Genomic DNA, 143,808 nt, shown 5'->3' with positions numbered 1-143,808 from the left:
CACAGCAAGCCAGTCCCCCAAGGTTCAAGAAAACTGCCAGGGTGGATGGAGTCTCCACTGCGTGCTCCCCATTTGCACCACAGCTAAGGGACCCTGAAAGGTAATCCACCCTGGATTATATACCTCAGGGGCAACAGGATATGCTGGGCAAAGCTTTGAAGGACATCTTTTTAGGGAAGGCAATCCAGGGCCCTATCTCAGCTTCTGTCCCCTTGGTCTCCAATGCCAGCTGTGAGGATGCAGAAGGGACCCCATGGGTAAGGAGAGATTGAGGGAGGCAATTTCCCCTCTCCCCACCCTCTTTCTCATCCCTTGTACATTAAACTCCTCCTTGCCCCCATACTGGGGGGCACTTGGAAGCTTTCTCCAGGAAAGGGTTTTTAGCTTGAACTTTAAAGACTTGGGTGGATCAGGAAGAAGGACCCTATACTTCTGTCCTTAATCAGATGAGGGCCAGGCAGGTGAGAACCTTATATTCAGGCATGGCCTGGAGGACCAAACCCACAGAATGATAATGGCGCAAAGTACCATGAAAAAGCAGAGGAAAAGTCTCTCTGACTGCACCCTAGAGTTTCATTTCTGCAAACAGATGACTGGGGTCCTGTTCATCCCCAACCTCACTGGGAGATTAGGCCTAAGAGGAGGGGATAACACTACTTCCACATGTCCTTGTTGAACAGCTCTCACATACTGGAGGAGCTGCGAGTCGATGGGTGTCTGATTTCTGAATATGATTTATCCAAATTCACTCACATTTCAGATGTGGATTTATTTTCCAAGAAAATGTTGAGATTGCCACCATTAAAGGAAACTCAGTTACTTGCCTAAAGTGACAAAGACCTTCTTGTCCCAACTCTAGTCAGCCTCCTTTATAAGTACTGAAAGCCCAGACCTTGGGTTTTTTCTTTGGTTCACTTATTCTAGTTTTAGTAAGAATCCTGCTAAGTTTAGTGAAAATTCTCCACCCTTGGTCAGATCACCCTGGATATTTTATCAAATTCCTTATGTCTCACCTTGATATCTTATTACCCTGGCCTCCTGGCCTGTCTTTTGTATGTATGTGTGTGTGTTGTTGTTTGTTCGTTTGTTTGTTTGTTTTTGAGATGGAGTCTTGCTCTTGTTGCCCAGGCTGGAGTGCAATGGTGCAATCTCGGCTCACTGCAACCTCTGCCTCCCAGGTTCAAGCGACTCTCCTGCCTCAGCCTCTCAAGGAGCTGGGATTACAGGCATGCGCCACCACGCCTGGCTAACTCTGTATTTTTAGTAGAAACGCGGTTTCTCCATGTTGGTCAGGCTGGTTTCGAACTCACGACCTCAGGTGATCCACCCACCTCAGCCTCCCAAAGTGCTGGGATTACAGGCGTGAGCCACCATGCCCGGCCTTCCTGGCCTGTCTTTAGCAAAAGAAAAAAAAAAAAAAAAAATATATATATATATATATATATATATATATATACTGTTAGATCAGTTTAGCAAAGAATTACCCTACTTCTTAGTAATTTTTCAGCCACTAACCCCTGTACTGATCCTTTGCTATGAATCTCCACTTGTTCTTTTGTATTTGGAATTGAGCCCGATCTCCCCTACTGCAAAACTCCATTATAGTAGTCCCCTTGAAAAAAATCTGCCTTACCATGTTTAGCTAGTGTCATGAATAATTTCTTCTTTAACTAAAAAACACAACAGAACAGCACAAATCAATACTAATAAATCAAAAAACACTAAAGAAAAAAGATATAATCTAATTGGCTTACAGTAATGGATAGTTGAAATAATATGAATTGATGGTATATAACCAATTAGTAATAAAAAGTAAATTAATTTTATTTCAGATATCCTCTAAATTCCAAAAAAGCATAGGAGAAGGAAGAGACTTCTTATCTGGATACAAATATTTTAATGTAACCAAATAACTAAATTTTATTAAACAAGTATGAAATTTAACCTAATTTATGAGTAAAAACATATGCCAAAAAGAGTAAACTGGGATGCGTCAATCTCCTGAGAATTTGAGACACAAATAGTTTTAAACACATATGAAAATGGGTACTTCTAAAATAACAAATAGGTAATAAAGGTATGTGACTTTTAGAAATAAGTCCATTTAAACACCATCTGTGAACAATAAATCTTCAAACTCTTTCAGAGCTGCCAGTGGCTGGAGCACTGTCCTCCGAATGGATGAGAGGCACCTACCCGCCAAGGGTTCAGGTGACATCACAAGAAATGGCGCGGATCCTTACTGCCCTGTGCCTTGGCTTCCACATCAGCGAACTCCGCCTTCGGTCTTCCAGGCGGCCTGTACTACTTAGTCGGCAGCAGTGGCCCCAGCAGCCCAGCCCCACAGTCACTGGGTCTCCAGTCTTTCGCACCTACCAACCCTACCCGCGCTGTGGCGCTCGGGCCCAACTCCTCACCCGGATGCAGTGGGTTAGGGGTTGGGGGAACAGGCTGACTTCAGCTCGGAGTCCTGAGCCCAGATCTTCCAGGCCAGGGGCAGTCCAAGGCAGTCCAAGGCACTCCAAGTTTGGAGACCCAGTCCCTTCTCCGTTTCCAGATCTGCGAAATTCAGTAAAGCTATATCCAGGTGACCAGTAGGGGCCACGCGGCACTGAGAATGCAGAGAATCATGAGAGCCACTCTCCTTCCTCGCGCCCAGATCCCAACAGTCACCAGAACACTGCGGATCCCACTCTCTGCTCCCCAACGACAGTTACCTTGGCAAGTCAAGACCCCAGCCATTGTCGTCACCAGGGGAGAGAGGCAGAGGGAGATTTGGCTACAAAGAAAAAGAAGACAATGTGATCTTGAATCAGGATGCTACGCTGGTGACTTTGAAAATGGGAGGAGGAGGCCGGGGGCGGTGCCTCACGCCTGTAATCCCAGCACTTTGGGAGGCCGAGGCGGGCGGATCACGAGGTCAGGAGATCGAGACCATCCTGGCTAACACGGTGAAACCCTGTCTCTACTAAAAATACAAAAAATTAGCTGGGCGTGGTGGCGGGTGCCTGTAATCCCAGCTACGGGAGGCTGAGGCAGGAGAACGGCGTGAACCCGGGAGGCAGAGCTTGCAGTGAGCCGAGATTGCGCCACCGCACTCCAGCCTGGGCGACAGAGCGAGACTCCATCTCAAAAAAAAAAAAAAAAAAGAAAAGAAAAGAAAAGAAAGAAAGTGGGAGGGGGAGCTATGAGCCAAGGAATGTCCCTGTAGAACCTGGAAAGGCCAAGGAAAGCTGCTTCTCCTCTGGTGCTTCTGGAGGGTGTCAGACACCCTGTTTGACATTTTCATTTTGGTCCACTGAAATTGATTGCAGATTTCTGACCCCTAGACCTGTAAGGGAATAAAGACATATTGTTTTAAGCACCACACTTGGGTTTAAGAGACCTTGAGTTGAGTTTAGTGAAACAAATTACCCAAGCTGAAGTAGAGAGTGAGAGAGGGAGAGAGAGAGACCCATAAGGAGATATTTCTGCCCAGTTTCCATTTCGCGTGGGTGGCACACGTGACAACCACTGCGTTACAAAAACCACCATTCACCCAGGAGCTATCTTTAAAATTTAAAATGGACATTTCCTGAATGGCTCACGTTCGGTATTGTGAAATTATTTTTTCTTTTAGAGCATTTTCATATTTGTGGCCCTTTTTTTCTTTCCTTATATATTCCATTCACCAAAACCAACAATACCCAAAATCCATGATTCAAAACCAAGGAAGGCTTTTGCTCAGTGACCCATATCCTCACAAACACCATGTCATCATGTCAGGAAACTTCAGGCAGAATAAGGAGGAATTTTATTTCAAGACCATTGTCCATACTGTGCTATGCCTTTTTCTGTATCCTTCCAACACACCCAAACATTAACCTCTTGATTACAGAAAAAAAGACTTTAGAAACCAGGACCCCAAGGTAGGGGCTTTGGAGACCTTTAGCATTTTCTGTCAAGGAAACGCTTTGCCATAAGAGACTGTGGAGTGAGGTGGGGTAAGGGGGCCACCTGTGACCAGTTATCTTCCTGGCCAACAAGAGGGTAGGCAACTGAGTGTAATCACGTGTCTTCCAAGAGGTGGCAAGTGTGCCAATCAGATAATTTAACTTAGCTTCTTCCTCTCCTCACACAATTTGCCACCATTCCCTCTGGCATCAGTCATTCAGCTACTGCCTCACCCACTGTATTTTGTGTAACTCTGTAATTTTAATTTTGGTATTGTACTATACATCCTGATATACATTTTGTTTCTTAGATTTTACTTCGCACTGAAAAATCCACCTGTTTTTGGTATATATACCTCTGCTTCATTAGTTGTGACTCCTGCAGAGCATGAAACTTCACACAAACTTGTATTCACTGCAGTACTTACTCATTCTGGTGATGGACATGCAGGTTGCCCCAACTCTCTGCTGCCTGAAATTGCTGCAACGACTAGATTCTATGAAGCCCCTACAGAGCTAAGCTGGAATTTCACTGAGAGACATTCGTAGAAGTGGGATTGCTGGGTACTCATCAAAAAGGCTATACAGAAATAAACACTTGTTTAATGCCCATACAGTGAAATCTAAGACCTAGATTGTTAAGATTAAGCTCTTACCTTTATTTCATATAGAAATTCATACTTGTAAGATTTTTAGTATGACAAATCAAAACACAGGAAGTACACCTAACTCACACTGGTCTCAGAAAAATTCCCAGGGGAAAGTGCCTTGAGGTAAATCTAAAATAATGAGTAAACTTATGGTAAAGAACGAAGGATTTGGGAGAATCATCCAATTGAATGAAAATTAGACATGCATAAAATGTCCTCCCATAGTAATTGAATCTGTCAGCAGTGACCTAAACCTGTGAATCCAGAGAGCTTACATGGCTCTGTCACTCCCACAACCCTCATGGCCCGATTTCAGCCCTTTGGGAAGAGTTTTCATTGGCTCTAGGGCTTCCTAAGGGATGCAGGATAAATTCTCTGACTTTAACACCTTCTGTGTGGATTTTTCTGGGCCAAATCCACAGAAGTGAAACACTAGAAACTTCCTTCTTCAGTTCTTTGAATTCAGTTTTAAGATCAGTGATATTTTTCTGTGAGGAAGCTGCCTCTCTTTTTAGTTAGACAGAGGTACAAGGCAGGAAAAGTCTTTTTCTTTTCCCTTTTTTTTCTGTTTCCTTAAAACACACAAGATTGAGCTCAGGCATTCTCTTTATCAAACTCTTCCTGAAGCTGAAAGAGGGTCTGGCTGATTTTCACTTGTAGAAAAAAGCCAAAAGAACAAGAATGAGGCCGGACGTGGTGGCTCATGCCTGTAATCCCAGGACTTTGGGAGGCCGAGGCAGACGGATCACGAGGTCAGGAGTTCGAGACCAGCTTGGCCTATATGGTGAAACCCTGTCTCTACTAAAAATACAAAAATTAGCTGGGTGTGCTGGTGTGCGCCTGTACTCCCGGCTACTCAGGAGGCTGAGGCAGAAGAATTTCTTGAACCCAGGAGGCGGGGCTGCAGTGAGCTGAGATTGTGCCACTGCACTCCAGCCTGGGAGACAGAGTGAGACTCCATTTCAAAAAAAAAGAAAAAAAAAAAAAAAAAAGAATGAGGTGTGATTAAAAATAGAGTGAGTTTTATTATCCATGCTAGCAATGGGGAGAGTGGCTGGCCAAAAGTTGCCACTCTCCAATTCTGGAGAGAGGCCAAGCATTTCAAGAAGAGGAGCTTGTAATGCAGAGGGGCAAGAGGCAGGAGGTGCCCAGTGGGTGTCTCATTCTGATGGCTTATCTTAAATTATTTTTTCACCTGGTGAAGGGGCCAGTGACATTGTAGGCCCAATCAAGTTACAAATTAATGATGGTCAATCTTGCAGATAATGTCTAGCCAAGAGTGAATATTGTCCTTGAATTAATCTCCTACTGGAGAGAGAATTCTGGAGATGCCTGGTCTGCATCAGGATTCAGCCTCTGAAGCTTCTAAGGAAATATATGACCAGATAAGTGGGCATGGTATGAGCTTAACAAGCATCCAGGTACATAAATGAGCATAAGGCATGGGGGCATAAGATGCAAAAGGAAAGGCAGTTTTAATGCCCATTCCAAGGCAGTAATTCAAGACAAAAGAAAACACATCTGCAGTTTGTCTCAAAGCTATGTCTAGAAACTGGGGAGAAAGAAGAAACAAAGTTTTTAAAACGTGGTTTGAAGCTAAGCTGCTTGTTACATTCCAACCTTCTGCAAGATTTTGCTGTTTTTTGTTATTGTTAAAACAAGTAATAGGCCAGGCGCAGTGGCTCACACCTGTAATCTTAGCACTTTGGGAGGCCAAGGCGGGCGGATCACCTGAGGTCAGGAGTTTGAAACCAGCCCGGCCTGAAACCCCGTCTCTACTAAAAATACAAAAAAATTAGCCAGGCATGGTAGTGGGTGCCTGTAATCCCAGTTACTTGGGAGGCTGGGGCAGAAGAATTGCTTGAACGCGGGAGGCAGAGGTTGCAGTGAGCTGAGATCACACAGCTGCATTCCAGCCTGGGCAACAGAGCGAGACATCATCTCAAAAAAAAAAAAAAAAAAAAAAAAAAAAGTAATCAGAGCCTGGGCAATATAGTGAGACCTCATCTCTACTACAAAAAAACAGAGACCAGGCCGGGTGTGGTGGCTCACACCTATAATTCCAGCACTTTGGGAGGCGGAGGCGGGCGGATCACGAGGTCAGGAGATCGAGACCATCCTGGCTAACACGGTGAAACCCTGTCTCTACTAAAAATACAAAAAAATTAGCCAGGTGTGGTGGCAGGCGCCTGTAGTTCCAGCTACTCAGGAGGCTGAGGCAGGAGAATGGCGGGAACCCGGGAGGTGGAGGTTGCAGTGAGCCGAGATCGCACCACCGCACTCCAGCCTGGGCGACAGAGCGAGACTCTGTCTTAAAAAAAAAAAAAAAAACAGAGACCAGTGTGGTGGTACTCATGGTTGTGTATGCCTGAAGCCCCAGCTACTTGGGAAGCTGAGGCAAGAAGACTGAGTCCAGGAGTTCGAGGCAACAGTGAGCTAAGATCGTGCCACTGCACTCCAACCTGGGTGACCAAGCGAGGCTCTTTCTCATTCATTCATTAATTCTTTCATAAGTACATACAGAAACGACAACAATTTGGATGGGGAGTTTATTGAAACAATTGCGTGAGGAGTTACATGTTGATTATAGAGGGAAAAAGAAAGTTACAGAATTGTATTCTTTACTACAATGAAACTTTAAATGACAACTTTTAAATGACACAATCTTAAATTGTAAAAGGGAAGAGAAATTGATTTGTTTCTAAGTGTCCACGCACCTATTTTGTGAAAATCCTCTCTGTGCTTAGGGGTAAAGAGCAGACAATAGATTATCCAATTCTCTGCTTTGCTGAAAGTGGAACCCTCTTCCTTCTTAGAAATCCCTGAGAAAATTATCTTGGACGAAAACTCGCAAGTCCAACTCTTGGTGTTTTAAGGAAGCCAGTCTCATTGGCGAGGCAGGGTCCTGCACGCCCCAGGTGCCTACTCAGATAGACACCATGGGAAAGTGGGGTGGGGCTCAGAGCAGGCAGGCAATTGCAGAGCATGGCCGGAGAGGAGGGTGCTGGTGATGAGAGCTTCAGCTTGCTCAGGACAAAGGAAGGAGAACAGAGGTTCTTGAGATGGCTCTGGATGAAGGAGGGAGAATATAAGTTGTTTTATGTGTTTGATATCTAGGAGTGAGGAAAAAGTGCAATGTTTCCACCCAGTTCTGAACTAAGGGCCTTTTGTGTGTTAGGCAAGTGTGATAACTACTATACCATGGAAACATGTGGGTAGAATTCCCTCCAAGTGGAGGATATTATGTGTATGTCCGGACAATCCATGTTTGGAAACATTTCCTGTTCACATTTTTTTTTTTTTTTTTTTTTTTGCCTGTAATCCTTTCATATCTCTCAGACTTTTCACTTCTTAAAATCAACAATATCACATCCTGATTGATATTTGCCTACCACAAATAAGTAGCTGTGTTCACCAAATATATTTACTAGATTGCCCAGCAACCTATTCATAATACCCAAAAGAACTAGAGACATCCCAAGTGCTAGCCATCACATGAATAAGTTTGCATAGAATAATCAGTTCCAATAAGAAAGAACAATCTACAACTATATGTATGAACCTCACAAACTTGACCAAAATAAAACAGACACAAAAGGGGACGCACTCTGTGGTTCCATTGATTTAAATTACAAAGCTAGCAAGACTCCCTTCAGCTGTTAGAAGTCAGAACAGTGGTTCCCTCTGGGAAGAGTGGGTAGTGACTAGAAAAGAACTGGAGATGCTGTTGAGCCATGTGCTGGTTAGGTGGGTATGTTCAGTTTAAGTAGAATCATCAAGATAGATATTTATATGAGGGAGAGATTGATTTTCTGAACAAGGAATTGGCTGATGCAACTGTGGGCTGCCTAGTAAGTGCTAAATCCATAGGACAGGCTGTTAGAAAAGGCAGGCCATCAGGAAGGACAGACCGGAAACAATGAAGAAAACAAATGAAACCAAAAGTTGGCTCTTTGAAAAGTTCACTGAAATTGACAAACATTTAGCAAGATTGACTAAGAGGAAAAGAAGACTCAGATTACTAAACTCAGAAATTAAAGTGGAGACATTACTACCAATTTTGCAGAAATAAAAAAGGATTATTAAAGAATACTATGGACAACTATATGCCAGCAAATTGGAAAACCTAGATGAAGTGGACAACCTCCTAAAAGCACACAATCTACCAAAATTTAATCATAAATAAGCAGAAATCTGAATAGACCTATAACTAGTAAAAATATTGAAGAAGTAATCAGTAATATCCCAACAAAGAGAAGTCCAGAACCAGATGGCTTCACTATTGAATTCTACCAAATTTAAAGAATTAACACCCATCTTTCTCACATTCTTCCACAAAATCAAAGAGGAGGGAATATTTCCGACTCATTTTATGAGGCTAGCATTATCCTGATACCAAAGCTAGAGACATTACAGAAAATGAAAACTACTGACCAATATCCCTCAATTCACACAAAATTCCTCAACAAAATACTAGCAAACTGAATTTAGCAAAATATTGAAAGGTTTATACACCATAACCAAGTAGGATTTGTTCCTGGAATGTGAGGATGATTCAGCACACAAAAGTCAATGCAATATATACCACATTAACTGAATGAAGGGAAAAAAAAAAACTATAATCATCTTAACTGATACAGAAAAAGTACTTGACAAAATTCAGCACCTTTTTGCCAGATGCGGTGGCTCACACCTGTAATCCCAGCACTGTGGGAGGCTGAGTCAGGCAGATCACTGGAACTCAGGAGTTCGGAGGGGGAAAAAAATCAAGCCTGCGCGCTCTGAGCCCCACCCCCCATTCCCCATGGTGTCTGAGTAGGCGCCCAGGGCGAGCAGAATCCCTCCTCACAGGCGAGACTGGCTTCCTTGGAAAACCAATAGTCGGACTTGCGAGTTTTCCTCCAAGATAATTTTCTCAGGGACTTCTAAATGTGGTGTTGTACGCCTATGGTCCTCGCTACTTGGCAGGATGAAGTCGGAGGATTGCTTGAGCCCTGGAGGTCCAAGTTGTAGTGAGCCGAGATCGTGGCCACTGCACTCCAGCTTGGGAGACAGAGCAAGACCCTGTCAAAACAAACAAACAAACAAACAAAACACACACACACACACACACACACACATACAATTTAAACCAGGAATAGAAGGAAACTTCCTCAACTTGATAATGCCCAATTATGAAAAACATACAACTAATATCATTCTCAACTGCGAAAGACTGAAAAATTTTCTCCTACAATCAGGAATAATGGGTGCCCACTTTCACCATGTTATTCAGCACAGTATTGGCAAGGAAAAAGTAAAATTATCTATGTTCACAGATAACATGACTTTTTTTTGAGAGAGAGATGGGATCTCTCTTTGTCACCCAGGCTGGGGTGCAGCGGAGCAATTATGCCTCACTGCAGCCTCGACTTCCCTGGTTCAAGCGATTACCCTGCCTCATCTTCCGGAGTAGCTGGGACCACAGGCTCCTGCCACCACGCCCGGCTAATAAAAAAAATTTTAGAGACTAGGGTCTCGCTATGTTGCCCGGGCTGGTCTCGAACTCCTGGGCTCAGGCGATCCTCCTACCTTGGCCTCCCAAAGTGCTGGGATTACAGGTGTGAGCCACCAAGCCCGGCCGTGACATGATTTTTATATATAGAAAACCCTGAAAATTACAAACACACAGTCAAACACACACACACACAAACTGTTACAGCAAATAAAGAAATTCAGCAAAACAAGGATAAACAACCACATGAGTTCCGGCAGAGAGCGCGGTGGGAAGCGGAGCGCGGCCGGCTGCTCTGGGGCCCTGCAGACCCTCTGGTCTTGGACCTGAGGAGGAGGCGGGGGCCCCGCCCCGCGGCGGCCTCTGCTCTGCGGGCTCCCAGAGTCCTTGCTGTGTCTCCCACCGGCCAGGCCCAGGCCTGAGGCAGCGTCGAACCTCTCTTCCCTTCCCACCTCGGTGACCTGGTGGCCGTCTGGTCTTCCAGAAAACGCTGCCGGGCCTAGACTCAGCCCCCGCTGGCCGCCAAGAAGCAGCGCCTTTGTGTGGCGGCGGGTGTCGGGGGCGGGAAGAATCGCGCGGAGGCTGCCGGGGTGTGCAGGGACCAGGAAGGCGGAGCTAGGGATGCAGGTTCGGTCGCCTCTTTAGGCCACTGCGCCACGCAGATTGGGTCCAGAAGGTGCCGTTAAGTTTCTTGCCAGAAACTGTCAAGGTGGTGGTATGATTCTTGCCCTTGCACTTTTAGTGTGCTAAAATCAACGGCCAAACTCTACTATTTATAGCAATCAAAGTATTCACCCATGCGCCCGATTTCTTTGCAAATGCCAAGCAAGAAAACCTCAGGTAGATGGAGGGAACAGATAATTTGACTTTTTTTTCTTTAATTTCACTATAGTGTCCTCCTCCACACATACAAGGGTGAAGTTTTGTTTTTTAAGATGAAACTAATTTGTCGTTAATGAAAGCAATGTCAAAATCTTATTTCTCAAAGGTCCTCCGCTTCTGAATCACCTGGAAGCTTCTAAAAATTAAGACTTGTGGGCCATACCAGAGACCCTCTGCACTAGAAGGGGGTATGGCAGGGAATCTTAGGAATAGTCCACCTGGAGAATCACTAGCATAAGTTCTGGGCCTCACATTCCCTCAGAAGAGTCCCATGAACCTGTGGTCAGCAGCTTAGGGCTGGTCTTCTTTACTGATCTGAGGGACAATGGGAAGCTTAGGACTCCCTGCATGGCATTTCTCCCACCCAGTGGAGAACAGCTCAACAAATTTCCTCAGTAACTACAAAGTTAAATGGAAGCATATGCTATGAAAATGCCACAAAAAGCTGTTGCTAGATGAAAATGTCTAAATTTGCTTTAAATTAACATGGGGGCTTGGCAGAGGGAGGAGAGACTAATTGTTGAAGTAGGATCATGGAAATAAGGAGGTCCATAATATTCTCTATAATCTTTTTTTGTCATAAACAGGGGTTTATAAAACTACCTAGTATAGCATGGTGGTCAAGAACACCAGTTCTGGAGACAAACACACCTGGTGGTGTCCCTCCCTAGCTAGCATAACCTCAGCACATTGTTCAAGCCTTAACTTGCTCAAATGTAAACCCGAAATGACAGGGATAGATCTTGACTCAGGAGGCTTGACAAGGCTAAAAGTAATACTAAAAAAAAAAGCAGTAACTACTTCTGTAAGTTGAGCACTGTCTGAAACATTTCAGGGAGTTTTTGTTAATTGAGTTTATGATAATTCTATGAGGTAGACACTGTATCCATATCCATTTTACCAGCACAGACAGAGTCATGAAGAAGCCAAATAGCTTGCCTGAAACCCTACATATGATGAGAAAGTGACAGAGGAAGGAATTGTACTAAGATATTTTGGCTCCAAAGATCCCTGCCAGATCTGCCCTGCCAGTTCATAAGGACTAAGGAGATGCCTCCTCTCTATACTACCATCCAAATGCTTTGCAATCTGTACATCTGTTGCTCCACTTTTTGCTTATGGCATATTGGCTGCTCGTGTTCCTCTTTCTTCTCCTTGAGACTTAGGATTGTGTAATCTTGTCCTGCATGCCTCTGATACTCCTAGTGACAACATAGGGTCACAATTGTCTGGCACATTGTTTGTAGCTCAATAATTTATTTTTCTTTTTTAAAAAAATTGAAATGGGGATCTCGCGATGTTGCCCAGGCTGTCTCGAACTCGTGGCTCAAGTGATCATCCCGCCTAAGCCTCCCAAAGTGCTAGGATTACAGGCGTGAGCCACTGCGCCCAGCCAATAATTTATTTTAATTAATATGAAATAAATGTGTTTACAATATATTTTTTTTAATTAGAAATGGAGTCTCCCTATATTGCCCAGGCTGGAGGGCAGTGGCTTTTCACAGACACAATCATTGCACATGCAGCCTCAAACTCCTGGGCTCAAGTGATCTTCCTGATTTACTTAGTCTCCAGAGTAACTAGAACTACAGGTACACCACTATGTCCAGTTTAACAATATTTTTTATCTTTTTTCTTTCTTTTTTTCTTTAACGATATTTTTAATGATCATTGTTGTTGCTAATCTGGTCTTGATTTGTTAATTGGGAAATACAGTCTAATTTGTTAATTGGGAATTACAGTCTTTCTTTCAGTTGTTACCCACAGCATTCCAATTATTCATGATCCAGCTACTACCAGCTCACATGATCTCAAGGTGAGAAGGGGCTCTCTGTTCCTGGCACCCATGGAAGAAAGAATACTAAGTAGAGGAAAAAGTAAGCACAGACTTTCTCCAGACTGGTCTGGCAGCCCAACCACCATCTCTAAGCACAGAGAGTGTGTGGTGTTTATATGCAAAGTGAAGTTATAAGGAGGAATCTGGAAGAAGACAGCTTGCTTCTAGGTGTGCAGTGAAAGTAGATAGAGGAAGACAGTGAAAAGGGAGAGAAGAACAAAGAAAAGAAAAAAATACACGAGCGTTTTATCCTCTTTTTCTAAATCAAATAGCATTGAACTGTCACATTCCAGAGAAATAATTATTTGTGACATAGAGTCCAATCTTGTAACCTTGTACCTGTTCCCCAGTATATCTCATCCTGAAGCTTCCCTGCTCTGTAACAAATGCTAATAGTCCCAAGAGCTCAGTCTTACAGGTCCTGGTTCCTAAAAGGGTCATTTTCTGGCACTAGAAAGGTGAAGATCAGAACAAGTTGCATGGATAAGATAAGGACACTATGGTAGAATTTTTTAAAAAGATCAAATCATCTGCTCCCTACTCCTCTATCTACTTGAGGTTTTCTTGCCTGGCATTTGCAAAGAAATTGGGGCTCATGGGTGAATACTTGAATTGCTAAAATGATAAAGTTTGGCTATTGGTTTTAGTACACTAAAAGTACAAGGGCAAGAAACGTACCATCACTGTGAGAGTTTCTGGGAAGAAAGGGCAGCTTTAAGATTATAGAACCTGGGGCATCTGGAAAAACTCCATTTTTTTTTTTTTTTTTTTTTTTTTTTTTTTTTTCTGTAGAAGAGACATGGGACCAAAGGCAAGTTTTACTGGTATTGTGGTTATCACATTTGCCCAATACAGTAAAGACCCTTGCTTTGAAACTCAGAAAGATTTATTATTATTATTATTTGAACAGAACTCTTTCGTTTTCTCTACTGTCCTGGACTTGAAATCGGCTTATCCAAACCCTAGAGACGCTGACACCCGCGTGCTTTCCCCTGCCACCGTTCAGGGCGTTGCCAGCTCCTCCCTCCTGCATGATCGGCTGGGTTCCACCAGCCCCGCTAGTGTTAACAGGAGGAAGTGTCTCCCTGGTCTGCATCTCCCTGGTAATCTGGTTCTCATCCGAATGCAGACAGCGGAAAGGGAGGGTTTTCCGCAAGGAGGTCGGCAAGTATTTCTAGAAGGAAAACAGCTTCTCTTCTAATTAGAGCACCAAAGACTACACTATAGTCACGTTGTCATTAGCCAGTCATTTATTATTTTTGTTATGGGAAGCATAATGCTCTACTTTTTATAGAATTCCTTCGAATTGAGTTATCATTGAAGCTACTAGTTGGTTACAACTAAGCATGAAAACAGATATAAATTTGGAAACTAATCAGTATTTTTTAAAGCATAAAACAATGGGAAGAACATCTAAATACCAGAAATAGGTTTAAAAATTAGTTCACAAATTGATAGATGCATAAATCTTAACAAATTACCTTTCCAAAATTAATTCTATGCCTCTTCTTTGTATAAGTAACTACTAGGAAATATAGTTTATTATACAAAAAAGTACAAACCAATTATTTATCAAATGTTCCTCAACTTAAATTAGGACATCGAGTTTTTATATTATAAATAGCAAATGTGAAAGTGTGCAATTCACCATAATCAAAAACAATTATCTGGGTTGGGGGGTGGAGTGAAAGGGGGAGAAGTCAGGACTAGTCTTTTAAGTGAAAAAGAAGACGCTTTGTAACTGTTGGTTTCCGTAGTGTAGTGGTTATCACGTTCGCCTAACACGCGAAAGGTCCCCGGTTCGAAACCGGGCGGAAACAAGAGCCGTTGGGTTTTCTTCCACCGTTAATTTTGCTTTTGAGTATTTTCATTTGAACCAATAGAATCTTTGCTTTTTGCCGAGCACGTGAACCCTCAGCTTCTGTACTCCTTCCATCACCCAGCGACGTGGCGCTGAATCCCGCGTCACACCTTTCTCTACCCCACGCCGAACCCTCACCCTCATCCTCCTTTTCTGATCTCCGTCTGAGTGGCCCCGGTGGTGTCAATCCCAATAGGCACCGGAGTCCCAGAACTCCACCCACCTGCACCTCGCAGGTGAGACTGGCTTTCTTGGAATCCAGAGAGCAGCACTTGCGGGTTTTTCGTGGAGAGAGTTTCCTCGGGGATTTCTAAGGAACAGCGCTTCGCTTTGGGCCCTTCGGGGAATTGGACTTGCTCTTTTTTTGCTGAAGCACAGAGAGGAAACACTTTTTTTTTTTTTTTTTTTTTTTTGACACAGAGTTTCGCTCTTGTTGCCCAGGCTGGAGGGCAGTGGCACGATCTCGGCTCACTGCAACCCCCGCCTCCCGGGTTCAAGCGATTCTCCTGCCTCAGCCTCCCGAGTAGCTGGGATTACTACCACGCTCGGCTGATTTTTGTATTTCTAGTAGAGATGGGGTTTCGCCATGTTGGCCAGGCTTGTCTCGAACTCCTGACCTCAGGTGATCCACCCGCTTCGGCCTTCCAAAGTACTGGGATTACAGGCGTGAGCCTCCGCGCCCGGCCAAAACAAAATTTTTGACAGCTCTTAAACTTTCACCATGGATTGTGCACTCGAACAAGGATATAAAAGTGTGTTTGAATTCGAACCAGTCAAAAGAAATTCAGCATTTTCTCTTCTGTCCGGTTATCTATTTATTACCTCTCAGCAGCAAAATCACTTTTCCTTGCTCCATAACAATGGAACGGAGCTGGGCCCTTTAAATATTTTCTTTCGCAGTTTAGCTCAATGTTAAGTTTTGTCAATAGAGGGCGATGGAGAGACATTGCTGGAGGAAATAATGTCTTGCGTTACTGTGCACAGTGGCCTGGCTCGCACAGCCTGAGCAGTTTCCCTAGTAGGAATCTCCTGCAGTGCATGGTGGCCAGCAGTACTTTGGGGGAACCTCCTTTAGACCATCTCTGGTAACAGACTTCCCCATGAACAGTTTTCTTTGGTACTCTAGATGGCACATGACCTGCACCTTCCGCTGGAGCACTTTTTTTCTACCCTCCCAACCTGGATGCAGGTCTGGATCTCAGCCCGGGTGGGGAAGAGAATACTTCTTTGTGTGCTCGATCTCAGACCTCAGCCCTAGGGGTGGTAGCTGCTTCTTATATGGGCCAGGCTGGTCTGGAACCCCTGACCTGAGCTGATCTGCCCACCTCGGCCTCCCAAAGTGCTGGGATTACATGCATGAGCCACCGCGCAAAGGTGACACATTTCTTTCACTAATATTTATTGAGTGCCTATTGTAAACTAGGCTATGTGTTAGACAGTAGGGCTTCATTGGTGAACAAGAACAGACATTGTACCTGTCTTAATAGAACTTACATTCCATTGAGGGAGAAACACATTAATCAAGTTGCCTTACAAACTAATGTAAAACTTGCTACGAGGAGAGATACATTTTGCTATGAGTAATGCAGGTGTCACACACTTAAATGTTTAGGAAAGTCCCTAGAAAATTATTTATTGTTTTGGAGTCTAGAGAATGCATTGGAGAAAGAAGAGTTTTCCAAGAATAGGAAATGGCATGTAAAAAGGCCCTGTGGTGGGAGATAACCTTATAAACAAGAGGAATTAATACACTAGGGCCAGCATAGAAAGCATAAAGCAAAAAAAGGTATGATTTTAAATAAGACTAGAGAAGTAGTTAAAGGTCTAGCATGCATGACATTTCAGGCCGTTTTAATAATGGCCTCCTCTACCCTTTATCATCTCAGAATATACAGAATCTGCAATATGGTCTGATTTTATCTAAGGGACAGCCTATTACATTTACTTCCAAGAATCTGAGAGAATTCATAAAATCAGAAGAATCATGTAAGTCCTCTTGGTCCACTAGGAACAAAAACTACAGTCCTACTGGAATTTCAAGTCTCTGTTGCCCCTTTGGTGTTTTGAGTTTTGTCCTTTTTAAGTAAAGTTACAAATGTTAACTGAAATAAACACTAGAGGTCACGATAATTAAAAGTAGAAAAAATTCCCTGAATTACCTGTCTAGGGAGGTCATAGTCTCCATATACTAGCCATGTGTTAAAAATCAGAAGAAAATCAAATGGCCCTAACAGACCTATTCGGAACATTCCGCCCAACAGCAGCGGAACATACATTCTTCTCAAGTGTACACAGAAAATTTTCCAGGATAGATCACATTGGGTTATAAAGCATGTCTTTAAAAAATTAAGAAGATGAAAATTATACCAAGTTTCTTTTTTTTTTTTGGATACAAGGTCTCGCTCTGTCACCCAGGCTGGAGTGCAGTGGCACAATCTCAGCTCACTGCAACCTCCCAGGTTCAAACAATTCTCATGCTTCACCTTCTCCAGTAGTTGGGATTACAGGTGTGCACCACCACACCCGGCTAATTTTTTTTTTTTTTTTTTTTTCTCTGAGACAGAGTTTGACTCTTGTTGCCCAGGCTGGAGTGCAATGGCACAATCTCAGCTCACCACAACCTCTGCCTCCCAGGTTCAAGCAATTCTCTTGCCTCAGCCTCCCAAGTTGCTGGGATTACAGGCTCCCACCACCACGCCCAGCTAATACTGTATTTTTAGTAGAGACAGGGTTTCTCTATGTTGGTCAGGCTAGTCTTGAACTCCCAACCTCAGGTGATCTGCCCGCCTCGGCCTCCCAAAGTGCTGGGATTATAGGCATGAGCCACCGCGCCCGGCTGAACAATCTAATTTTTATACCTCAAAGAAGTAGAGGAACAAATTAAGTCCAAAGTTAGCAGAAGGGAGGAAATAATAAATTTTTTTTTTTTTTGAGACAGAGTCATGCTCTGTCACCAGGCTGGAGTGCAGTGGCACGATCTTGGCTCACTGCAACCTCTGCCTCCAGGATTCAAGCAATTCTCCTGTCTCGGCCTCCTGAGTAACTGGGACTACAGGTGCCCGCCAGCACACCTGGCTAATTTTTGTATTTTTAGTAGAGACCGGGTTTCACTATATTGGTCAGGCTGGTCTCCGACTCCTGACCTCAGGTGATCCACCCGCCTGGGCCTCCCAAATTGCTGGGATTACAGGTGTGAGCCACCGCGCCCAGCCTCAAACTCATTTTATGAGGCTAGAAATATCCTGATATCAAAGAGATACATTAGCAAGAAAACTACAAGCCAGTATCCTTGGTGAACATAGATGCAAAAATCTTCAACAGAATATTAACAAACTGTATTACTGTATTCAACAGCATATTAAAAGAATCATACACCATGAACAAGTGGAATTTATCCTTTGGATGCAAAGATGCTTCACATACAAAAATCAATTAATTGATTGCATGGCCTTATATAGAGAACACCCTAAAGACTCCATTTTTAAAACTGTCAGTTAAGTTGCAGGATATGAAATCAGCATTAAAAAGCAATTGTGTTTCTATGCACTAGCAACAAACTAGCTGAAGAGAATATTAGGAAGATAATCTCCTAATACAGTGGCACCAAAAATAATAAAATACTTAGTTAAACTTAACTAAGAAATTGAAACACTTGTGCACTGAAAACTATAAAACATCCATCAAAAAGACACAAACAAATGGAAAGACATCCCACGTGCATAGACTGGAAGACTTAAAGTTTCCATACTACCCAAAGTGATTTACAGATTTAATGCAATCTCTATCAAAATCCCACTAGCATTTGTACAGATATAGAGAAAACAATTCTAAAATTATATGAAACTACACAGGACCCTGAATCACTAAATAATCTTGAGAAAAAAAAAATAAAGCAGGAGGCATTACAATTCTCCAGCCCTCTCTTTTGTTCCCTTGGTCTCTATGTTTGTCTTTGTACCAGTATCATACTGGTTTTTTTGTTGTTGTTGTTTGATTTGGTTTGTTGTTTTTGTTGTTGTAGTTGTTGCTGCTGCTGCTGCTGCTGTTGTTTAAGACAAGGTCTCAGGCAGGGCTCAGTGGCTCACACCTGTAATTCCAGCACTTTGGGATGCTGACGGGGGTGGATTGCTTGAGCCCAGGAGTTCGAGACCAGATGGGCAACATGGTAAAATCCCATCTCTACAAAAATTACAGAAAATTAGCCAGGCCTGGTGGCCTGCCCCTGTAGTCTCAGCTACTTGGGAGTCTGAGGTGGGAGGATCGCTTGAGCCCAGGAGGTGGAGGTTGCAGTGAGCAGAGATTGCGCAGCTGCATTCCAGGTTGGGCAACAGGGCAAACATAGGAGAAAAGCTTCATAACATTGGTCTTGGCAATTACTTCATGGATAAGACACCAAAAGCACAGGCAAAAATAGAAAAATTGGACTACTCCAAATGAAGGAGCCTCTACAGCAAAGGAAATAATAGAGTGAAAAGGCAACATATAGAATGGGAGAAAGTATTTGCAAACCATATACCTGTTAAGGAGTTAATTTCCAAAATACAGAACTGCTACAACTCATTAGCAAAACAAACAAACAAACCTCTAACAATCTGATTTAAGAAGGGCTAATAGACATTTATCCAAAGAAGACATGCAAATGAGCAACAATGTTCAATGTCACTAATCATCAGAAAAATGCAAATCAACCTGACAATGAGATTCACATCACACCTGTTAGGATACTATTATCAAAAACAAACAACAAACAAATAACAAAAACAAAAGGCAACATGTGGAAAATTGGAACCCTTGTTTCTACACTGTAGATGGGAATGCAAAATGATACAGTCACTGTAGAAAACAGTATGGTGTTTCCTCCAAAAAATTTAAAATGTAACTACCTTATGATCATGCTGGCTATTTATCCAAAAGAACTGAAATAAGAATCTGGAAGACACATACCACTTCTGTATTCATTGCAACCAATGAATTCACAACTGTCAAGATGTGGAGGCTGGGTGCGCAGTTGCGCATGCCTGTAATCCCAGCAATTTGGGAGGCTGAGTCGGGTGGATCTCTTGAGGCCAGCAGTTTGAGACCAGCCTGGCCAACATGACGAAACCCCATCTCTACTAAAAATATAAAAATTAGCTGGGCATAGTGGCGCATGCTTGTAATCCCAGATACTCGGGAGGCTGGGGCACAAATCGCTTGAACCCAGGAGGTGGAGGTTGCAATGAGCCAAGATAGTGCAAGACAGAGCAAGACTGTCTCAAAAAAAAAAAAAAAAAAGAAAAAAAAAGTGGAAACAGACCTGGCACAGTGGCTCACACCTATAATCCCATCATTTTCAAAGGCTGAGGCAGGAGATCAGGAGTTTGAGGAACAAGAGAAAGAAAAAATTTTAAGTTTTAGTTATTTGATATGGGTTTTATTATACATTTTGCTAGGAAGAGTAAAGGTCAATTTTTCTTGTGATTTAAAATACGTATTTTATTACAGTAAGAACACTTGACATGAGATTTATGTAACAAATTTAAATGTATAATATACAGTTGTCCCTTGCTTTGTGGCAGAGATTGATTCCAGGACCTCAGGCAGATACCAAAATCCCCGCATAATCAAGTCCTGCAGTTGGCCCTCTGAAACCTGCCCCGCCTGCATGAAAAGTCAGCTCTCTCTTTGTGCAGGTTTCACATCTTGCCAATAGTGCATTTTTGATCTGCTAGCTTGGTTGAAAAAAAATCTACGTATAAGTGGACCAATGCAGTTCAAACCTGTATTGTTCAAGAGTCAACTGTAGTATCGTTAACTATAGGCATAATGTTGTACAGAGATTTCTAGAACTTTTCCATCATGTATGATATGGTTTGATTGTGTCCCCACCCAAATCTCACCTTGAATTGTAATAATCCCCACGTGTAAAGCGTGGGGCCAGGTGGATATATTGAATCAAGGAGGTGGTTTCCCCCATACTGTTCCTGTGGTAGTGAATAAGTCTTATGAGATCTGATGGTTTTATAAACGGGAGTTCCCCTGCACAAGCTCTCTTGCCTGTGGCAATGTAAGACATGTCTTTGCTTCTTCTTTGCCTTCTGCAGTGATTGTGAGGCCTCCCCAGACAGGTGATACTGTGAGTCCATAAAACCTCTTTCCTTTATAAATTACCCACTCTTAGGTATCTCTTCATTAGCAGTATGAGAACAGACTAATACAATGTATAACTGCAACTTTGTTGATTAGCAACTTCCTGTTTCCCCTTCTCCCAAGCCCTTGGCAACCACCATTCTCTCTGATTCTGAGTTTGATCATTTTAGATATCTCAAGTAGAATTAAGTAGTTAACAAATTAAGATTAATAAAGGTTAATCTAAAATAGAATTAATTTGTTCTTTTAATGGCTTATTTCACTTCGCATATTATCCTCCAGGTTCATTTTCTTTTTTATTATTATTTTATTTTATTTTGAGATGGAGTTTCACTCTTGTCACCCAGGCTGGAGTGCAATGCTGCAGTCTCAGCTCACTGCAACCTCTGCCTCCCTGGTTCAAGGGATTCTCCTGCCTCAGCCTCCTGAGTACTTGGGACTACAGACCCGCACCACCACACCCAGCTAATTTTGTATTTTTAGTAGAGATGGGGTTTCACCATGTTGGCCAGGGTGGTCTCAAACTCCTGGTCTCAGGTGATCTGCCTGCCTTGGCCTCCCAAAGTGCTGGAATTACAGGTGTGAGCCACCACTCCCAGTCAAGGTTCATTTTCTTCATCCACTCACCTGATGGTGGACATTCAGTTTGTTTCACATTTTTAAAAAATTTTTATTTTTGTAGAGACAGGGTCTCGCTATATTACCCAGGCTTGGCACTTGGTCCACTTATACGTGGATTTTTTTCATCCAAACTTGCAGATCAAAAATGCGGTATTGGCAAGATGCAAAACCTGCACAAAGGGAGAGCTGACTCTTCATGTAGGTGGGGCAGATTTCAGAGGGCCAGTCGCAGGACTTGACTATGCAGGGATTTTGGAATATGCCTGAGGTCCTGGAATCAATCTCCCCCACAAAGCAAGGGACAACTGTATAGCATACATTTAAATTTGTTAAGAACGTAAATCTCATGTCAAGTGCTCTTACTACAATAAAATACATTTCTTAAATCAAAAGAAAAATTGACCTTTACTCTTTCTAGCAAAATGTATAATAAAACCCACATCAAATAACTAAAACTTAAAATCTTTTATTTCTCTTATTCCTCAATTCTGATAAATCCTGCCACTGTCCCAGCAAATGTAGGGCGCCACAAATCTAGTACATACCTGCACCACTGCAACTCCAGGAAAGGCTGAGCTCTCTCCCCCAGCTCCTGACTGTCTTGAATTTCTGAACTCCACCTCATGTTGGCCTGAATTTACAGAACTGTGTGACTGCCCATTTAACCCACTGAAGAATAGTCTCCCCATAATCATTGGACACCGATGGCAAATGCTGAGTGCCCAACCTAGGAGACCTTATGGCTAGAGTGACCGATCCCACTCTACTACCCCACCCAACATCCCAGATAGATGCAGGCTGGCGTTGACACAGAGCAGAAATGTCTGGAGCAAAGAGATGTAGATCAAGCCCAGCTATGAACTAAGTCTCTGGAGGTCTTTTTAGGTGATGGGGATTAGAGGGATGGAGGGAACTGAAAAAGAAAGGGGGATCAGCCAAATCAAGTTCAGCAGTCTGATTAAAGGACAGATATTCCTGAAGATCCCTAAGGCAGAAACCTTGTCTTATCTCCTTCATCTGCAACTCATCCCAAACCACACCTTCACCTCTCCCCCAGACAAACACAACCTTCACGGAAGAGTTTTGAAAAGATTTCTGGGAAGAAAATAAAGTTTCCAGAGACAGTTGAGGTATTTTGTCTGGTCGCCACTGGTTAAAATAAATAAGCAAACTTTTTATTGATATCACAACATCTGCTTATGTGCTTACCGGCCATTGACATATTCTATTTTGGAAGTGCCTGTTCAGGTCTTTTGATCATATTCCTAAAAATAAAAGGTAAGTGATGTGGCCAGGCACAGTGGCTCATGCCTGTAATCCCAGCACTTTGGGATGCAGAGGCAGGGGTATCACCTGAGGTCGGGAGTTCGAGACCAGCCTGACCAACATGGAGTAACCCGGTCTCTACTAAAAATACAAAATTAGTGGGGTGTGGTGGCGGGAGCCTGTAATCCCAGCTACTCGGGAGGCTGAGGTAGGAGAATTGCTTGAACCTGGGAGATGGAGGTTGCGGTGAGCCAAGATGGCTCAAAAAAATAAATAAAATAAAAATAAACAAATAAAAGGTAAATGATTACTTAAGTGGGTGGGGGAGGGGCGTGGAGCATAGGCTATTTCCATGACCTTGGGGAAACGAAGATTCATAGGGAGATACAAAAATAAGTAAACAAAATTGAAATAAATTTGACTTCGTGAAAATTAACAATTTTATCACAAGACACCATTAAGCTGTTTCTCAAACACAGGTAGGAAGAAGATATTCACACTACAAGTATCCAGCAAAAAACTCTTACGTGATATATACAAAATCAATAATACAAATCCCAATAAAATATGCTGTTGTGATTCAAAAGGGAACTCTGTTCCGTTTTATAAACCGTGAGAGGCTGGGCACAGTGGCTCACACCTGTAATCCTGGCACTGTGAGAAGCCGAGACGGGAGGATCCTTTGAGCTCAGGAGTTCGAGAGCAGCCTGGGCAACATGGCGAAACCCCCGTCTCTACTAAAAATACAAAAATTGGCGGACGCATGGAGTCCCAGCTACTGGGAAAGCGGAGATGGGAGAATCGCTTGAGCCCGAGAGGCAGAGGCTGCAGTGATCCAAGATCGTGGCATTGCACTCCAGCCTGGGGACAGAGAGAGACCCTGTCTAACTGCCGCACCTCCCCCCACCGAAAACAAACAAACAAAAACAAACAAACAACAACAAAAACCTTGAGAGCCTCACTCTTTCCTAATTGAGAAGGGTGACCAGGCTCACCAGCAGGTGGGACCTGTAATGTGGCAGTGCCTTAGGCTACTAACCTGGGTCACATCAGCATAGAGACTGAGGTTAGTTAGGGCCCCACAGCGATCCTTCTCTTGGGACAGCATTGGCTCCTTCAGCTGGGGTGGAATTCAATGAAACAAGTTACCCAAGCTGAAATGGAGAGGGGAGTGGGAAGAATCCGGGAGGTATTTCCGCCCAGTTTCAGAAGGAGGGTCCTTCCAGGGTGAAGTGAACGTGAGAACTACTATTCTAGAGAAACTACTATAACAACCATTGTCATATTTGCGGCGCTTTTTCCCTTTCCTTATACATTCCACGTATCAAAATCGAAAATACCAAAACTCTAGACTCAAGAGCCAGGAAGGCTTTCCGCAGGGACACAAAATCTCACAAACCCCAGGCCAATAATAAACCTCGGGCAGAACACACAGAAATTTGATTTAAATTTTAAAACTGTTATACAGTCTTATGACTGTTTCTCTGTCTTTTCAATGCACACAGACATTCACTTCTTGATTACAGAGAACGACTTTTAAAACCCGCTTTGTAAGGAAGGAGCCCAGGAGACCTCCAGCACTTTTCTGCAGAGAAATACTCACAGGGAGAGACTGTCGAGTGAGATGGGGCCAGGCAGCTGCCTGTGACTGGTTATCTTCCAGGCCAGCAAGAGGGCAGGGGACAGTGCTACACAGCTGTCTTACAAAAGGTAAAATTAGGACCACTTGACTTAGCTTCTTCCGATTCTCACACAATTCCCTGCCATTCCCATTGAGCTATCGTCTCACTTAATCTGCTTTTTGCGTATTGCTATGATTTTAACCTTGGTATTGTGCTTTTTGCTTTTATTTGTTTGTTTTGATCTTTTGTTTTTTGTTTCTTAGATTTTACTTCACCTTGAAAAATCTACCCATCTTGGTACATACGCAGCTGCTTCATTAGTTGTGACTCTTCACAGCATGAAGTTTATACCCACCTACTCTGATGACAGACATGCAGGTTGCTTCAACTCTGTTACCGCATATCACTACAATGATTAGTCTCATTTAATCCACTAGAATGATAAACTGAAATGTCACTGAGGGATATTCCTAGATGTGGGATTGCTTGGTATTAGACAAAAAGCTATGCAAAAATAAAAACTCACTTAATGCCTGTACAGCGAAATCTAAGATCTATATTTTTAAGAATAAAATCCTACTTTTATTCCACGTAGAAATTCATACATATAATATTTTTGTTGTGACAAATGAAAACAGAGGAAGGACATCTAACTCACGTTGGTCTGAGGAAACCTCCCAAGGGAAGGTGATTCTTGAGGTATATCTAAAATTTGAGTGAACTTGTGGTGAAGAAGAAGGGAAGGTATTTTGAGCAGAGGGAAAATTTAAGTTTAACAAGTTATTTACTGTTAATTAACATTTCTTTTATTTTAATGATCTAGGAAAATTTTCTGCAATATGATAATATTTTGTGGGGCTATCTTCTTCAGAGTTTCAAAGTAAAGTAGAAAAACTCATTTTATAGAACCTGATGGCAGATTATTCTGCATGTGGGGAAGATCAGTGAATTTCCCAGTAATTCTGTCCCCAGAGAAACCCCAGAACCCCAACTATGCCTGTCCTGCCAATTGACACTCTTAGCTTGTCATCATGTCTTTCTTCCTAGCATTAGTACAGTTTCAAGTATCCTTTGTTTTGTGTGAAGCAGGGTTCAGTCTCTGCAGTAGAAGTGTAATTTTTGCCTTGACCTACGAACTCATCTAGGTCAATCCAAGGTGAGAGTTTTTTATTCGTATAGCATGATCTTTCAAGCACTCTTCATGGGTAGAATACCTTACTTTTTCTTTTTTTATTTTTTAATTTTATTTATTTTTTGAGATGGAGTTTCGCTCTTGATGGCCAGGCTGGAGTTCATTGGTGTGGTGTTGGCTCACTGCACCTCCGCCTCAAGGGTTCAAGCGATTCTCCTGCCTCAGCCTCCCAAATAGCTGGGATTACAGGTGCCTGCCACCACGCCCAGCTAATTTTTGTATTTTTAGTAGAGGCAGGGTTTCACCATTTTGGCCAGACTGGTCTCGAACTCCTGACTCAGGTGATCCACCGGCCTCAGCCTCCCAAAGTGCTGGGATTACAAGCGTGAGCCACCGCACCCAGCCACTTTTTATTCTTCTACAGTCTTCATGGATTGCCTGATTTTGCTTCACAGTAGTAACAAATAATCTAATATTGTGCAAGTGTGATATTGAGTATGGCCAGGATCCTGTTTTATTGTGCTCACCACAAAGAAATAAATCACGCTCAGCCTCCTGCAGAGGGCAATTTGGCAGAATTCATCAACATTTCAAATGCATATATCAAATGTCCCTTGATGTGCATTTCACAAGTGTACAAAGGATGCTTGCAGGCATAACGATTATGTTCTAATTATTCACTTGATATTACTTGTAATATAAAGATTAAGAAAAAGCTATTTATCTTAAGTATATAATCAGTTAAATAAATTATGCCATATATACGAAATATAACAGTTTTCATTTATTTATTTATGAGTGGCACAATCTCGGCTCACAGTAACCTCTGCCTCCCTGTTTCAAGAGATTCTCCTGCCTCAGCCTCCTGAGTAGCTGGGACTACAGGCCACTAAGCCAGACTAATTTTTGTATTATTAGTAGAGACCCGGTTTTACCGTGTTGGCCAGGCTGGTCTCAAACTCCTGACCTCAAGTGATCCGCCCGCCTCGACGTCTCAAAGTGCTGGAATTACAGGCGTGAGCCACTGGGCCTGGCCCCTCCTTATGCTTTTTTTATTTTTATTTTTTTGAGACGGAGTCTCGCTCTGTCGCCCAGGCTGGAGTGCAGTGGCGCAATCTCGGCTCACTGCAAGCTCCGCCTCCCGGGTTCACGCCATTCTTCTGCCTTAGCCTCCTGAGTAGCTGGGACTACAGGCGCCCGCCACTACGCCTGGCTAATTTTTTGTATGTTTTAGTAGAGACGGGGTTTCACCGTGTTAGCCAGGATGGTCTCAATCTCCTGACCTCGTGATCCGCCCGCCTCGGCCTCCCAAAGTGCTGGGATTGCAGGCGTGAGCCACCGCGCCCGGCCTCCTTATGCTCTTTTAAATACACAGACTGGGCCAGGGTGGAAGAGAATATGTATTTGTATTAGACTGTATTTGCACTTTTAAAAATCTCTGGAAAGATAGAAGGAAATTCTTGACAATGGTAGCCTGTTTAAAATGCTAGGAACTGTACTTTGACATGATAGCACGTAAGAAAAATAAATTAAATTAAAAAGCTGGGAACTGGGTGGGTGAGAAAGAGGAAGGTGATATTAGCTGCATTTTTTTTCTGTACTCAAGATGTTTGAACCAAGTGAATGTGTTACTTATCATAAAAATTAAGCCAGGCAGGGTGGCATGTACCTATAATTCTAGCAACTTGGGAGTCTGAGATAGGAGTGTAGCTTGAGCCTAGGAGTTCGAGACCAGCCTGGGTAACCTAGCGAGACCTTGTCTCAAAAAACTTTTTTTAATTAATAAAATGAAATAATTTAACAAATACTGTAAGCGTATAGTAACATGGCAATAATAGTATCTGGAATGGTGAATGAAGCCAAGTTATTCATTCAAAAAATAATCTAAGAAAAAATTGTAGACATCTAATAAGCAAGGCAGGAAACCACAGGTGTCCTCCCTAAGGGTGTCTGCAGTAGTGACAAGGAGTCACTATTCTCCAACTAGGAAGGAGACTCCACGTGAAAAGCTAGAGAACAATGATTCACAGAATTACTTTGATGTGAAAGAACGGTAAGGCAAAAGGGGTAGGAGTCTCCCTAATGGCGTCCAAGACTGGCTTTGGACAGCCTATTAAGTGAGACCTGGGAATTTTATTTTATTTTATTTTATTTTGAAACAAAGTCTGGCTCTTGTCCCCTAGAATGGAGTGCAATGGCGCAATCTTGGCTCACTGCAAACTCCACCTCCCGGGTTCAAGCGATTCTCCTGCCTCAGCCTCCCAAGTAGCTGGGACTACAGGCACCCGCCACCATGCCCAGCTGGTTTTTGTATTTTTAGTAGAGACGGGGTTTCATCTTGTTGGCCAGGCTAGTCTCGAACTCCTGACCTCATGATCCACCCGCCTTGGCCTCCCAAAGTGCTGGGATTACAGGCGTGAGCCACCGCACCGGGCCTGAGACCTGGGAATTTTAGGAGAATCATTGGGTTGAACAAAAATTAGACCCAGGCTGGGTGCGGTGGCTCACGCTGTAATCCCAGCACTTTGGGAGGCTGAGGCAGGCAGACCACTTGAGTCCAGGAGTTCAAGACCAGCTTGGGCAACATGGTGAAACCCTGTATCTACCAAAAATACCAAAATATTAGCCGGGAGTGGTGGACGGTGAGTATAGTCCCAGATACTTGGGAGGCAGAGGGGAGGATTGCCTGAGCCCTGGAAGTTGGGAGGTCAAGGCTGCATTGGGCCATGATTGTGCCACTGTACTCTTGCCTGGCCAAGCCTGTAATCTCAGCACTTTGGGAGGCCGAGGCGGGTGGATCACGCAGTCAGGAGTTCAAGACCAGCCTGGCCAAGATGGTGAAACCCCATCTCTGCTACAAATACAAAAATTAGCCTGGTGTGGTGGCAGGAGCCTGTAATCCTAGCTACTTGGGAGGCTGAGGCAGAGAATTGCTTGAATCCGGGAGGTGGAGGTTGTAGTGAGCCGATATCGCGCCACTGCACAGCCTGGGTGACAGAGAAAGACTCTGTCTAAAAAAAAAAAAAAAAAAAAAAAAAAAAAGAGGCCGGGCGCCGTGGCTCACACCTGTAATCCCAACACTTTGGGAGGCCGAGGCGGGCAGATCACCTGAGGTCAGGAGTTCAAGACCAGCCTCAACATGGAGAAACCCGTCTCTACTAAAAAAAAAAATACAAATTTAGCTCAGCGTGGTGGTGCATGACTGTAATCCCAGCTACTAGAGAGGCTGAGGCAGGAGAATTGCTGGAACCTGGGAGGCGGTGGTTGCGGTGAGCCGAGATCGCGCCATTGCACTCCAGCCTGGACAACAAGAGCTAAACTCTGTCTCAAAAAAAAAAAAAGACTCACATGGAATGTCTTTCCATGTTAATTGGATCTATCAGTAGTGACCCGAACCTGTGAATCCAGGGTGCATACATGACTCAGGGAGTCAGATCCACAAGACACTCATGCTCTGATTCCAGCCCTTGGAATCAAAGGTAGCAGCCTTGATTAGCTCCAGGACTTCATAAGGGATGCAGAGGAAATTCTCTCACCCTAGCTAGCACCTTCTATATGAATTTTCTGGGCCAAATTCACACAAGTGAAACAACAGAAACTTGCTCCTTCAAGTCTGTGAGTTTTGGATTTAGAGATTGGATTTTCCGTAAGGGAGCAGCAAACAAAATAGGTTTTTGTTGTTTTGTATTTCCTTATTAAACAAGTAACTTACAATCATTTGGATAGACTTTATTGAAACAGGTGAGGTGCGACCTGGGGATTATGGAAGGTGGATATAGAAAGAGAGAATTGTTTCCTTTATTATAGTGAAACTTTACATGACAATGATGGTTTAATGCAGTCTTAAAAGAAAATGGAGCTGGGTTTGGTGGCTCACGCCTGTAATCTCAGCAGTCTAGAAGGCCGAAGCAGGCGGATCACCTGAGGTCAGGAGTTTGAGATCAGCCTGGCCAACATGGTGAAACCCCGGCTCTACTAAAAATACAAATATTAGCCCGGCATGGTAGCAGGCACCTGTAATCCCAGCTATTCAGGAGGCTTAGGCAGGAGAAGAGCTTGAACCTGGGAGGCGGAGGTTGCAGTGAGCCGAGATCATGCCATTGCACTCCAGCCTGGGGGACAAGAGCGAGACTTTGTCTCAAAAAAAAAAAAAAAAAAAAAAAAAAAAGAAAGAAAAAAGAAAACGAAAACTTTCTTAGTTACTGATCAGCTTACTTGATTAGAGCATCATGCTAATAATGCCAATATTAGGGGCCCCATAGAGGCCAGGCCAAGATATAATTTTTTTTTCTTTTTTCTTTTTTTTTCTGAGGCAGTCTCCCTCTGTCACCCAGGCTAGAGTGCAATGACACGATCTCGGCTCACTGCAAACTCCGCCTCCCAGGTTCAAGCGATTCTCCTGCCTCAGCCTCCCGAGTAGCTGGGACTACAGGAGACTGCCACCACGCCCAGCCAATTGTTTTTGTATTTTTAGTAGAGACGCCGTTTCACCATATTGGCCAGGCTGGTCTTGAACTCCTGACCTTGTGATCCGCCTGCCTTGGCCTCCCAAAGTGCTGGGATTATAGGCGTGAGCCACCGCGGCCGGCCGGGGTATAATTTCTTTAAACCCTTGACAGTTTCTAAGTATCGATTCACATGTCCACATGAGGTTGCCGCTTATCTATTTCTTGAAATCTCCTCTCTGTCCTTCAGGGTAAAGAATGTCCAGTTCCCCATTTTGCTCAAAACGGAGCCCTGTTCCTTTTTAGAGATCCCCAAGGAAACTCTGTTTGCAGAAAACTGTTGACAAAGTTCTGCTCTCGAGACTCCAAGGAAGCCAGATTCACCTGCATTGCACAGATGGGATCCTGCACATTGGCACCTACTCGGGTAAGGCACCATATGGGCCTCTCAAAACCTGCAGCCAAACGCAGAGTTAAAAGAAAGGGAGCGGCCGCGTGCGGTGGCTCACGCCTGTAATCCCAGCACTTTGGGAGGCTGAGGCGGGCGAATCATCTGAGGTCAGGAGTTCGAGACGAGCCTGGCCAACATGGCGAAAGCTGGTCTCTACTAATTATCCGGGCGTGGTGGCACGCGCCTGTAATCCCAGGAGGCTGAGGCAGGAAAATCGCTTGAACCTGGGAGGTGAAGGGTGCAGTGGGCCGAGATCGCTCCACTGCACTCCAGCCTTGGAGACACAGTGAGACCTGTCTCAAAAAAAAAAAAAAAAAAAAGGAGAGAGGGTAATGGATTCGGGATTCAATAACAGCTCAGGACAAAGAAGGGACAAAGGTTCCTGAGATGGCTCAAGATCAAAGACAGAGTACAAAAAGTCTTTCCGTGTTTATGCTTAACAACATGCAAAGATTCTATCGGTTCAAACAGAGAGACTCACAAAGGCAACATGAAGAAAAGAAAAGACATCATATTTTTGATCCAAAAACCTTTTGCTTGTGAGGCAAAATAGTAACCGCTACACGACAGAAAAAAATACCCTGGAAGATCTCAGAATAGAAGGAGCTGGCCGGGCGCTTTGGCTCACGCCTGTAATCCCAGCACTTTGGGAGGCCGAGGCAGGTGGATCACCTGAGGTCAGGAGTTCAAGAACAGCCTGGTCAACATGGTAAAACTCCGTCTCTACTAAAAATACAAAAATTAGCCGGGCTTGGTGGCGGGCGCCTGTAATCCCAGCTACTCGGGAGGCTGAGACAGGAGAATTGCTTGAGCCCGGGAGGCGGAGGCTGCAGTGAGCTGTGATCGCGCCACTGCACTCCAACCTGGGCAACAAAGAGGGAAACTCTGTCTCAAAAAAAAAAAAAAAAAAAAAAAAAGGAGCTATGTCTATACAATCCAGCTTCAGTGATCTGGTGCGCAGTGGCTCACGCCTGCAATCCCAGCACTTTAGTTGGTAGAGGCGGATGGATCACTTGAGCCAGGAGTTAGAAGCCAGCCCTGGCAACATATTAAGACACTGTCTCTACAAAAAATTTTTAAAAATTAGCCAGCCTTTAGTCGCTTATGCTGAGGCAGGAGCATCACTTTAGCCCAGGAGTTCAAGTGAGCTGATTACGCCCTGCCCTCCAGCCTGGACTACAAAGCAAGACCCTGCCTTCGCCCCAGTGGGTGGGGGGCGAGTCACAATAGTGGTTCCCTCTGCATAGTGATTGGAAAGGAACTTAGAGTGCTCTTGAGCTGCATGCTGGTAGGCGGGGTTTATTCGGTTTGTGGAGAATCATCCAGATGAATATTTATATGTGAGAGGTTGATTTTTTTTAAGGAATTGGCTTATGCAACTGTGGACCTGGCTAGTAATTGCTAAATCCATAGGGCAGGCTGTCAGAAAAGGCAAGGAAAGGCTGGAAACAATATAGAAAATCAACGAAACCAGAAGTTGGTTCTTTGAAAAGTTCACCAAAATTGACAAACATTTAGCTAAATGAACCAAGAAAAAAGAAGAGAGGGCCGGGTGCGGTGGCTCATGCCTGTAACCGTAGTACTTTCGGAGGCCGAGGCGGGCAGATCACCTGAGGTCAGGAATTCGAGACCAGCCTGGCCAAAATGGCGAGATCCCCGTCTCTACTAAAAATACAAAAGTTAGCCTAGCGTTGTGGCGGCGCCTGTAATCCCAGCTACTCAGGAGATTTAGGCAGGAGAATCGTCTGAACCCAGGAGGCGGAGGTTGCAGTGAGCCGAAATGGCCCCACTGAAGTCTGGGCAATAGAGTGAGACTCTGTCTCAAAAAACAAACAAACAAATAAACAAGAGAGGAGACTCAGAAGACTAAAATCAGAAATGAAAGTGGAGGCGTCCGCTCCACCTACGCTGAGCCAGAGGCGGGAAGCTCTGGACACAGCCGTTGACTGGCTGGCTGGGGCGCAGCTTGATGGCTTCAGGCTGACCAGCCACAGTCCCTACAGCTGCACCTGGGCGAAGGCCGCCTATGTGAGAGGCCGATGGCCCCAGCGTGCCGTGGCCTTGGAAGTGGGAAATGGAGGCAGGAGCCCTCCCTACACTTCACCATAGGCTTCCTGATTGATTCCAGCATCATGATTACCTCCAAGATACTATTTTTTTTTTTTTTAATTTGGGTGGCTTTTCTTCATGTGCCAATTGTTTAAGAACTATGAGGTGCGTCAGTATGTTGTACAGGTGATCTTCTCTGTGACGTTTGCATTTTCTTGCACTATGTTTGAGCTCATCATCTTTGAAATCTTAGGAGTATTGAGTAGCAGCTCTCCTTATTTTCACTGGAAAATGAACCTAGGTGTAATTCTGCTGATCCTGGTTTTCATGGTGCGTTTTTACACTGGCTATTTTACTGTGAGCAACATCTGACTACTTTTGTCTCCTCTGTCTTAGTGCATAAACAACGACTGCTTTTTTTCCTGTCTCTTGTGGTTGACCTTTATCTGTTTTTTCTGGAAACTAGGAGATTCCTTTCCCATTCTCAGCCCAAAACATGGGATCTTATCCATAGAACAGCTCATCAGCTGGGTTGGTGTGATTGGAGTTACTCTCATGGCTCTCCTTTCTGGATTTGGTGCTGTCTACTGCCCATACACTTTGATGTCTTACTTCCTCAGGAATGTGACTGACACAGATATTCTAGCCCTGAAACAGCGACTGCTCCAAACCATGGATATGATCGTAACCAAAAAGAAAAGGATGGCAATGGCACAGAGAACGATGTTCCAGAAGGGGGAGGTGCATAACAAACCATCAGGATTCTGGTGAATGATAAAAAGTATTACCACTTATTCAACAGGAAGTGGATGCTTTGGAAGAACGGAGCAGGCAGCTTTTTCTGAAAACAGCTGATCTGTATGATACCAAGGAGAGAACAGAATACTCCAAAACCTTCAAAGGAAAATATTTCAATTTTCTGGGTTACTTTTTCTCTATTTACTGTGTTTGAAAAATTTTCATGGCACCATCAATATTGCTTTTGGTCGAGTTGGGAAAATGAATCCTGTCACAAGAGGTGTTGAGATCACTGTGAATTCTCTGGGAATCCAATGTGATGTGAAATTTTGGTCCCAACACATTTCCTCCATTCTTGTTGGAATAATCTTTGCCACATCCATCAGAGGATTGCTGATCACTCATACCAAGTTCTTTTATGCCATCTCTAGCAGTAAGTCCTCCAGTGTCAATGTCCTGCTATTAGCACAGATAATGGGCATGTACTTTGTCTCCTCTGCGCTGCTGATCTGAATGAGTATGCCTCTAGAATACTGCACCATCATTACCGAAGTCCTTGGAGAACTGCAGTTCAATTTCTGTTACCATTGGTTTGATGTGATCTTCCTGGTCAGCACTCTCTCTAGCATAGTGTTTCTCTATTTGGCTCACAAACAGGCACCAGAGAAGCATATGACACCTTGAACTTAGGCCTACTACAGACTGAGGCCTGTGGTCTCAAAATTTAGATATGAAAGGGGAAAAAATGGAGGGGACCAGGGTCTAACATTTTATAAACAAACAAAATGCTGTGGTAGCATTTTTTACCTCTAGCATCCTCTTTCCTACTCAGGTGATACTGTGATCATGAGTAGCATCAGCTAGAACATGAGAGGAAGCGGTAACTCAAGGCAATACTCAGGAGAGAGCATCCTATGTGGACCTGAGGCTGGTGCAATGGCAAAGAGGAACCAAAAAACTAAAAGGGAAAAATACACTGGAACTCTGGGGCAAGAGCTGTCTATGGTAGCTGGGCCAAACACATAGGATATCCATTTTAAGGTTCACATGGAGGTGGTCATAGCTTTCCCTTGAGATTGATTGTCATTAAAATCAGAGATTGTAATGAAAAGAATAAACAGGAAGAAAAGGAAAGAAAGGAAGGAAGGAAGGAATGAAGGAAGGAAGGAAAAGAAACATTACGAATTTACAGAAATCAAAAGGATGATAAAAGAATACTGTGAACAATTGTATGCCAGCAAACTGGATAACCTAGATGAAGTAGATAAGCTCCTAGAAACAATCTATTAAAATGTAATTAAAAAGAAATAAAAAATCTGAATAGACCTATAACTAGTAAGGATACTGAAGCAGTATGATACAAAATTTATCCACAAATTACTAGCAAACTAAAGGTAGCAATATGTTTTTGGGTTTGTTTTTGCTTTTGTTTTTTGAGATGGAGTCTTGCTCTACCACCCAGGCTGGAGTATAGAGGCGCGCTCTCGGCTTACTGCAACCTCCACCTCCCAGATTCAAGCAATTCTCCTGCTTCGGCCTCCCGAGTAGCTGGGACTAAAGGCACACACTGCTACAACTGGCTAATTTTCTGTATTTTAGTAGAGACGGGGTTTCACTGTGTTGCCCAGGCTGGTTGCGAACTCCTGAGCTCAGGCAATCCTCTGCCTTGGCCTCCCAAAGTGCTAGGATTACAGGCATGAGCCACCATGCCCGGCTAGCAATATGTTAAGAAGATTATACACTACGAAAAAGTAGGATTTATTCCTGGAATGTGAGGATAATTTAACATACAGATATCAGTCAATGTAATATATACCACATTAACAGAATGGAAAAAAATTACATAATCACCTCCATTGATACAGAAAAAGTATTTGACAAAATTCCACACCCTTTCATGAAAAACAAACAAACAAAAAAACCCACTCAATGAACTAGAAATAGAAGAAAACTTCCTTAACATCATAAAGGCTACTTATGATTAACCTTCAACTAACATCATATTCAATAGTGAAAGGCTGGCCAGGCGCGGTGGCTCATGCCTGTAATCCCAGCATTTTGGGAGACAGAAGCAGGCGGATCACCTGAGGTCAGGAGTTGAAACCAGCCTGGACAACATGGCAAAACCCCATCTCTACTGAAAATACAAAAAAATTAGCTGGGCATGGCATGCGCCTGTAGTCCCAGCTACTCAGGAGGCTGAGGCACGAGAATCACTTGAACCTGGGAGGCAGAGGTTGCAGTGAGCTGAGATCTCACCACTGTACTCCAGCCTGGGCGACAGAGTGAGACATCATCTCAATTAAAAAAAAAAAAAAATAGTGAAAGACTGAAAGCTTTTTTTCCAAGATCAGTAAAAGACAAAAATGCCCACATTCACCACTCTATTTGGCATAGTGTTGGCAGTTATAGTCACAGAAAGTAGGCAAGAAAGTGAAATAAAAAGCATCCCAGCTGGCTCTGCGGCTCATGCCTATAATCCCAACACTTTGGGAGGCTGAGGCAGGAGGATCACTTGAGCCAAGTAGTTCGAGACCAGCGCAGGCAATATGGCCAAACCCCATCTCTACCAAGAATACAAAAATTAGCTGGGTGTGGGTGGGAGGATCGCTGGAGCCCGGGAAGTCGAGGCTGCGAGGAGCCATGATTGCGCCACTGCACTCCAGCATGGGTAATCTCCTGTCTCAAAAAATAAACAAATAAAATGTATTTAAAATTTTTGAATTTAAAAAAGAAACTCATATGCCAATGTTTCACAGCAACATTATTGATTTGGGTTGATTCCACCTGTTGACTATTCAGAAAGCCTAAAAGGAGTAAAAATTTTGATACATGCTGTAATATGAATAAAGAGTGAGAACATTATTCAAAGTGAAATAAGCCAAACATAAAGGACAAATATATGATTTCCACAATAGTAAAATTCATAGAGACAGAAAGAGTAGTTACCAAGAGCTGGGGAAGTGGAGAGAAATGGGGAGTTATTATTTAAAGGTTACAGAGTTTCAATTTTGGATGATAAAAAGTTCTGGAGATGGATAATGGGGATGGTTGCAAGATGATGTGAATGTACTTAATTCTACTGAAATGTACACTTAAAACTAATTCTAATAACAAATTTTATATTATGTATATCTTACCACAATTTTTAAAAGGCCGTAAACCACAATTTTTAAAAGGCCGTAACAATATGTAAGGATGTAAATTAAGTGGTTTAGAAAAGTAAAGGGATAGGCCTAGCGCAATGGCTCATGCCTGTAGTCCCAGCACTTTGAGAGGCCAAGGCAGGCGGATCATGAGGTCAAGAGTTAGAGACCAGCCTGGCCAATACGGCGAAACCGCATCTCTACTAAAAATACAAAAATTAGCCACGCATGGTGGCGCAGACTTGTAGTCCCAGCTGCTTGGGAGTCTGAGGCAGAAGAATCACTTGAACCCAGGAGACAAAGGTTGCAGTGAGCTGAGATCACGCCACTGCACTCCAGCTTGGGTGACAGAATGAGACTCTGTCTTAAAAAAAAAAGAAAAGTAAAGGGATAAAGATATATAACACAAAGGTTAGGCTGAGTGTGGTAGCTCATACCTGTAATTCCAGAACATTGCAAGGCTGAGGCAGGTAGATCACCTGAGGCCAGGAGTTCAAGACTGGCTTGACCAAAATGGTGAAACCCTGTCTCTTACTAAAAATACAAAAATTAGCCAGGTGTGCTGGCCCACCCCTATAGTCCCAGCTACTCAGGAGGCTGAGGCATGACAATCGTTTGAACCCAAGAGGCAGAGGTTGTAGTGAGCCAAAATCATGCCACTGCACTCCAGCCTGGGTGACAGAGTGAGTCTCAAAAAATAAATAAAATAAATTAAATAAAATAAAGTTAAAAAAAACAACAACAACCAAAAAAAAAAAAAAAAAAAAAAACCCCACAAAGGCTAACCATAAAAAAATTAACATAAAACGTATGTATTAACATAAAATGTAGATTTTAAGACAAGGAGTATTACCATAGAGACGTGACATAATAAAAAAGAAAAGGAGGCATTTCATAGTGATGAAACAGAGACATTTTATAAAACAGAAACATGTGAATGCTACATGTGTAGCATTCAATATATATTGTATATATTCAATAATATATAACAATAATAAAAAATGACATGAAAACTTATGTCTACACAAAAATCTATCACAATTATTTGTAATCCTTTATTTATAATAGCAAAACCCTAGAAAACTACTAAAATGTACCTCAATAGGTAGATGGTTAAAGAAACTGTGGTACATCCATAACATAAACAACTACTCAACAATTAAAAGGCTGGAACTGTTGATACAACAAATTGGATGGATCTCAAGGGCATTAGGCTGTGAAAAAGGCCATCCTTTTTTTTGTTTTAAGACAGAGTCTTGCTCTGTCACCCAGGCTGGAGTGCAGTGGTGCCATCTCCACTCACTGCAACCTCCGCCTCCTGGGTTCAAGCAGTTCTCATGCCTTACCCTCCTGAGAAGCTGGGACTATAGGCGTGAGCCACCATGTCCAGCTAATTTTTGTATTTTTAGTAGAGATGTGGTTTCACCATGTTGGCCAGGCTGGTCTTGAACTCCTGGCCTCATGTGATCCACCTGCCTCGGCCTTCCAGAGTGCAGGGATTACAGGCGTGAGCCACCGCACCTGGCCTATTTCTATAACATTCTAAAAACAAAATAAAAAACAGAGATTAAGAACACATTAGGCCTGGCCCGGTGGTTCATGCCTATAATCTCAGCACTTTGGGAGGCTGAGGTGGGCAGATCACCTGAAGTCAGGAGTTCAAGAACAGCCTGGCCAACATGGTGAAACCCTTTGCCTACTAAAAATACAAAAAGTAGTCAGGTGTGGTGGCACGTGCCTGTAATCCCAGCTACCTGGGAGGCTGAGGCATGAGAATGGCTTGAACCTGGGAGGCAGAGGTTGCAGTGAGCCGAGGTTGCACCACTGCACTCCAGCCTGGTAACAGAGTGAGACTGTCTCAAAAAAAAAGAACATATTAGTAGTTGTGGCGGGGGGGCGGTGGCATGGGAAGTGAGTGTAACTAATTAAGTGGTAGCACCCACAGGGAAATCTTTGTGGTGATGAAACATTTTTTTCTGGTTTCCAGTGATCGTTACACAAATCTACACATGATAAAATGACCTAGAACTATATACAAACATTGTACCAATGTCAGATTCTTGGGTTTGATATTGTACTATAGTTATATAAGATGCAGCCATTGGGGGGAAATAAATTAAGGGTACAGGGGACTTCTCTGTGCTTTCTTTGTAATTGCCTGTAAATCTATAATTATTTCAAAATTAAAAATTCAAAAACCTGATGGTAGTGGGGCATGGTGGCCCACACCAGTAATCCCAGCTACTCAGGAGGCTGAGGCAGGAGAATCACTTGAACCTGGGAGGCAGAGGCTACAGTGAGTTGAGATCGCACCACTGTACTTTAGCCTGGGCAACAGAGCGAGACTCCCTCTCAAAAAAAAAAAAAAAAAAAGTAATAAGAATGTTCTCTAATCAATATAGAATTAAACTAGAAATCAGTAACAGAAACAAAGGAAAATATCCCCAAATGCTTGGGGAAATAACATCACACTCCCAAACAACCTATGGGTTAAAGATAAGTTACAAGAGAAATTAGAAAATAGTTTGAACTAAAAATAATAAAGTACAACATATCCAAACTTATTGATAGCTGCTAACACTGTTCTTGGAGAGAAAGCTATAGATTTATATACATATATTACCCAGTCGGGCACGTAAGAAGCTACAAGTCATCACTAAGTCCTAAAAACAAGTAAAACATGAACAAACTGAAAACCCAAGTCTTCTTAAGTCTGTCAGAAAAAATGAGGTCACAGGGCAAGCCACTGCTCCCAAAATTGAAAAAGACAAATACAGAGAATCACAACTTACCAGAGCAGAAACCCACAGAACAGACACCATGTGAACTAGTGCTGGAGCAGGGAAACCTGAACTCTAATTAGCAAATTGTTAGTGGCTCAACATTGGCGAGTCTAGGAGATAAAAACTCCAGAACTCAGTCATCTGCACGCCACAATTTTGTTAATTTTACCTCAGGAGCTTGACTAGATTGTCATAGTGAATATGGGAGAAAAATCCCCTCTACCTCTGGTAGCAGGTGGAGCAAGAACCAGTTTGCAATAGGCTAGAGCATTTTGTTCTCTTAATAAGGTCTGCCCTCAGGAGAAACCATTTAACCTCAGCCTAACCTTCTGGGGTTTTATCAGAGCCCAACTGATCTGCAGGAAGGGAAATAACCAATTCCAGCCCACTCTAGCCATCCAGTCCCACCTAAAGTGGGGGAAAACCTAGTAAGCATGTTTAAAGTTGACAGTCCAGAGACACAGGCTCACTAACAGACTGAGACCTACTTGTGGGACTACAGAATGCTTTATTCCCCCCACATCTTTCCACCACATTACTAAAGGCCTGCTTATAGCACCTCACTTTACCCAGTGGAGCATGTCCTGCTATCAAGGAAAAATGACAAGGCACAATGGAAAGCAAAATACACAGAAGAGACAGAGCAAGCATCAGAATCAGACTCAGATATGACAGGGATGTTGGAATTCTCAGACCAGGAATTTGAAACAACTGATTAAGATGCTAGGGGCTTTGGCCAGGCGAGGTGGCTCACACCTATAATCCCAGCATTTTGGGAAGCTCAAGTGGGCGGATCACGTAAGGCTAGGACTTCCAGACCAGCCTGACCAACATGATGAAACCCCATCTCTACTAAAAATACAAAAAAAATTAGCCGGGCCTGGTGGTACATGTCTGTAAATCCCAGCTACTCAGGAGGCTAAGGCACGAGAATTGATTGAATCCATGAAGCAGAGATTGCATGAGCCACTGCACTGCAGCCTGGGTGACAAAGCGAGGCTCTGTCTCAAAAAAAAAGAAAAAAAAAAAAAAACGTGGAAGGCTCTAATGTATAAAAAAGATGGCATGCAAGAACAGATGGGCAATGTGAGCAGAGAGATGGAAATTCTGAGAAAGAGCCAAAAAGACGTGTTAGTGATCAAAAACAGTATAACATCAAGATAATGAAAAGACAAGCAACACAGTGGGAGAAAATATTTGCTAAAGATATACCAGATAAAGTACTCTTATTCAAAATCTACAAAGAGCTCTTAAAATTCAACAGTAAGAACACAACCTCATGAAAAAAAAATGGCCAAAGACCTTAACAATCATGTCACCAAAGAAGATTATACAGATGAAAAATAAGCATATGAAAAGTGTTCCGCATCATATGTCATCAGGGAAATGCACATTAAAACAACAATAGGATATCACTACACACCTATCAGAACAGCTAAAGCCCAGAACACTGACAACAGCAAATTTTGGTGAAGCTTTGGACTAACAGGAACTCTGATTCATTCCTGGTGGAATCACAAATGATACAGCTACTTTAAAAGACAGTTCGATGGTTTCTTGCAAAAGTAAACTTATTCTTCTCACACAATCCAGTTGTATTCCTTGGTATCTAACCCAAAAGAGTTGAAAAATTATGTCCACACGAAAATCTGTACACAGATGTTTATAGCACCTTTATTCATAATTGCCAAAATTTGGAAGCAACCAAAATATTATTCAGTAAGTGAATGGATTAACTGTGATATATGTAGACAATGAAATATTATTCAGCATTAAAAAGAAATGAGATATCAACCCATGAAAAGACATGGAGGAAACTGAAATGCACATTACTAATAAGCCAATCTGAAAAAGCAAATATTGTATGATTGTAATTATATGACATTCTGGAAAGGCAAAACTATGAACACAGTAAAAAGATCAGTCATTGTCAGGGTTTGTGAGTATGGAGGGATGAACAGCCCAAGCACAGAGAATTTTTAAGGCAGTGAAACTACTCTGCATGATACTATATTGGTGGGTATATATCATACTTTCGTGCAAATGGATAGAATGTACAACACCAAAAGTGAAGCCTAATGTAGACTCCGGTCTGTGGGTGACGATGGTATGTCAAGATAGGTCAACAATTGTAATGAATGTACTATTCTAGTGGGGCATGTTGATAGTGAGGGAGTTATGCATGTGCGGGAGCAGGGGGTATATGGGAAATCTCTGTACCTTCTGCTCAAAGTTTTGCTGTGAATCTAGAACCTCTCTTTTTTAAAAAAAAAAAAAGTCTATAAAATGCATATGTAAGAAAGAAGAAAGGTTTATGTTTGTGAAACTTTATGAAGGGAAATGAAGCTTGGGACTTTAAGCTCGGTGGAGAATTGATTCAGAGTCAGCCCTATAATTGGTACGGACAGTCGTGAAGAACAGATATGAAGGGCCTGAACGAGGGACCTATCAACAACAGAGGAGAAGGACATTGTATAGAGTCTGAATGTAAGCTCAGTAGAATTTTGCAACGATTTTGACGCTAGGTGAGAGAGTGAGAAGGAATTCTGAGGTAAGCAGAAGGACAAATTCCAGTCATCACGTCAAGTAAGTAAACGTCAAATCTGGTCAGCGTCAAGATGTTTGAGATTTGTCTTATGGAGGTTATAGTTTTAGTATAAGGCTCATAGAACTCAAAAATTTAGCAATTTATGGGTTTTGGATATTTCCTAATCTCGATGTGGTGCTTGTTTTGTAGCAGTTTTAAAATGCGATTGTAGACACTGACTTGCATAGAAAGAAAACAAATTTCTAGGAAACAGGGATGATTAACAGGGAATTCCTGATTAGGTCCAGCAGGATAGTTCCTTCTCTTAGTAGGGGTTTCTGAGGTGTAAGCGGGGGTTTCTGTAGTGTAGTGGTTATCACGTTCGCCTCACACGCGAAAGGTCCCCGGCTTGAAACCGGGCGGGAACACTATCCTGTCCTCAATTTTGTCTTTCTAAAACTTACAGCGACCGCTTGTCTTCCTAAAATTTACAGCGACTGTTTTTAGAACTCCCGCTCTTAGGACCCCGTCCATTCGAATAAATTACTATACAAATGTAAGTTGTTTACACTGTGTAACTCAGCACTACGAATACGACTTGCTCTCTTCCTACACCAGATTTAGAGAAGAGGGAGCCCCGTGAGAGCCCAAAGACAACAAGAGGCTAAAGGAAGAAGGAGCATGTATCTATGTTGAAAGATCCCAGCCTGGTCCATTTGATGGGATTTGGAAGGAGGTCGAGTTGCCTGAGAAAAGAGTAACTTGAATTGTATAAGAAATGTTACTTTGTTAGAGAAGACTAACAAAAGCAGGACTTTAAGAATTCTTTTTATACTGGAACATTTCCCTGGTTAGTACTTTTTTTTTTTTTTTGAGACAGTCTTTCTCTGTTGCCCAGGCTGGAGTGCAGTGGCTGTAACCTCCACCTCTTGGGTTCAAGCGATTCTCCTGCCTCAGCCTCCCAAGTAGCTGAGACTACAGGTGTGCGCCACCACGCCTGGCTACTTTTTGTATTTTTAGTAGAGACGGGGTTTCACTATATTGGCCAGGCTGGTCTCACACTCCTGACCTTGTGATCCGCCCACCTCAGACGGGGTTTCACTATATTGGCCAGGCTGGTCTCACACTCCTGACCTTGTGATCCGCCCACCTCAGCCTCCGGAAGTGCTGGGATTACAGGCGTGAGCCACCACGCCTCGCCTCTGTTTAGTACTTTTAAGTGCCCAAGCCTTCTAGCTATACTTGATATCATTGACTATCACTTTAGATTTCACTCCATTTCAAGGTGTCTCTAAAATCCAGTCTTTTGACAAATAACCACATTCCCAATCAGGACCGTCTTCCCAGTCAGGACTGTCTTCATGGGCATGCGACCTACGCATTTGCACAAGGCCAGCCACTTGATTTAATGCTCTGCTATTGCTGGTTTGAAATTCCTAATTTTCTTAAAGAAGGAATATTTCCATTTTGCACCGCACTCGTAAATTATGTAACTGGTTTTTCTCCTAAATGCTCACAAAGGAGTAATCATCCAATGTAATCATTCCTTACAGGGAGAAGCAAAAAGCTGAGCTCAATACTGCAACAAGGAATGCTATGAGGGAAGGCATTTGTAGAATGTGATACTTTGAAGATATAACTGATAATTTTTTTCTCTAAAGAGCAGCTAAAACATAACACTGTATCCAGGGTTTGATTAATTTTTTCCATCATTTTATTTTTATCTGTCTAATAAATGATCCACAACTTCAGGTCCCATTTGCTTCCAGCCTCTTGTTAAGTTTTTTGTTTTTGTTTGTGTTTTCTTTTGGTGTTTCACTAATCATTCTTCTTATCCTCTCAAGACGTTGTCATGTTACTCCACTTTTCAATATATTCCGTGAAATTCTAGAGTTCAGAATCATGCAAGGAGGAAGTTATCACAACCCTCAATTTATACAATATGTATGTCTTATCTCCTTCCTTGCCTTCTTTTGAATTGTATTAAAATCAAAAATCTTACATGAAGCTGTAAGTTCCTTAGAAATATGAAAAGTAGCTACAAATATTTAAACGTAGAAGATTGCAGCTCAATTCTAGATGGTTCTGGATGGTTGGTCTCTGGCATAGATTTAGCTAATTCATCGTAAATGTTTCAAACTCATCACCATGTTCCTCTACAAAGTGCCTCAGACATCGAGATTCAAGGTTTGCTGCTTTATTAGATATAAATCCAAGTCAGGTTTAACTAGTGACAAGAATTTACCTAAATTTAGGGGAAGAAATAAAAAGGCCTCGCTGGGATTCGAACCCAGGATCTCCTGTTTACTAGACAGGCGCTTTAACCAGCTAAGCCACGAAGCCTCACATGTATTGTGGGGGAGTAATTTATTATTTTATAAAAATTTACACCTCAGCCTGTCAATGTTTCTACCTCAGTGATTTTCTTTGTAGGAACACAATACCACATTTCTGGATCTCAGTCAAAACCAGAGAATAATGTTCTTGCTGTAGAATAAGAATAGATCCTGAATTAAGAAGACTATTTTCCTTTAGGAAACTGCTCTAAATGTCAAGAACACCTCCAGACGATAAGCTCTGGTGGCCAGGTAAAAAACTTGCTTAGTTTTGAGAACAATTACATCTCTTATGCCTGGCAGTGAATTTGCCTTCTGATGAACTCTCATTTCATTTGTTCATTCAGTGGGTAAGTGGTATCAGGAAAAACACTCTCTACATTTTTCTCTAACTTGGCCCCCAATGATTCTGCCTGTCCAGCATGCAAAATATGGTCACCCTGGCCACGTCTGACTTCTTGCAACATGAACTCGACCTCTAGGATGGCGTTATCAAAATCAGGTAATGGTGCAGATTAAATTCCTTGGGTAAATATTTTCGGCCGGGCGTGATGGCTCACGCCTGTAATCCCAGCACTTTGGGAGGCCGAGGCGGGCGGATCACGAGGTCAGAAGATCGAGACCATCCTGGCTAACGTGGTGAAACCCCGTCTCTACTAAAAATACAAAAAATTAGCCGGGGGTGGTGGCGGGCGCCTGTTAGTCCCAGCTACTCTGGAGGCTGAGGCAAGAGAATCGCTTGAACCCGGGAGGTGGAGCTTGCAGTGAGCCAAGATCGCGCCATTGCACTCCAGCCTGGGTGACAGAGCGAGACTCCGTCTCAAAAAAAAAAAAAAAAAAAAAATTTTTTTTTCAAATAAGGTTCTACTTAGTTTGAACATCTATGTACTTAAGATACAAGTTATCTGTCTCCCAACTACAGGCAGAGGAGACATAGGATAATCTCGATACACAATCCTATTCAAAAAGAACAAAAACAAGAGGAAAAAGAAAAAGAAAAAACAAAAAACAAGAGGCACACTGGTCTGTAGCAATTGTAGAATTCAGTGGGCACATAACGCTAGTGCGTTGATTGGAACTCAATAATGCCCTCTGAGAATGACTCCCTAGTCTCTTGGGTCCATCTCCTGGGTTCTTATTCCACGCTCAGATTCATCCATTCTTTTAATAAGAAATATCATTTACTTGCAGCTGAATGGTTTTCTTAGCCTACTTCTTTCCCATAGTAGTCTGGGAGGAAGAGGGGTGAGGTCCAGTCTTTTCATTTTATGCTGTCCTTTATTCCTTTCAGTCCAGACTGTCAATGTTCAAATACTATAATTTTCTTCAAAAAATGTGACTTTATGAAAGTTACTGAAGTTTATTCTTTTAGACCAGGGGTTCACGAACTATAGCCCACAGGCCAAATCTGGCCTTATATCTATTTTTATACAGGTTTATTGGAACATAACCACATTCATTCATTTAGCATTATCTGTAGCTGCTTTCCTGCAACAGCTGATTTGTGTAATTGCCACATCAACTGAATGGCCCACAAAGCCTAAAATATTTACTATCTGGGTCTTCAAAGAAAAAGTTTTCCAGGCCAAAAGCAGTGGTTCATCCCCATAATCCCAGCACTTTGGGAGGCCAAGGCAGGAGGATCACTTGAGCCAAGGAGTTTGAGACCAGCCTGGCCAACCTGGTGAAACCCCCTCTCTACTAAAAATACAAAAAAAATTAGCCGGGTATGGTGGTAGTCCCAGCTACTTGGGAGGCTGAGGCAGGAGAATCACTTGAACCTGGGAGGTAGAGGGTGCAGTGAGCCAAGATCGGACCACTCACTGCCCTCCAGCCTGGGCAGCAGAGTAGGACTCTGTCTCAATAAAAAAAATTGTTTTTTAAGTTCGCCAATCTCTTTTAAAACAAAAGCCACATTCATGAAAATAATGCCTTGTCTCCCTTTGGCTTCCCATAAAACTGCAGTAGGGCCACATTCTTAAGAGTTGTAGAATTATTGTTTGAACTATAGGATCCTTAAGGTATGTCCTTAAGAACCTTAAGGGTTTGTTTAGATACCACCTTAAGTCTCTTTGTGGTATTAATAAAGGACTTACAATAACACCCTTGGCTTCATCTTTAGACCACATTTTCTGATCGTACTCTAAACAATAAACTAAAACATTTGTAAGACTCACCTCATTTATTTCTCTTCTCTCAGGTATCACAGTCCCAAACTGACAGCAGGCGATGCCTGAAAACAGTTATTTCACATACTTATGTCCAGTATATTTTTCTTGTTGTTTGCAATTTTCTTAACAGTGACTTCTCCACAGGTAGAAGCAGAAACCCATATCTCTTTTGTTGGTGTTCTTTTTCAATAGTATTATAATTTCAAGTTCCATTCACATTATTGCATGTATATCTACTCTGTTACTTTTTATATTGCTTAATAGCCTATGGTGTGCATTTGTAACAGTTTACCTGTCCACTTTCCAATAATAAATATTAAATTTTCTTTCAATTTCAAAAGACTAAAATAAGGCTGTGATTAACTTTATCACATGTGTACTCTCAGTAGTTTTGTAAGATTTGAGGCAGTGGATAGGGTGGGGGAAGATTTATGCTTAGGAGAAGAGCAGTTACATCATAGAATGTGAATATACTTAATTTGAATAAGAAGTACTCCAGAATGGCTTCATTAATTTAAACTTCGACTAGCAGGACAGGAGGGTTCTTTTATCACTAGTCCTGCAAAAACTGATTTTATTCACCTTCTAGTTTTGCCAATGTAATGACAGTAAATGCAATATATCTTTTTACTTTTTATTTCTGTGATTACTAAAGATTTTGTACAATCTTTGTTAGTCTTGACATATTTCTGTCCTCTAATTGCCTGTTCTATCTTTTGTTCATTTCCTTTTGATCTTGCTGTCCTTCTCTTGCAGATTTTCATGGCTTCTTGATATATATTAAACCCTTGCCACTTTTGGAGACAATTCAAACATACTCTCTCATTAGCGCATCTGTCTACATATTTATATTTCTACTGTGTCGTTTATCTTACATATTCTTGATTTTTTAATTTAAGATTATTTTAGCTGGGCGTGGTGGCTCACGCCTGTAATCACAGCACATTGGGAGGCTGAGGCGGGGGGGATCACCTGAGGTCAGGAGTTTGAGACCAGCCTGACCAACATGGAGAAACCCCCGTCTCTACTAAAAATACAAAATTTGCCGGGCGTGGTGGTACACGCCTGTAATCCCAGCTACTCGGGAGGCCGAGGCAGGAGAATCGCTTGAACCTGGGAGGCAGAGGTTGCGGTGAGCTGAGATCCTGCCATTGCACTCCAGCCTGGGTAACAGGAGCGAAACTCCGTCTCAAAAAAAAAAAAAAAGATTTTTTTAAAGTTGGGGGTTTTGCTATGTTGGCCAGACTGGCATTGAACTCCTAGGCTCAAGCAACCCTCCTTCCCCAGTCTCCCCAGTAGCTGGACTACAGTAGCTATATTCTTGATTTTAATGTAAGCAAATATGTCTTCTTTGTTTTTTGCCTTATTGTTTGTGTTTTTGAAGTTTTCAAAAGTTTTCTGCTCCTGGGTATAAGGAGGTTCTCCTTCATATACTTTTTTTTATTTTTTATTTTTCAGACGGAGTCTCGCTCTGTCCCCTAGGCTGGAGTGCAGTGGCAGAATCTGGGCTTACTGCAACCTCCACCTCCCCAGCTCAGGCGACTCTCCTGCCTCACCCTTCCGAGTAGCTGGAATTACAGGCATGTGCCACCATGCCCAGCTAATTTTGTATTTTTACTAGAGACAGGGTTTCACCATGTTGGCCAGGCTGGTCTCCAACTTCTGACCTCAGGTGATCTGCCCACCTGGGCCTGCCAAAGTGCTGGGATTACAGCTGGAGCCACCGTGGCCGACCGTCCTTCATATACTTCGAATAGTTTTCTTTTTTACTGTCACATGTAGATATTTAAACCCTCTAGATAAGTGTACTTTTAAAAAACTTCACAGCTGATTGATTCTGCTCTGTAGTTCGTGTTAAGAGCTAACAGCAATAGAATATTCTGAACATTTTTATGTCTATCTATATACGATGGTTTCTTTCTCTGATACGCTTTCCATGGAACCTTCCAGTCACCTCCATCCCCATCCTCAAGTGAGTTCTTGCCCCAGCAGCGAGAGACCTGAATTTCCTTCAGTGTTTGGTAGAAGCGGGAATCTCTCAGGCCATATCTCCTCTTATAGGAATGGAACCTTGATCTGGCCGAAGACGGAACCCAGAGCCCAACAGCCAAAGGACTTCAGGGGTCCATTCCTTTTCCATGGCTTCATCAGGCAGAGAAAGATCCTGATGTGGACCCAGGCAGTCCTGAGCACCACAAATAAGGCCTGGACTCCTGTTTCCTCAGCTAATGAGATTCTAAGGAGATGTCCTCTGACTTTCTTTGCTTGTCTGCTGCAGACCACACAACCTTTGCATATCGTGGTGCTTTCCTCTGATTACCTGAAAAACAAAGGGGCACGCCACACACTAGGTGTTCAGTATTGTTACATAAATTAATTATATTCCAATCCTACTTCAGGATTTCATTTCAGCTCTGTGTCCTCCAGACCCTAAACTTCCTTTCTACGAGCTTATTTCATGAGTTCTTAAATTCCCCATGACAGCTTTAGCACCCTTTACTGAGTGCCGTTTAGCAGACTATTGAAGTTAGAATTACTGGAGGGTGCTTGGTAAGATTAAGATTCTTGGGACCCATAGTAAATCGCTTTAGTCAGGATCATTGCACGAGGGGTTCTAGAATCCACATTTGTAATAAGTCTCCCAGGAGATACTTTAGCCACAAGGACTGGATTCTCTGTTGTAACAATTGCGAGCTTTTCCAGGAGCACTTTGAGTTCTGGGGTATTTCTGTGCAGCCCACACACAGCTCAATATGTTCCTTTTGTAGATAGGTTGCATTGTCAGTTTAAAGCATTTTGTCATTAAAATCAAAGAATTTGAACTGCCTTTGTGTCCACTAAAGATCTTAAAATTTACCCCAGGATGAACTATTTTTAATATAATAAACCTTGGGCCACCAATCCTGATGCCTCCAATGACATCAGTGTGTCTGGAGTGGAGGTTTGAATTCAGCAGGCAAAACGGTGATCTCTGAAGAAAAAATCGGGACAGTGCCTTTAGTGAAGTAGAAGTAGTAGGTGGTGTTAATGCTGTGGTTTCCACTAGGGCACTCCCTCCCCTCATCTCTCCACCCTTCCCCGCCCCTCGCCCCCCTTGTTTTTCTTTTCAAATCAAGTAAAAACAAAAATTTCTGTGGAAATTTTTGACCAAGTGAGGAGACTCAGGAGAAGTGATTGATGAACACATGCTGTGTTTTCCTATTATATCCTCCTCATATTTTAATACAATTCAGTAAAAACAGGAATAATTCAGTACTTGCTTAACGCTCAGTGCAAATGCCTTTGTTGTTATAAAAAAATGATTGCCTAAAGGCTATCGCCAGTGACCGGGATGGCCGAGTGGTTAAGGCGTTGGACTTAAGATCCAATGGGCTAGTGCCCGCGTGGGTTCGAACCCCACTCTCGGTAGGTTAAGTTTTCATCTCCAGACTCCTTTCAATACCAGCATTTTAAAAGTACGCGAAGGTAACTTCATTGTTTTTCTACCCCTTTGCGTTAACACTAATGTTTTTTGTCTTCAAATCTAAAGAAATCGCCTCAATAGGCAGTAGTGTGTGAATGATTCTCTACCACAACCTATCAGATTGCCAACAGAAGGAAAAACCCCTCATATCCACCGCTCACATCCATGGTCTGCTCCAGGACTTTCAATTCCACCAGGAATTGAACCTCTGAGGCTATTTGACCGTAAGGCCACAGGTAAGAAACTCTAGTTCTGGGTACCTCCCAGGAAATAAGAGCCACTCCCCAGGATTCTCATAGTTTCCAAATGATTGTACAAGAAAAGCCCAACTCTTAGCTAGGACTGTCTCTCACACACTCTGGAGAGCATGGTTGAGCCCTTCTCAACAGAGTTTATCTTGTTTTTTTCCAGTTTGAAATGTGAAAATGATCCCTCAGGGAGTTTTATTTTGCATTTAACTGGTTATATTGTCCTTGAGCACCTTTTTATATGTTTAAAAGCCATCTGTATTTCCTTTTCTGTTACATGCATAGTATTCTGTGCTAATTTTTCTACTTAGTTGTTAGGTCTTTCTCTTATGATTTGTAGGGTCTCCTTAAATATGGCTTGATTAAACTTTGTTTTGACATGAATCACAAGTAGTCTAGTTTGTTGTCTTTGAACTTTGGGGTGGCTTGGGACATGTGAAAATGGGTATCTATGCAACCACCAAAGTTATCAGTCTTTTCTTCAAGTTTTATGTTTAACTTAGATATGCCTTTCCCCATTACGAGGTCATTTCACAAAATAACTTTATATCTTCTAGAATATTCTTTTTTATATTTAATTATTTGATCTCATTTTTCCTCTGGTGTAATATGTGAGGTACAGATCCAATTCTGCATTAGTTCCAGAAGACTACCACTAATCCCAACACCATTACTGAACACTCATATTTCCCAGAGCGATTGAAATGACAGCATACTAAATTCTGTTCCCTTTAGAATTCATAGGACCTTGTGTCTCTAAGAGGATTTGAAAGAGTGGACTTTGGAATTCAGCAATCAGATGTCCTAATTCCGGCTTTCCCATTGAACCTCTGAATCTTGATTTCCTCATCTTTTAAATAAAGATAATAATCCCTACTTCATGGAAGGGAGTTGTAAGGATTAAAAGAAATATATATATATATATAGTATCTAAGAAAATGCCTGGCAAATTTAAAAGTGCCCTTTCCCACTATACAGATTAGTACTCTTTTCTCTTAGAAGAAACTCACACTTTCCTTTAGAGCCATCCTTCAGAGAAACTCAGAAATTAGATATTGTTCTGGTAGTTAACTTGTTTCTATGTTGGATGATTATTGTCCTGATAGTTATGCTTCCATGTTGAGATCAAACACCAAGATCCCACACTTGAAATTTCTCTGATCCACGTGGCAGCACAAATTGGGTCATTTTCATGAGCTGCCTCAGTGCTTTGAGTTTGTCCCTGGCCCTGAGAGGGTTGGGGATGTTGGGGCGCAGGGAAGGAAGCACCTTCTGAGGATGTTTATTTGCAACCTCACAGCCAGAATACTCAGGTTTGAGAAAGACTAAGTTCCCATAGAGGAGAATAATTCATCCCTGGCAAAGGTTGGTTTTCTTACTTTTATTTCTGTCACGTGGATGGGGTAGGAAAAAGAGGATGAGTGGTTTTGTTATGTTTCAAAATGAAACTCCAGATGATATGGTTTGGCTGTGTCCCCACCTAAACCTCATCTTGAATTGTAGCTCCCGTAATTCCCATGTGTTGTGGGAGATAATTGAATCACGGGGGCAGTTTCCTCCAGTCTGTTCTTGTGGTAGTGAATAAGTCTCACAGGATCTGATGATTTCATGAGTTTCCCCTTTCACTTGGCTCTCATGCTCTCTTGTCTGCCACCACCTAAGACGTGCCTTTCGCTTTCCACCATGATTGTGAGGCCTCCCCAGCCACGTGGAACTGTGAGTCCATTAAACCTCTTTTTCTTTATGAATTACCCAGTCTTGGGAATGTCTTCATCAGCAGCATGAAAATGGACTAATACACCAGATGACATAGATTTTACCTGAATCAGATCTTTCTGAAAACACAGCAGTCTGTTTTCTGTGTGGTCAGTTAGCTCAGTTGTTTAGAGTGTAGTGCTGACGACATTAATATTAGGGAATGATCCCTACAGAAGTTAACTTATGTAACTTTTCCTAATGGGAGGGCCAACTGCAACCTAAAGTCACCACCCAGTGCACACCTCTGCCACAAGAGATTTGAATCTATTGTATCTGTCATTTGGTTTTATAATATTTGTCTGATCATTAGTGATGCTGAAAATTTCTACTCAACTCTAATTTCTGTTGTTTGTTTGTTGTTGTTGTTGTTGTTTTTAGACAGTCTTGCTCAGTCGCCCAGGCTGGCAGTGGGTGATGCGATCTCAGCTCACTGCAACCTCCACCTCCTGGGTTCAAGCCATTCTTGTGCCTCAGTCTCCTGAGTAGTTGGGACTACAGGCATCTGTTACCACGCCCGGCTAATTTCTGTATTTGTAGTAGATATAAGGTTTCCCCATGTTGGCCAGGCTGGTCTGGAACTCCTGGCCTCAAGTGATTCACCCACCATGGCCTCTCAAAGTGCTGGGATTATGAAGCATGAGCCACCCTGCCTGGCCAGTTGTTGTTTCTTGAGATAGGCAGAATTCTAAGATAGCCCCCAAGAATTCCCCCTCCACCTGGATATTACAAACCTGCATAATACGCTGAACTGTGAATATGATTAGGGTATGTTATATAGCACAGTTGACTTTAAGCAAGGGAAATCATCAGGGATGAGCCCGGCTTAATCAGGTAAGTCCTTAAAAGAAACTGGGCATCCTGTAGTCCCAGCTCGTCGAGGTGGGAGGATTGCTTGAGCCCGGAGGCTTGAGATCATAGTGAGCTATGACTATACCACTGTACTCCGGCCTAGGTGAGAGTGAGACTCCATCTCTTAAAAAAAAAAAAAAAAAAAAAAAAAAAAAGAACGGGCTCTTCCCAGAGTCAGAGATTAGAAATGTGAGAGAAATTGAAGAGTCTGAAGTTGGGCTGGCTTTGAAGATGAAAGGGCCACCTGCGTGAAGATGGCCTTTAGCTGCTGAGGGCACCCAGCTGACAGCAAGGAAATCGGGATTCTCGTATAACCGTGAGAGCTGCGAAAAGGATCTCAAGATCCAAATAAGAACCCGGCTGGCTGGGTGCGGTGGCTCACGCCTGTAATCCCAGCACTTTGGGAGGCCAAGGCGGGCAGATCACCTGAGGTTAGGAGTTCGAGACCAGCCTGATCAACACGGAGAAACCCCGTCTCTACTAAAAATACAAAATTAGCCAGGCGTGGTGGTGCATGCCTGTAATCCCAGCTACTCGGGAGACTGAGGCAGCAGAATCGCTGGAACCGGGAATTGGAGGTTGCGGTGAGCCAGGGTCACACCATTGCACTCCAGCCTGGGCAACAAGAGCGAAACTCCGTCACAAAGAAAAAAAAAAATCCGGCTAGCCAATGAAGTTAGTCTTGCTAGATTCTGAGCAGAGAACCCAGATACCCAGCGCCCAGACTTCATACCTACAGAACTGTGAGTGGATAAATGAGCGTTGTTAAAAGCTGCTAAGTGTGATAATGTGTTACACAGCAACATAAAACTAATAGATTTCTTTCTTTCTTTTTTTTGAGACGGAGTCTTGCTTTGTGGCCCAGGCTGGAGTGCAGTGGCGGGATCTCAGCTCACTGCAAGCTCTGCCTCCCGGGTTCATGCCATTCTCCTGCCTCAGCCTGCCCAGTAGCTGGGACTACAGGCGCCTGCCACCACTCCCGGCTAACTTTTTTTTTTGTATTTTCAGTATTTTCAGTAGAGACGGGGTTTCACCGTGTTAGCCAGGATGGTCTCAATCTCCTGACCTCGTGATCCGCCGCCTCGGCCTCCCAAAGTGCTGGGATTACAGGCGTGAGCAACCGCACCCCGCCTAAAACTAATAAATTTCTATTTGGTTGTTTGTTAAAGCAAATAACAGAATGCTAAGATGGAAATGTTACAGCAGAAAATTGGGTTGTATAGGATAGGGTGTCAAGTGCCTCTAAGAGCCACTCTCCATCTAAGCACCTTGCTCTCTCTGTCCCTTTGTTGGGGTCCTGAAACTGACTCTCTGAGGGACCCTCAAACATTTCCTCAATGGATACTTAGAAGCTAATAATTGGGCTGGGCGTAGTGGCTCACGCCTGTATTCCCAGCACTTTGGGAGGCCAAGGAGGGCGGATCACCTGAGGTCAGGAGTTCGAGACCAGTCTGACCAACATGGAGAAACTCTGTCTCTACTAAAAATACAAAATTAGCTGGGCATGGTGGTGCATGCCTGTAATCCCAGCTACTCGGGAGGCTGAGGCAGGAGAATCGCTTGAACCTAGGAGGCAGAGGTTGTGGTAAGCCGAAATCGTGCCACTGCATTCCAGCCTGGGCAACAAGAGTGAAACTCTGTCTCAAAAAAAAAAGAAACTAATAATTACATTTTAGATTAATAGAAGCATATATTCCCTAAGTATGTAAATACAATTTTTTAATTTTTTTGTTTCTTTATATAAGTATAATTTATAAATACAGATATGTATTCGTAGATATTAATTTCACATTTAACATATAACAATAGCTACCAATTCATTCCTTAAACTTTTTTTTTTTTGCAGCACACATCTAGTTACTAGGAATGCAGCAATGGGGGAAAAATAAGTCCCCACTCTCCCAAGCTTTCTAGTGCAGAGGACCAGAAGAGGACCTCGAAGGTGTCTTTTCTTTTCTTTGAGATGGAGATTTGCTCTTGTTGCTCAGGCTGGAGTGCAATGGCACCATCTTGGTGGCTCACTGTAAGCTCCACCTCCCGGGTTCAGGCCAGTCTCCTGTCTCAGCCTCTCCAGTTGCTGGGATTACAGGTGTGTGCCACCATACTCGGCTAATTTTGTATTTTTAGTAGAGGCAGGGTTTCGCCATGTTGGTCAGTCTGGTCTCGAACTCCTGACCTCAGGTGATGTGCCTGCCTCAGCCTCCCAAAGTGCTGGGACTACAGGTGTGAGCCACTGTGCCTGGCCAGGTGTCTTTTCTTTTTAAAGAGAAACAGAATCATTATTTTACATATACATATATAATATGAGACCAACAAATTCCAAGATCTGCAGTCAGGAAACTGGATACCCAGGAGAGCCAGTGGTATAGATCCAGTTTGAAGGCCAGCAGGCTCAAAATCCAGGAACAGCCAATGTTTCAGGTTGAGTTCAAAGGCAGAAATAAAACCAATGTCCCAGCTAAAAGGCAGTTGGGCAGGAGGAATTCCCTATTCTTCCTGGGAGGCCAGTCTTCTGTTCTAGTCAGGCTTGCAACTGATGGGATGAGGCCCACCCACATTGGGGAGGGTAATCTGCTTTATTGGTTTTTTTTAATTAAAATTTTATATTTTTAGAGACAAGGTCTCACTATGTTGTCCATGCTGGTCTCAAACTCCTGTGTTCAAGCAATTCTTCCACCTCCATGTCCTGAATTGCTGGGATTACAGGTGCAAGCCATCATGCCTGGCACAATTTATTTATGTAAGAGTTAAACTCGGCTAGGTGCCATGGGTCACACCTGTAATCTCAGCACCTTGGGAGGCCAAGGTGGGCGGATCACTTGAGCTCACAAGTTTGAGACCAGCCTGAGTACCATGGTGAAACCCCGTCTCTACCAAAAATACAAAAAATTAGCCTGGTGTGGTGGTGCAGACCTGTGGTTCCAGCTACTCGGAAGGCAGAGGCAGGAGAATCAAGCTTAGGAGGTGGAGATTGCAGTGAGCCATGATCGTGCCATTGCACTCCAGTCTGGGCAACACAATGAGACCCCCTCAAAATATAAATAAAAATTTAAGGCCGGGCATGGTGGCTCATGTCTGTAATTCCAACACTTTGGGAGGCCAAGGCAGTTGGATCACCTGAGGTCAGGAGTTCGAGACCAGCCTAGCCAACATGGTGAAACCCAATCTCCACTAAAAATACAAAAATTAACTGTGCATGGTGGCAGGTGCCTGTAATCCCAGCTACTTGGGAGGCTGAGGCAGGAGAATCGCTTGAACCCAGGAGGCAGAGGTTGTGGTGAGCCAAGATTGTGCCATTGTACTCCAGCCAGGGCGACAAGAGTGAAACTCCGTCTCAAAAAAATTTAAATTTAAATTTAAATTTAAATTTAAAAATGTTAAACTCAGCCAGGCATGGTGGCTTACACCTGTAATTCCAGGACTTTGGGAAGTAGAGGTAGAGGGATTGCTTGAGACCAGGAGTTCAAGACCTGCTTGGGCAATATGGTGAAACCCTGTCTCTACAAAACACAGAAAAATTGGCCAGGTGTGGTAGCACATGCCTGTAGTCCCAGCTACTCAGGAGGCTGAGGTAAGAGGATCACTTGAGCCCAGGAGGTCGAGGCTGCAGTGAGCCAAGATTGTACCACTGCACTCCAGCCTGGGTGACAGAGAGAGACCCTGTCTAAAAAATAACATTAATAATAATATTAATAAGTCAAACTCATCCAATAATACACTCACAGAACACCCAGAATATTGATTGACCAAATATCTGGGCATATCATGGCCCAGTTGAATTGACACATAAAATTAACCATCACAACAGTTTAGTGTAAGAGAAAACAAAATTTAAAAATAAAGAACAATTTTCACCAAACTTAGCATAGTTACAACGAAAGAAACAGATGCAATATTTTTTGCTTAAATTTTTTTTGCACAAGTCATATATATTCAGATGGTTCAAAAATGAGAAAGTATTAAAAGGCATAGGAAAAGTCTTTGGCTTCTCTTTTTCCCCATTCCCTTAATTCCCCCTACCACCTCTACCATAGTTTTTCTTTTCTTTTTTGTTTTGTTTTGCTTATTTTGAGACAAGGTCTCACTGTGTCACCCAAGCTAGAATGCAGTGGTGCAATCATGACTCACTGCAGGCTCAGCCTCCTAGGCTCAAGTGATCCTCCCATCTCAGCCTCCTGAGTAGCTGGAACTATATAGGTATATGCTAATTTTTTAATTTTTTTGTAGAGATGAGGTCTATGTTGCACAGGCTGGCCTTAAACTCCTGGGCTCAAGTGATCCTCCCACCTCAGTCTCCAAAAGTGCTAGGATTACTGGCATGAGCCATCCCTCTTGGCTTACTTTAGTTTTTAAATGCATTCTTCCTGATTTTATGAAACTTGCAAATATGAACACAGTCTTATTTTACCTAACTTTTTACATAAAAGGTAAAATACTCATTATTCTGCAGCTCCTTTTCTCAATATATTTTGGAAATCTCTATTTTATCAGTGATTAGTTACAAATAGCACGTTTAAATTTGCATCTGCACAAAATAGGAGCTTATTTTCAAATGAGTTTATCCAACCAGGCAGGAGTACAATCTGCAAACTTCTTTTCCATTGCACCTCTAAACAAGGGAACAAGAACAAATGTAGATTTATTGGAACTCAAAGGAAGAAGAGAAAATGACATCCTTAATTGTTTTTGATCCAATGAGAAATAAAACACTTTTTGCCTAAAGCAATGTAGTATTCAACAATACGTGAAGTAGGGAATTAGAAGCAGCTGGTGATCAAAGGAAATGTTACATTAATTCAAAAAATATTTATTGACCTTTTCTTCATAATGCAATATTTAGCTATCTATTTTCTTTAAGTAAAGATGTTCAAGAAATAGCATTAAGTTTAAAAAAAAGATACAAAAAAGTTTTAATAGGATAACAATTCCCCCCCGCCCCAACTTTTTTTTTTGAGATGGGGTCTCACTCTGTCACCCAGGCTGGAATATAGTAGAGCAATCTCAGCTTACTGCAACCTCTGCCTCCCGGCTTCAAGTGATTCTCCTGCCTCAGCCTCCCAAGTAGCTGAGATTACAGGCGGCGCCACCACGTCCAGATAAATTTTTTTTTTTTAATTTTTGTATTTTTAGTAGAGATGGGGTTTCGCCATGTTGGCCAGGCTGCTCTTGAAACCCTGAGCTCAAGGAATCCTCCTGTCTCAGCCTCCCAGAGTGCTGGGATTACAGGCACGAGCCACTGTGCCCAGCCAAAGACAATCCCTTTTTAAAAACATACACAACATATACACACAACACATGTATATAAATGTCTAGAAGTGTATGTGTATACATGTATATATATACACACACATACACACACACATATGCCACCCATATATATATAGTAAAATGTGCTTAACATGCTTAACAGTGTTTATCTTTGGAATGTGGGGGGGAATATATACATATACTCAGTCATATTTTTAAGCAAAAATATAGGATTTTTAAGCAAAAATCCTATATAATGCCTTGGTAGCTCAAGGCTGCTGCTCGGAGTTCCTTACCTGGAACAGCAGTTATCCAACCTACAGTCCATATTCAGTATTAATGATGAAGGTAAAAACAGTTGAAAATCAGAACAGTTAACATTCCAGTTGATTTACCAGGATTCTATTAGTTTGGTTATATAGACAGGAGAATTCTTCTGAAGGTGGCTACTCCCTGGTAAAAAGATGAACTTCCTCTTAGAAGGCAGTGGGATAAAGAATTTAGGACAAGGACTCTGGAGATAGACTGTTAGTTTGGGCCTATCCAAATGGGTCTACTCTTTACCTAAGACCTTTAAAAGGGAAAAGTGCATGGACCTTGGAGCCCAACAGTCTTGTCTTCCAGTTCTGGTTTTGCCACTTCCTCTCTCTAAGCTACAACATCTTCATTGTACTAACCCCTACCCTATAAAATAATTGTGAGGAAAGACATACACACACACACCCACATACACTGTATGTCACATAGTGCCTGATAAATAGTAAGTGCTTAATAAATATTAGTTCCTTTATCCCTAAAGAGAAAACCATCCTCATCCTTTATAAGCTGCCTTTCATGAAAATGTTCCTGCTTTATTTCCATAGCCTTTAAAATATTGTAGACACTCATTTCTTTCTCTCTCTCTCTCTTTTTTTTTTTTTTTTTTGGAGACAGAGTCTTGCTCTGTCACCCAGGCTCACCTGCAGTGGCATGATCTTGGCTCACTGCAACCTCCACCTCCCAGGTTCCACAGGTTCAAGTGACTTTCATGCCTCAGCCTCCCAATGGGTGTGGGCCACCAAACCTGGCTAATTTTTGTATTTTTAATAGAGACAGGGTTTCGCCATGTTGTCCAGCTTGTCTCGAACTCCTGACCTCAAGTGATCTGCCCAACTATGTCTCCCAAAGTGCTGGGATTATAGGCATGAGCCATGGCACCTAGCCCTAGACATTTATTTCTTTTTTGTTTGTTTTTTATTGTTCATTTGTTTTTTGATACAGAGTATCACTCTCACCCAGGCTGGAGTGCAGTGGCATGATCTCGGCTACTGCAACCTCTGCCTCCCAGTTTCAAGCGAGTCTCCTGCCTCAGTCTCCTGAGTAGCTGGGACTACAGGTGCATGCCACCACGCCCGGCTAATTTTTTTGTATTTTTAGTAGACACTTCTGGAGGGAAAAGGATTTTTATCGAAACCTAAACTTTACAGACAGAGGAGGAGTTCTGTTATAGACAACAAAATACCCCTGCAGAATAGGAAGCGCAGTAAGGGTAGATTTATGGAGATGATAGAAAATAGGCACCTGCATAATCTAGGAGCCAAAGCATAAGATTGCCTATCTGCTTCTCTCTCAACACACACAATTCCACCTGTCTTCACTTTTCTCTGCCATAAAACACATTTATGGTCCTGGGCTCTAGAAAAATGAGCAGGACCAGGGGAAGAAGTCAATTCTTTCCATAATCAGTGACACTAATCTTGGAGTAAGTGTGAGTGGCTGAGGCATCCCCAGTTATGGGTAGAGAGTCCTCTTCGGTGAGTTCACTCTCTGCTTGGATCAATTTTGTCTTTTCTGAGGAAATAGTATCCATGTGGCTTGGTTGAGATGTTAAAACACTGACAGCTCCACAGCACCGGGAATTGCAAAGGCGAAGGGCTCCTAGAAAACAGTAATTATACTGATGATTCAATGATGACAATTGCTAATTTTCAAATAGCTTAAGAGTCCAGGCACTAAAGTGTGAGTTACTCATGTAAATTTTTATCATCACTCTAAAGATGTTGTCCAGACTAGCTTCATGGGCATGTTAACTTCTACAGTTGCAAATGGCCCTGCACCCAGAAGAGCCCCACACTTGGTTCAATGCTCTGCTATCACCATCTGGAGAATGTTAATAATTTTTGAACAACAGACTCTGTATTTTCATTTGCACTGGGCCTCACACATCATGCAGTTGGTCTGACAGAATGTCTTCAGACTTTTTCTGTTGTCAAGAAAGGGAAACAATTCTTTCCCATACTCTGGATTCTATCCCTTTTTCAAGGTATGTTTGGTGCACAGGGATTGCTTCCCAATCCCTCTTCTGGTGTTTAGGTGGTAAAAGTGAAGTGCAGGGAAAAAAATCAAGAAAGGATTTTTTTTTTGGTCTTTTTTTTTTTTTTGGAGAAGGATATATTTTTAAAAATAGGTCACTGAACAATAAGAAGTCATGTATGGCTGGACATGGTGGCTCACGCCTACAATCCCAACACTCTGGGAGGCCGAGGTGGGCAGATCACCTGAGGTCAGGAGTTCAAGACCAGCCTGGCTAACACGCCAAAAATTCGTCTCTACTAAAAATACAAAAAAAAGTAGCCGGGCTTGTTGGCGCTGCCTGTAATCCCAGCTACTCAGGAGGCTGAGGCAGGAGAATCGCTTGAATCCAGGAGGCAAAGGTTGCAGTCAGCTGAGACAGAGCCACTGCACCACAGCTTGGGCAATGAAGAGACACTCTGTCTCAAAACAAAACAAAACAAAGTGATGAATGAGCAATGGTGATCAGAAATCAAAGACAAAAAGCAGTAGATTACCTGACTGGGTGTTGCTATAGCTTCCACGTATTTGAGACCTTTACAGAAAAAGAAAAGGAAGACCAAAGAAATTAGATTTTTTTTTTTTTTTTTTTTTTGATACAGAGTCTTGCTCGGTCACCTAGGCTGGAGTGCAGTGGCGCAATCTCGACTCACTGCAAGCTCCGCCTCCCAGGTTCACGCCATTCTCCTGCCTCAGCCTCCTGAGTAGCTGGGACTACAGGCGCCCGCCACCACGCCCGGCTAATTTTTATATTTTTAGTAGAGACGGTGTTTCGCCGTGTTAGCCAGGATGGTCTGGATCTCCTGACCTCGTGATCCGCCCGCCTTGGCTTCCCAAAGTGCTGGGATTACAGGCGTGAGCCACGGCGCCCGGCCCAGAAATTAGCTTTATCCACTTCCTGGGAGGTTAACTCTCCCTCTTCGGCCTCACAGAATCCAATGATCACTCACCAGATAGCAGAAATAGAGCATAGCTGAATGAATTTATGAAGTAAGGAAACTTATAAGTGACTTTTGTTGGGTCAGGTCCCTGACTCACTTCCAAAATGTGTGTATAGTGCATAAGTAAGGAGAAGAACACAAAAGTACCTGTCAACCCTAAGAAAGGAGGGAGACATCAATCTGCTAATTAGCTTATCAATACTTAAAAGATTTAACTGTAGTATTATGATCAGGGAACCAAATTATTTCACCACCTCCCTTCATTCTTCTTCTCCCTCCTTTCAGACCATTTTTTCTCCAGCTTCTCCTTTTCTCTTGTACCCTCCTGAAAATTTTTTAAGAGGCTAATTAAGCCTCTTCCACTCTCACCCCAAGGCCAAGACATTCGGAATTTATTCCTGCCTCTCTTTACCTGTGACAATGCAGATGGATGCACAGAAAATATACTGTTTCTGGGTCTCAGGGAATAACTGAGGGAAGGTCAGCAACAAACAGTTCAAGCAGAATGAGAGGAATCATAAAAATTCCACCCAGTATGAAGTACGCTAAAGAGAGAAAGAGAGGGGTATAAATTCTTTTCAGGGCTCTCTCTGGTTTCAGAGTCCCCCAGTTCTAAAGGTCACATAGTAAAGTTTGGTGGATGTCAGCAGGAAGAAGTAGTTGTTGAGGGAAATGAGGGGAGGGAGTACTGAGGCTCAGGTTAGTAATGACATTTAGCCTTGCCTTTTTTAATCCAGGACTTACTTGGCTTGTGTTTGGGCATCCAACACATCGTCTTACCACTGCAGTCCATGAAAAGTGCACTGACAAGAACATTGGGATCTCCAGGTAGTTCTATTTCTACCCAGGAAGAGACGAGGGAAGACCACCAAAGCAGAGTGGTAGCCGGGAAATTACAGATAACGATCATGGCCTTGTTCAGTTTCTTCATCCACAACCCATGAAGAAGCATCACCTAAGAAAGTGGAGAAAAAGGAAGGAGTTTCTTTAAATTCTCCATATTTACTTCTCGCCCTTCAAAAACAATTCCTAATGATCCCTCATTTCTAAAGCTCTCTTAAGTCTTCCATTCAAGCCCCAATATCGTCTCTATAGTTTAACTCCTTATTCATTTAACAAATACTTACTGCATGCCCATAATGTGTCATGCCTTAAGTTCTGTTATATTGTCTTTTAACTGACCCTAGTTATTATCCCCACCATTCTAGACTCCAGATTAACAGCACCTCCCCCAAGTAAGTTTATCAGGCCCTTCCCCAGCTTGAAACTCCCCTAACTCCTTTTGATTACCTCTAAATATAATCATTGGGGTAACATCCAAGCCCTTCCTTATTCTAGCCTCAGTCTATCTTTCCAGTTTTATTTGTCTGAGCATGGTGGTACAAGCCTGTAATCCCAGCTACTCACGTGGCGGAGGCAGGAGAATCACTTGAACCCGGGAGGCAGAGGTTGCAGTGAGCTGAGATCGCGCCACTGCACTCTAGCCTGGGTGACAGAGCGAGACTCCATCTCAAAAAAATAAATTAATTAAAATAAAATAAATAAATAATTTAAAAGTTTGTAAATTAAAAGTTATAGTAAGCTAAGGTTAATTTACTATTGAAGAAAAATATTTTTTACAAATTTAGTGTAGCCTAAATGTAGTGTTTATAAAATCTACAGTAGTGTACAGTATTGTCCTAGGCCTTCACATTCATTCACCACTCACTGACTCACCCAGAGCAACGTCCAGTCCTGCAAGCTCCATTCATGGTAAGTGTCCCATACAAGTATACTTTATTTTTGGTTTGGAGATGGAGTCTCGCTCTATTGCCCAGGCTGGAGTGCAGTGGCATGATCTTGGCTCACTGCAACCTCTGCCTCCTAGGTTCAAGTGATTCTCCTGCCTCAATCTCCGAAGTATCTGGGATTACAGGTGCCCGCCACCACACTGGCTAATTTTTTTGTATTTTAGTAAAGATGGAGTTTCACCATATTGGCCAGGCTGGTTTCAAACTCCTGACCTCAAGTGATCCACCTGCCTTGGCCTCCCAAAGTGTTAGTATTACAGGTGTGAGCCACTGCACCTGGCCAGGTGTACCATTTTAAAAAATCTTTTATATTGTATTTTTACTGTGCCTTTTCTATGTTTCGATATGTTTAGGTACACAAATACTTATCATTGTGTTACAATTGCCTACAATACTCAGTACAGTAACATGCTGCACAGGTTTATAGCCTAGGAGCAATAGGTTATAGCAAACAGCCTAGGTGTGTAGTAGGCTGTACCATCTAGGTTTGAATAAGTGCACTCTGTGAGTCTGCACAAGGATGAAATCACCTAACAACACATTTCTCAGAATGTATCCCTGTCATTAAACAATGAATGACTATTTAAATATGATTAAATGCATATTTAATACTAACTTTTTACTTTTACTTATAAGTAGCAAGGGAAAGTAGTGAATTATAAAATCTTCAGTTATAAATTCATATACATTCAGGAGTCAAGATGTAAAATGTATTTATTACTGTGAGCTGAAGAAAAAGAAGTTGGAAAACATTACTGTAAATATTGGCCACATGAGGGGGTTGCAAAGAAAGCGTGGAAAAGAAGATTACCAGATGAGAGAAGACTAGAGAATCTTACGATAGATTCTTATGTGATTTTTGGTACGTAATATGGAAGTTAGAAAAATTAGAACTGCATTTCTATTTCAAAATTCCTTTCATTCCTATCTACTTGTGTGAACACAATTTCTCATATCCATAAGAATGACAAACAGACATAGAGCTGATTTTGACCTCTGGTCTCATTCTAGCAGTGAGGAATATTCTTCCATGGAAACATGAATTAGAAAATATCAGTCCCAGCATGCACAGTGGCTCACGCCTGTAATCCCAACACTTTGGGAGGCCGAGGCAGGCAGAGTGCTTGAGCCCAGGAGTTCACGACCAGTTTGGGCAACATAATGAGATCCCTTGTCTCTAAGAAAAAACAAAAAACAAAAAAAAAAACTTTAGCTGGGCGTAGTGGCATCTGCCTGTGGTCCCAGCTACTTGGGAGGCTGAGGCAGGAGAATTGCTTGAACCTGGGAGGCAGAGGTTGTAGTGAGCTAAGATTGTGCCACTGCATTCCATCCTGGGCAACAGAGTGAGATGGTCTCAAAAAAGAAGGAAAAAAAGAAAAATAGAGAGAGAGAAAGAGAAAGAGAGGAAGGAAGGAAGGAAAGTAGGGAGGGAGGGAGGTAGGGAGGGAGATGTTTGGGGAGGGCAGATGGAAAAGAATAGAAAAGAAAGAAAGAGGCCAGGAGCAGTGGTTCATGCCTGTGATCCCAGCACTTTGGGAGGCCAAGGCAGGCAGATCACGAGGTCAGAAGATCGAGACCATCCTGGCCAACATGGTGAAACCCCATCTCTACTAAAAATACAAAAAAATTAGCCGGGCATGGTGGTGTGAACCTGTAGTCCCAGCTACTCAGGAGGCTGAGGCAGGAGAATCGCTTGAATCTGGGAGGTGGATGCTGCAGTGAGCCGAGATTGCGCCACTGCACTCCAGCGTGGGTGACATAGTGGGACTGTCTCAAAAAAAAAGAAAAAAAAAGAAAAAAAAAAAAAAAGAGAGAGAGGAACGGAGGAAGAATAAAAAGACTGAGTTCAAGTAAAAAAGAGAAAGATGGCCAGGCTTGGTGTCTCATGCCTGTAGTCCCAGTACTTTGGAAGGCCAAAGTGGGCAGATCACTTGAGGTCAGGAGTTCAAGACCAGCTTAGCCAACATGATAAAAACCCGTCTCTACTAAAAATACAAAAATTAACTGGGCATGGTGGCATACGCCTGTAATCCCAGCTACTCGGGAAGCTGAGGCAGGAGAATTGCTTGAACCTGGGAAGTGGAAGTTGCAATGAGCCAAGATTGTGCCACTGCACTCCAGCCTGTGTGACACAGCGAGATTCTGTCTCAAAAAAAAAAAAAAAAAAAGAGAAAAAGATGTAAAATATCTAATGTTTAAAAAAAAAGCTTGTTTTTTTTTTTTAATTTGATGATAGATTTAAATCACTATGGTATTTAGAAACCACTGAATACATTTAGAGGAGTGATGGAACACATTTTAAAATGTCATAATTCACAATATACCGGAAATCACATTTTTTACAACTGTTTAAACTTATGATGTGAAATTTTTAGATGTCAACTTAAAAATGTAGTAGTGGATACATAATTTTTCAACAGGATATGCTTTCAAAGTTTGAATACCACTGCTCTAAAGCAGTTCTTACATGTGATGAACTCCAAGGAGTCAGTCTTGCTAGTTGTGGGACATTGGGCAAGTGACATAAATTCAGCTGTTTCCTTATCTGTAAAATGGGGAGAGTAACAATACCCTATCTCAGTAGCTGTCCAACTTTGGCATTCATCAAAATAGCATGGAGGGCTTTTTAAACAGACTGCTAGATCCTCACCTCTAGAGTTTCTGATTCAGTGGGTCTAGGGCCAGGCCCTAAAATTTGTATTTCTAACAAGTTTCCAGGTGATGCTGATGCTGCTGGTCCAGGAACCACACTCTGAGAACCTTTGGCCTATCTCATAAGGTCATTGAGAAAATTTAAAACATTAGTAGATAAAATGCTTAAACTGTACTGGGACATAGCAGGTGCTAACATGTATTAGCCAATATCATCACTTAGGACTGGATTTACTGTAACAGAAAATTCTACTCCAGTGGATTAAACAGGAAGGAGTCCTATCTCATTTAATAAGAGGTCCCAAGGTAAATCATCCAGAGGTGGCACTACTGTCAAGAATGTCCCCAGCTCCTGTCTTCTTGCTCAATTGCCTTTGTCCCATGACTTTCATCATCATGGATGTATGACAGCTGCTGTTCCTCCAGGAATTCTGTCTGCGTTCCTGAGAGGCAGAAAGAAGGGCAAAAATGCACAGGGCAAAGAATTGATGGAGTGTTCCAGCCAAGTTGCTCCCTTTCAAAAAATGTTTCCTGAAACCCCCACAGTGACGCTGACTTGAATCACAATGATCAGATCCAGGTCACATGTTACCCCAACTACAAAGAAATCAGAAAAAGAAAGAATTTTTAGTTCTCTAGCCACTGTGGTGGAGGAAATCAAAGGAGAATGCAGTTTGAGACAGATAATATATTTCACTTGCCTGAAGGGTACCCATGAACACCAAGAAACTCATGCAAAATATCAAGTGTATGTGTATTTTTCTGAAGAGTCAGTCCACAGCTTTCATGAGATCCTTAGAGTCCAAAAACAAGGGCTTTCAAGCCTAGTTTCTTGATTTGAGGGCCTAAATATTTTCACAAAAATGATGTCTGCTCCTTTTCATCCCCTCTGTCTGCCATCACATTAAATCATAAAACCTGAGGGCATGGAACTCTCTTAATTGCTGTATCCTTTCCTTTTTTCTGAAAAAAAGATTCTGAATTCATTGTAAATGCTGCTTATACTATTATACACTTGTCTATAATTTGTCGTAAAGTATATTCTTTGGGGTGTGTTTTTTTTTTTTTTTTTTTTTTGAGATGGAGTCTCACTCTGTCACCCAGGCTGGAGTGCAGTGGTGCAATCTCGGCTCACTGCAAGCTCCGCCTCCCAGGTTCACACCATTCTCCTGCCTCAGTCTCCCGAGTAGCTGGGACTACAGGCACCCGCCACCACGTGCGACTAATTTTTTGTATTTTTAGTAGAGACGGGGTTTCACTGTGTTAGCCAGGATGGTCTCGATCTCCTGACCTCGTGATCTGCCCGCCTCGGCCTCCCAAAGTGCTGGGATTACATGTGTGAGCCACTGCGCCCGGCCTGGTGTGTGTAGGTTTTAAATGTGATTTCCCAAATAGATAATATACTTTTTTGTGTGTGTGTGAGACAGAGTCTTCCTCTATCACCCAGGCTGGAGTGCAATTGCACCATAATGGCTCACTACAGCCTCAAATTCCTAGGCCCAAGCCAATCTCCCACCTCAGTAACCTGAGTAGCTGGGACTACAGGCATGTGCCACTACACATAGCTAAGTTCAATTTTTTTTGTAGAGATGAGGTTTCACTATGTTGACCAGGCTGGTCTTGAACTCCTGGGCTCAAGCGATCCTCCCACCTTGGACTCCCAAAGCATGTCCTTGTATATTTTCTTCCTTTGTCATTTGCATAAAGTTGGGGAGCAAGGAATATTAACATCCGAAATAAGTTGCTGTGTCCTGAATTTCAGCCTGGCAATAATACTTGGAGATTTGTGTTCTCTGACCGAAGAAACCAGAAGGGTTGTTAAAGATGAGAGGCAGTAACTGGATTTATTTCTGGGGTGTCTGAGAGACTGACTAATTCAGGAGTAAAACCTAAACACTGAAGGATTTGCATTCTTCAACATCTGACTTTCACTTAATGGGAAGATGGAAGACTTATCAACAAAACTACTGGGATCATCTGGAATCTCATCCTGAAAACACTTAGATCAAAAGTACTAATTGTGAAGTATCAGCTGAACAGTGTATAAAACAGGTTGGAAATGAGTTAAAAAATTATTAAAATGTAAGAATTGAGAAAGTTTAAATCTATTTAAGAATAGCACATAGGTTTATATTCTGGGTAAAACGCATTTAGAAAGTTAACGTTTGCTACTCCTGACAGTAATGAGTCTGAGTTTGGTAGAAAGAGCCTTCCCATTTACAAATCAGCCAAGAGAATGTTCCACTGTGCAGAGAACAAGCGATTTACAAGAAATGGGGAATACTTTTTAAAATAACGAGCTAGGCTGGGCGCAGTGGCTCAAGCCTGTAATCCCAGCACTTTGGGAAGCCGAGGCGGGAGGATCGCTTGAGCCCAGGAGTTCGAGATCAGCCTGGGCAACATGGTGAAACTCCATCTCTACTAAAAATACATACAAAAAAAAAAAATATATATAGCAGGGGGTGGTGGTACATGTCTGTAATCCCAGCTTCTTGGGAGGCTGAGATACAAGAATCACTTGAACCCAGGAGGTGGAGGTTGCAGTAAGCCAAGATCATGCCACTGCACTCCAGCCTGCGGGACAGACTGAGGCACTATCTCAAAGAAACAACAACAAAAAAGAAATACAATAACAAGCTAAAAAACTTTAAAAAGTCAGTCTTTCAATAAAATTACTTTTTGTTTTGTCCCAACAATGTTATGTTTAACATAGTTTTGTACCACTTTTCACAGTGAATCATTTTTATTTTTTTAATATCTAACTCAAGCCCCAACTTTTTTTTGCAGTTGAGATAACCTGACTTTCAATCAGCAGATGTATTAGGTCCCTTATGTTGGCCTTAACCTCTTTATGGGTTAAGAAAATTTGGAAAAGGTAAATGGTCATTTCCAAGTTAGGCTCTCTGATGAGAAGAATTCCTGAAATTTGAAAATACACTGATCAAGTTCAGAGTCTTAGCTTTTGGTTTCTCTGCTCTTTAAACATCAGAAAAGAGAAGTGTGACAAATTGATTTTGGGCGGCCATAAAACCATGTTAAATGTTAATATGAATGGTTTCCTTAAATATGGAGTTCCCTGGTGTCAAATGGGATGTTAGAAACTGGTTAGAAATTAGTCATATTTGCAAGCTCCCTTACTAGCAGATATCATGGGTTGAACTGTGTTCCACCAAAATTCATACGTTGAAGTCCTAAAACTTGGTACCTCAGAATGTGACCCTTATTTGGAGACAGCGCCTTTAGAAAGTTAGTAGGATGTGACCTAACCCATCCTAATATGGCCAGTGTCCTTTTAAAAAGGGAAAATTTGGATACAGACATACACAGAGAGAAGACAATGTGAAGGGACATAGGAAAGAATGGCTATGTACAAGCCAAGGAGAGAAGCTGGAACAGATCTTTCCCTCATTGCCCTCAGAAGGAATCAACTCTACTGAAACCTTGATTTTGGATTTCTAGTCTCCAGAACTGTGAGACAAACACACTTTTGTTGTTTAAGTCACTCAGTTGTGATATTTTGTTACAGCAGCACTAACAAACTAGTACAGCAGGGATTCTCTGATGTTGTACAAGTTTTCTTTCACTCCTCCCATTCAAGCACTACTGTCTTCTTTCCCCATGCAAGGACACTGATGTACAAGAAAGGCTGAGCTGTGGCCGAAAAATTTCCCACTCTTTATGCTTATAAACTCTTTCCTAAATACTTGGCGTCTTTGATGTCAGAATCTCCCAAGTTTCAGCTTAACATAGAATGTGAGCCAAAGTGTTGTATGCAACTTTCATTCTGTCATTGCTTAAAAGGAAGCTGCTAAGTCACAATATTTTCTTTCCCCTTCCTGCAGGCTGTGATTCTGTTTCACCCATGTGAACAAGGCAATCCTCAGGAGGTCCAAAAGCAGCTAGAAGAACATAGACCCCTGGAGAACTTTGTGGAGAAGGGCTTCTAGAAGTCTCTGGTTTGCCCTTCAACAGCACATTTATATGACAAATAAAATTTTCTATCTTGCTTAAATCATTGTTATTTGGTCTTCATGGTACTAATCAAATAAACATCCTAACTGAAAGAAATCAGAGTAGAATTAAGGACTGATAACTAAAGGGGGGCCAAAGTTTACACACACCTACCTAGATTATTCTGAGAGTCTTTTGACTGATTTTACTGTTTTTGGTCTTGTCCCTGTTCAATGCATTATCCACATTATAACTATAATCTAAGACATAATCTGGTTATGCTACCTGCCTGTTAAGAAACCACTGCCTAGAGTTGAGTTGTATTGTCTAATACAGTGGCCACTAAAATTCAATAAAAATTCAGTAGTACTAGCCACATTTCAAGTGTTTTGTTTGTTTGTTTGTTTGTTTTTTTCTTTTTTAGGCAGGGTCTCTTTCTGTCACCCAGACTGGAGTGCAGTGGCACAAATACAGCTCACTGATGCCTCGACCTCCCAGGCTCAAGCGATCCTCCCACCTCAGCCTCCCAAGTAGCTGGGACTACAGGGGCATGCCACCACGCCTGATAATTTTTTGTATTTTTTGCGAAGACAGGGTTTCATCATTTTGTCCAGGCTAGTCTCAAACTCCTGAGCTCAAGGGATATGCCCACCTCGGCCTCCAAAAGTGCTGGGATTACAGGCGTGAGCCACCATGCCCAGCCTCAAGAGTTTAATAGCCACATGTAGCTAGTGATTACTGTGTTGGACAACACAGATACAGGATAAAGTTCTATTGAACAGCATTGGGCTAGGAGATGCATGTCCCAGCCCCCCACATGTCCTGTAAAGCTTTCTCTCCAGACTTACCTGCTGTCGCCATACACTTAGTCAAGGCCACCATGCTGTTTCTCAGCCCCGCATTTGTTCATAATGCTGCTGCCAAGGAATTCTCTCTCCTCCACCTTGTCCACCTAGAAAACAATTCATTTTTTTTAAGTATTACCTTATTTACACACACCCCCAAAAAACCCCAGAAGCATTGAGTAGTTCGAGAATTAATTTTGAATACATCTTCCTTTTTATCTACTATCCCTACAAGATTAGCAGACCCAGAGAAGGGTCTTCATTTTAAAAATAAAAGATTTATAACTTAACAAAAAAACATAATCCAATTAAAAACTAGACAAAAAACTTGAATAAGCATTTCTCCAAAGATATGAAAATGCAAAGAGATACACAACATCACTAATCACTAGGGAAATGTAAATAAAAACCACAAAGAGATACCACTTCACACCCACTAGGTCACCTACCTTTAAAAAAAAAAAAAAAACCCAAGCAGAAAATAACAAATGTTGGCAAGGATGAAGAGAAATTGGAATCCTTGTGCACTGTTGGTAAGAATGCAAAATAATGTAGCTGCTATGGAAAACAGTATGGCAATTCCTCAAAAAATGAAAAATAGAATTATCATATAACCCAGTAATTCCTTTTCTGGGTATACTCTAAAGAAATGAAGGCATGTAGGCCAGGCACGGTGGCTCATGCCTGTAATCCCAGCACTTTGGGAGGCCAAGGCAGGCGGATCATGAGGTCAGGAGACTGACACCATCCTGGCTAACACGGTGAAACCCCGTCTTTACTAAAAATACAAAAACTGAACCGGGTGTGGTGGCGGGCACCGTAGTCCCAGATACTCGGGAGACTGAGACAGGAGAATGGCATGAACCCGGGAGGTGGAGCTTGCAGTGAGCCGAGATTGCGCCACTGCACTCCAGCCTGGGTGACAGAGCGAGACTCTGTCTCAAAAAAAAAAAAAGAAAAAAGAATTGAAGGCAGGATCTCAAAGAGATATTTATAAACCCTATGTTCATAGCAGCATTATTCACAATAGCCAAAAGGTGAAAGCAACCCAAGTGACTATTGACAGATGAATGGATAAACAAAATGTGGTATATACATATAGTGAAATACTATTCAACTCTAAAAAGTAAGGAATTGACATGCTACAACATGAATGAACCTTGAGAGCACTATGCTAAGTGAAACAAGCCAGCCACAAAAAGACAAATACTGTATGATTCCATTTATTTGAGGTACCTAGAGTAGTTAAATTCATAGAGACAAAAAGCAGAATGGTGATGTCCAGAGGCTGAAGGGAGAGGGGAATGGGGAGTTATTGCTTAATAGGTACAGAGTTTCAGTTTTATAAGATGAAAAGAGTTTTGCAGATAGATGGTAGTGATGGTCGCACAACAATGTGAATGTACCTAACACTACTGAACTGAACACTTAAAAACAATTAAGATAGGCCGGGAGCGGTGGCTCACACCTGTAATCCCTGCACTTTGGGAGGCGGAGGTGGGCGGATCCCGAGGTCAAGAGATCGAGACCATCCTGGCCAACATGGTGAAACCTCGTCTCTACTAAAAATACAAAAAAAATTCGCTGGGCATGGTGGCATGTGCCTGTAATCCCAGCTACACGGGAGGCTGAGGCAGGAGAATCGCTTGAACCCGGGAGGCAGAGATCGTGCCACTGCACTCCAGCCTGGTGACACAGCAAGACTCCATCTTAAAAAAACAAGCAAACAAAAAAAATGATTAAGATGCTAAATTTTATGTGTATTTTATTACAATTGTTTTAAAAAGATCCATATTTAAATCTCATTCCGAAAAAGGTAAGTCTTGAGCAAGCCCTGACTCTACCAGAACCCAGTTCACAACCATATCCTCAAACATCCCACATTCTTTTTTTTTTTTGAAGAGTCAGAGTCTTGCTCTGTCACTCCAGCTGGAGCACAGTGGCACAATCATAGCTCACTGTAACCTTGAACTCCTGGGCTCAAGCAACCTTCCACCTCAGCCTCTGGAGTATCTAGGACTATAGGTGCAAGCCATCACACTCCACTAATTTTTCTTTATTTTTTGTAATTGGGGGAAAGAGGGATGGGGTGGATGTTCTTGCTTTGTTGCCCAGGCTGTTCTCCAACTCCTGGCTTCAAGTGATCCTCCCACCTCAGCCTCCCCCAAAGTGCTGGAATTAAAGGCATAAGCCACCAAGGCTGACCTATCCCATATTCTTAAAACATACCCCATGATCCTGCTTTTCTAAAGAGAAGACCACACATGCACAAAAATGCATGCAAGGAATGACCAGCCTGGCCAACATGGCGAAACTCCATCTCTACTAAAAATACAAAAATTAGCTAAGTGTGGTGGCATGCGCCTATAGTCCCAGCTACTCGGGAGGCTGAGGCAGGAGAATCACTTAAATCCAGGAGGCAGAGGTTGTAGTGAGCTGAGATCGCAACACTGCACTCCAGCCTGGGTGACAGAGCAAGACTCTGCCTCAAAAAAGAAAACAACAACAAAAGTATGAGAAGATTCATAAAAAGACGGTTATGCTTGTTTAAATAAGGCTGAAGAGAAATGGAAAGAAGGGTAAGTGTAAAGTGGCGGTTAAGAGAAAAATCTGCTGGGCAAGAAACATCTCATTCATCTATAGAAGGGTCTTGCAATTCCTGAGTAGATGCATGTGACTAGTGGCGTGCTAGACAGGCTCTAGCCCAAGTGAAGGAGATTGGGGCAGCTGCCATGAGGCAGGCAGATCCTGGAAAGGTGGGATATTACCTAGGACTCGACTCTGACATTTGCTACAGCATCACCTGGTCTCCTGATCTCGCTTTCTGAGCAAAGCAGGTCTATAGAAAGAGAAAGAAGTTATCAGGAATAACCTAGTGCTAGTTCTGCTCACCCAGGCCAACTCCCATAAAAGTCAGTTCTGCACAATTCAGCTGCAAATAAACCTTCTCTCAATATATAAGCACCACCCAAATCCACCACCCGATACAAAGCCGAGTAAAGGCAAAATGCTCAACAAGGTGGTAGGGCCAATATAAATTTAAACATGAATGGAAGAGTGGATATGTTTACAATATGTTAGCTCATCATACAATACAAAAAATTTTTTTCTTTTCTGAGACAGGGTCTTGCTCTGTCACCCCGTCTAGGCTCTGTCACAGTCACAGCACACTGCAGCCTCAACCTCCTGGGCTCTAGCAATCCTCCCGCTTCAGCCTCCTGGGTAGCTGAGACTACAGGCACACACCACCACACCCAGCTAATTTTTTTTCTTTTTTTTTGAGACGGAGTCTTGCACTGTCATCCGGGTTGGAGTGCAATGGTGTGATCTCGGCTCACTGCAACCTCTGCCTCCCGGGTTCAAGCAGTTCTTCTGCCTCAGCCCTCCGAGTAGCTGGGATTACAGGTGCCCGCCACCACGCCCACCTAATCTTGTGTATTTTTAGTAGAGATGCGGTTTACTATATTGGCCAGACTTGTCTCGAACTCCTGACCTCTTGATCCGCCCGCCTCAGCCTCCCAAAGTGCTGGGATTACAGGCATGAGCCACCGCGCCCGGCTGCCCAGCGAATTTTTAAATTTTTTTGTAGAGACAGGGTTTCGTCACGTTGCCCAGGCTGGTATCAAACTCCTGAGCTCAAATAATCCACCTGCCTTGGCCTTCCAGCATTGGGATTACAAGTGTAAACCATGGCACCCAGCTAAAATGTGATCGTTAATCTACGTTCATCTGACCTAAAGAAATGTGACACTTTAGGAAAAAACAGACATTAGCTATTTAATAAAACAAAATTTTTCTGTGTAATAGTGTTATATACAGGGAATGAAGGAAAAATATGTTTCTTCAGTTATATGTTTAACTGTATATATATAAAATTATGTGTGTATATATTTATATATAAAGCTATATATATGTACAGTTAACTGTACATATATAATTGTGTGTGTATATATATGTGTATGTATATATGATACATACACGCAGTTATTCACTGCATTGTTTGTGATGGTGAAAGATTAGAAACAACCTAGTGTCTATCACCAGGAAATGCGTAAAGCCCAAGTGTTCATCACCAGGAAATGGCTTAAATATATTATGGTATATCCAAATACAAATGAAGACACTGTATATTAATATAGAAATCTCTTAAGATATAGTGTTAAGTGAAAAAAAGTTGGAAAGTATGCCACCTAACAAATAAATAAGAGTGAAAATAGCCGGGTGTGGTGGCTCACACCTGTAATCCCAGCACTTTGGGAGGCCAAGGTGGGCAGATCACCTGATGTCAGGAGTCCAAGACCAGCCTGGCCAACATGGCGAAACCCAGTATCTACTGAAAATACAAAAATTAGCTGGGCCCAGTGGCGCACGCCTGTAATCCCAGCTACTCAGGAGGCTGAGGCAGGAGAATCGCTTGATCTCTGGAGACAGAGGTTGCAGTGAGCCGAGATTGTACCACTGCACTCCAGCCTGAGTGACAGAGCCAGACTCCCTCTCAAAAAAAAAAAAAAAAAAATTATTCTATCATTATTTTTTTTTGCAGCAGATTCCAGGAAGTCAGCTTTCTTCTCCTTTCACTAGCTTTTCTCTTCTTCCCTCTACCATAAGCACACACATACAAGATTACTTTCAATGTCAGTAAAAATATTATTTTAAAAGGCATTTTTTTTTTTTTGAGACGGAGTCTCGCTCTGTCACCCAGGCTGGAGTGCAGTGGCGCAATCTCGGCTCACTGCAAGCTCTGTCTCCCGGGTTTACAACATTCTCCTGCCTCACCCTCCCGAATAGCTGGGACTAAAGGCGCCCTCCACCAGCCCGGCTAATTTTTTGTATTTTTAATAGAGACAGCACTTTGGGAGGCCAAGGGGGTGCAGATCATGTGTTAGCCAGGATGGTCTCCATCTCCTGACCTCGTGATCCACCCGCCTCGGCCTCCCAAAGTGCTGGGATTACAGGCATGGGCCACCGCACCCAGCAAAAGCCTATTTTGAAAGAGGTTTCTTATTTTCTTTTTTTTTTTTTCTGAGACAGGGTCTCACTCTGTCACCCAGGCTGGAGTGCAGTGGCGCAATCTCAGCTCACTGCAACCTCCGCCTCCCGGGTTCAAGTGATTCTCCTGACTCAGCCTCCTGAGTACCTGGGATTACAGGTGCAGGCCACCATGCCTGGCTAACTTTTATGTTTTTGGTAGAGACGGGGTTTCACCATGTTAACCAGGATGGTCTCGAACTCCTGACCTTGTGATCCGCCCCCACCTTGGCCTCCCAAATTCCTGGGTTTACAGGCATGAGCCACCGCCTGAAAGAGGTTTCTTTTAAGAGTCTGTTTTTACCAGCCAATGTCATCTTCCTTCCTCTCATGAACTCTACCCCTTCCTGGCTAGATTCTGATCATCCTGGTGTATTTGTCACAGACCCAAAATACAAATCTCTAGTCAACAGTATAGAGCTCTTCATGGCTTCCAAAACAAGTCATATTTCCTTCCTAGAATGTTCCTTCTCTGGAATCCTCGTGATTCACTCCTCATTCCTTAGTCTTTGCTTAAATAATGGTAAAGCCTTCCGCATTCATCCTATTTAAAACTCAACACCCATCCCTCACTCTACCCTACTCTATATTGCCCTTCTCTGATTTCTTTTTCTCCACAATACCATCACCTGACAAACTGTATTTTCCTCTAGAATAAACTCCACAAATATGGAGATGTTTGTCTTAAATGAATAAAGCCATGTCTATTCAAAACCAATTAGTCAAAATTAGTATCATATTCTTAGTTACTATTTTTTCATAAACTGTCAATTTGGTGCAACCTGGTTCTCATATCCCATTCCCCTTTTCTAGACATTCCTTTAATCAACATACTACTGAAGCTTTCCTTTTCTTTGTAATAATTTTAAAAACCCAGGTCTTTGTGATTGCAATGCTTGCTAGAGGCATCATGCAGGAAATGGCAGAAAACGGGTCCTCTTATATGCTGAACCAATAGTCCATGGAATGGTTGTGGGGGGGTCACAGATCTTGTAATCTGAAGTGCCCCATTGACTTAAAAGTAAAAAACACATGGCCGGGTGCGGTAGCTCACGCCTGTAATCCCAGCACTTTGGGAGGCCGAGGTGGATTGATCACCTGAGGTCAAGAGTTGGAGACCAGCATGGCCAACATGGTGAAACCCCGTCTCTACTTAAAATACAAAAAATTAGCTGGGTGTGGTGGTACACACCTGTAATCCCAGTTACTCGGGAGGCTGAGGCAGGAGAATCGCTTGAACCTGGGAGGCAGAGGTTACAGTGAGCCAAGACCGTGCCACTGTATTCCGGACTGGGAGACAAGAGCGAGACTTCATCTCAAAAAAAAAAAAAAAAAAAAGTAAAAAAACACAGGCCTTTATGTTTTACAGACATGAATGCAAATCCTTGGTTCTGTCACTTACTAGTTGTGGGATCTTGGACTTATTACCAGGTTAAACCCTCTAAGCCTCAGCTTTACTGTGGTTAAATGGATATAACAATATCCAATCTCTCTAACAGAGTTGTGAGGATTAAATAACAAAATTTGTAAACCTATTTAATAGTACTGGGCATATAACTCCTCAATAAATGTTATTACAATCACTGCGACAGAACAAAGATCACTGGAGGAATATTTCCAAATCGTTAGAGGTTTTAAGATCATCACAACTGTAATCTCAGCACTATGGGAGGCCAAGATGTGCGGATCACTTGAGGTCAGGAATTCAAGACCAGCCTGACCAACATGGTGAAACCTCAGCTCTACTAAGTAGCTGGGCGTGGTGGCACACACCTGAAATCCTAACTACTTGGGAGGCGGAGGCAGGAGAATCGCTTGAACCCGGGAAGCAGAGGATGCAGTGAGCCAAGTTGGCACCACTGCACTCCAGCCTGAGTGACAGAGCTAGACACCATCTCAAAAAAAGAGCACCACTGAACTTTGTAACATTAACTGACAGAAAAGACACTAGACACTAGAATTCTATGAGCCCCCAGTAGTGTCAGAAAATCCTCTTACATGGATTTTGTTTTTTGTTGAAGAAAAAAAACTTCTTAAACAGAGAAATATTGCTGGATTTCTTAGATTAGATAAGGATAAAATGAGAACTATCTTACTCTACTCGTTCCTTGTATTATTCAAGATTCAGTACCCTGCTGGTAAGTTTCATTCAGCGAATCCAGCACACACGAATTAAGTGCTAGTTAAGGTACAATGTCTCCAACAGGCACGGTGTCAGAATAATGGTTTCTGTCCATCAGAACAAAGGATGAGATGCGCCTCTTGGATTTGACTGTAGCCCAATGGTCATCATCGCTGGCTGCACATTAGTATTATCCAGGAAATTTTAAAGCTCTATAGGTGATTCTAAGGAAGAGGAGGACTGAGAGGCCGACTGTTAAGATGCACTGCTACTGTCCGATGAGCACACACTCATCCATAACCTTACACATTTCTTATTCACCTGATGCCCGGAATCATCAAACAGTGTATTCAACACAGTCACGCCATTTCTGTTTTCCAGGTAACTATCCTCCACAAGCTACTGTTATCCAGAGCAGGTAAACTCCCTAGCGTCTGTCGCTCAAGAACTTAAATCCCTCCCTGCACCCAACCCATCAACAGTGACTTATTACCATCCACAAGCCAGGCTGCTTCCCGATGCACCTTTTCTGCTGGGGAGTGCCCAGACGAGCGCCATCTGCTCCTGGGTCAGAGGAGTCCCTGCAGAGTCATCGACTTCCTCCTTTCCAAAAGCCCCGTAGGTTGCATTGGAGTCCCGAGGCGAAGCGCCGACACTTCATCTGCCCGTCACCTCCCGATTTTTGCAATATGTTTGTTCTGAACAATAATGTGTGCCCTGGAAGCCAACTCAAGTCCCAGATCTAGGTTTCTCGACATTTCCCCAAGTCCCACCTGCGTCAGGTTGTAGGCTCCGGGGCCAGTTCCTTTCGATCTGCATCAAAAAACCTGGCGATCCCGTTTGGGCACAAGAGCTCAGGGCGTTGGTCCCCGCGATCGCGGAAGCCCACTTCCAGAAAAACTCGACCACTAACAGTAAGCTTCAGGGGTCGCAAAAAGGGGCAGAAGGGTTTGTATCCCCTGGCGTCATTTCCGGGTCCGCTCTGGAAACCTCGGAGGTTTCCGTGTCTCTGTCGTTTATTCCAACTGTTAATGCTCCATGTGCCTTTGACTCTCCTCACCTTCCCTTCTAAACACACGGGGAAGAAAGGTTCAGGTTTCCCAGAGAAATTGTGTGGAAAAACCTTTAAAGTATATATACAAAGGTAGACAGAATAGTACAGTGCATCCAATGTACCTGACACATCTTCAAGAATTACTAACTCGGCCGGGCGCGGTGGCTCACGCCTGTAATCCCAACACTTTGGGAGGCCGAGACGGGCGGATCACAAGGTCAGGAGTTCGAAACCAACCTGGCCAACATAGTAAAACCTCGTCTATACTAAAAATACAAAAAACTAGTTGGGCGTGGTGGCGGGCACCTGTAATCCTAGCTACTAGGGAGGCTGAGGCAGGAGAATCGCTTGAACCTAGGAGGCGGAGGTTGTGGTTAGCCGAGATCGCGCCATTGCACTCCAGCCTGGGCAACAAGAGCGAAACTGCCCCTCAAAAAAAAAAAAAAAAAAAAAAGAAAGAAAGAAAAGAATTACCAACTCGTGGCAATTTTATTAATCTATAACCCACCTCCTCCCCTTATGTGGTTGGAAGCAAATCTTTTTAATTTTTTTTTTTTTTTTTTTGACGGAGTCTTGCTCTGTCGCCCAGGCTAGAGTGCAGTGGCGCGACCTCGGCTCACTGCAACCTCCATCTCCCGGGTTCAAGTGATTCTCCTGCCTCAGCCTCCTCAGCTTCCCGAGTAGCTGGGATTACAGGCACCCACCACCGCACCTGGCTAATTTTTGTATTTTTAGTAGAGACGAGGTTTCACCATCTTGGCCAGGCTGGTCTCAAACTCCTGACCTCATGATCCACCCGCCTCGGCCTCCCAAAGTGCTGGGATTACAGGCATGAGCCACCGAGCCCGGCCCACTCCACTTTTCCTTAAAGCAAAACCTGTCATTCTTCTGTTTCTTGCCTCTTAGTTTCTTAGTCCTTTTTTTCCTATTAGCCCTATTTGTATTTATTTGTTATTAATGCACTATGACTAATAAAAACTTGCCTAGGGTCAGAAACTTTGAGCTTTAGCAAAAACAAAAACATACACACAAAAACTCAAAAAGTTTTTTCAGATAAAGGTTTGTTTTTCAAGTACAATTAAGAGCATGATTCTGCTCAGGCGTGGAGGCTCGCGCCTGTAATCCCAGCACTCTGGGAGGCTGAGGCAGGGAGATCACTTGAGGTCAGGACTTCGAGACCAGCCTGGCCAACATGGTGAAACCCCAACTCTACTAAAAATACAAAAATTAGCTGACTGTGGTAGCCGCTGCCTGTAATCCTAGCTACTGGAGAGGCTGAGGCAAGAGAATCTCTTGAACCAAGACAGCGGAGGTTGCAGTGAGCTGAGATCCCACCACTGCACTCCAGCCTGGACAACAGAGCAAGACTCCATCTCAAAAAAAAAAAAAAAAAAAAAAAGAAAGAAAGAAAAGGAAAAAAAGCATGATTCTGAACAGTTTAGTCATTTTAGAAACTTTTGGGATAAATCTGAATATTCAGAGTTTTCTCTGGCCATAAAATAGAAGACAGGAAGAATGTAAATTTTTATTTATATGGAGAGAAAAGACACAGTTGTCCCTGGGTTATCTTTAAGAAAGCTCCTGTTCTTAATTCTCTAACTAACTGTAATAATATCTCGGAGGACTATCTGTAAAACAAAAGGAAACAACCACCTGTTAAATTCAGAATTCCAAAAAATTTAATTGTATCTCCTGTGTAATATAAACATCCATCTCATGGCCTTGCTTATTAATCATTCTTAAAAAATTATATATAAATTGGTTCTATGACCACTATAAAAGTACCTGCATTTTGTTTTTACACAGAAAAGTTTAAGATTCAATGTAATCTTTAAGGGACCTAAATTGGCATAATAATATTTTCATAATTGGGAGGAGGGGTTATGACTTTCCTTCAATGCATAGGGAAAAAATCACTTTGCTGCTTGTGGCAGCAGTATTAACTGTAGTTGTAAGATTAGACAGCTTAAGGGTAATACCAACACCAGATGTGGTAGAACAGTGCCAATCACAGAGAAAAAGTCAGAGTACCTCTGTACTCCCTGTCACATGAGATGTATTCCTGTCCTAAGCCAATTGGATTATTCTTCCTTTTTCCCATTTTTATTTTTTATTTTGCAGCTGAATGATACATTCTAACGCAACATCCTTAACACTTACCAAGTTCTCAATTAAATCTATTCTGCATGATCCCCTCTTGTCTGGTAAATCTGGTAAATCTCCTTCTCTGAGTCCTTTAGCTTCCTGCTCCCGTATGGATTAGTTGCATTCTAGGTTTCTTGAATAGCTGTCATCCTGTGGTTTTTCATTTTTGAGCTCCTAGATCAGATTCATCATTTCCTGAGTTCCATGTCTTTCTCTCTCTTCCTCCCTATTTTCCCTGTAGTATATATATTCAGTTTGCTTCTTAAAATGTAGGTCAGCTTTTTGAGTCATCATAGGTTTATAAATGTCTTTATTCTAACTTCACATTTGATGTTATACATAGCTATGGAATTCTGTATTAAAACATTTTTCCTCCAGATTTTGAGGCATTATTTTGTTTTCTCCTGACATTCATTCGAGGTTGCTGATGAGACGTCTGATGCAGAAAGAGTATCTTTCTCTTGCCCACCACCATTACCTCTGAAAGCTGTTAGAATCTGATGTAGTTTGCTTTCAGTCTTATTCCACCATGAGCAGGTCTATACAAGTCTACTCCTAAAGGCTGAGGAAGCTGAGAGGCCAAAGAAAGAGGCTGACAAATTCAGTTTCTCAGAAAGAAACATTTAATAACAGAAGCCATGTCTTGAGTGGTAGCAAGACAAGATGATGGATCCCCACATTGTCACCAGCCAAACTCAGGGCTTATGAACCACAGGGAATTTGCCTAAGGGCAGGAATTTTTTTTTTTTTTTTTTTTTTTTGAGACAGGGTCTCCTTCTGTCGCCCAGGCTGGAATGGCCAGATCTTGGCTCACTGCAACCTCCACCTCCCAGGTCAAGAGATTCTCATTCCTCAGCCTCTGGAGTAGCTGGGACTATAGGCACGCCCCACCATGCCCAACTGATTTTGGTGTTTTTGGTAGAGACAGCATTTCACCATGTTGGCCAGGCAGGTCTCAAACTCTGGACCTCAAGTAATCTGCCCACCACGGCCTCCCAAAGTGTTGGGATTATAGGCGTGACATACCATGCCCAGCCTAAGGGCAGGATTTGTGTATGGTAAGTATGTGGTTACAATAACATCAAGGTTGTTTTCACCTAATTGCAGGATTTATTGTACCTTAAAGTAGAAATCTTGGAGGCATTCCCAGAACTGGGGTTAATCAGAAGTCAACATGGTGGATTACCATCCAAGATGGAGTGGCTTTCAGCTGGGCACAGTTGCAGTTGGCCAAGATCATGTCACTGCACTCCAGCCTGGGCAATAGAGCTAGACTGTCTAAAAATATATATATATTATATATAATATATATAATATATATACACACACACATATATGCACACACACATATATACATATATAATATTCATGCACACACACATTTTTGTACTCTAGTTTGTTACTTAACATTATTTCCTTCATATCTTTTCACTAGAGACAGCAGATTGCCATACCGAAGAGTGAGATCAATAAATGTTTGTTGAAATTGTATGTAATTTCCTTTGATTATTGTACAGCTTGGGAGCCCATATTCAAACCTCTTTGATGATCATATGGTCTAGAAAATAAAGTGCTTTGTTCACCTTATAAGAGAAAATTAAGGACATCGTCTTCACCACCCTCTTTCCTACGATGAAAAAGCCTGTACTTTGTACAGTGGACAAGAAGTATCTATATTCAATTCCTGGCTAGTAGGACCAACTCATTTGAAAATAAGCTGATTTTTTTTTTTTTTTTTCAGATGGAGTCTCGCTCTGTCCCCTAGGCTGGAATGCGGTGGCGTGATCTTGGCTCACTGGAGCCTCGGCCTCCCTGGTTCAAGCAATTCTCCTGCCTCAGCCTCCTGAGTAGCTGGGACTACAGGCGCGCGCTGCCACACCCAGTTAATTTTTGTGTTTTTAGTAGAGACAGGGTTTCACCATATTGGCTGGATGGTCTTTATCTCCTGACCTCGTGATCCGCCCTCCTCGGCCTCCCAAATAAGCTTTGCTTTTAACAGTGTACAAAGTTGAAAAGTGCAATTTAAAACATCTAAGATACATTAACAAAAGTGTAAATGCAAAACAACGAGTAAATAACTAAGCTCTCTTTTGTGTGAAAAAGAAGAAAAAATAATCAATATAAATGCAGTATTTAAATAAAGAAACCCAGTAGGGATATATGAGAAATTAAGGACAGAGTTTACCTACAGAAGGTGGTGGTGAGAATTGAGCTGATGAAGAATAAAAATGGAAGGAAAGGCCGGGCAGCGTGGCTCACGCCTGTAATCCCAGCACTTTGTGAGGCCGAGGTGGGTGGATCGCCTGAGTTTAGGAGTTTGAGACCAGTCTGGCCAACATGGCGAAACCCCATCTCTACTAAAAATACAAAAATTAGCCAGGCGTGGTGCTGCACGCCTATAATCCCAGCTACTCGGGAGGCTGAGGCAGGAGAATCGCTTGAACCTGGGAGACAGGGGCTGCAGTGAGCCGAGATCTGGCCACTGCACTCCAGCCTGGGTTACAGAGCAAGACTCTGTCTCAAAAAAAAAAAAAAAAAAGAAAAAGAAAAGAAAAATTTTTAATATATCTTTTAAAAGTTTTCTTTAAAATGTTTCTGCTTTGTATAATAATAAAGTGTTATTTATTTTTTAAAAAACTCTTAAATTAGAAAAATATTTTTAAAGGTATGTATCCTGTTCACGTTGGAATAAGCGTTCAGAGTATATAAAACAAAGATCTTTGTCATTGTTATCATTGAACTTTTGGAAAATTTTTCTTTCTCACTTTATAATCTTGTTTTCTCTTAGACTGAAATGAAGAAAACGGAATGACCCAGCATGAGTGATTCAAACGGTGGGTGGTTTTACATGCGTTTTTTTTTTTTGAAGTAATCAAATAATTCAGCATTTTACTCCAAGAAAATTTCCCCGGGGCAGAGGAGGACAAGAATCACAAAAGCCTCCAACTGCACTGTAACTCTGTCAGTATAAAGTGTCTGTTGCCCCTTTGTTTTACGGATGGGATGTGGGTATGCCTTGGAGGCGGCGGAAAGAAACGTCCCCGTTCAAATTAGCCGCTCTCGAGTAAGGGAGGGCACACCACATTCACAGATTCGTTTCCTCGGCACAAAGTTAAATTAACTGCTCTCGAGTAAGGGAGGGAACACCAAATTCACAGATTCGTTTTCTCGGCGCAAAGCTAAGCCTGGAGAAACACACAGGTACACGTTCAGATACACGTCTGGAAGACCATCCATTCTCATGATAAAAGCGCAACGAACACTTGGCCAGTACGGGGATCGAACCCGCGACCTTGGCGTTATTAGCACCACGCTCTAACCAACTGAGCTAACCGGCCAGATGGTGGAGTGCTTTACTTCCACATTATAAACTACTATCAAACGGCATGCTGTATGGAAATTAACTTCGAATAGATAATTACATTCATTCTGTTTCCCACTTTTCCTTCACCCGGGCTGGGAGTGGCGGAGCTCCACATTGAACACCAAAGAACCCTGCTTCTTACGGGGAAACAGTTTTTCTTAACCTGCTAATTCTGATCCGAGAAGATTCAAGTCAACGTTTCCAATCGGGGCTTCCTTCCTCCTGCCTGGGGCGGATCCGAAGTTGCATCCAAGCTTGAGATCTTGGCCAGCGGATCAGGGAACCGTTGGACCACGGACCTGTCTCATGGTTGAAAGGACGCGGCTCCCGAGTGATGGGTGCAGAGTCCTCTCTGTTCTTGGAGACCCTTCCAGACAGGTCGGCTCTTCTCGAAGGCCTCGGGATCCGGAAACTGCACCCTCTCCCCGCCTAGCCTCGGGTGGTTCCTCTGTCACTACGACCCTGAAGTCTCAGCGGCGCTTCCCAGGCCTGTGGCTGCGGGCTCAAGAAAGTCACACACTTGCCGCTGCAGTTCCCGTCACAGGACAGCTAGTGGCGCTCGGGCGCGGACTGGGGTCCGCTGAGACAAAAGGACGGTGGGGACAGCCTCTCTTGAGCATTTGACCTCACCTCTTCCCTGGACAGAACCAAACCCCCAAAACAATAATAGGGATTACGGAGCCAGCGTGTTTCCGGAGTAAGGGCCATTATTTGCGGGAGAGAGAAATCCTATGATCTGAAAAGGGAGGAGGAGGCGAGGCCCGGATTCGACAACTCAGAGGAAGCAGGCGTGAAACATTTGCCCTTGCGAGGTGCCCCGCTTCCAGACGGAGCCTGATCCTCCTGCTGGCAGGTGACAACCCAGGAAGGGGCCACTGGAGCAGCTAATTCATGATTTACTGTCTGTTTTCTTGACAAGATTCTACTTGCCCCCTCTTCCTACCACAACTGTTTCTGTTAGTTAAGGGTAATAAAGGTAATAATATTTTCAAAAGTTAATTGGCCTATGTACATTTTAAATGCCCTCCTTATGCCCTCCCCCTCTATTTAGACGTATATGCATATACTTATTTTTATATATATATAAATTGTAAAGTCTTATCTTGGATATGCACTATTAGTACATAATGTTTAGTGCTTTATATTCATGTCTTTGCCTGAGAAATGAGAATCATATCCTTTGACTAGCCAAATTTGCCATTTATTTTCTAACTTTACATTTCAATCCTTTGAATATGAAAGATTAAAATTAGTTTAACATCATAAATAATAAATCACCTCTTCTTGTCCTTCAGCTCCTTTCACTAACGTTGCACTTTTTTTTTTTTTTTTTTTTTTTTTTTTGAGACGGAGTCTCGCTCTGTCGCCCCCCAGGCTGGAGTGCAGTGGTGCGATCTTGGCTCACTGCAAGCTCCGACTCCCAGGTTCACGCCATTCTCCTGCCTCAGCCTCCGGAGCAGCTGGGACTACAGGCGCCCGCCACCATGCCTGGCTAATTTTGTATTTTTAGTACAGACAGGGTTTCACCGTGTTAGTCAGGATGATTTCGATTTCCTGACCTCGTGATCCACCCGTCTTGGCCTCCCAAAGTGCTGGGATTACAGGCGTGAGCCACCGCTCCCGGCCCTATTTTATTTTTATTTTATTTATTTATTTATTTTTTGACAGAGTGTCGCTCTGTTTCCCAGGCTGGATTGCAGTGGTGTGATCTTGGCTCACTGCAACCTCCGCCTCCTGGGTCAAGCGATTCTCGTTCCTCAGCCTCCCGAGTAGCTAGGATTACAAGTGCGAGCCACCAGGCCAGGCTAATTTTTGTATTTTTAGTACAGACGGTGTTTCATGTTGGCCAGGCTGGTCTTGAACTCCTGATCTCAAGTGACCCGCCCGCCTCGGCCTCCCAAAGTGCCGCGATTACAGGCTTGAGCCACCGTGCCCGGCCTATATACATCTTTTTAATCAACTAGTAGATGTCTTCGTTTGCTTTGTTCCGTAGTGAAAATGCTCAAAGTTTGTGACACAGATTATTATTATCATTGTTGTTTTACTAGAATACACTTGTTACGGTAAATGATTCCTGAAAGACTGGGCCACATTTAGACTTACTTTGACCTCAAGAGACCACCGTAGGCATCAGTCACTTGCTTTTTGTCATCGATCAGTTCCCTAGGAAACAGACACTGAGATGGAGATTTGTGTGCGGGAAGTTCATTGGGGACACTCTCAAAATCAGCACCTGTGAGAGGGTGAGGTGAGCAGGATTGAGAAAAGACAGAAGCTGAATTCAATACAGGTGCAACATACGTCCAGCCCATCTCACAGGTGTATATAAATCTGGAATGGTCCTTCACAAATGTCCTTAATTATAGTGGGGAGGCGGGAAGGGCAGACCTATATATTCCTCCATCAATAGTCATGGGATTTGAGCTGCTCCAGTGGTGGGGTGTGACTTGGAGCAAGTGACTTCTCTTCCATTGAAGGTGGGTCCCAGAGTCGGACCCAGACATGAGCCATCAGTAGTTAATATTCCTGTAGTTGAGGAATGAGTGCCACCACCTGGGCGTGGGGGGCCCGGGTGGGGAATCTACACTTGATCTTAGCCAAAAGGCCGAGAAGCGATAGGAGTGGGGGGATCTGATAGATGCACCACATATCCTCATAGTTCTTTTCCTACAGCAACCATGTGTCAGACATGTGCTAATCTTCCACCAATAATCCCTGCTTCTCCACACTAACAGAGAAGAGAACAGGTGTGGTTAAAACAAAATGATGGTTAATAAAGGGTCAATTCATTTTTCCTTTGAGGTTCAGCAAAAGTCCCTACCTGGCCACCAGAGCCTATAGTGAGTCTAAGGATATCCATGTTGGAACAACTTTTCTTTTCTTTTCTTTTCTTTTTTTTTTTTTTTTGAGACGGAGTCTCGCTCTTGTCGCCCAGCCTGGAGTGGGAGTGCAGTGCCATGATCTCGGCTCACTGCAACCTCCGCCTCCCGGGTTCAAGCGATTCTCCTGCCTCAGCCTCCTGAGTAGCTGGGATTACAGGCGCCCGCCACCACGCCGGCAAATTTTTGTACTTTTAGTAGAGACGGGGCTTCGCCATTTTGGCCAGTCTGTTCTGGAACTCCTGACCTCAGGTGATCCGCCCGCCTCAGCCTCCCAAAATGCTGGGATTACAGGTGTGAGCCACCGCGCCCGGCCGGGACAACTTTTGAAGGGGAAATAGTCATTTCAATCCAGCCCATGAATTAATCCTTTCAAAATAAAATTATTTGGTTTTCACTGAGACCTGAATGTCTATTTTTGTTTTGAAGTCATCTAACAAACTAGTTGCTGGGATTGTTGCAAATTATAGAAGTGTGAAATAGTTTTCAAGTAATATACAATTCTCATCTTGTTCGGCTGTGGCTCCGTGGCTTAGCTGGTTAAAGCGCCTGTCTAGTAAACAGGAGATCCTGGGTTCGAATCCCAGCGGGGCCTGGCTTTCTGTACCTCACTCGTTTTGTAATTTCACCGGGTGCAACCGAATTTACACCCAATAAATCCTGTAATACTCAGGCTTATAAAAGCCTTGCTAGAAAACAGGAGGTACATTAAGCGAGAAGCGGGAAATGCAAACAGTTTCATAGCAAGCATTCCTAATTCATGATGACTTTAAGACACAATATTTGTTGTATTGTAAGGCTAGGTAGCCTAGCATAGCTGAGGTTTGCTCCTTTGTCCCACCGTTTGAAAGGAAGTGATGCATATTCAACAGCTTTAGAAATAGGCCCTTTTGGCCGGGCGAGGTGGCTGTCGCCTGTAATCCCAGCACTTTGGGAGGCCGAGGCTTGCGGATCACCTGAGGTCAGGAGTTCCAGACCACCCTGGCCAATATGGCGAAATCCCGCCTCTACCAAAAATACAACAGTTAGCCGGGCTTCGTAGCAGGCCCCTATAATCCCAGCTACTCCTGAGATTGAGGCAGGAGAATCGCTTGAACCCGGGAGGCGAAGCTTGCAGTGTGAGGAGATGGTGCCACTGCACTCCAGCTTGGGCGACAGAGAGACCCCGTCTCAAAAAAACAAACAGACGAAAAAAACCCTGCACGCAATTGGAATAGAGATGGCACCCAAAAACTTTTTTACAATAGACCACTAATGGCTTTTCTCATTTTTTTTTGAGACGGAGTTTGGCTTTTGTTGCCCAGGCTGGAGTGCAAAGGCGCCATCTCGGCTCGCCGCAACCTCCGTCTCCTGGGTTCAAGCGATTCTCCTGCCTCAGCCTCCCGAGTAGCTGGGATTACAGGCATGCGCCACCACGCCTGGCTAATTTTGGGGTTTCTCCATGTTGATCAGGCTAGTCTCGAACTCCCGACCTCGGTTGATCTGCCCACCTCGGGCTTCCAAAGTGTTGGGATTACAGGCGTGAGCCACCGCGCCCGGCCTTAAACTTTAAATTGATTACTGTAATAGCTATTCTTCCTCTTTGAATGATTCTGGACTTAGGATATCACCACAGTTTCTGTAAAGAAGAGACTGTGATATCATCTTAAAGAATTATTCATGACAAAACTGATAAACTATTAACAATAGACTAAAGGCGAATGAAAAACGCATTTTAATATCTGAAGCCTTTTCTAGGCAGATTTTCACATAAAAGATCTCAGAAAAACACCAAACTGTAAAGATAAGGTGTTTCTGTCTTATCTGCTCTGTTTCTTTGGGTATTCTAAGACTTATCAACTATATGTCAATCTTTACTCACATATACAGGAACATGTTCTTTATTCAAAAAGACTTTCCTTCTTCAAGGGCAAAATGCCCTTTTTCTAGGATCCTCAAATGGACAGCTCTGTGTGTGTGTGTGTGTGCTCTTAATGTAAGCCTTGTGTTGGCTTAAGCTAACTACGTGATTCTTCTTCACGTCCAGGTGTTAAATCCTGACATTGAGCACTAAATAAACTTTACTTTATTTTATTTATTTATTTATTTGAGACGGAGTCTCACTCTGTAGTCCAGTCTGGAATGCAGTGGCGGTCTCGGCTCACTGCAAAATCCGCCTCCCCGGTTCAAGCGATTCTCCTGCCTCAGCCTCCCCAATAGCTGGGATTACAGGCGCCCATCACCACGCTCGGCTAATTTTTGTATTTTTAGTAGAGATGGGGTTTCACCATGTTGGCCAGGCAGGTCTCAAACTCCCGATCTCAGGTGATCCGCCCGTCTCGGCCTCCCAAAGTGCCGGGATTACAGGCGTGAGCCACTGTGCCCGGCGGGGTACTGAATAAACTTCAGTAAATTGATTTGAATATTCCTGAAAAGGTGAAAGGTATGGCATGGCGATGATGGAAAATGTTGGGAAGGAGAAATAGTCTCAGGAGGCATTTCCATCTGGTTTCCAACCAGAGAACTTTAAGCGTGTGAGGCGAACCTGTTAACAACTACACTACAGAAAATAACTTCCAAATATTGTTATCCGGCAGACTCAGCACAGATTTTTCTGGAGTCCACTGTTCTTACTGCCTTCTGTAGTACTTTCTTCTCTTTGTTAAGACTGTTTAATGCTAACGCTGTATCCACAATTCCACATAAGCAGCACACCAAACTTAGGAATGTCCAACACTCACAGATTGTTTTAAGTTCCCTGAAACTTGATTAAAATCTAAACCATGATCACACATGAAAAAATCTCAAGAATCTTGCCACTTTTCAGGACTGACATTTACATCTTGACTGGATTGTGGAGTCAATCATTTTAATTTAGTAGAGACAGGGTTTCACCATGCTGGCCAGGCTGATCTCCAACTCCTGACCTGAAGTGATCCGCCTGCCTCTGCCTCCCTAGGATTTTTTAAATCTTTGGTTTCAACCATTTTCATATAATTTGAATAGTTATAGTTTTCTTTATGTTTATCTTTGTTGGCATTTGTTGATGGAATTAAATTTGTGAGTTGATGTCATATGTGTTCATTGACTAGTACACCTTAATAAATTTTTTAGAAAACCAAGAAACCAAAACTCTTCACTGGACGACATCTACATGCCAAGAATTAAAGATTAATCCCCAATCTCTCCAATTTCTCTCATCACATTCAGATTAAAATATATCTTCCCCTCTTTTGGAGACACTTCGTCCCTTCTTCCCTGATCCAGCCCATATATTCCCATTTAGTCTAATTTCTTTCCAAGCCCTGCTTCAAATCCTTGGATTTGCTCCCTAAGAATATGACCACTCCATTCAGTTCCTAATGACAAAAAATCATTTTCTTCGTCTAAGAGCTCCAGAGGGAGCCAAAAAAAAAAGCTCCTTTCTAACCTATCTACAACCATCATTCTTCTTTTCATCGATGAAGTCTCAGATCTGGCGTCGTTTTCTCTAGGAGGTCTTCCTTGATGGGCACTGGGGCATTTTTTAGTTTTTTGTTTGTTTGCTTTTTTGAGACGGAGTTTGGTTCTTGTTGCCCGGGCTGGAATGCAATGGCGCGATGTAGGCTCACCGCAACCTCCGCCTCCCGGATTCAAGCGATTCTCCTGCCTCAGCCTACCGAGTAGCTGGGATTACAGGCATGCGCCACCACGCCTGGCTAATTTATTTATTTATTTATTTATTTTTTAATAGAGACGAGGTTTCTCCATGTTGCTCAGGCTGATCTCCAACTCCTGACCTCAGCTGATCCGCCCCTCCTTGGCTTCCCAAAGTGCCGGGATTGCGGGCGTGAGCCACAGCGCCCGGCCCCCAGTTTTTTGACTGTTGTCATCAGGCTGCTCTGAACACTCCGAACAATATAGTCGATATATTTGGCGAACGCATTTCTGCTCGTATCTGTCATCGGTATGTGATATTGGTGATTCCAATTAATGGGAAAAGTGAGGGTGAGAACAATACTACAATCGGAAAATTTTCTACAAGGAAAGAAGAAATCCAAAATTTCTAAACTTGGGGTATCAGGGAATATATACTTCCATGATTCGAAGTAAGGGTGTTTCCGTGGTGTAGTGGTTATCACGTTCGCCTAACACGCGAAAGGTCCCCGGTTCGAAACCGGGCGGAAACACGTAGGGTTATAACATTTTTCGTTGCTGCTTAGTTTCTATTCCTTCTTACGCACGAACCGGTTTGCGGTTCTGGACTTTAAAAATACGCAATTCTGAGCTCAATTTGTGGTCCAGAAGTCTAAGATGAAAGATTTCTGAAGCCACTGACACTGAAGTCCGTGTCGCCCCGCCTCCTCTCGCCCCTGTAAGTTTCCCGTCCCTTTTCCTCCTCTTCTGGGCTTCAGAACCCTAGGAGGTGTCAATCCCAGGAGACGCCCACGGCCCAGTACTCGGCCTACGCCGCTCAGGTGAGACTGGCTTCCTTGGAATTCCATCTTAGATTTCTGGACCACAAATTGAACTCAGAATTGTGTATTTTTAAAGTCCAGAACCGCAAACGGGTTTGTGCGTAGAGGGAATAGAAACCCAGCAGCAACGAAAAGTAATACAAGCCTTTCGCGTGTTAGACGAACGCGACAACCACTACACTACGGAAACCTCGTGTTATTGCGCTTTCACCTTACTAAGTCTGCGGGTTTCCCGCAATTCGAAATTCCGCCGCGGCAGCTACTGAGTGTCAGTTAACAGCAGACGTCTCGAGCAATTATTAGTAGTAGTACTATCGGTACTGTTAGTGCCACACAATATTTCTAAAACCCATCAAGCGTGGACGAGGAGGAAGAGCTGTGAGGAGAGAAGGGTAAAGGAATAAATAAGAAATTCCTGCTGTCAACGGCCTGGATAATCTGTATTGGACTAGGAGACTTGAATTTTCGTGACCGCCTTTCCCCTCCACGTTTCCACCACCCGAGAAGATCCTCTGGGACTTGATTCTCAGCGGGGCTTGATCTCAGACATTTCAATTCCAGTGCGTTCCTTCCAGTGGGAATTCGGGGCGCGACTTCCTGCGCACTGGGCGGACTCCCGGCCTCGCTCACTGCCAGGAGCCTTCTGTACAAACGCTACCTTCTCCCAGGACTCAGCAATGAGCGTTCAGCTCGGTTCGAAGTGAGCTCCCAGCAGGCGACCGTCCCGAGTGAAGGAAGGGAACCCGACCATTTCTGGAATCAGCGTAGTGTTCACGCCGTTTGCGAGATTTCTCGGAAATAAGAAAGAAAAAGAGGAAAGGGTTAAAAAGTTTAGCGACTTTGTGTGTTTCGTGGCCTATTTTGGTAAAAATCGCTAACTTTAGGACAGTTTTTCTTCTGGGATAGACATACACTCGGAGGGCGTTTCCACTTTCCTCACCTACATTCTGAGAGATTATTTCCTCATTTTGCACCCTGCCTGCAATAAGTGACTCCCCGCAAGTGGCGAAGACTGGGCTCTCCTGATGGTCGATCGCCAACCCCTACCCCCAGTGCACTAAGAGAACTCTCATGATCATGCTGATACATGAATTTTCAAACTTATTGAAAGAAATTTAATTGACTTCGTTAGAGGTTAACTCACACCAAATCTCAGATTCTGGTTGTTTTATTTTCTGAGTCGGAATTTCACTCTTGTTGCCCATGCTGGAGTGCAATGGCACCTTCTTGGCTCATTGCAACCTCCACCTTTCGGTCCGCCTCTCGGATTCAAGCGATTCTCCTGCCTTAGCCTCCCAAGTAGCTGGGATTACAGGAATGTACCACCACACCCGACTAATTTTTAGTAGAGACGGGGTTTCACCGTGTTAGGCTGGTCTCGAACTCCTGACCTCAGGTGATCCATCCGCCTCAGCCTCCGAAAGTGCTGGTATTACAGGCGCGAGCCACCGCGCCCAGCCCTCAGAACCTGGTTAATTTGACAAGGAAAGAGGAGGCAGAAACTAACATTTTAAGAATCTGGGCCGGGCGTGGTGGTTTAAGCCTGTAATCCTAGCACTTTGGGAGACCGAGGTGGGCAGATCACCTGAGGTCAGAAGTTCGAACATGGCGAAACGCTGTCTCTACTAAAAATACAAAAATTAGCCGGGCGCGGTTGCTCACGCCTGTAATCCCAGCACTTTTGGAGGCCGAGGCAGGCTGATCACCTGAGGTCAGGAGTTTGAGACCAGCCTGGCCAGCATGGCAAAACCCCACTCTACTAAAAATACAAACAATAGCTGGGCGTGGTGACACATACTTGCAATCCCAGCTACTTGGGAGGCTGAGGCAGGAGAATCGCTTGGACCCAGGAGGAGGAGTTTGCAGTGAGCCGAGATCACGCCATTGCACTCCAGCCTAGGCAACAAGAGCAAAACTCTGTCTCAAAAAAAAAAACAAAAAAAAACTCTGATATATATACTACACATTTTAGAGGTGTTATCTTCTATAACACTCCTTATATATAACTTCCTGAAATGCTGTGCGTGTCTAACTTTTAAAATGCTTCCTCATCTGCAAGTCATGGTTTGCTGTCTCCTGCACTCTATGCCTCATACTCCGTGAACTCCACGCAATCAGTGTCTCTCTCACGACTGGGCTTTTCACCTGAGGTTGCCTCTAGCTGAAAAGCTTTGCGCTTGGCTTTGCCTAGTTAGTTATCTTTACCTCGTGATTGGATCTCAGGGAAACTATTTTTTCTTTAGGAAAGACTTCCTTAAACTACATCAGTGAAAGTCCTATATTCCTCGTAGTACCATGAACTTTCTTCCCTTGCCAACTTTACATTTATGAGTATAATAACCAGATTGATGTCTGTCTCCCTAGAATATAAGTTGCATTTGGACAGGAACAGTCTCTGTTCTTGCTCATCGATGAATCCATACTGCCTTGCACTCAATGAATACCTTTGAATATAAGACTGAACCCTTACCATGATTCTCTGAGTAAACTATGATTTTCCTAATTTTAAGTTGAAGCACCGAGGCTTGCAGCGATCATCTGTCTTGCCTAAGTGTGGACCTGGTATGTGAGTTATGGCTCACACACGGATATTCCTGGCTTAACAGTCTTGCTCACTCCTTAATATACTATTGGATGTGGGTATATTTTTAACAAATCCCCAAAGTTCTGATCTTTGTAATTTCCTAGAAACTGATAATGAAAAAGAAATCACTAGAACAATAGTAATAGCTACAATTTATTACCAGCCATTAAATCAAATATTTAATGATTTTTCATATATAAACGAACAAAGCAAGCCTAAGGTGTAGGTGCAATTGTTACTTACAATCATTTGCCTGTCTTATAGATGCAGAAGTTCAGGAGTGGGGAGGTTAAATAATGTAAATAACTTCCTCAAGCTCACACAAGTTATAGAACTTGGAACCAGTATTTCTATCCATGTGTGTCTGAGGTCAAAGTATTCCCCACCGCCGGGCAAGGTGGCTCATACCTGTAATCCCAGCACTTTGGGAGGCCGAGGTGGGCGAATCACGAGGTCAGGAGTTCGAGACCAGCCAGGACAACATGATGAAACCCCATCTCTACTAAAAATACAAAAAATTAACTGGGCGTAGTGGCAGGCGCCTGTAATCCCAGCTACTCGGGAGGCTGAAGCAGGAGAATTGCTTGAACCCAGGAGGCGGAGGTTGCAGTGAGCTGAGATTGTGCCACTGCACTCCAGCTTGGACAACAGAGTGAGACTCTGTCTCAAAAAAAAAAAAAAAAAGTATTCCTCACTATTGCAGTTTTCTGGAAAAAGGAAGGGTCTATGAAAAGACACTGGTATTAAGAGGGTGAAACTGAGCATATAATATGAAAATGATTTTTACAGTATAGGGAGAGGCAGAAAAAGCTCAATATAGAGACACTCTGAGGACATGGAGAGTTGCCAGAGATAACTCGTACAAATATTATGCTTGTAATTGGTACTACTTCCTGGAGAAAATGGGAAGTGCATATTTCAGAGTAAAAGGAGGACGTTTTTCATTTAAGAGAATGGGTATGAACAATGGCTCAGTAAATATTCCCTAATGCAAATTAAATGTATTGCTACCCTTGGATGCGGGCATTAGAGAAATACTAGTCTGCCAGGCGCAGTGGCTCATGCCTGTAATCGCAGCACTTTGAGAGGCTGAGTTGGGCAGATCACCTGAGGTCAGGAGTTCGAGATCAGCCTGGCCAACATGGCAAAACCTGGTCTCTACTAAAAATACAAAAACAAATTAGCCAGGCTTGGTGGCGCTAATTCCAGCTACTCAGGAGGCTGAGGCAGGAGAATTGCTTGAACCCGAGAGGCAGATGTTGAAATGAATGGAGATCACACCACTGCACTCCAGCCTGGGCAACAGGACGAGACTCTGCCTCAAAAAAAAAAAAAAAAAGAAAAAAAAAGAAAAGAAAAGAAATTCTAGTCAGATACATGGTTCTTTTGGTGAAAGCTGTTTGTTTTGGTAGCAAGAACCATCCCACTTCCCTTAGAGTCCTTTCTCTTTCCACACTTCAGCTGAATTTGCCTCCTTGCCCTCCTCAACTACACTGTCTTCCTCTAAGTCTCCCTGGAAGACTAGAAAGATCTCTAGGCAGGAAATCTGAATATCTGACCTTCAGTCTTGGTGTTTATTATGTTGTGTCCTTGGGAAACTCAATGACCTCTCTGAATTTTATTTTCTAATCAGTGAAATGGGATAATGAAACCCGTATTCTAATGTATCTTCAACAAATATTTATTGAATGTCACCCATATCTCTTCTAGGTATGAGTAATCTGACAGTAAACAAATATCTTGCCCTCATGGAGTTTGCATTCTCATAGGGAAGACAGCCAATATACAAAATAAATAAGTTATATAGTGCGTTTTTAAAATGATCATAAGTGGGCCAGGCGTCGTGGCTCATGTCTGTAATCCCAGCACTTTGGGAGGCCGAGGCGGGTGGATCACCTGAGATCATGAGTTCAAGACGAGCCTGGCCAACATGGCAAAACCCCATCTCTACTAAAAATATAAAAATTAGCAGGGTGTGGTGGCACACGCCTGTAATCCCAGCTACTCGGGAGGCTGAGGCAGGATACTTGCTTGAGCCCAGGAGACGGAGGTTGCAGTGAGCAGAGATCATGCCACTGCATTGCAGCCTGGCAGACAGAGCAAGACTCTGTCTAAAAAAAGAAAAAAAAAAAAAAGACTCAGCCCTGAGATATCCTGGTACAAGGACGGAGGAGAGCAGGAGGAACCAGCGAAAGAGAAATTGAAGGAGAAAGACAATGAGTGGTGAAAAAATAGACAAATAGATCAATGACAAACAATAATGACAAATAGATCTAGAGAGACCAGAAATAGACCTGTACAAACATAGTAGTCAAGTAGTCAATCTTTGACAAAGAAGCAAAGGCAACACAATAGAGCAAAGATAGTCTTTTCAACAAATGGAAACAATTGAACAACTGAACTTCCACATGCAAAACAGTGAACCTAGACACAGATACACCCTTTACAAATATTAACTCAAAATGGATCATAGCCCTAAATGTAAAATGCAAAACTGTTAAACTAAAATATAACAGGAGAAAACCTAGATGACCATGGATATGGCAATGACATTTTATTTTATTACTCAATTAGAAAATTTTATTGAAACAATGTGAGTGAATAATTTTTTTGCTGCAAATTTACAACTATTAAGATATGATCATGAAAATGGGTTGATCACTAATGAATGGGTTTGTCATTAGAGACCAATCAATTTTTTAAACATAAAATGAAGGGTCAGGCCCAATATTCGCATAAACTACCTCAGTATCAATAAAAGATATTTTAAAAATCAGAAATAATTAAAGTGACACATACCTATTTTGTTTTTTTATTAACTACATGGGCACCCATGAGAGGATTCCAATGATTCTAATAATCTTAGGATTGTCAGAACTAACATATGGAGGAAGAAATAAGACAAAAGACCTACAAAAGGCCAGGCATGGTGGCTCACCCCTGTAATCTCAGCATTTTGGGAGGCCAAGGCGGGCAGATCACGAGTTCAGGAGATCGAGACCATCCTGGGTAACACAGTGAAACCCCGTCTCTACTAAAAACACAAAAAATTAGCTGGGCGAGGTGGCACATGCCTGTAGTGCCAGCTACTCGGGAGGCTGAGGCAGGAGAATTGCTTGAACCCAGGAGGTGGAGGTTGCAGTGAGCTGAGATCTCGCCACTGCACTCCAGCCTGGGCAACAGAGCGAGAGACTCCGTCTCAAAAAAAAAAAAACCTAAGACAGTTGCTCATAAAGAAAGCAAGAAAGCAACAAAGCTAAGACTCCGACTCAGAGAGTGGGCAGTACTTCCTCTCGCTGGGGGCAGGCCAAAAGGAGGACTCCCATGGAGCCTAGCTTGGATCCCAGTTGGCAGAAAAATATAAACAGATGTTCTGTTGGGTGACTCAGATAATTCTTATTTTTATATACAATCTTTCAGAAAAGAACTATAATAATTATGATGTGATACTATTCTAGAGAATAACTAATTGATATTTTTACTTTATTAACCTTTTTTCTTGTATGCATACAAACATGCACATATACACAGTTTTGGAGGAAAAGACAGTTATAGTTCATAGTTTACTATAAATGCATATCATCCAACTTGATAGAAATTTACTACAAATGCGTATCATACAATTCAATAGAAATCTATGTGCTCCAGAATGTACAGAAGGTACGCAATGTTCCAAAGAATGTCATTGTCACCTCTGGTCTTTTGTTTTGTTTAAAGACAAGGTTTCACTCTGTCATCCTAGTGCAGTGGTGTGATTATGGCTCACTGCAACCTCTGACTCCCAGGCTCAAGCAATCCTTCCACATCAGCCTCCCAAGTAGCTGGGGCTGCAGGCGTGTTCCATCACACATGACTAAGCAATCACATTTTAGATAAAACATCAAAGATATGTCCCATGAAAGAAGTAATAAACTTCATTAAAATTTAAAATTCTACTGTGCTAGAGATAATATCAAAAGAGTGAGAAGACACAGATTAAAGAAAATATTTGCAAAAAGCTTATGTAATGAACAACTTATTCAAAATATGCAAAGGACTCTTAAAACTAAATAGCAGGAACACAACCCAATAAAAAATAAGCTAAAGACCCTAACAGATATCTTGCTAAAGAAGATATACAGATGGCCAATGAGCATAAGAAAAGATGCTCCACATTATATGTAAACAGAGAAATGTATTATTGTTTTAATTGTATTATACCACTCACTACCCACCTATTAGAATGGCCAAAATCTGGAACACTGACCACACCTACACTGGTGAGGATATGGAGCAAGAGAAACTCTCATTCATTGCTGGTGGGGATGAAAAATGGTACAGCTACTTTGGGAGACACTTTAGTGGTTTCTTACAGCACTAGACATACTTTTATTATATGATCCAGCAATCACACCCCTTGGCAACTATCCAAAGGAGCTGAAAACATGTCTACACAAAAACCTGCACATAAATGTTTATAGAAGCTTTATTCATAATTGCCAAAAGTTGGAAGTAACCAATACGTCTTTCAGTAGGTAAATGAATAAATATACTACAGTACATCAGACAATGGAATATTATTCAGCCGTAAAAATAAATGAGTTATTAAAGCATGAAAAGACACGGAGGAACCTTAAATACTTATTACTAAGTGGAAGACAACCAGGAAAATTGTTACCCTAAAGTCAATTGAAGAAAGTGTTGTAAGAAGGAGAATGTATTGATAGCTGCAGCTATCCCAAGTAAGGTGAGGACTGGGAAATGATTTTAGCCATGTGCAGATAATCGGCGACCTTGTCAAGGCATTATAGGATCACTGACAGTCCTTCAGAGGCTGGTAGGTGGATGAATGTGGTGATAGATGTGCGTGGAAGGTCTCTTCTGATTGTGAAGTAGGAAGTCATCAATTGAACACAAGGATGGGAGAGGTGTTGGAGCATTGGGATGAGAGATATGAAATAGTGACTTAATTTTTTTTTTTTTTTGAGACGGAGTCTCACTGTCTGTCACCCAGGCTGGAGGGCAGTGGCGCCATCTCAGCTCACTGCAACCTCCGCCTCCCGGGTTCAAGTTATTCTCCTGCCTCAGCCTCCCCAGTAGCTGGGATTACAGGCGCGCGCCATCACATCTGGCTATTTTTTTTTTTTTCTTTTTGTATTTTTAGTAGAGATGGGGTTTCGCCATGTTGGCCAGGCTGGTCTCGAACTCCTAACCTCAGGTGATCCCCCCGCCTCGGCCTCCAAAGTGCTGGGATTACAGGCTTGGGCCACTGCATCCGGCTGAAACAGTGACTTAGAACAAGAGGACTGGGAGTGGACTAATCTAATCGCGTATGGTACAATTTCCCTGGTAGCCTTGAGCACCTACTTGAGATTCATTGTCACGAATTTAAAGTGAGATCTGTCAACTGATTGTATGTTTTTCTTCCGCCATGTTTAGCTGCCCTGGTTGTGGCTTTGCCAAAGGAGTACAAAGTGAGAGGGGCAGGGAAATTGAGAGTGCAGCAAGAGCGTGACTCTAATATGTGCTGGGTAAAGAGAAGAAAATTCATGAACCGGAGGGAGGAATAGGGAACAGACAATTGAGTCCCCGGGGATTTGTTCCAGCAACAAAAGCAGCCACTAAGCAACAAATAAGTTTCTGATGCATAGAGAGTCAGATAACAAGTAAAGATTAAGACACTATCATGTTTCCTAGGAACTTCTTGTTGAAAAACAGAGACAAATATATAAAAAGTGACAAACACAAACACGGAAGCATTAACCTGTCGTGGGAACATTAAAGAGTGAGAGAGTCAAAGAGCCTAACACGACTTCCTATGAGACAAAAAGTGACCCCGGGGCTGTGATGGCCGAGTGGTTAAGGCGTTGGACTCGAAATCCAATGGGGATTCCCCGCGCAGGTTCAAATCCTGCTCACAGCGTCGCCATTTTCTGGTTAGATTTCCAATTTGCTACTTTCTAATATTAGTTCACTAGGATGGAAAGTTGTGAGTGCTATCGCTGTGGCTTTTACAGCGCGCGCACACTTGTGGAAATGTACATCAAGAAATATGCACATTTGAAGGCCGGGCGCGGTGGCTCACTCCTGCAATCCCCGCACTTCGGGAGGCCGAAACGGGAGGATCATTTGAGGTCAGGAGTTGGAGACCAGCCTGACTAACACATTGAAACCCCGTCTCTACTAAAAATGCAGAAAAATTAGCTGGGCTTGCTGGCGCACGCCTGTAGTCCCAGCTACTTGGGAGCCTGAGGCAGGAGAATCGCTTGAACCTGGGAGGCGAAGGTTGCAGTGGCCGAGATCGCGCCACTGCACCCCAGCTTGGGAGACAGAGTGAGACTAGACTGTCTCAAAGAAAAAGAAAATATTGGTTGTCTTACATCTAATCATAATGGCAAATACAAGACAGGTGCAACGTTGAAAATATTAGGAATACAATTTCCCGTTTCGATTACTAGTATGACAGCTTTGTTAAAGCATTCTCAGGCAGCAATCTTTACTTTGTATTTGTCCTGATCTCACAGCTGGTGGGAGCCAAAAAATTTAGGATGATAACAATCCGTCATATGCATTAGTTGCTCTTCAAAGCGTTTTGTATAAACGAGGAAACAGAGGCACAAAGAGGATACATTTTGGCTTCTGACCACCTTCTTAAACCCATACGAAACTTCGTCTCCTTATAAGCACTTCTTCATTGTCCACTATTTTGCTTACTTTGAACAGCTATGCAAGTAAAGTTCCTTGTTTCTAAGTTTCTATGTCAAATGTGATTCTGAAAAATGTGTACTTTCTTCATCTGCTACTTTGAGTTGTAATACAATTTTACAATAAACTTCTCCCTAGTGAGTGGGTACTTGTTTTTTCCTTTTGGACGAGAAGAGGGAAAAACTATGATTAATGCTTCCAGAAATGTATTACAAAGCACTTTACTTTTTGCAATATCTAAATTTAAAATAATACAGATTTCTCATTACTGATCCACATACATCATTAGTGCCCAATGTAAGTATATTAAAAATGAAATTCAGGCCGGGCGCGGTGGCTCGCGCCTGTAATCCCAGCACTTCGGGAGGCCGAGGCGGGCGGGTCACCTAAGGTAGGAAGTTCGAGATCAGCCTGACCAACATGGAGAAACCCCGTCTCTACTAAAAATACAAAATTAGCCGGGCATGGAGGCACATGCCTGTAATCCCAGCTACTTGGGAGGCTGAGGCATGAGAGTCACTTGAACCCAGGAGGCGGTGGTTGCGGTGAGCCGAGATCGCGCCGCTGCACTCCAGCCTGGGCAACAAGAGCGAAACTCCGACTCAAAAAAAAAAAAAGGAAAAAAATCAAATTCAGGTAAAAGCAGCTGATTGGCCTGAAAAAAAAGTAACAAAAAGCTAAAAAGTAGGCACACACATGAAAGATAGAAACACCAATATTGCTTTGAAAGAAAGACATTCATCTTAGCACATATACAATGTTTCAAAGATGAAGATTGGTCATTATTTTCAATAAAGACACTTTATGTGAATGTCTATTATGCCAACAAACCACAAAAGAAAACATGCTTTCCTTGAATCAGTGCGGTTTGGGGTTTTAATCCCTACCTAAATAAAGAAACAATCATTTTTTTTTTCTGGCCCCAATAGTGTAATACAGTATAATTATGAAAAGAGTAACAGTTAAGCTAGCATTGCAGGCGCGGGCCAGTGGCGCAATGGATAACGCGTCTGACTACGGATCAGAAGATTCTAGGTTCGACTCCTGGCTGGCTCGCTTGTGCTCACCTTTTTTCCTTCTTCAAAGCCGTATTAACAATCCTGTGAATGTCCTTTTCCAGAGTGGTGTGCTGTTACTTGAATGTGAAAGAGACAAGCGTCGAAAGAGCCAACCTACAGGATTTTGTTTCTACCTTTCATCTCTTTCTCAACTGGAGAAAGGAGAAAAAGACCATTAGAAAGCTTAAAAATCAAAGAAGCTTAAAAAATTTTTTTTTTCACGTAGATCTTCTTCATCAGTATTCTTTTCCATTGGGAGAAGTCCACATTCCTGGCGTCTCTGAGGCACAGCTCTTTCCCTGGGCATGACTGTTGTCAAAAAGAAAGGGGACATCTGAAGAAACGTTGAATCATAAAGGTAGGGCTGTGGGGATGCGAGATGCAAGCTGCTCCTTGCGTCAGCTGGGCCTCCTACACAGAGCTCAACCCTGAAGTCGGTGGACACAACTCAGCCTCAACATCGCCCCCATCCACCAGTCTCGCCACGGACTTCTTCTCTGCCTACCAGGTTCCCACCACTTTTCCTCCGCCCTGAGATCCTCGAGAAATAGAAGACAGGAGAATCGGCAGGGACACAGATAGATAGATAGACAGATAGATGATAGATAGATAGATAGATAGATAGATAGATAGATAGATAGATAGATAGATAGATATCCCAGAAGAAGATGAGTGTGGAAGGTGGCAGCTTTGGGGCGGTGTCTGAACAGACGGACCTACTTTCTCAGCGACCAGGAAGATGGTGGAGGAGAGAGAGGCTGGGAAGCAACCACAGTCAAGCGGGGGAAAATTCCTCAAACTAAACCAAAAGAGCATCTTAATATGTGGCTCGGTTTCCGAACCTATAGCTTGGATCTTCGCTCTGCATCTCAGGTGAGTTTACTGAAGTTACTTACCAGTATGGGCTGTCAGGGGCACTGCGGGTAAACGAATGAAACCACAAACCTTGTAGTCCAAATGTGTTGGGCTGTGGACAGGTTGAACGGAGAACTGGCGATTCTTAAAACATCGCATTCACTTACACACCGTTTAAGCTAAAGGGGAGAAATTTTCCGTGAAAGCCAGTGGCAGCCTCACGTGGTGTGGGTATTTATTTGCCTTGGAAACTTCCTGGGATCAGAAAAAAAGAATGAAGCACAGCCGCTACGAGGAACAAAACCTCATATCTTGCTGCTATTAGTACCACACTCTCACCAAGCCACCGGCCACGCTGAGCCTGCTTTCCTTTCCCTATCGAAACTCGTTTAAAGAGTCAAAATAATATTGTCTTCCTTTCAATATTGAGAATAAAAAAAACATTGAAAAAAGTATATATTGCTTCCTAACTTTTCACTAAAAACTAAACAGGCAAATGTCATATCTCTTCTTAGTTCCCCGTTCCCTAAAACGCACCCACCTAGCTGCCGCACTACTCCAACCCAATTTTCTTCAATACATTCTTCCTAATGCTTACATCTTTTTTGTTGTTCTTTGTTTGTTTTGAGACGGAGTTTCGCTCTTGTTGCCCAGGCTGGAGTACTATGGCACGGTCTCAGCTCACCGCAAACTCCGCCTCCCGGGCTCAAGTGATTCTCCTGCCTCAGCCTCCCTAGTAGCTGGGATTATAGGCATGAGCCCAGCTTATTTTGTGTTTTTAGTTGAGACGAGGTTTCACCATATTGGTCAGGCTGGTCTCCAACTCCTGACCTCAAATGATCACACCGCCTCGGCCTCCCAAAGTGCTGAGATTACAAGTTCGAGCCACCGTGCCTGGCCTGTTCTTTTTATTTTTTAAAATATACGGAAACGAACGTAAATAGCCTTCTCGCTTGATGAATAACAGAGCGTTTTAATTTCGGATTTAGAGCAGCTGCGATTCGACAGGCTTGAATTAAAAGTCCGCCGTTCAGCTACCTGAACGGACCGTGACACGCAGTGGCCCGTACGGGGATCGAACCCGCGACCTTGGCGTTATTAGCACCACGCTCTAACCAACTGAGCTAACCGGCCACACGACTTTTCTAGCTTTTTAAAGGAAACCATATATAAATTCGTTGACATTTTTGTTTTTCTAAATAAAACAGAACTTTTTTCTTTCTTACTCCTTTCAAAAGAGACCTTTGAGACTATATTCACAGACTTTAGCAAGGAAGTCCAAATTATTTTAACTCTGAGCCAGACTAGAAAATTCACGGAGAAATTTTTGACAGAGGATGTGGAAAAAGCGCTGTAATAGGATTTTCAATGGGGAGTGAAGGGCACCTCCTCTTTTTATTTTATTTTTGTTGTTGTTAGACAACAAATTTATTTTTTTTTTTTTTGAACGGCACTGCTCCTTGCGGAGTATGGCTAATTCAAAGGCATTACGCCCAGAGTCGGCAGCCTTCTCTTTTTAGAGGCATGTCAGTGTACTGGATCGCAAGTTGCAAACTTCCCTTTAGTGACTTGTAACTTAAGGACTTATTATTTTCAAGTTGGTTCAAGACAACGCCGCCGAAAGGAAGGCGAACGGGGTTGAGGGAAGGAGCCGCGCCTTCTCAGTGTCTCTGAAGTCACAAACATAAGCATTGATGTAATCGGCGAAGATACCAGGGGTGGAAACTGAGGTAGCCCAGCAGTACCGGAATTACATAGTAAATCTGGTATGTTTTTTGAGAGTGGTAGAAAAGGGCTACAGAGGTTTGCAGAAGGGCAAGATTGTGGTGGCACCTCGCTAGGTATTAAGTCTCACTTAACAGCACTTGTTGTGTGTCACTCAAATTCCAACTTGGGAACCGAAGGATTTCAGCCCGAGTTGGAGAGGCCAGAATAAGTGAGATACGCTCTTTCATCCTTGGTCAGGCTACTGGTTTTATTACCTGGAGACAAGTTGAGAGAAACCTCCTGCAGCGTCAGGAACTATCTCTCTACATGTGCCTGGGGTTTCCTTCGTGTTTTTGGAACTTTCAAGATCACTGACGCCTAATAAACTTTTAACGAATATATTAGCAGTTAAATGAATCAGCAAGTAACGATTTTGTTGATTCTAAAACTGACGCTGGCGCGAGGAAGTGTTGGAATTCTAGTGTTACTCTTAATATATTCAACGGTTAAAGACCGAAGTACCACCAGGAGCTTCGATGTTTTTTATTCTTCTAGTCCTCAAGAGGTTTTATCCTAGGTGTCAAGAACTGAGGCTTCTACTTGCTCAAAAATCACCTGAAAGGAAACTCTCCGATACAGTTCCTGCAGTAACACATCCTCTTCACCCGTCGCAAAGAATTACATTCTGGCTTTTGAGGATCCCTCTTGCACATTCCGACTGGTGCTTATAGACCCCCGAAGTTCACATGTAAAGCCATAGCAAGGGAATGAACTTGTCATATATGACATCAACACCGGAAGGATTACCCTTTTTTCTTCTTCAGATAAATTGGAGCTAATCTTCTGACATTCCTGTACTCTGTCCTGAGGCTTGTTGACAGGCAGAGAGCTCTTCATGCTGTCCTCACTCTAACAGCACCAGCCTGGATATTTGCTCTTTCTTTTGTAACCAAAACCAAATACTATTGGAGAAATCTGCACCTGGGACTAGAGAAATCACATTTTTTGCTAGTAACACCTAAGATTTAAATCTGTTCTTCTCACCCCACTCCCACCTTCAATTGTGTTTCCTGGATCCAAAAACCATATTATTCTTTACTTTGCTTTAAATGAAATACTTTGTGTTAACGTTACCAGCAGTAATTCCAGACAAAAAGAAGGGTTCAATACAAGGTTTTCTGTCCTTCCTTAACCGTAAACATGGTATAAAATGATGATCAAATCTCCGTTGATCTTAGATCCTAACTATCCCCATATCCTCCTCAGAGACTATCGAATTTCTTACTTTCTTATCTTCCCTAAAATAATCTATGCATAATCAAGCATATCATTACTATCTTCACCTGCATTATTGGCAACACAGCGGAACATCTGTCACAAGTGTCTTGTAAGATATATACATATATCTTTTTCTTTTTCTCTTTTCTTTTTTTTTTTTGAGACGGAGTCTCTCTCTGTCGCCCAGGCTGGAGTGCAATGGCGCGATCTCGGCTCACTGCAGCCTCCGCCTCCTGGGCTCAAGCGATTTTCCTGCCTCAGCCTCCCCAAGTAGCGGGGATTACAGGCGCCCGCCACCACACCCGTCTATTTTTTGTATTTTTAGTAGAGACGGGGTTTCACCATGTTGTCCAGGCCGCTATCGACCTCCTGACCTCAGGTGATCCGGCCGCCTCAGCCTTCCAAAGTGTTGGGATTACCGGCATGAGCCACCGATCTTGGCCTTGTAAGATAATTTCAAAATATTTATGTTATATTCCAGATTAGGTTATTTTAATTATCTAAGACTGCCTCAGGAAAAATACTGAATCAATACTTTTTTTTTTTTTAATTTAAGACTGCCTCAGGAAAAATACTGAATCAATACTAACAATTTTTTTTTTTTTAAAGAAGTGTGGATGACCTCGCCATGTTGTCCAGGCTGGCCTTGAAGCCATAGACCCAAGTGATCCTCTCGCCTCAGCTTCCCAACTATCTGGGGCCACTGTGCTCCCGCACCTGCCACTGTGCCCAGCTCATTTATTTTACAATGTGAATATATATATGCGCATATATATGTGTGTGTGTGTGTGTGTAATCACATATAGCCTTAGTATTACTAAAATTCAGGTTATTTTTAATATGTCATCTCTTGCGTCTCTGCACAGTAAAAATGACTAGTCATGCACTGGGACTGTCCCTGCAACTGAAAACAACTAAAATGCTGTATAAAACAAGCAAAACTTCTAAAAAAATTCAAAGTGCTGATAATAATTTAAGGATTTAACAGACCAAATTCTGAGTGAAAGTAGAAACAGAGGGAGTTAAGCATAGAACCGAAAGTGCTTGGCCAGGCGCGGTGACTCACTCCTGTAATCCCAGCACTTTGGGAGGCCGAGGCGGGCAGATTACCTAAAGTCAGGAGTTTGAGACCAGCCTGGCCAACAAGGCGAAACCCCGTCTCTACTAAAAAAATACAAAAATTAGCCGGGTGTGGCGGAGGGCCCCTGTAATCCCAGTTACTCGGGAGGCTGAGGCAGGAGAATCGCTTGAATCCGGGAGGCGGAGTTTGCAGTGAGCCGAAATCAAGCCACTGCACTCCAGCCTGGACGACAGAGCGATACTCCGTCTTAAAAAAAAAAAAAAAAAAAAAAGTGCTTATGCCCTGATTCTTATGTGTTTCATAACATCGTAACATGTAAGTGCGGCCGAGCACGGTGGCTCACGCCTGTAATCCCAACACTTTGGGAGGCCGAGGTGAGGGGATCACGAGGTCAGGTGACCGAGACCATCCTAGCCAACATGGTGAAACCCCGTCTCTACTAAAAATACCAAAAAATCGCTTGAACCCAGCAGACGGAGGTTGCAGTGAGCCGAGATCGCGCCACTGCACTCCAACCTGGGCGACAGAGCGAGACTCCGTCTGGAAAACAAAAAAACATGTAAGTGCACACTGAATGAGGTACTGAATAAGATTGCTTTCTTCCCCTCAACGAATTACTAAAATCTGTGGAGGAGCTCATGTTTATGGGTGTGGAACTGCGTTTTGTGAAATGACTTACAAGAGCCCTTTTCATTATAAGGGCAAATGCATGTATTCCCTTTCCATATAAATTAAATGTCAATATGGACTTACATATTGGTAGATGGCTGACATTTGGTGGAGGGCCAGTATTACACAGTTAACGCGGTGAAACGTTAATTTAGCAGAGTCGACATGTACAAGAGAGCCCCTAAATGGCTGTCGAAACCCAGAATTTAACCAGAGACCTGCAGATCTTCAGTCTAACACTCTCCCAATTGAGCTATTTCGGCCATCTGTAAGGAATGAGTTGTTTTGTTTTGTTTTTGTTTTTGTTTTTCTGTTTTTTTTTTTTTTTTTTGTCGGTTGCTTTCAAATCGCCCTTCATGAACACCCTCCTAGTTTCCTTTCTGGGTGCTATATTTCAGAGAAAGTAAAACATATATGGTTCCTTAGGATATTAATTGGATGGGCATAGGGATTTGGTGATTCAAAACTTCCTGCTGAAATGGGATGCTTCCTAGAATTGAAGACACCACCAGACACCACCATCTGGGATAATTTCTTTTCTTTTCTTTTTTTTTTCTGAGACAGTTTTGCTCTTGTTGCCCAGGCTGGAGTGCAATGGCGCGATCTTGGCTCACTGCAACCTCTGCCTCCCGGGTTCAAGCGATTCTCCTGCCTCAGCCTCCCAAGTAGCTGAGATTACAGACATGCGGTACTACGCCAAGATTTTTTTTTTTTTTTGTATTTTTAGTACAGATGGGGTTTCTCCATATTGGTCAGGCTGGTCTTGAACTCCCGACCTCAAGTGATCCGCCCGCCTCTGTCTCCCAAAGTGCTGGGATTACAGGCGTGAGCCACCACGCCCAGCCGGAAGTATTGAGTTTTAGGAAAAATGAAGGATTAGGCACATATATTTACTTAAGAATATACATTTCTTTTTGGCAAATTCTACATAATATAAGGCTAAACACACTAATCTAGGAATAGTAATTATTTCTGAGAAAGGGAGTGGCATTGCAGGTGAGAGGAGATATTTTTGCTGTTTTTCCTGTATTGTGTAGAATATTTATATTCAGAAAATAGCCATTATTTGGATAATTAAAAGAATAATAATTTAGCATATACTATATTAAAATGCATGAGATAGTTGAAGTCGACAAACCTTACCTCCTATATAATGTGAAACTGTATACTATTTAGTTATTGACAAAGCCAAACACAACCTTCCTCTTTTTTTTGAGACGGAGTCTCACTCTCTCCCAGTCTCCCAGTCTGGAGTGCAGTGGCGCGATCTCGGCTCACTGCAAGCTCCGCCTCCAGGGTTCACGCCATTCTCCTGCCTCAGCCTCCCCAGTAGCTGAGACTATAGGCGCCCGCACTACGCCCGGCTAACTTTGTATTTTTAGCAGAGACGGGGGTTTCACCGTGTTAGCCAGGATGGTCTCGATCTCCCGACTTCATGATCCATCCGCGTCGGCCTCCCAAAGTGCTGGGATTACAGGCGTGAGCCACCACGCCCGGCCACAAACCTTCCCCTTTTGCCTGAATCTACTGATAGGCAGACCGTTCCCTTTTATCTCCTAGCCAATCCAATTCTCTGTTTCATGAGTGATTAGCTAAAATTAGAACTGTTTGTCTCTTGTGTTGCGGGTCTCCAAGACTCACTCCTAGGTTTAATGATTGGCCAGAAGGATTCATAGGACCCAGCATATAATCATCCTCACAAGTAATTCCAAATGTAAATAACGTCACCTATAACTTTTGAGGTTATATTTTTACCTCACCTTCCTCCACCTATTTGTACCACACCTTCCCCAACTCCCTGGCAACCACTGATCTTTTTTACTATCTACCTCTCTTTATAAAAGTCTAAGCAAAACCACCCTGCAGAGTACACTCTGATCTTCAGATCCAGAGTGCTCTCCCAGTTGTAATAACCAAAGACAGAAATCAACCTCCTCACTTACCGAGTTTGGTCTTTGTATTAGTGCTGTGAGTCACAAAGGAGTGAAAGCCTCCCTCAGACACCCATCTTCTTCACTCAGGCACTAAATCCTTCCTAGCTTGTTCTGGTCCTTCCCTGACTGGCAACTTGGGGATTTCACACTGAGGCCAGCTCCTGATCCCTGAGCTACAGGCATCTGTCTGTGGTAGCACAGTAAGGATTTGATTTTGATTCTTTGAGGGCTCCCTTGGTTTGGTTTTGTTGGTGGCTTTTGTTTAAGTTGGTATTATGGATAAATCTAAATCCACGCCTCAACCCCTTTCAAAAGCCCTCACACTTTGTCACTGTGATAACAATTCAGTTAATTACCTCTCATGCTTTGTCACTGTGATAACAATTCAGTTAATTACCTCTCATGCTTTGCCACTGTGATAACAATTCAGTTAATTACCTTTAAAAATGGCAGAATTTAACTATTAGGTGTAGCTCTTCTAATTCCTTGATAATTTAAGATAATTGAAGTCCATGTTTTAAACAGCTAAGGTCATTTACAATTATGTTATCCCCTATCCACCTATGTTTACCTTTTTTTTTCTTTCTTTCTTTCTTTGAGATGGAGTCTTGCTTTGTCCGCCAAGCTGGAGTGCAATGGTGCCATCTCAGCTCACTGCAGCCTACGCCTCCCGAGCTCAAGCAATTCTCCTGCCTCAGCCTCCCAGGTAGCTGGGATTACAGGCGCCTACAACCACACCTGGCTAATTTTTGTATTTTTGTAGAGACGGGGTTTCGCCATGTTGGCAAGGCTGGTCTCAAGCTCCTGACCTCAGGTGATCAGCCTGCCTTGGCCTCCCAAAGTGCTGAGACTACAGGCTTGAGCGACTGCACCCGGCCACCTTTTTTTTTTCTTTTTTCTTTTTTTTTACTACAGCTGCTAGCAGCTCTAAGAAATTGTGTTTACTTTTTTTTATTATTCTTATTCTTATTCTTCTTATTATTATTCTTTTCCTTTCTTGAGACAGGGTCTCTGTTGCCCAAGCTGAAGTGTAGCTCTCTGCAACCTTGAACTCTTGGGCTCAAGCAATCCTCCCACCTCAACCTCTTGAGTGGCTGGGACTACAGATGTGTAGTCCCACTATGTCTGGCTAATTTTTTAAATTTTTGTAGAGACAGGGTCTCACTACGTTGCCCAGGCTAGTCTGGAACTCCTGGCCTTAAGTGATCCTCCCACCTTGGCCTCCCAAAGTGCTGGCTTTTGAAATTACAGGCTTGAGCCACCATGCCAGGCCATGTTTACCTTTTTAAATAAACTTTATATTTTAGACCATTTTTAGATGTATATGAAAACTGTGCAGAAAATACAGAATTCCCATATAATCCCTTCCCTAACTTCATTTTGAGCTAGTATGCAAAGTGTTTTTAACATTAACATCTTGCATTAATGTGGTACATTGGTTGCAATGAATGAATCAATATTAATACAATATTGACCAGGCACAGTGGCTCATGCCTGTAATCCCAGCACGTTGGGAGGCCGAGGTGGGCGCAGTTTGAGACCAGCGTGGCCAACATGGAGGAACCCCGTCTCTATTAAAAAAACAAAAATTAGCTGGGCGCGGTGGCCGGTGCCTATAATCCCAGCTACTCGGGAGGCTGAGGCAAGAGAATTGCTTGAACCCGCGAGGCAGAGGTTGCAGTGAGCCGAGATCGTGCCACTGTACTCCAGCCTGGGCAACAGAGCAAGACTCTGTCTTGAAAATAAAAGACAAAAAACATACAAACAAAATATGCATGTAGCTGGGCACGGTGGCTCACGCCTGTAATCCCAGCACTTTGGGAGGCCGAGGCAGGCGGATCACCTGAGGTCGCGAGTTCAAGACCAGCCTGACCAACATGGTGAAACCCCGTCTCTACTAAAAATACAAAAATTAGCCGGGTGCGGTGGTGGGCGCCTGTAATCCCAGCTACTAGGGCGGCTGAGACATGAGAATAGCTTGAACCCGGGAGGCGGAGGTTGCAGTGAGCCAAGATCGTGCCATTGCACTCTAGCCTGGGCAACAGAGTGAGACTCTGTCTCAAAAACAACAACAACAACAACAACAACAAAATACAAAAAAAAAAAAAAAAAAAGCATGTAAAGTTCCTTTATGTCTTTTAATGACTTTATAGCCGATTTCTCTTTGTCATTGAACAATATTTCATTGTATGGATATACCACAGTTTGTTCATCTATTCACCTATTGAAGGACAGCTTGGTTGCTTCCAAGTTTTGAAAATTATGAATAAAGTTGTTATAAACACTCATGTGCAGGTTTTTTGTAGACTTAAGCTCTTTAATTCTTTGGGTAAATATTAAGGAGTGCAATTGCTGAATTTTATGGTAAAAGTATATTTAGCTTTTAAAGAAACTGCCAAATTGCCTTTCAAAGAGATGACCATTTTGCATTTCCACCAGCAATGAATGAGAATTGGTGTCACTTCACATCCTCATCAGCATTTGTGTTGTCAGTGTTCTGGATTTTGGCCATTTTAATAGGTATGTTGTGTTATCTCACTTTTTTAAAATTTGAATTTCCCTAAACATATACTGTGGAGCATCTTTTCATATGCATATTAATCATCTGTATATCTTCTTTGGTGAAATGACTGTTAAGGTCTTTGGCCATTTTTTCATGGGGTTGTTTATGTTCTTACTGATGAGTTTTAAGAGCTCTGTGTATTTTGAATAACAGTACTTTATCTGATATGTCTTTTGCCTGTATTTTCTCCCCATCTGCAGCTTGTATTTTCATTGTCTTGGTATTATAGTGTTTTTGATCACTAGCACGTCTTTTTGGTTCTTTCTTAGAATTTTCATCTCTCTGCTTACATTGCCCATGCGTTCTTGTATGCTGTCATCTTAGCATCTTAATCAGTTGTTTCAAATTCCTGGTCTGAGAATTCCAACATCCCTGTCATATCTGAGTCTGGTTCTGATGTTTGCTCTCTCTCTTTAAAGTGTGTATTTTGTCTTTTTTTATGTCTTGTTATTTTTTTCTTGATAGCAGGACATGCTGTGCTGGGTAAAATGAGCTGCTATAAGCAGGCCTTTAGTAATGTGGTGGCAAAGTGTGGAGGGAGAAAAGCATTCTGCAGTCCCACAAGTAGGTCTCAGTCTATTAGTGAGCCTGTGTCTCTGGACTGTGAGCTTTAAACATGCTTTTTAGGTTTTTCCCCACTTTCGGTGGTACTGGATGGCTAGAGTGGGCTGGGGTTGGTTATTTCCCTTCCCGCAGATCCATCGGGCTCTTGATAAAACCCCAGCAGGTTAGATTGAGATTAAATGGTTTCTCCTGAGGGCAGACCTTGTTAAGAAGAACAGAATGGGCTGGGCGCAGTGGCTTATGCCTGTAATCCCAGCACTTTGGGAGGCCGAGGCAGGTGGATCACCTGAGATCAGGAGTTCAAGACCAGCTTGGCCAACATGGCGAAACCCCGTCTCTACTAAAGATACAAAAATTAGCCGGGCGTGATGGCAGGCGCCTGTGATCCCAGCTGCTCAGGAGGCTGAGGCAGAGAGAACTGCTTAAAACCCAGGAGGCGGAGGTTGCAGTGAGCTGAGATCGCGCCGCTGCACGCCAGCCTGGGCGATAGATTGAGACTCCGTCTTAAAAAAAAAAAAAAAAAAAAAACCAGAATGATCTGGCCTGTTGCAAACTGGTTCTTGCCCTACCCGCTACCAGAGGGGATTTTTCTCCCTCATTGTGAGAACTTGGTTGAGCTCCTGAGATAAAATTCACAAATTTGTAGCTGGAGATTTTTTCCTGAGATTCGTCCACAGAAAGCCTCAAGCAGTGTCTTAATTACAGCTCAGGTGTCCCTCCTCCAGCACTGATTCAGGTGGAGAATTTTGCTCTTTGGCTTTCTGGTCTGGTAAGTTGTAGTACTCCGTATTTGCCTTTCTGTCTCTCCAATTTTGGGGGCAGTGGTTTGCCCTGTGACCTCACAGGAAGTATGGAAAACCTTCAGCCATGAGTGTGGATTTTCCTATTTTTAGTTCCATCGTGGTTTTGTTGTTGTTTTTCTTTTTTTCTTTTTCTTTTTCTTTTTTTTTTTTTGAGACAGAGTCTTGCTCTGTTGCCCAGGTTGGAGTGCAGTAGCGCGGTCTCGGCTCACTGCAAGCTCCGCCTCCCGGGTTCACGCCATTCTCCTGCCTCAGCCTCCCAAGTAGCTGGGACTACAGGTGCCCGCCACCACGCCCGGCTAATTTTTTGTATTTTTAGTAGAGACGGGGGTTTCACCGTATTAGCCAGAATGGTCTTGATCTCCTGACCTCATGATCCGCCCCCCTCGGCCTCCCAAAGTGCTGGGATTACAGGCGTAAGCCACCGTGTCCAGCCTGTTTTTCTTTTCACTGTTTAGTTCCTGTGAACCATCAGGTCATCTTAACTTTTAATTTTAAAATTATTATAGATTAACAAGGAGTTACAAAGAAAGTAGAGAACTCCCCTGTACCCTCAACCCAGTTTCCTACAAAGATTACTTCTTCATTTTTTTTTTTTTTTTTGAGACTGGGTCTCGCTCTGTTGCCCAGGAGTGAGTCCAGTGGTGTGATATCGGCTGACTGCAACCTCCCCTCTTGGGTTCAAGCGATTCTCCTGCCTCAGGCTCCGGAGTAGCTGGGATTACGGGCACCCACCAGCACAACAGGCTAATTTTTGTACTTTTAGTAGAGACAAGGTTTCACCATGTTGACCTAGCTAGTCTTAAATTCCTGACCTCAGGTGATCCACCCGTCTCAGCCTCCCAAAGTGCTGGGATTACATGGGTGAGCCACCCAATGTGCCGGCCCAATGGTTACTTCTTATATAACACAATATCGAACACAGGAATTTGACACTGGTATGATATGTGTGTATGGTTCTAAATCATTTTTATCACATGTGTAGGTTTGGGTACCTAACACTGGAAACCAGATACAAAAATAATTCCAGCACCACAAAGATCTCCCTGTGAATGCCACCCCTTAATTAGTCATACCGACTTACCTCTCCTTTTGACAAAAATTCTTTTTTTTTGTTTGTTTGTTTGTTTGTTTAAGATAGAGTCTCGCTCTTTCTCCCAGGCTGGAGTGCAATCTCGGCTCACTGCAACCTCTGCCTCCCGTGTTCAAGTGATTCTCCTGCCTCTGCCTCTGCCTCCCGAGTAGCTGAGATTACAGGTGTCAGTCGCCAGGCCTGGTTACTTTTTCTATTTTTAGTAGAGATGAGATTTCACCATGTTGGCTAGGCTGGTCTCAAACTCCTGACTTCAAGTGATCTTCTTGCCTTGGCCTCCCACAGTGCTCGGATTACAGGCGTGAGCCACTGTGCCCGGCCTTGACAAAAATTCTACCATTCTTTTTCATTTTGAGAATGTTATAGAAATAGAATCATATAATAGATGACCTTTAAAAATTGGCCTTTTCCACAGCCTAGTTCCCTCAAGATCCATCCAACTCATGATATCAATAGCTCCTGACTTTTTATTGCTGAGTATTCCGTGGGATGTATGGACAACTGTTATTTAACCATTCACATATTGAAAGACATTTTGATGCTTTCCAGTGTTTTGCTATTACAAATAAAGCTGCTATTAACAATTGTATACAGATTTTTGTGTGGACAAAAGTTTTCACATCATTTGTGGTCTATGTATTTTGAAACCATGTTATTGGATGCATACACATTTAGAATGTTTATGTTTCTCTTTTATAAAATGTCTCCTATTACTATAAAATACATATCTTATTGTTATGAAATATCTCTGTGGTAATGCTTCTTGTCTTAAATTCTACATTTTAAAAAATGTTGGCCGGATGTGGTGGCTCACACCTACAATCCCACTTTGGGATTGTAGGTGTGATCCTATAACTTTGGGAGGTTGAGGCAGGAGGACCACTGGAGGTCAGGAATTTGAAACCAAGCTGGCCAACATGGTGAAATCCCGTCTCTACTAAAAATACAAAAATTAGCTGGGCATGGTGATGCATGCCTGGAATCCCAGCTACTCTGGAGGCTGAGGCAGGAGAATCGCTTGAACCTGGGAGATGGAAGTTGAAGTGAGCTGAGAGCATGTCACTAAACTCCAGTCTGGGTGACAGTGTGAGACTCCATCTCAAACAAATAAATAAATATAAATAAATAAATAAATAGTAAAGTTAATATAGTCACACCAGGTAAAACACTAAAAATAGGATTAGCTTTTGTTTTGTAAATTTTTAACATTTCTCTTCTAGATGACTTACTTTATATCCTTATGCATATTTTCCCCCATGGCATTTTTTAAATTGTGGTAAAACATACATAATATAAAATTTGCCATTTTAATCATTTTAAGAGTACGTTTTGGTAAAATTAAATAAATTTAGTGTGGTGGAACCATCACCATCATCCATCTCCAGAACTTCTTTAGCATCCCAAACTGAAACTCTATAACCATTAAACAAAAACTCCCCATCTGCTCCCCTTCAGCCCTTGGTACCCATTGTCTATCTCTATAAATTTTGATTGCGCTTTTATGTATCTAATAGAAGTGGATTATACAATATTATACAAATATTATACAATATTTGTCCTGTTTGGCTTTTTTCACTTAGCTTAATGTCCTCAAAGTTCATTCACGACATGGTATTTATGAGAATTTCATTTTTTCTAAGGCTTAATTATATCCCATTGCATGTATATATCACATATTTATCTGTCAATGGACATTGGGTTAAATCTATCTTTTTTTGGGGGGGAGGGGATGACAAGGTCTCATAATGTCACCAGGCTGCAGTGCAGTGGCAGCTAATTTTAAATTTTTTTTGTAGAAGTAGCGATCTCACATTTTGCCCAATCCGGTCTTGAACACCTTGCCTCAAGGGGTCCTTCAGCCTCAGCCTCCCAAACTGCTGGAATTACAGATGTGATCCAGCATGCCCAGCCCCATCTTTTGACTATTGTGGATAACGCTACTGGGAACAACTGGCGTGCAAGTATCTGAGCTTCTGCTTTCTTTTTTTTTTTTTTTTGAGAGGAGTCTGGCTCTGTCGCCCAGGCTGGAATGCAGTGGCCTGATCTTGGCTCACTGCAAGCTCCACCTCCTGGGTTCATGCCTCAGCCTCCCGCATAGCTGGGACTATAGGAGCCCTCCACCACGCCCGGCTAATATTTTTGTATTTTTAGTAGAGACGGGGTTTCACCGTGTTAGCCAGGATGGTCTCCATCTCCTGACTCTCCTGACCTCGTGATCCGCCCACCTCGGCCTCCCAAAGTGCTGGGATTACAGGCGTGAGCCACTGGGCCCAGCTGAGCTTCTGCGTTCAATTCATTTAGATAAACACCTAGAAGTGGAATTGTTGGACCATATGGTAATAATATGTTTAATTTTTTTAGAAACTGCCATACTGTTTTCTACAGTGGCTGTACTATTTTACATTCCCACCAGCAATGCACCAGAATAATAATTTTCCATATCCTTGCTGGTATTTATTTTGCTTTTTGTTTTCTTTTTCTTTTTTTCTAATAGCCACCCTAAGGGGTCTCAGATGCTATCTCACTGTGGTTTTGATTCGCATTTTCCTAATGGTTAGTGAAGTTGAGCATTTCTTTATGTGCTTACTGGCTATTTGTGCTTGTATCTTCTTTGGAGAAATGATCCAATTCCTTTGCCCAATTTGAACTGGGTTGTGTTGTTGTTGTTGTTGAATTGTAGTAGCTCTTTACATATTCTGGATATTAATTCTTTGTCAGAGACATGCTGCACAAATATTTTCTTCTGTTCCATGGATTGTCTTTTCACTCTTTTGATAGTGTCCTAATTCAATAAATAATTCAATAAAATCTGACTAAACAGTGTCCTGACTATAAATGTTTTTATTTTATTTTTATTGTTTATTTATTTCTTTATTTTTTGAGACAGAGTCTCGCTCTGTCACCCAGGCTAGAGTGCAGTGGTGCAATCTTGGCTCACTTGAACCTCCGCCTCTCGGGTTCAAGTGATTCTCCTGGCGTGGCCTCCCAAGTAGCTGGGACTACAGGCACATGACACCACACCTGGCTAAGTTTTGTAATTTTAGTAGAGATGGGGTGTCACCATATTGGTCAGGCTGGTCTCGAACTCCTGACCTCAGGTGATCCACCCGCCTCGGCCTCCCAAAGTGCTGGGATTACAGGAGTGAGCCACCGTGCACAGCCTACAAATGGTATCAATTTGATGAAGTCTAATTTATCTATTTTTGTCATTGTTCTCTGTGCTTTTGGTGTGATATCCAAGAAATCATTGCCAAATGTCATGAAGACTTTCTCCAATGTTTTCATCTAAGAATTTTAAGGTTTTAGCACCTATGTTTACATCTTTTATCTGTTTTTAAGTTAGTTTTTACGTGTATTATAAGGTAAACATCCAACTTCATTCTTTTGCATGTAGATATCCAGTTTTCCCAGCACCATTTGTTGAGAAGTCAGTCCTTTCTCCATTAAATGGCCCTGGCACCCTTGTCACAAATCAGTTGGCCATATAAGCCATAGTTTATTTCTGGGCCCTCTATTCGCTTGTGTCTGTATGTCTCTCCTTATGCCAGTACCATACTGTTTTGATTACTGTAGCTTTAAAGTAAATGTTGAGGTCAGGAAGTATGAAGCCTCCAACTTTGTTCTTCTTTTTCTTTTTTTCTTTTATTTTTGCATAAAGACAAACTTTATTGAGCCCCTCAGCACTAGCTCTCTTTCTCCTGCACAGTCTTGGTTCCCCGGAGACGTCCAGTCCGGCGGGGAGCAATGAGACCCACTTTGCGGCCAGCAGGGGCATCCATCTTGAAGGCTGGCTGGGCCTACCACAAATATAAGGCAAAGAAGAAATGCAGGCCACGAGTACGGGGTGTGGCCATGAACCCTGTGGGTCCTTCTGAAGGTGGCAACTCCCAGCACATTGGCAAGCCCTCCATCATCATGAAGGTGTTTAAAGTTTGTCAAATCCTTTTTTGCATTAACGCAAAGGACTGTGTTTTTTCTTTCCTTCTGTTTACGTATACATTATATTAATTACTTGTTTTGTATGCTGAATCCTTCCATTTCAGGAATAAATCCTACTTTGCTATGGTGTATAATCCTTTTAATATGTTGTTGAATTTAGTGTGCCAGTATTTTGTTGAGGAATTTAGCATCAATATTCATAAAAAAATATTGGCCTGTAGCTTTCTTTTTTGTAATGGCTTTGTCTGGCTTTGGTATCAGAATAATGCTAGCTTCATAAAATGGGTTAGGAAGTGTTTCCTACTCTTCAGTTTTGTGGAAAAGTGTGAGAAGGACTGCTTAAGTCTTTAACTGTTTGATAGAATTCATCAGTTAAGCCAGCTGGTCCAGGGCTTTTTTTCATGGTAGGTTTTTGATTACTGTTTCAATATCCTTACTAGTTATAGGTCTATTCAGATTTCTAATTCTTTATGATTCAATCTTTGTAGATTGTGTGTTACTAGGAGTTTGTTCATTTAATCTAGGTCATCCAATTTGCTGGCATACAATTTTTCATAGTGTACTCTTATAATTCTTTTTATTTTTGTAAATTCAGTGATAATATCCCCGCTTTCACTTCCAATTTTAATAATTTGAGTCTCTTGTCTTTTTTTTGTTTTTCCTTAGTCTAGCTAAATGTCAAGTTTGCTGACAATGTAGACAATGTAGACAACTTTTCAAAGAACTTCTGGTTTTATTGAATTGTCTGTATTGTTTTCAGCCTGTCTTTTCTGATGGCCTTTTATTATAGCCTGCCCTATGGATTTAGCACTTTCTAACCAGTCTCCACAATTGCATAAGCGTATTACTTCTTCAATTTATCGGTCTCTTCCTGTGCACCTCTCTCCCAATCTCTCCCTCTCTCTCCCTCTCCCTCCCTCCTTCTCTGTCTCCACCTCTCTCTCCCACCTTCCCCGCGTCTTACACGCACACACACACACACCCCTTGAGTACACACAAAAGGAACACACCTGGGAAACCAGAGCATTTCCAGTTCCTTTTCAGTTACGACCCACTCTCCCCAGATGGAAGCACTATTGTGACTTCTGGCTGGACAGCGGAATGTTGCCTGCTTTATAATTTAAATCAGTGGAGCCACAGAGTACGTCCTTTTCTGTCTGGTTTACTTTAGTCGACATCTCTGTGAGATTCATCCACATAGTTGTAGATTGTTCATTCTCGTTGCAATAGATTATTTCATGTGAATTCATTCATGCATCTGCTGATGGGCGCTTGGGAAGTTTCCAGAAGTTTTTATTATTCTGAATAGGTTACTGGGCATTCTGGTAAATATATTTGGTGAATATATGTACCAATTTGTGGTAGGCAAATAACAACCGTCAGGATGTGATATCTTTGATTTTAATAAGTGGAAAGTCTGAAAGATATGGAAAGAAACTACCAGAAAAAAAAAATCTGAGTAGAAAATGTAGATTTTCTAAAGCCAAACCTGGATTGTTTCGCCCTAGGTGCTTCAATTCTAACTTTTACTGGCAGTGTTGTTTCCGTAGTGTAGTGGTTATCACGTTCGCCTAACACGCGAAAGGTCCCTGGTTCGAAGCCAGGCGGAAACAAGTGGTTGCTTTCTTTAAGTTTTGTTCCTGATCTTGAGAGTCTCCATTTGAACAAGATACGACCTTCGTATATGAACAAGCACCTAAATCAAAGGATCTCATATCCTCCTTTTTTTTATTTGAGCCACCTCAGGAACATTTTTGCTCCCTCCTTTGTCCTGAGCCGCGGCGAGGCCCACATAGCCCCATCTTCCCACGCCCCAGCATGTCGCTGTCCCAGCTCCCTCCCCTTATGGTCTGCATGGCCTGTAGTTTCTAGGGCCCAGAGCAGGCTCTCGTGGTGCAGGACCCCGCCTATACTGTGCAGGTGAGATTGGCTTCCTTGCAATTTCCAAAGCCACTTGTGCAGGTTCTTCGCAAAGAGATTTTCCTCAGAAGTTTCTAATTATAAGCAATGCTTAGGACACAGACCTGTGAGAAAAAAATAAAAAAAGAAACAGGGCCATGCTTTGAGCCAAGTGAATAACTGATATTCTATTGTCTGCCCTTTACCCCTAAGTGCAGAGAGAATTTTTCACAAAATAGATAAGAGGCAATTTCATGTGGATACTTAGATAATAAAAAATTAGATACTGGCCTGGCCTCTATGGGTACTCAACGCCAGATGTCGGCATTATTGGTAAGATGCGCCAATCAACTGAACTGATCAGTAACAAAGAAACTGATTTATTTCTTAAACTTAAGAGTGTGCTAGGCTGGACGCCACAGTGGCTCAGGTCTGTAATCCCGTCACTCTGGGAGGCCGAGGCGGGTGGATTACTTGAGGTCAGGAGTTCAAGACCAGCTTGGCAAACATGGCGAAACCCCCATCTCTACAAAATTACAAAAATTAGCTGGGCGTGGTGGCACACACCTGTAGTCCCAGCTACTTGGGAGGCTGAGGTATGAGAATTGCTTGACTCTGGGAGGAGGAGGTTGTAGTGAGCCAAGATTGTGCCACTGCACTCCAGCCTGGGCAACAGAATGAGACTCTGCCAAAAAAAAAAAAAAAAGTGTGCTAAACTAGCATTGTCACTTTAAATTTCACTGTAATAAAGCAGACGATTCCCTAACTTCTAATATCCACCTTCTGTAATCTACCTGTAGTGCCTCACTGAGTTTTTTAATAAACTCTCCAACCAAATGGTTGTAAATTACTTGTTTTAACAACAAAACCAAAGAGCAACAATTAAAAAAAAAAAAAAAGCTTGATATAGGGAAAAAGAGGAGGACCACATTCATGTAACTTTCATTACAGTATATTGTTATAATTGTTATATTTTATTATTAGTTGCTGTTATTTACCCTGGCTGTTTTATCAATTAAACCATTATAGGTGTGTGTTGTAAACCCAAAATATCTGAGACAGATCTCAACCAATTTAGAGAGTTTATTTTGCTAAGGTTAAGGATACGCCTATTACACAGGCTCAGGAGGTCCTGACAACGTGTGCCCAAGGTGGTCAGGGTACAGCTTGCTTTTATGCATTTTAAGGAGACATGAGACATCAATCAGTATGTGTAAGATGTACATTGGTTCGATCCAGTAGGACTGGACAACTCAAAGTGGTGGTGGGGTCTTCCAGGTCATAGGCAAAAAAGACACAAAAGACAAAGGTTGCATTCCTTTGAGTCCTTGATCAGCCTTTCACAGAATACACAATTTAGTCTGGCTCAGTGAATCTGCATTTTTACATAAACAATAAGGCAGAGGAAACAATCAGTTATGCATTTGTCTCAGGTGAGCAGAGGGAGGACAGTTCTTTTTTTTTTTTTTTTTTTTTGTGACAGAGTCTCACTCTGTCACCCAGGCTAAAGTGCAGTGGTGCGATCTTGGCTCACTGCAACAACCTCCGCCTCCTGGGTTCAAGCGATTCTCCTGTCTCAGTCGCCTCAGTAGCTGGGATTACAGGCGCATGCCACTACACCTGGCTAATTTTTGTGTTTTTAGTAGAGACAGGGTTTTGCCATGTTGGCCAGGCGGGTCTCGAACTCCTGACCTCAGGTGATCCACCCACCTTGGCTTCCCAAAGTGCTGGGATTATAGGCGAGAACAACCACATCCGGCCAGAGGGATGACTTTCTGTCCCACACCTGTGAAGGTAAACTATCAGTTTACATTGCCAGGGTGAAATTCAACAGAATTGTTTTAGGATAAACACCTTGAAGCCCACAAGGAATTTCCTTGTGGGCAAATTGTGAGGGAGGTATGTAGCTCTTTTATCTTTTTAGCTATCTTGTTTAGGAATAAAATGAGAGGCAGTTTTGCGTGTAGTTCCCAGCTTGACTTTTCTGTTGACTTAGTGATTTTAGGGTTCTAAGATTTATTTTCCTTTCACAGTGTGTATAGAAGAAAAAAAGTTATGTATAGGGTTTAGTACTATCAGCAGTCTCAAGCATCCACTAGGGGTCTTGGAATATATCCCCCATGAGTAAAGGGACTATTGTATCTGAAACTGTACCAAACTAAGAAGAAAGGCATAAGAGTGTGCACTAATGGGACATCCACAGTTGGGGCCCAGGCTTTTTCTAGGCACAGAATTACTGAGAAATTCACTGATCTTCCTCACATGCAGAAGAATTTGTTATAAGATGCTATGAAACAGGTTTTCCTGCTTTACTCTGAAATGCTACATTACTCTGAAATGACCAAATCACAAAATATTGATGGTTAAAAAAATTTTTCAGGTCACTAAATGTAATTGCCCAACGAGTTCACCTTGCCTGCTGCCTAGACAGAGCCAATTTATCAAGACAGGGAAATTGCAATGGAGAAAGTAATTCACGCAGAGCCAGCTGCGTGGGAGACCGGAGTTTTATTACTCAAATCTGTCTCCCGGAGCATTGGAGCACTAGGGGATGGTAATTTTAAAAGATAATTTAGCGTCAAGTGCGGTGGCTCATACCTGTAATCCCAGGACTTTGGGAGGCTGAGGTTTGCAGATTATCTGAGGTCAGGAGTTCGAGACCAGCCTGGCCAAATGGTGAAATCCCATTTCTACTAAAAATACAAAAATTAGCTGGGCGTAGTGGCGGGAGGGGAGCCTGTAATCCCAGCTACTCGGGAGGCTGAGGCAGGAGAATCGCTTGAACCCGGGAGGCGGAGGTTTCAGTGTGCCGAGATTGTGCCATTGCACTCCAGCCTGGGCAACAAGAGCGACAGTTGATCTCAAACAAACAAAAATAAATAAATTAATTAAAAAATAATTTAGCGGGTAAGGGGCTTGCTGATTGGTCAGGTTGGAGATGGAATTATAGCAGTGGTCGAAGTGAGGTTTTCTTGCTGTCTTCTGTTCCTGGGTGGGATTGCAGAACTGGGTGGTGGTAGCTGATCCATCAAATGTAGGGTCTGCAAAATATCTCAAGCACCGATATTAGGTTTTACAGTAGTGATGTTATCCCCAGGAGCAATATGGGGAGCTTCAGATTCTTGCAGCCAGAGGATGCATGACGGACCCCTAAACCATAATTTGTAATCTTGTAGCTAATTTGTTACTCCTATACAGGCGACTGGTCCCCAGGCAAGAAGGGAGTTTCTTTTGGGAAAAAGCTGTTATGGTCTTTGTTCTAAACCATAAACTATAAACTAAGTTCCTCCCAAAGTTAGTTCAGCCTACATCCAGGAATGAACAAGGACAGCTTGGAGGTTAGAAGAAAGATGGTTAGATCAGATCTCTTACACTGTCTCAGTTAAAATTTTGCAGTGGTTGTTTCATAAAGGCCAAAAAAAAAAAGTTTAAAGTTTATTAATAGCAAAGAAGTCACTCAACTTTAAAAGTTTCCTCTGCTCGGTCCGGCGCGGTGTCTCATGCCTGTAATCCCAGCACTTTGGGAGGCCGAGAAAGGTGGATCGCCTGAGGTCAGAAGTTCGAGACCAGCCTGACCAACATAGCGAAAAGCCGCCTCTACTAAAAAAACTCCACAAAAATTAGCTGGGCATGGTGGCGTGTGCCTGTAGTTCCAGCTACTCAGGAGGCTGCGACAGGAGAATTGCTTGAACCGGGGAGAATTGCTTGAACCCAGGAGGTGGAGGTTACAGTGAGCTGAGATTGCACCACTGCACTACAGCCTAGGCGACAGAACGAGACTCCGTCTCAAAAAAAAAAAAAAAAAAAAAAAAAATTTCCTCTGTCAAAATACCTTTCCTTTTTCACCTGGCCCGGCATTTGTGAAGTATTTGGGTCACTGGGGAAACCCCTTCCTGGGTCTCGGGTTGTGGAATTTTGGTATTGTTGGTTTTGATAAATGGAAGATACAAGGAAAGGAAAAACTTGCCTCAAATATGAAAATGCTCTAAAGGGAAAAATACATTGCACAATACTAAATACGGGACATCCAAGAAACCTCCATTTTAATTTTTAGAGGTGACTCTTGGGTGTACGGTAGTTTCCGTAGAGTAGTGGTTCTCACGTTTGCCACACACAAGAAAAATCCTCTCCTGAAACTGGGCGGAAATATACCCTGCCAGTATTGTTTTTTTCTTCTCTCTCCACTTTAGCTTAGTTAATTCTTCTTTCACTAAACTCGACTCCAGTCGTCAACGCAAACGTCAACGTCAAAGGTGAACACTGAACATTGTTGCAAAACTAGTATCGCTGTGGGGTCCTAACTTTGGCCTCTAACCTGGGCTGAGGCGCAGGTGGCACAGGTCCCACCTACCTGGTGCGTCTGGCCACTCTTCACAGTCAGGAAAGAGTAAGGCTCTCAAGGTTTATAAAATGGAACAGAACTCCCTTTGGGGTTTGTTGTTTGTTTGTTTGGGGTTTTTTGTTTGTTTTCTTTTTGTTTTTGAGACAGGGTCTCACTCTGTCGCCCAAGCTGGAGTGCAGTGGCACAATCAGGGCTCACGGCTGCCTGGACCCCCCGGGGTCAAGCAATTCTCCCACCTCAGCCCCCAGAGTAGCTGGGACCACAAGCTCATGCCACCATGCCAGGCTAAAATTTTAATGTTTTGTTGCAGGTAGGGGAAGGAGTGTCTCACTATATTGCCCAGGCTGGTCTCGAACTCAAGGGCTCAAGAGATCCTCCCGCCTCAGCCTCTCAGAGTGTTGGGATTACAGGCATGAGCCACCAGGCCTGGCAGAGCTTCCCTTTGAATCACATCTGCGTACATTTCATTGTGCTATCTTTTTATCATTGATCCATATATATCACTTAAGAGTTCTTTGCCAGATATTTGTATTGCAAATATCTTCTTGTCACTTGAGTCTGGGAAACACTTTAATGATCTCTTGTGATGAAATTGTTAATTTTCGTGGCACATGTCTATAATTCCAGCTACTTGGGAGGCTGAGGCGGGAGAACTGCTTGAACCTGGAAGGTAGAGGTTACAGTGAGCCGAGATGGCACCACTGTACTGCAGCCTGGGCAACCCAGCAAGACTCCGTGTCAAAAATAATAATTAGAAGAAGAAATTGTTAATTTTTATGAAGTCAAATTTATTTAACTTTGGTTTAGTTGTTTTTGTGTCTCCCTAAGAAATTTTTCTTTCCCCAAGCTCACATAAATATTCGATTCTTTTTTATCCCCCTCATAACTTTATTTATCTTTCACTTTTAGAGTTATGAGCAAAAAACCTGAACAGGCACTTCCAAAGCAGAATATGTTAATGACCAATGAGCACATGAGCATATGTTTTGACAGCAATAAAAAGTTTGCTGATTTCTTTATTTTAACCAGTGGTGACCAGACAAAAGACCTCAACGGTCTCTGGTAACATTATTTTCTTGCCGGAAATCTTTTCAAAACTCTTCCGTGAAGGTTGTGTTTTTCTGGGGGAGGGGTGGAAGCGTGATTTGAGGTGGGTTGCAGAGGGAGATAAGACAAGGTTTCTGCCTTCAGGATTTTCAGGAATATCTGCCCTTCAGAAGCTCTGCTTAATGTGATTCTGCTGATCTCCCTTTCTTTTTCAGTTTGCTCCATTCCTCCAATCCTGAGACTTACTTCATAGCTGCATTTGATCTACATCTCTTCGGCTCCAGATGGTTTTACTAGGGGTCAATGTGGGCTGCATCTCTCTGGGACAAAGGGAGAGCTACTGGAGTCAGATTGGCCTCTCCAGCCAAAACAGCCTACCAGTTAGGTGCTCGAGCCATAAGGTCCTATCAGCTATGTGCTCAGTCTCTGCTAGGAGCCATCCTACGCTGTCAGAAAGCTCTTCCTTAGTGGGTGAAATGGGAAGTCCCCTGGGACTTGAAATTGAGGTCAATCAGAGGTGGGGGGTCAGAAATTCAAGACAGTCTAGAGCTGGAGGTGGGAGCCCAACCTTTCTGGTAGTTCCAGTGGTGCCTGTACACACTAGATTTGTGGGGCCCTAATTTGTGGGGCTAGTAGCAGAATTTATTGGAATTGACGAAGAAAAGATTTTAAGTTGTAGTTTTTTGATGTAATGTGCAAGTATTATTACATATTTTGCTAGAGAGTAAAGGTAAATCCATTTTTCTTTTGATTAAAAAAAGTATTGAGGCAAAAAGAGCTTGCCATGAGATTTACTCTCTTGACAAAAAAAAAAATTTTTTTTTTTGAGATGGAGTTTTGCTCTTGTTGCCCAGGCTGGAGTGCAATGGCGCAATCTCAGCTCACCACAACCTCCACCTCCGAGGTTCAAGCTGTTCTCCTGCTTCTGCCTCCCCAGTAGCTGGGATTACAGGCATGTGCCACCACGCCAGGCTAATTTTGTATTTTTAGTAGAGACAGGGGTTTCTCTATGTTGGTTAGGCTGGTCTTGAACTCCTGACCTCAGGTGATCCACCCACCTCGGCCTCCCAAAGTGCTGGGATTACAGGTGTGAGCCACCATGCCCGGCGACAAAAATTTAAGAGTACAATATAGTATTGTTAACTACAGGCACAATGTTGTACAGCAGATCTCTAGAACTTACCTTGCATAACTGAAATTCCCATTTTCCCCTTCCTCCAACCACAGGCAACCACCATTCTGGTCTCTGATTCAACGAGTTTGGTTATTTTAGACATCTCAAGTGGAATCAAGCAGTATTTGTCCATTTGTGGGAAGCTCATTTCACTTACAATAATGTCCTCAAAGTTGATCCATGCTGTTGCATGTTGCAGAATTTCCTTTTTTTTCTTTTTCTTTTGAGACAGGGTCTTGCTTTGCCTTTCAGGATCGAGTGCAATGGTATGATGTTGGCTCACTACAGCCTCAATCTCCTGGGCTCAAATGATCCTCCCACCTCAGTCTCCTGAGTAGCTAGGACTGCACACCACCATGCTTGGCTAATATTTTAATTTTTTGTAGAGACAGGCTCTCACTGTATTGCTCAAGCGATCATCCCACCTCAGCCTCCCAAAGTGCTGGAATTATAGGCGTGAGCCACCATGCCTGGCCAGAATTTCCTTTATTTTAAAGGCTGAATAATATTCTATTGTATGTATATACCATGTTTTCTATATTAATCCCTCCACTGATGAACATTTAGGTTGCTTCCACATCTTTGGTATTGTGAATAATGCTGTAATTAATATAGGTGTGCTAATATGTCCTTGAGATTCTGAATTCAATTTTTTTGGGTATATACCCAGAAGTGGGGTTGCTGAATCATATATGGTAGTTCTATTTTTTTTTTTTTTTTTTGAGATGGAGTCTTGCTCTGTCGCCCAGGCTGGAGGGCAGTGACCCGATCTTGGCTCACTGCAACCTCCGCCTCTTGGCTTCCAGTGATTCTTCTGCCTCAGCCTCCCGAGTGACTGGGATTACAGGCGGGCACCAACACACCCAGCTAATTTTGTATTTTTAGTAGAGATGGGGTTTCGCCATGTTGCTCAGGCTGGTGTCGAACTCCTGACCTCAAGTGATCCATGCACCTCGGCCTCCCAAAGTGCTGGGATTACAGGCATGAGCCACTGCACCCGGCCTGGTAGTTCTATTTTTAATTTTTTGAAGAACCTTCATACTGTTTTCCACAGTGGCTGCACCATTTCGCAATCTCATTAACAGGGTAGAAAGCTTCCAATTTCTCTACGAACTCACCAACACTTGTCTTTTGTTTTTTTGATAATAGCTATCCTAACAGGTATAAGATGATATCTCACTTTTGGTTTGATTTGCATTCCCTTGATGATTAGTGACATTGAGCGTCTTTTCATATGGTTGTTGGCTATTTGTATATCGTCTTTGGAGAAATGTCTATGCAAGTCCTTAGTACATTTTTATTACTGTTATTGTTTTTTGAGATGGAATTTTGCTCTTGTTTCCCAGGCTGGAGTGCAATGGCGCGATCTTGGCTCACCGCAACCTCTGCCTCCTAGGTTGAAGTGATTCTCCTGCCTCAGCCTCCCGAGTAGCTGGGATTACAGGCATGCACCACCACACCCAGCTAATTTTGTATTTTTAGTAGAGACGGGTTTTCTCTATGTTGGTCAGGCTGGTCTCAAACTCCCGATCTCAGGTGATCTGCCCGCTTCAGCCTCCCAAAGTGCTAGGATTACAGGTGTGAGCCACCGCGCCCAGCCCATTTTTGTTTTTAATCAGGTTTTTGTTTTTATTTGTTTTGATTAACTATGAATTGTAAGAGTTATGTATCTTGGAAATTAACCCCTTATCAGATATATGGTTTGCAAATTTTTTTTTCCCATTTAATAGGTTGCATTTTTTTTGGCTGTGCAGAAGGCCTATAATCCCAGCACTTTGGGGGGCCAAGGTGGGTGGATCATCTGAGGTCGGGAGTTTGAGACCAACCTGACCAACATGGAGAAACTCCGTATCTACTAAAAATACAAAATTAGCTGGGTATGGTGGCACATGCCTGAGGCAGGAGAATCACTTGAACCTGTGAGGCGGAGGTTGCGGTAAGTCAAGATCGCACCATTGCACTCCAGCCAGGGCAACAAGAAGGAAAGTCCATCTCAAAAAAAAAAAAAAACAAAAAAAAAAACAAGCAAACAAAGAAAAAAAACCTCTTTTGTTTGATGTAATCCCATTTTTCTATTTTTGCTCTTTTGGGCTATGATTTTGATGTCATAGTAATTAAATCATTGCCAAGACCGATGTCCTAAAGCTTTCCTCCCAGAGTTTTATAGTTGCAGATCTTAGATTTAAGTCATTAATCCATTTTAGTTAATTTTTGTGAATGATGTAAACAAGGGTCTAATTTCATTCTTTTTCATGTGAATATCTAGTTTTCTCAACATCATTTGTTGAAGAGGCCGTTTTTTTCCCATTGTGTGTTCTTGGCAACTTTGTTAAAGATCAGTTGACCATATATTTGTGGATTAATCTCTGGACTCTCTATCCTGTTATTTTGGTTTATATACTTGTCTTTATGCTAGTACCAGACTGTTTTAATAACTGTAGCTCTGTAGTATATGCTGGAATCAGGAAGTGTGATGTCTTCAGCTTTGTTGTTCTTTCTCAAGATTGACTTGGTGACTGTGGGTTCTTTGTAGTTTCATGTGAGTTTTATATGAATTTTATGGTCTTTTTTTTCTGTTCTGTAAAAACTGCCAGAGAGATTTGGATACGGATTGCATTAATTGTACATCACTGAAAATTTTAACAAACATTAACAACATTTCACCTTCATGATTAAGTTTAATTCTTTTTTTAAGGGGGAGGGGTGCTACTATAAATGGGATTGTCCTTTAATTTTTCTTTTTATGTAGTTTATTGTTTATTATTTCATGTAGTTTATTGTTACTGTATAGTAATGCAAGTGGTTTCTGAATGTTGATTTTGTATTCTGCAAATACATTGAATTTGTTCATTAGTATTAACACTTCTTTTTAATGGAGTCTTTAGGACTGTCCCTATAAAAAGTCATGTTATCTGCAAACAGGCCCAATTTTACTTCTTCCTTTCCAATTTGGATGCTTTTGGCGGTGTTGTTTTTGTCTTATGTTGAGACAGGGTCTTGCCTGAACTCAGTCTTCAGGTTGACTGATAATGCGTGATTCAAATCACATGATTGGTATTTCTGACGAGGTTATGGGGTGTGGCAAACCTCATCTTCAAAAAATACACTATACCCAAGCGGGGTGGTGGGCACTTATAGTCCTAGCTACTTGGGAAGCGGAGGCAGGAGGATCCCTTCAGCCTAGGAGCTTGAATCCAGCCTGGGCAACATAGTGAAATGCTATCTCTTAAAACAAACAAAACACTACTGCTAGGTGGTCCAGTTTTTCATTACACAGGAAGAGATGGGCTCCTCCTTAGAAACTAATCTAGAATAACATCTGACAAAGAACAGAACATAAATAATTCTGCTTTTCTAGGAAACTAATAACAGAAACCAATAGCCTGTTCTGAGGAGAACTGGGTGGCTAGGATATAAGAAAATGTTAAGCTTTACACAAAAAATATTTTAAACCATGCATATTATCTATGCAAAACTTTAAAAAATTAACAAATTATTACATGAAATACAATTTAGAAATGACAAGAGACAGAAAAGACTATATTTATGCTCTGGATAAAATCACTTAGGGGAGCATTTTAAGGATACAGATCTTCTCAGTTTATACCAGAAATAGAAATGGAAATAGGAGTGAACAAAAGTAAACAAACAATAAAGAAATCCAGAAGATTAAAATGGAAAAAAAAAAAGAGGGAGAAAGAAAATTTTTCTACTATTGAAATTATATTCCATAAATAATCTAAAAAATTATTGGACTCTGGCCGGGCACAGTGGCTCACGCCTGTAATCCCAGCACTTTGGGAGGCCGAGACGGGCAGATCACAAGGTCAGGAGATCGAGACCATCCTGACTAACACGGTGAAACCCCGTCTCTACCAAAAATACAAAAAATTATCCGGGCGTGGTGGTGGGCACCTGTAGTCCCAGCTACTCGGGAGGCTGAGGCAGGAGAATGGTGTGAACCCGGGGGGCGGAGCTTGCAGTGAGCCGAGATCGCGCCACTGCACTCCAGCCTGGGCGACAGAGTGACACTCTGTCTCAAAAAAAAAAAAAAGTTATTGGATTCATTTTCACATGAAGATAAAAATTTTAAAAGTAGAATACTTAGCCCCTTTTGGTGGTGGTGTGATATCTCACAGTAGATATTACCCAACATGGGGACTAAAACAAACTCACTTCAAATTCTAGTTGTTAGCCAAGCATATATATCAATCTTTCATTTGGCAGGAGTATATGCCAAATCTAGGAGAACCTTGGAGTTTTTAATGCTTAAAATTTCCAATATTCTCATCTGGAATAACCAAAAAGAAATACATTTTACATTTTTTTCCCCTTCTCATCACCCACATCTAAATCACCTTATTTTTTCCTCCTTTCCTTTCTATTCTTCTTATCTCTCCCCATAGTTCTGACTTTACTCACTGTACTGTTTTGACCTTCCAAGAATATTTTTGAGCATCTACTAAGTATCATTACATTGGACTAATTATTTGAAAGGTTTTTTTTTGTTTTGTTTTGTTTTTGTTTTTGTTTTGAGACGGAGTCTCACTCTGTCACCCAGGCTGGGGTGCAGTGGCCCGATCTCAGCTCACTGCAACCTCTGCCTGCTGGCTTCAAATGATTCTCCTGCCTCAGCCTCCCGAGTAGCTTGGACTACAGGCACGCACCACCACACCCAGCTAATTTTTGTATTTTTTTTTTTTTTAGTAGAGATGGGGTTTCACCATGTTGGCCAGGATGGTCTTGATCTCTTGACCTCGTGATCCACCCGCCTCAGCCTCCCAAAGTGCTGGGATTACAGGCGTGAGCCACTGCACCCAGAAAATCATAAGCGTTTTTAAGATGCTTTTCAGATCCTGAATTCCAGCAGAAAGGCCGACACCAACTAGTGCTGACATTCATAAAGGAACTGAATCAGTGTGAAAATGCAGTTTCAGGCAGAACACAGTGGTACACACCTGTAATCCCAGCACTTTGGGAGGCCAAAATTGGAGGATCACTTGAGGCCAGGAGTTCAAGATCAGCCTGGGCAACATAGTGAGACCCTCTCTCGAACAATGACAGCAACAATTTTTTAATTTTACAAAAAAGGGCCAGGTGCGGTGGCTCATGCTTGTAATCCCAGCACTTTGGGTGGCCAACAAGGATGGATCACTCGAGGTCAGGAGTTTGAGACCAGCCTGGGCAACATGGTGAAACCCCGTCTGTACTAAAAACACAAAAATTAGCTGGCGTGGTGGCCATGGTGCCACATGCCTGTAATTCTAGCTACTCAGGAGGCTGAAGCAGAAGAATCATTTGAACCTGGGAAGCAGAGGTTGCAGTGAGCCAAGATGGTGCCACTGCACTCCAGCTTGGACAACAGAGTGAGACTCCTTCTAAAATTAAAAAAAAAAGAAAGAAAATGCAATTTTTTCATCTCCTCATCCCATGACTTTACCCTACATGTTTTTTTGTTGTTGTTGTTTTTTTTTTTTTTTTTTTTGAGACAGAGTCTTGCTCTGTCGCCCAGGCTGGAGTGCAATGGTGCAATCTTGGTTTACTGCAACCTCTGCCTCCTGGGTTCAAGCAATTCTCTTGCCTCAGCCTGCTGGGTAGCTAGGATTACAGGCACCCGCCACCATGCCTGGCTAATTTTTTTGTATTTTTTTTTTTTAAGTAGAGAAGGGGTTTTACCATGTTGGCCAGGCTTGTTTCGAACTCCTGACCTCAAATGATCCTTCTGCCTCAGCCTCCCAGAACGCTAGGATTACAGGCCTCAACCACCACGCCTGTCCCACCCAATACTCTCGGGCCAATCAACAATCCCCACTCCTTGATCCACTCCAAATCCCTTAAAATCCCTACCTCAAACTCCTCAGGGAGGCAGATTTGAGGTTTCCCTCCGTCTCCTTGTTGAGCTGTCTACGATTAAACCTATTCCTCTGCTGCAATCTGATGTCTCAGTGTATTGTTTTGCCATGCACTGGGTAACAAATCTGATATGGTTACATTCTTCTTGATAAGCAAACTAGTAGGAAAGGCAGTTCTATATATAAATATATCTTTTTTTACAGTGAGATAAATGTGAATTAAGTGTAATGAAGTTGTTGTTGTTGTTGTTTTCTTTGAGACAGAGTCTCACTTTGTTGTTCAGGCTGGAGTGCAGGGAGAGTGATCATAGCTCACTGCAGCCTTGACCTTCTGGCCTCGAGGGATCCTCCCACCTCAGCCTCCTGAGTAGCTGAGACATGCCCAATTAATTAATTTAGTTTTTGTAGAGATGGGGTCTCCCTGTGTTGCTCAGGCTGGTCTCAAACTCCTGGGCTCAAGGGATCCTCCGATCTAGGCCTCCCAAAGCACTGGGATTACAAGTGTGAGCCACCTGAAGTATCTTATATTAAAAAAAAGAATTCATTGATTTTTTTCCCCCTGGACTATGAAAAATGAGTAGAAATCTGTTGTGTAGACAAGATGAAGAGCATTCTAGGTGCAGAGAAGAACTGGAGACAGCACGGCTACTGCTACTTTATTATCTGCACAAGGAAGCCCCTTCTCTGACCTTTGACCTTCACAGTCTTCAGTGAGAACCTACACGATAGACAACACTCTCTTTTAATATTTATTTCTCAGTACCTATGCTTAACCTTTAGTTTGCTAAAAATAAATAAAATTGGCCGGGCACGGTGACTCACGCCTGTAATCCCAACACTTTGGGAGGCCGAGGTGGGCGGATCACAAGGTCAGGAGATCGAGACCATCCTGGCTAACACGGTGAAACCTTGTCTCTACTAAAAATACAAAAAAATTATCCGGGCATGGTGGCGAGCGCCTGTAGTCCCAGCTACTTGGGAGGCTGAGACAGGAGAATGGTGTGAACCCGGGAGGCGGAGCTTGCAGTGAGCCGAGGTCACGCCACTGTACCCCAGCCTGGGCGACAGAGCAAGACTCCATCTCAAAAAAAAAAAATAAAATAAAAAATAAAAATAAATAAAATTAATGTTCATCCTCAGAGGTGAAAATGGGGGAGACAAAAGATGTAAAGCAGTGGTCTCCAACCTTTTTGGCATCAAGGACCAGTTTAGTGGAAGACAATGTTTCCACAGCCTGTAGGGGGCGGGGGTGGGGTATGGTTCTGGGATGAAACTGTTCCACCTCAGATCATCAGGTATTAGATTCGCATAAGGAGCCTGCAACCTAGATCCCTTGCATATGCAGTTCACAATTGAGTTGGCACTTCTATGAGAATCTAATGCCCCGGCTGACCTAACAAGAGGCAGCGCTCAGGCAGTAATGCTCGACCGCCACTCATCTCCTGCTGTGTAACAGGCCATGGACCAGCACCACTCTGCCGCCCAGGGTTGGGGACACCTGGTATAAAGGGTGCAAACACTTCCTGATATCACAGGTAGAGAGAATTCCGAGAGTTACAATCCATTCAGAGTCAGAAATTGAGCTTGGTACTTAAGAAACAAACACAATTAAGATATAATCTTTCTCTTCCCCACCAAAGAGCTCATGATCCAATAGATGAGAGAGTGAAGTAAAAAGAAGACTGAAATAACATATCAAGTACCTAGCACAACAGATGAAGCTCACAGAGGAGTGTGTCTGATCCAAACTGTTGGATATGAAGTTCCTACCATAACCTGAAGGATAAGCAAGTGATCACCGGTTGAAGAAATAGAGGCAAACAAAGAGAAGAAAAGGGGAAAACAAAAAGTTCTGTCCCTCTGGAGAACCCTAATACAGATTTTTGTACCAGGAGTGGTTCTAGAGGAACAGAATATTAAGGATGGAGTTCTTTCATTGGTTTTGGGGTTTCCGGAGTTGGCTGCTTAATATGATTCGGCCCCAAAATGCTAAGGACTCTACTTCTAATAGTATGGAGAACACTGATAGTCCTTGGCATGAACTGTTTAGAGAGTTATGCAAAATTAATACATTTGACACTCCTGATTCACCACTCCTGAGAAGCAAGTTTAGTAACTTTATACATAATACCTTTGACCATATGTGGAGAACCAAGGAACATAATGAGGCTGGTTGGTTGCTTCTAAGTTCAATGGACAAAGTGATGAAAGAAAATGATGAACTCAAGGATTCTATCTCCCGGCTTCAGAAGCAGATACTGAGCCTCAAATCTGCTAAGATTGCCCTGAGTGAGAGTCTTATCTCCTGTAGAGAAAGAGCTGACATTGTGGAAAAACAGACACAAGCTCTTACCATGCAAGTGGCTGACCTGCAATGAAAGATGCATGCGTAGCCTCGCCAGGTGTCCACTATTAAAGTGACGGCATTGGCTGGAAAAGAATGGGACCCTGAAATTGGGGATGTGTAAGAAGACCCTGATGAAGCTGAGGGCACTAAGTTTGTAAACTCTGATGAACCTATTTTGCCAGAAAGAAGAGCTTCCCCAGCCCCAGTAGTGGCAACATCCCCTCCCCGACCCATGCTGCCATCAGCCTTTCCACCTTTGTCTGAGAAAATAAACCCTGAGCTGCCTGAGGCAATAGGTGGCCTCCCCTGAAGCAGTTGCCAGGCAAAATAATGTTGATTCTCCTCAGGAGAACCCCCAACACCCCTGTTTGCTTCTAGACCTATAACTAGACTAAAGTCCTGGTAGGCCCCTGGAGGTGAGGTTGAGAGTGTGACCCATGAGGAGGTGCACTACATTTGAAAAGAACTGTTTGAGTTATCTAATTTATATAAACAGAAATCTGGAGAACAGGCATGGGAATGGATATTTAAAGGTATAGGATGATCGTGGAAGGAACGTAGAGTTGGATCAGGCGGAATTTATTGACTTGGGCCCACTAAGTAGGGACTCTGCATTTAATGTTGCAGCTCGGGGAGCTAAAAAAAAAAAGGTTCTAATAGTTTATCTGCTTGGTTAGCTGAAATATGGATTCAAAGATGGCCCACTGTGAGCAAGCTGGAAATGCCTGATCTCCCTTGATTTAATGTAGAGGAAGGGATCCAAAGGCTTAGGGAGATTGGGATGGTGGAGTGAATTAGTCACTTTAGACCTACTCATCCCAGTTGGGAAGGTCCAGAAGATATATCCTTGACCATGCTTTGCAAAATAGATTTGTGAGGGCAGCACCTGCATCTTTGAAGAGCCCTGTAATTGCTCTTCTCTGTATGTCGGATCTAACAGTGGGAACCACAATCACTCAACTAAAAAACTTAAATACAATGGGAATAATTGGATCCTGAGGTGGCAGGGGCCAAGTGGCAGCACTCAACTGTCAAAGGCAAGGTGGACATAGCTACCATAATAGACAGCAGAGTCAAAGCAGCAATCAGAATAGTCTGACTCATGTAGAGCTCTGGCATTGGCTAATTAATCACAGTGTTCCTAGAAGTGAAATTGATAGGAAGCCTACTGCATTCCTATTTAATTTATACAAGCAGAAAACTTCTAAGTCGAATGGACAAAAGGTTAATTTGAATTATAAAAACCAGAATCATGGCCCCTCAATCAATTTCCAGACTTGAGCCAGTTTACAGACCCAGAACCTTTTGAATGAAGGTCCCCTCGAGGAAGGACCCCACTACATTACTGACAATTTATGCAGTGAATCTTTCTCCCATCCTTCCCCAAGAAGACCCCCCGCCTTTTACCAGGGCAACTGTGCACTGGGGAAAGGAAAATGATCAGACATTTTGGGGTCTACTGGACACTGGCTCTGAGCTGATGTTGATTCCAGGGGACCCAAATCATCATTGTGGTCCTCCAGTTAAAGTAGGGGCATATGGAGGCCAGGTAATTAATGGAGTTTTAGCTCAGATCCGACTTACAGTGGGTCCCCGGACTCATCTTATGGTCATTTCCCCAGTGCCGGAATGCATAATTGGCATAGACACACTTAGCAGCTGGCAGAACCCTCACGTTGGCTCCATGACTGGTAAGGTGAGGGCTACTATGGTGGGAAAGACCAAATGGAAGCCATTAGAGTTGCCTCTACCTAGAAAAATAGTAAATCTAAAACACTAGTCATCAAAGGAAAGGTGTGTGTAGTGACCCTGATGAACTGAGGAGTCAAAGCAGCAATCAGAATAGTCTGACTCTCATAGACTTATGGCATTGGCTAGTTGATCATGGTGTTCTCAGAAGTGAAATAGATAGGAAGGACACTAAATTCTTTTTTTTTTTCCTAGCAGAATGATGTTTTTATTTTACCATCATGCAAAAGGGAAGATAAATATGCCAATGGTGCACTTCTAATTTGTCAGAGCAATTTCACAATATTTATGCAATTTAGGAATGAGACACATCAGTTATTAAGTTGTTACTAGGGCAAATTATCAAGTAAGACAATCAACTACTTGATCTGTATAAACAGAAAACTACCAGATCGAGTGAAAAAAAGTCTAACTTGATAAAAACAGAGAGTCATGGCTTCTCAGTTCCCAGACTGCCACAGTTTGCACGGTTACTACGGGACTGAACGAAGGAGGATGAACACAGAAATGAAAACTTAAAACAAAAGAAACTGTTGTAAAGAAGGGATCTGGGGAAGAAGAAGAGAGCTCCTTGCCTCTAGTGAGCAAAGGCAGCCCTGAGCTTCTACAGCCCTTCGTATTTATTGGGTAGAAAGAGCAGGGAAGAGGAGGTAACGATTGGTCAGCTGCTTGATAAGTCACAGGTTCACATTATTGCTAACAGGCTTCAGATGTGCCTAATCACAAAAAACACTGTGTTTGGGGTGTGATTGCCCTCAGCATTCCTTCTGGGTGGCAGACACAGCTGTCAGCTTGCCAACATTCTGCATTTATGAGAACAGTTTGCTGTTTGCTCATATAGCCTTCAGTGGTATACTGAGTTGATCACGACCCTCACTGTTTCAGCTTGCAACACCAGACTTGAGCCAGTTTATAGACTCAGAACCCTTTGAATGGAGTGGCAGTGGGGTCTTCTTGAGGAAGGACCTGGTACGCTACCAAAAATTTATACTATTAATCTTTTCCCCAGCCTTCCTCAAAGGGATCTACCATCTTTTACCAGAGTAACTGAGCACTGGGAGCAAGGAAATAATCAGACTCTTTAGGGACTATAGTTCTGAGCTGACATTGATTCCAAGAGACCCCAATATCACTGTGGTACTCCAGTCAGAGTAGGGGCTTATAGAAGTCAGGTGACCAGTGAAGTTTTAGCTCAGGTCTGACTCACAGTGGGTCCATTAAGTCCCTGAACCCATCCTGTGGTTATTTCCCCAGTTTCAGAAAGCATAATTGGAGTAGACATACTTGGCATCTGGCAGAATCCTCACATTAGTTCCCTGACCTATGAAATGAGGGCTATTAAAGTGGGAAAGAACAATTGGAAGGCATTAGAACTACCTCTACTTAGGAAAATAGTAAATCAAAAGCAATACTACATTTCTGAAGGGATTGTAGAGATTAGTGCCACCATCAAGGATTTAAAAGATGCAGGGGTGATATTTTTGCTTTCCCACATCAGAGCTCCCTCCAGGTTCTCAGGCCTTCAGAATCTGGGACTCCAGAGGAGTCTCCCTTCTCCCCAGCCCACTGCTTCCTCAGGCTTTGGAACACAGACCTAAATCACACCACTGTTTTTCCTGATTCTCTAGCTTGCAGACAGCATATTGTGAGATTTCTCACCTCCACAATCCTGTGAACCAATTCTCATAATTCCTCTTATTTACCTTTATATATCCTAGTGGCTGTTTCTCTGGAGAATCCTGACGAACACAGAATGTGTATATCACTACATGTGTGGAAAGCTGAGGACAGAACTGTGGGGGAATATCCATATTTAAGGAACAGGAGGAAGATTCTACGAGACCAAATGAAATCCAGGAAAGACTGGATAAAAGCACAGCCACCTGGAATCATGTATTTCAGACACCAGCATCAAGATGAATGTGTTTTTCCAAACAAGGCAGTTTGTTTACTTTTTGATGAAATTAGGAAGAAATACATACCCAGCCACTTATGTCTGACGTTTCACTGCTGGGGAAAAATTAGCATTTCTTGTTTCCTAGTCAGGTTTTTGTAAAGTAGACAGTGGAGCTCTACACAGAACACATTTAGGTTTCACAGGTGGAGTTCAACAACTTCACTGTCAACCTTGTAGATATCAAAGCTAAGGTACCTGGGAGCACTTTCTGCACATTGATGAACCCCAGTGACAGCTACATGAGTCACAGAGAATAAAACCCAGTTTTTCCACCTCCTTGCTCAGTCCCCAAAGAGCTGAAGAATAGTTTTTAAGTAGAGGAGCAAGGGAGGGAGGAAGCTTCATTGAAGCTGTACAGCCTGGCTGTGAGGCCTCCTGACTGAGGAGAAATGAGTTTGCTGGACGAGTTCAATTTGGGTCTTGCTGGGTTTCTTCCCTTCTCTGAAATCTGCCGAATATCCCCCCTTTATCAAAGGAATCTTTATGGGCTCACCACGGAAAATTTATCCATTTTAGCTTTTTACTTTAAAGATAACAGAAAAAGGCATTATCGTGAAATGTCTGAAACCGCAATTGGAAGAAAACATGCTCCAGGTGAGGCTCGAACTCACAACCTCGGCATCACCCGCACATATACTGTTGTATAAGTACCGCGCGCTAACCGATTGCGCCACTGGAGCATGCTTTCTTTTGTTTGGCCATGCGCACTCTACAGAGCCATGAGCTACTGAAGCGCTCGACCCCCCGCCTAGCGCCGGAGCGGGAGCGCGCTGAGCTGCAAGGCATCCTCGCTTCGTAGCTCCTCGCCTCTTGCATAAAACACAATTTGATCAAGATAGCTCCATCTCTCCTGGAAGATGAATGTGATCCTCCCCCTATGCCATCAGGAGCCAAAATTTCCCGGGAATATGCGGGTGCTGTTTTCAGAAAGCCCGAGAAAAGCCGAGGAGAAAAAGGAGAGACTCCGGCTTCTCCTTGCCATCGTTCTAGCAAGAACATGGTTTTTGTAGAAGACGCGAGCTATTTGGCTTCTTCGTAGCTTCACCTAGCACCGCCCCGCTGGCCTGTGGATGCTTTCAGACCCAGGACGCGAAGAAGCGGAGCCCGCCGCCTGCCCCTCCCTCTGCGCTTCTCCCGACACCCGCAGCGCTCCTGGCGGCCCTCCCAGCCTCGCCTGCAGCGCGCCTGCATTCGCAGTCCAGCATCTCTGGGCTGTCTTTCGGGATTCCCCAAAACTCTCCCAGAGCCTGCCTGAAAACTGCATTCGAATTCATAGAGCCAGCTGGTCAGGCACCTCTTCAGGGAAAACTGGCACAGCAACCACTCCTTATTTGTGCAGGTTACAGAGGTGAAGGCGGTGTGCACCCCCAGCGCTCCTCCCTCTGTCTTGATCTTCTTTTCCAGTTCATTGCAGAAAGTTTGGCTCTGTGACATATACCCGCTCAGTAACCTCATCTCTGGGGCCTCAATTTTAAGGCCAATTTTGTTTGTTGCTTGATTGTTTGATTTTGGTCTGGGGGAAAAGGCAGCTGTCAAAGTAGACATACACACAAGATATGAAGTCTGTTGGCTTTTATAGAATAATTTCTGTCAACCGGAAGAATTGTGTAAAAGGAATAGCGTGCCTATTCCTGACCACGGAACACTTAACAAATAGGACTGAGATTAACAGACCAGCGACTAAGTTTCTCCATACTTTTTTAAAAAAGGAGATGCTTCCATATCTTGATGTCTATTACATAGCTGTTTTGAGATCATTTTATGTGTTTAAAATAACACCTTAAGGTGAGGAGAAGGGAGAAGCAACACAGGCTCCTTGGTAGGTGACCACCTCACCAGAGAAGCTCCTACATTCTCACTACACAGTCCCAGAGGGAGCAACAAGGCTCTTCCTGAACCTCTAGAGATTGCTTCATCTAAATAACAGTAGCTCACAACAGTAGAGCTTACCATAGTGCTACGGTTTGAGTGTTTGTGTTTCTCCAAAATTATATTGAAACTTAACCTCCATTGTGATATTAAGAGGTGGGGCCTTTTGGGAAGTGATTAAGTCCTAAGGGTTCTGGCCTCCTGATGGGATTACTGCCCATGTAAAAGAGGCTTCAGAGGGCTGCCTGGCCCTCCCAAATCTTCTGCCCTGTGAGGATGCAGCAAAAGGCATCACCTTTGAAGCAGAGAGAGCATCCCTCACCAGATACCGTATCTACTGGAGCCTTGATCTTGGACTTCCCTGTCTCCAGAACTATATTAAATAAAATTATATCCTTTACAAATTATCCAGTCAAAGGTATTTTGTTAATATAGCCCTAAAGTACTAAGACACATGGGTCAGGCACTGTTCTAAGTGAGTTCTATAAACCTCATAACAATACTAATGATTTTATGTTCCAAAACCAGATCTAGATATGAAGAGCCAGCATTTGGGGAATTATTGTTCTTAAGGGATGAAAACTTATAGGACTCACAGTATGTCACTGGATATTAAACAACTCTTATCAGGAGGCAGGTCAGTGACATAATATAGGATTTATAAGCATAAAGTTATGATCGGAGAAAAAGGTGGATGGAAGGGAATGTTTTGAATTGTTGATGTTAAAAAAGTTACTGTCTTCAGTTCTGTACCCACTGTGCCATAGAAAACTGACCTGTTATGATCTACACCAATAGACGCCCCGGGCCTCTGGCTTCAAGCTGAATTTTTTTTTTTTTTTTTTGAGACGGAGTCTCGCTGCATTGTCCAGGCTGGAGTGCAGTGGCAATCTCAGCTCACTGCAACCTCTGCCTCCCAGGTTCAAGTGATTCTCCTGCCTCAGTCTCCCAAGTAGCTGGGACTACAGGCACGTGCCACTATGCCTGGCTAATTTTTGTATTTTAAGCACAGACGGGGTTTCACTGTGTTGACCAGGCTGGTCTCAAACTCCTGACCTTGTGATCCGCCCGCCTCGGCCTCCCAAAATGCTGGGATTATAGGTGTGAGCCACCACGCCCGGCCTCAAGTTGAATTTCATTAGTGGGAGCACTAGCATAAGATCAGAATGAGATTGGAGAAAGAGGCTAGAGTATTTATCTGAATCTCTTTCTGTGGGTCAACTCTGGCTAGTTCATCAAAGTGGACCTTTCCTCCAAATTTCAGTAATGGCTTTTTCCTCTCTCCTTCAGGTCTAGGGGTGTAGACCGCTCTACTGTCAGTAACCCTAGAGTACTGCCCTCTTCTTTGTCCTTCCTCCAGCCTGCCCATACCTTTACTAGACACCTTTATTAAAGTCCCTTTATTAAATCCTTCTAAAATTATTGCAATTAGAATAAGACACCTGTATTCTCTTGAGATCCTGACTGATAGAAATCTTGATACTACTGATAATGTCATTATGAGTGATTAGAAGTAGTTTGGGGAGGCCAAGGAAGGGGTGGCTCACGCCTGTAATCCCAGCACTTTGGGAGGCTGAGGTGGGCGGATCACCTGAGGTCAGGAGTTCAAGACCAGCCTGACCAACATAGAGAAAACTTGTCTCTACTAAAACTACAAAATTAGCTGGGCGTGGTGGCGCATGCCTATAATCCCAGCTACTCGGGAGGCTGAGGCAGGAGAATCGCTTGAACCTGGAAGGCAGAGATTGCAGTGAGCCGAGATCGTGGCATTGCACTCCAGCCTGGGCAACAAGAGCCAACCTCCATCTCAAAAAAAAAAAAAAAAGTTTTTTGGGAGTAGTAGTTAATATTATGTTTTGGCCAGTTGTGGGAGGCCGGGCAGGGTGGATCAGCCTGTAATCCCAACATTTTAGGAGGCCGAGGCAGGAGGATTGTTTGAGGCCAGGAGTTCAAGACTAGCCTGGTATGGTGAGACCCCATCTCTGCAAAAAAAAAAAAAAAAGTTTTAATTAGCCGGGTGTGGTGGCAGTCACCTGTGGTCCTAGCTACTCAGAAGACTAAGATGGGAGGATCACATGAGCCTGGGAGGTCGAGGCTGTAGTGCACTGTAATTGTGCCACTACACTCCAGCCTTCCAGCCTGGGCCACAGGGTAAGATCTTGTCAAAAAATATGTATAAATATGTTTTAAGTAGGGGAACAAAAACATGAAGATAAACATGCTATTTTTGCAATAGTTATAGAAATATAGAAAAATTACAAAGTCTTTAAACTACTTTTCAAGGAGATAAAGATCTGGTAGCAACTGACATGTCCTATATAAACTCATCTCAAACAGCAACCGTAGGTAATATACACAAATTCCCTCTCAAATATATTATTCTCTGTGCCACAATGGCAGGGAATTTTTTAAAAAAAATTTTTTTTAAAAAGATGATTCTCAAGGGTCCAAGACTCAGTGCTCTAATCATTTTGTTCCAGAATCAGACATGGTGGTGCCTCCTTTGCCATTTGAGAAAAGTGATAAGCCTTTTTACAACCTGAGAAAAATGGTGTTTACCTTTTGGTGTATTCCTCATCACAAATATTTAAGGCTATATTAATAAAGTGAAAATGTTGAAATAGTATTTTAAACATTTCAGGGTGAACAAGGTTTTTTTTGTTTTTGTTTTTTGTTTTTCACACACTGTCGCCCAGGCTGGAGTACAATGGCGCGATCTCGGCTCACTGCAAATTCCACCTCCCAGGTTCAAACGATTCTCCTGCCTCAGCCTCTCGAATAGCTGGGATTACAGGCACTGGCCACTACGCCTGGCTAATTTTTGTATTTCTAGTAGAGACGGGGTTTCACCATGTTGGTCAGGCTGGTGTTGAACTCCCGACTTCAGGTGATCCACCCACCTCGGCCTCCCAAAGTGCTGGGATTATAGGCATGAGCCACCGCGCCCAGCCCAAATTGGAGGATATTAGTGCTTGTTTTCAGTTTTTTGTCTAATGGATGCTTAAATGCATTCATTTATAGAATCAATGTATCACCTGAGAACCTTGAAATATATGTCAATTCTTCAGAACTTTTTTTTTTTTTTTTTGAGACAGAGTCTCGCTCGGTCACCCAGGCTGGAGTGCAGTGGTGCGATCTCGGCTCACTGCAACTTCCGCCTCCCGGGTTCAAGCGATTCTCTTGCCTCAGCCTCCCAAGTAGCTGCGACTACAGGTGTGTGCCACCACACCCTGCTAATTTTTGTATTTTTAGTAGAGATGGGGTTTCACCGTGTTAGCCAGGCTGGTCTCGATTCCCTGACCTTGTGATCTGCCTGCCTCGGCCTCCCAAAGTGCTGGGATTACAGGCGTGAGCCACTGCACCCGGCCAATTCTCAGAATTTTTATCCTAGATTGTTGCCCTTAATAGTTCATTCTTTGGGTGATTCTTTCAAATTTTATGTATGTGTTGGGGATTAGAAAAGGATACCCCAAAGTATGGTGCTTGGGCATGCTGAGTTCTTAGACTTAAAGGAAACTGGAAGGCTTAGAACCTGCCTTAAAATTAAGGTCTCTCTGGCCTTCCCTTGTTTCTCCCCTCCAAGAGCAA

General features: G+C 42.8%; 4 long non-coding RNA genes, 12 other non-coding genes and 1 pseudogene across 19 annotated transcripts; 11 read left to right on the top strand and 6 right to left on the bottom strand.

Annotated features, from left to right (window-relative positions):
- The first annotated feature begins 14,542 nt into the window (after window positions 1–14,542).
- TRNAV-AAC (transfer RNA valine (anticodon AAC)) lies at window positions 14,543–14,615 on the top strand. Its single transcript has one exon. It is a non-coding gene; the product is annotated as a tRNA-Val (tRNA).
- Window positions 14,616–32,484: 17,869 nt separating this feature from the next.
- LOC129060158 (Golgi pH regulator-like) lies at window positions 32,485–33,807 on the top strand (annotated as a pseudogene).
- Window positions 33,808–41,920: 8,113 nt separating this feature from the next.
- On the top strand, window positions 41,921–41,993 carry TRNAV-CAC (transfer RNA valine (anticodon CAC)). The gene has a single exon. It is a non-coding gene; the product is annotated as a tRNA-Val (tRNA).
- Window positions 41,994–43,834: 1,841 nt separating this feature from the next.
- Window positions 43,835–43,908, bottom strand: TRNAT-AGU (transfer RNA threonine (anticodon AGU)). The gene has a single exon. It is a non-coding gene; the product is annotated as a tRNA-Thr (tRNA).
- A 5,489-nt stretch (window positions 43,909–49,397) lies between these two features.
- Window positions 49,398–49,480, top strand: TRNAL-UAA (transfer RNA leucine (anticodon UAA)). Its single transcript has one exon. It is a non-coding gene; the product is annotated as a tRNA-Leu (tRNA).
- A 3,608-nt stretch (window positions 49,481–53,088) lies between these two features.
- On the top strand, window positions 53,089–69,357 carry LOC129060176 (uncharacterized). Its single transcript, XR_008526661.2, has 5 exons — window positions 53,089–53,133; window positions 61,647–61,737; window positions 63,393–63,561; window positions 67,114–67,403; window positions 69,194–69,357. It is a non-coding gene; the product is annotated as an uncharacterized LOC129060176 (long non-coding RNA).
- On the bottom strand, window positions 57,315–78,262 carry LOC103890844 (uncharacterized). 3 transcript variants are annotated; one of them, XR_008526636.2, is made up of 5 exons: window positions 77,791–77,963; window positions 70,151–70,254; window positions 61,322–61,864; window positions 60,466–60,503; window positions 57,315–59,554 (listed from the first exon to the last, which is right to left on the bottom strand). It is a non-coding gene; the product is annotated as an uncharacterized LOC103890844 (long non-coding RNA). The 3 variants fall into 3 exon arrangements; XR_008526635.2 differs by lacking the exon at window positions 60,466–60,503; XR_002915350.3 differs by lacking the exons at window positions 57,315–59,554; window positions 60,466–60,503 and having other exon boundaries at window positions 60,511–61,864; window positions 77,791–78,262.
- A 5,498-nt stretch (window positions 78,263–83,760) lies between these two features.
- On the bottom strand, window positions 83,761–83,834 carry TRNAI-AAU (transfer RNA isoleucine (anticodon AAU)). Its single transcript has one exon. It is a non-coding gene; the product is annotated as a tRNA-Ile (tRNA).
- Window positions 83,835–87,260: 3,426 nt separating this feature from the next.
- On the top strand, window positions 87,261–87,334 carry TRNAT-AGU (transfer RNA threonine (anticodon AGU)). The gene has a single exon. It is a non-coding gene; the product is annotated as a tRNA-Thr (tRNA).
- Window positions 87,335–90,814: 3,480 nt separating this feature from the next.
- Window positions 90,815–90,887, top strand: TRNAV-AAC (transfer RNA valine (anticodon AAC)). Its single transcript has one exon. It is a non-coding gene; the product is annotated as a tRNA-Val (tRNA).
- Window positions 90,888–91,508: 621 nt separating this feature from the next.
- Window positions 91,509–104,468, bottom strand: LOC129060174 (uncharacterized). 2 transcript variants are annotated; one of them, XR_008526660.2, is made up of 4 exons: window positions 104,339–104,468; window positions 101,511–101,653; window positions 94,168–94,258; window positions 91,509–91,966 (listed from the first exon to the last, which is right to left on the bottom strand). It is a non-coding gene; the product is annotated as an uncharacterized LOC129060174 (long non-coding RNA). The 2 variants fall into 2 exon arrangements; XR_008526659.2 differs by lacking the exon at window positions 104,339–104,468 and adding an exon at window positions 92,974–93,071 and having other exon boundaries at window positions 101,511–102,355.
- Window positions 99,580–99,661, top strand: TRNAS-CGA (transfer RNA serine (anticodon CGA)). Its single transcript has one exon. It is a non-coding gene; the product is annotated as a tRNA-Ser (tRNA).
- TRNAR-ACG (transfer RNA arginine (anticodon ACG)) lies at window positions 101,427–101,499 on the top strand. Its single transcript has one exon. It is a non-coding gene; the product is annotated as a tRNA-Arg (tRNA).
- On the bottom strand, window positions 103,417–103,490 carry TRNAI-AAU (transfer RNA isoleucine (anticodon AAU)). Its single transcript has one exon. It is a non-coding gene; the product is annotated as a tRNA-Ile (tRNA).
- On the top strand, window positions 103,904–106,298 carry LOC129060173 (uncharacterized). The gene is made up of 3 exons (XR_008526658.2): window positions 103,904–105,450; window positions 105,667–105,786; window positions 105,951–106,298. It is a non-coding gene; the product is annotated as an uncharacterized LOC129060173 (long non-coding RNA).
- Window positions 106,299–119,524: 13,226 nt separating this feature from the next.
- TRNAV-AAC (transfer RNA valine (anticodon AAC)) lies at window positions 119,525–119,597 on the top strand. The gene has a single exon. It is a non-coding gene; the product is annotated as a tRNA-Val (tRNA).
- Window positions 119,598–138,937: 19,340 nt separating this feature from the next.
- TRNAI-UAU (transfer RNA isoleucine (anticodon UAU)) lies at window positions 138,938–139,031 on the bottom strand. Its single transcript has 2 exons — window positions 138,994–139,031; window positions 138,938–138,973 (listed from the first exon to the last, which is right to left on the bottom strand). It is a non-coding gene; the product is annotated as a tRNA-Ile (tRNA).
- Window positions 139,032–143,808: the final 4,777 nt, after the last annotated feature.

The sequence above is a fragment of the Pongo abelii genome, chromosome 5 (assembly GCF_028885655.2).
Source record: "Pongo abelii isolate AG06213 chromosome 5, NHGRI_mPonAbe1-v2.0_pri, whole genome shotgun sequence".
Lineage (NCBI taxonomy): Eukaryota > Metazoa > Chordata > Mammalia > Primates > Hominidae > Pongo > Pongo abelii.
The sequence above is the reverse complement of the archived record's forward strand: the minus strand, read 5'-3'. Positions and strand labels throughout refer to the sequence as shown.